Genomic DNA, 143,798 nt, shown 5'->3' with positions numbered 1-143,798 from the left:
TTCAAAATCTTGAGTTCTTTTGCACAGCTTGTAAGCAAATGTTAGTGTGTGGATTAGATTTACATCTTACAAAGAAAGAGAAACGGTGGTGAGGCCAAGAAGAAGGCATAACAAAGGTATATTTTGTAGCAATGGAATCACAACTTCTTGGTTAGAGATGAACTTGACTGATGGGTTTTCCGTGGTAGCCTCCCAGCACTTAATCTTAGCCAAATATTAATGTGCTGAATTTATTACATTTGAGCTCTGAAATTGAAAGTGACCATCTGTGGCACATGTGTGTGGCACTAAGAACAGTAATATATTGTGGACTAGCCCAACATGAAGCAAGGGATATGGCAATTGTGACATGGCAGCAAATTCACTCATACACCAAGACCACTAAATGAATCTGATGGACACTGGTGTCATTCCTCTCCACAGGTATCTGCTTTCTGAAACAATGCACAATAAACAGGAGATATTTATTAATAATTCCTTCAACATATCGCTATAACAGACTGTGCAGTATAAATCTGGAAATGCACTTTACTTCACTGAAACAGAGCAATCAATTGAACAAAACTAAATTCTAGAGGAAAAAGATCACAAATGTCAAATAAAAGACATACAAAAGAAAAAGTTTCCTTTTTTCTGGCGAGCAAGACTACAGTGAAGGTCAGCATTGCAAACCTTGTTCCACTGGGATTTTCAGGCAGATGTTAGGATCAAATTAGGGAGGCATATGTATACACTTTGTGACCAAAGGAAAAACAATTCACGTTTTCACTAGGAAATAGAATCCATAGGAAATTAACTTTTGCTACAAATCCAGAAGAATAGGATTTACATTACAAGGCTGAAGATGTAAAAGTTTAATAAGAAACTCATCTTTTGGTAAATTATATAGAGAGCACCCTTATAGAAGGGAAGGGTGCAATTTGCCAAGAAGTGAGAACTACTGAGCATGGAGAAATTTGTTTGTTTTGAATGAATTTTTATTCACATTTTGTGTCCAGAGAAAAGAAAACAATTAGGTTAAAATTAATTTTGGGAATACCATGCCATCAGTATTGTAGCAAGGACTTGGCTATGGGTTTGGGTTGTGTATACATGACTGAGTTTAATTTAAAGTTTCACATGTGAGATCCATAGCTAGATAAGATATGTTGTGTCAGAATTCTAAAAAATTAGGTGACCTGGTAATTGTTTCATAGCCATAAATTCTAGAATGTCCAAACACTGGTCTGTTGGTCATATGAATCTCCTTGACAGATTCCCAAGGACACTCTATGGAAGGAAAATTAGTGGAGTAGGAATCAAAATATTACCTTATTACTAGCTTCTGAAGAACTTTAATATCCTCAGGTTCAGTGAACTTGGCACTTCTAGAATGTTTTGGAGAAAGGAGAGCGGCTCAGAGATCCAGAGTAAAAGAGAGAATTCAATGTCTGTGTAGCAGAACAAAGCTGAATTTACTCATTATTTGCATTATTCAGTACCCTTTCAATTATAAGTGATAGAAACCCAACTCACACTGAACAGAGAATATGAATAGGTGACTAGAAATATAAATGGCTAGGAGTCAATGGAAGTATTTTATCCTTAGAGAAGAAATTAAAATTAAAACAATGAGCAATGAGATCTTATTGCCTCTAAAATTCGGAAGCTACGTATAACAGAGAACGTTCACTTTTGTGTAGTGTGGTATAAAATCTGCAGATCAATTTGGCCTGACAATGATAAATTTTAGGAATGTATCTTAGCATTTCATTCATTCATTAAACAAATATTTTACCAAGTATCTATTATATGCCCAGCACACTGAAAATATCTACCTCTCACAGTGGTTATGATCAATAAGACAAGATAGACATTACCAAAAATCAGGCATACTAAAAAAGTAAACAGGAGCTCCTGGGGACCTCAGTTGATTAAGTGTCCAACTTCAGCTCAGGTCATGATGTCTTGAATTCGAGCCTTACATTGGGCTCTGTGCTGACAGCTCAGAGCCTGAAGCCTGCTTCAGATTCTGTGTCTCCCTCTGTCTCTGACCCTCCCCTACTTGGTCTCTGTATCTCTTGCTCTTTCGCTCTCAAAAATAAATACACATTAAGAAAAAAAACTTCAAAAAAGTAAACAAGGTAAAATTGCAATTGTGGCAAACACTGAAAAAGATTTATATGGAGTTAGAAGTGCCTAGAAGGGTAAACTGAGCAGTCCCAGAATTCTAACAAAATTTCCTAAGATTCACCTATCTATAAAGCATTGAGTAAGTAAATGCTTACTAGGTAAAGAAAAGAAGCACCTGGAAAATGTAATCATATGTACAAATAACAAAAGAAGGAAAGGGAATGCAGAATATAAAGGCCAGTATATCAGTTAGCATAGGCTCTGCTATGCGACAGTAACAAATAACCCCAAAGCCTCAGTGATTTTAACCAACAAAGAATTATTTCTCACTCAATGTGAATTGATTTTGCTCCAGTCATCTCTGCTCCTTGTTCATCTCACCAGGGAACACAGTCTAATAAAAAAGCCACTATCTGGAATGTTAGTTACCAATCACCATGGGAAGAAGAAAAGGCTAAAAGGTCATAACTAGTCACATGGCCTCAACCAACCACAGAGGGGCCCAGGGAGTGCACTCTTGCCAGGTACAAAGATGCCAGAAAGCTGGAATACTTCAAGAGCACACTAATCACATGCCCAGTGTGGTTGGAGCTGAGAGGGTGAGGAAAATATGAGCCAGAGTAAGAAAACCTATCTTTATCCTATTAGTGGTAGAGAGTCACTGAAGGTTTTACACTCGGAGGAATTTTCCTTAAGAAAAAAATCATGTAGTTACATAAAACTTAATCTACAAGCTTATTTACTACAGTAGTGTTCATTAAAAATTTTTAATGATAGAAAGCCCTAAGTATTCAACAGTAGGTTCTTCTCATCCTTATCATGGAACACCATATAACCAATGGAAATTATGTATTCATAAAAATGTGACATGAAAAATATGTCTGAAGAGTATGCATAAACTATGGTACAACGTGACATCTATATGTTTCTAAGTACTCTATATTTAGAGTATGTGGGTAAAAACTTATATATAAAAAATCAATTCTTACTTCATCTACACTCATGGTTTTTTTTTTTACTTTTATTGTTCTTTTCTTTCTTATTATATGTGATTTATCCATATGCTAATTTTTGCAAAGAAAATACATCCTTTTTCAGAACTTTTTTTTTTTAATTGGCCATGACCTTATTTGCCACTGTTCAAAAATAAAGATCTTCTCTTTTTCCATTGGTGAACATGACTAGACTTTCTGTTCATCTCTTGTAAAGTATGTAAGTTATGTTTTTGTTGTTTCAATTCATCTGAACACTCCCGAAATTGTATTTACATTATCCCATGCTCACATACTGTTTCTAGTTAGAGAAGGTTCAACAGTTGTTCCCATTTTTTCGATTGCCTCTTACCATGAACCACCCCATCATTTGGGTTCTGGGTTCTGGGATGCCCTGGGGCAATGGAATGGCAAACTGTTCCCCTGTCCAAAGTAACCAAATAGCCTTCAGGTAGCAATTCTTGAGTCCAGTCAAGCACCCCCACTTCTTGAGCAATAATGACCTCATGAGAACCTGTTCTGCATCCACCTTTTTGACATTCTTTTGGCTAGGGTGATAGAATGGTCATAACTGCCAGTAATGGATCAAGAATAATACAGCATATGTATCACTGACACCATAATAATAGTACATATATCCCTGAAGAACAGGCTGCCTTATTTTACTTTCTTACTCCATTGCTGGACATTTTACAGGAGAAAGTTCTCCGATTTTTCAAGGAAAAATTTGGCACAAGATCTCAAACCATATTTCATCTCTGCTTCAGCTTCCAAAAAAATAAATAATCTATTTGACCAGACTTTACAGACATTGGCCAAATGTTGGTCTGAATGCTGAGCTTATACCTGGATGGGCTGATACATCTGACACAATTGGGTTACCTCAAACTGGGCCATACATGAAAGACTTGAAAATGTTTAAAATCAGCCTGGGATGGGAACACTCCCCTGGGAAGTGTGTTGGTGAAGGAGTAGATTTGCACTTCTTGCAGGGATTGTTTTGTACCTTTGTTGTAAATGAGTTTGTTTTTATTCTTTAAAGGAAAAAAAGTTAAAGAATAAGGCAAGAGTCTCATTACCATCCTTGGAACCCAGCATTTTATTCATCCAAATTACTAGTTATGAATTCCCATCCATAGGGCCTGTGAGGTCTGCTATTTTGGCTTTCATGACTCTTCACAGCATTTTGGATATCAAGAGGCTTCTGTTTGAGCTGGTATCTTGCGATGAAAAAGAATTTGGTTTTGTTTCTGTTTTTTAATGAGTGGTTCTTTTCACACAGAGGTCTCCTATTTTGGTCTGGTGAATGAAAATTAGATTTGAAATAAAATTAAAGTAAAAAATACAGAGTATTTGTTAGACAGAGTAGCAGAACATTTTTTTAAGTAGGCTTCATGCCCAGCATGGAGCTCAAAACAGGGCTTGAACTCACGACCTTGAGATCAAGACTGAACATTTTTCAAATGACATCTTTTTTGAAAATACTGTCTGAATCCTCTTTGTGCAGTACAAAATAGATCTTTACTTAATTTTATGACAGTAAAGAAACAGCTAAAGCTTTTGCAAATATTTCCAAAAACAAACAAACAGACACTAATCAATGTGAAAAAAAGATAATGAAAGTTTGAGCCAAGGAAATTAAGGTTAGGAAAGGCAAGTTTTCAATTTCTATTTCTATTTTCTTTCATCCTAAGAATAGAAAAAAAATCAGGAGAAACTTCAATAAAATATTATGATTAGCTCTATCAATATTTATAGTTGTTTAGAGGCTATTCCGTGAAAGCATAGATGTTGTTCCTCGAATGAAAAGAAACAAAACTCCAAAAATTATGAGAAGCAAATCCCTTTGCTAAAATCTCAGAAGGGGAGTAGGTGGATCTCAGCAATGTGATGAACATGGGTAGATTTGTCAATGTTTAATAAGGACAACAAGACAAAGTCAGGTTCACGGCAGGGGTCAGATACCATTAGAAAGTAGACAGAATGCTAAAAATCTAGTTGTTGTGGCAGAAATAGAGTAAGGGTATGTTCTGGCTTAGATATCAGGAGAATCCCAAGGCATAGCAAATTTCTGTGGGCAAATGAAAGCAATAGTTAGCCCCTGGTACAGGATCTGAGGAGATATCAAGAAGATAATTGATAGGAACCAGCATACACACACACACACCCACACACACACACACACACACACATGCACAGAGAGAGAGAGAGAGAGAGAGAGAGAGAGAGAGAGAGAGTCTTCAGAGATTATTTGAACTGAGATTCTGTAAGGGCCCCTCCATCCTGATGAAAATAACTCTATCTGCCTGTATGGCACAATACTCTAAGTTTATCTGTCACCAAACACAGTGTTTAAATTCAAATTTTTATTTTCATAGCTGTTTCAACCCAGCAAGACAAGTGTAGAAACCTCAAATTCTGTAAGCTTGTTAATGGCATGCCTGTCTTACCATGATCTCTCTAATGGACTAAGTTAGCCAAACTCTCCTGTTTTATCACATTGTTTTAGATTTTTATTTTCATATTTATATTTATAATATCCAATAAATTATTTGGGTGAATTTATAATTTTAATAGTGTATTTCTCATAATATCTATTCTGTGTGTGTGTATGAAATCAAACTAAAAATTCTTTCTTTGATAATACCAATGAATAATTTCAAAACAGCCCAGCTTTCGACACCAAATTTTTGTAAGAAGATACCAAAATCCCCTATTTCTCTTAAAATCTCACTGTACAGCAATAAGTTTCATAAAATCAAAGGCTTCAAATTGGAGGTTACTTAAGAACTCACCTGTGGTGTTTTTAAATATCCACAAATTTTGTATATTTTTCCATCAAAAATGGGATTTGTATCTCCCTTCCTTGCATCTACATAGGATTCTCACTCCCTTGCAAATACTCTAATGTAGGGGAAAGTAATGTTTCCTGACTTCTACGACAATACAACTTCTACCTTGAATACTACGGCACATGGGATTTATATCACCATGTAAGAGGCCCAACTATTATGATGCAACCATGCTGTGAAGTCTAAAACACATAAAGACATAAAGAAGCTACAAATACACGCTCTAGTAGGCAGCCCCAACTGAGCTCCCAACCAATTACCAGCAAAACCTGTCAGCCAGGTGAATAAGCCACCTTGGACATCCAACTAGTAAAGCCTTCCTAAGGTTGCAATTGGTACATAACTTCATATGGTTGCAATTGGTATTAATGCAACTGTATGAGAAACCCCAAGTGAGAATTGCCCAGCCAAGCAAGCCCTTCTGAGTTCCTGACCCACTAAAGGATGAAGAAAATAAAATTGTTTTTCTGTCTCTGTGTTTTGGGGTAATTTGTTAATATGATGATAGATAATTGGTATGCCACCTGATCCAAAATCTCCACTCTGGGATGAAACTTTGGGCTTAAATGACTCTAGTAAAGGGGACACCCTTCACCTATTAGCCATGTTTAGGATAACTCTAGTCTGTTTCTCATATCAGACCAAAATTGTCATCCCTCTAACTTCAAACTATTATTCTAGATTAACCTTCTAAGTCGGCATAAAACAAATGTTTGTTTCTCCAACAGGGAAGTTTGCCGCGTAGACAAAAACATTCTGCAAATAGCTTCTTGGTCTTTTCTCCTGTGGGAAAACAATGCCCCATTCTTTCAGACTTGCCTCAAAAGATATGATTTTCTGAAATCTGTGTACCTTCCTTTGAACATACTCCAACTGTCTTAAAATATAACGCAAGAAGTTTGACACTTTATTCTATAAGTCATCACACTTGAACAGAATTTGGTGAAATTGTTATTTTTTATTGTTTCTGTTGTGCTAGACCCAATATTTCATGAATGCAACTGATGATCCTGCTAGCCTATTTTTCTAACAGCCACATCACACTCTTGGCTTATTTTATGGTTGTCATCAAATGGAAGTCCCACAACTTTGCCATCTGTACTGTAGCCAAGCCAGCTCACTCTCATGCAGCTGACTTTCTGAACCTAAACAGAACTTGAAATTGGTTTCTGCTTAGTTTCATTTCATTGGTTTTGGACCAGTGTGTCTCTGTCAGTTGACATCACTTTTATGCTTGGGTATATCACTTATAGTTTCAGCTATCCATCCCACCTATGCATCTCCACATCTAAATTCTGTCAGAATTATCTGTATAAAGACAGAGCCAACAGGACTAAGAGTATAGCCTAGTCAGATTCCATTAGAAAACTATTTGCCAATACATAGCAGGCACAAGGCACTAAATATCAATAACTTTGTCATTCAAAGTACTTCTTAATCATGATGTTCTTGCAAAAGGCATTGTCACATGTAGTGATGTAACTGAAATAATTAAAATGTATTTTATCCATGGAATTTTCTGTTTTCTAGAGATCCTAACAAAATGAGAAATTGTGTGAATTTAGCATGATTTATCTTTAGTGAATGTCTCCTAGCTACTAGAGATTATCTATATAGTATTTCCTTTGGGAGATAAACTACAGACATGGTGATGCATTCTAGAATATTGTATTAAGCTAACAACGAAAAGGCAATGATTTCCATAATAACTTTATAAGTTTACTACCATTTTTAAGACCAAGATATAATGTTCCTAGTTCAGACTTCTACCAGCAATTTTGTTCCTATATATTTCTTAAAAAGTAGAGTGTAGCTATCTTACACTAGCAACTAATATTTATTAAATGAATGAACTGATTAATGAATGAATGAAAAATACATGAACTATGACATCCTTTGGTTTCCTTTTCTCCATAGAACATTATGAAGTTATCCCATTCATTTATTGTTCACTTTACATACAGTTCTCTGTCTACCCCTTGCCAATAAATGCTTAAGACCATGTCTGCCTTTCCTCAGTATTGTATCCACAGCGCCTAAAATAGTGCCCCAAGCATAATACACCCACTGCATGAAGGATACTAAGTGAAGAACTAAGAAATAATCAAGTCCTTAGGTCTCAAATTCACTCAGTTACTCACTCAATATTACAATTATAAGTCTATTCCTCTCAGTTAGAAAAACCTTTTCCTTAGTGAAGATTGATAGGAAATAGGACTTGAGTTTTCTGTTACTCGTCAATGTATTTCTGAGAAACACCAAATTTGATCTTACTCCTATGCCAAATGTCCTTTCAAAAGTAGGTGTTTTGATTTCCCCCAGAAGCAGTATTGTAATGCAATCAGTTTGTTTGGGAGGAAACCTCTGAAACACCAGGAGGGAAGTTGGGGAAGTAAGACAGGCAAAGGTAGGATGAAGAATTTAACCCTTCCATCCCCACAACATTGAAAAATGCATCTTTGCATCTTTGCAACTGGAGCAGTCATTCAGATTGACTTCAAGACCATGAAATAACAAATGTTTCAGTGACTTCATGTTTCAAGTGTTTCCCCCACTTTCCCAAACAAAATCATGTACTCTCTTCAGCGCTCTGGAAAAGACTGACTTTCCCCAGACATAGCAGCAGGTTGACAGAGATTTAAATGGAACATCTGTGTGTATCTGACTTTGACATCTATTGTTTTCCTCAATTTGCCTCATGATTTGTAGTGGACATGCTTCTGGAATTCGTGGATTAGAAGTAGAATGCAAATATACACAAACGTATATCAAACATTCTATAAAAATTATAAATAATTTATAATTATAAATAATTATTCATTTCAGTGTTCTGTAAAATAACTATAGGACATCCAACAGCATAAAAATATGATATTTAGGGGTGTTTTATGGTAAAATAAAAAATAATTTCAAAGCAGTATGCATGATATGAACTCATTTTTATAAAGATGTGTGTATATAAATATAGAGTGTATAGGTGGTCAGATTTGGGGTGATTTTTTTCCTTCTTTTAATTATGTGCCTGATTTACATTTCCAAAAACAAAATCATTTTATTTTTGTAATAATAAACAAGCAAAAAAAAAGTGTGGCAATTGGTATAAACAGATACCCAAAATAAGAAAGCAGATAAATTAAAAGATATCATTCATAGGCACCTATATGACAAAAAATATCCTTAGTTGATTAAAGAACATGTCATCTATCACTGATTACTATAATAAGAAGTTACCATTTTTCTATTAAACTATGACTAAATGATCATAAAATGGGACTAGTTCATGTGTATTTTTAAATAAAATTCAGGTTGCACAATTTAGCCTACCCACAATTTTTCACATAAAACATGTTTGGAAATTTTGGATAAGGCAGAGGGCAAAAAAAAAGGTGCTAGGAATTTCTATTTATTTATTTCTGGTCCCCTGATTTTGAGTGTTTTCTCTGATTAAATAAAAAAAAGTACAAGAGACTAGGTAAACATAATAAGTTAGTTTCCTCCTGACCAGTAATTGATATTTATTTTTTAAGTAGGCTTCATGCCCAGCACAGAGTCCAACACAGGGCTTGAACTCATGACCCAGAGATCAAGATCTAAGGTGAGATCAAGAGTCAGACACTTAACCAACTTAGCCCCTCAGGTGCCCCATAGTAATGGATATTTAATAGTCATTATCATCATCATACCCATCATCATCCCATCATCGCAAATGAACAACAACATTCCCAGATAATAGACACTATAAATAGTGTAGTATGGAGCCGTCCAACAACATGGAGGAAACGGAGTAAGATGGCAGCTGGCAGGACCAGTACCTTTATGGAAAACAACTCAGCAGTTTACCATGCAGACAACTGTGTTTGAAAACATCCCAAAATACCTCTCAAATTCCAATATAGCCCCCTTTATCATTAGAGAGCCTGAAATCAATTACATCTTGGATACAACAGGTATCCTTTATGACCTGCTTCTTTGTCAGCACTCACTCCAAGAGACATACATGTATTTAGGGGTTAAAAGGGGGGAAAAAGCATTTTAACTGATATACCATAGGTAAACTGTATCCATCACTGGGTTTTCCACTTATTCTCAATTCACAACTTACAAACCAACACAGAATATTTTTGTCATCTCCATATTCTTCCCAGAAATTATATAAACTATTCTGTCAACATTCTAGCAACAATTCAAAATTAAATACATTAGAAATTCAGCTCAGTTACACCAGCCAAGTTTCAAGTGTTCAATAGGCAACGGTAGCTAGTGGCTACCACACTGTACAATGCAGATATAGAACATTTCCATAACTTCAGAAAGTTATATTCGACAGTGCTAATCTGTATATCAAATACTGTCTAGCAACATGTTAAAACCTAATGAAAAGCTAAGATTTTAATGACATCACTAGTTTGCCGCAAATTTCAGTATCTGACTTTCAAAGTAGTTAGTATAATTTAAGACAGAATGGTATGCAACTTGTTGCTAAAAAATTCAGCTCTGTCACCATGCTCTCAAAGTCTTCTATAAATATGCCCAAACTCTGAGTAACCAGAGTTTGGATGAGCAAACAAATCATTCCAAATATATAACAAATCATTCCAAAAATGTAGTAGCCTAAAAAAGCAGTAATCACTAATTCTCTCTCATGGATTCGGTCGAATAGAATTCTGGGAGCACCTAAACTGGGTCAGAGTCTCCAGTGAAGTTGCTGTCAAATGTCACCTGGGGCTGAAGTTATCTGAAGACTTAGTTGACTTGGATAATCACTCCTAAGGTGACTTGCTCAAATAGCTGGCAAGCTGATTCATCTCCATGAGACTTTGTTAGTGGCTTCACAGCATGGCAGCTGGCTTCTGGTAAAGCTAGAGATCCAAGATACTGAAGCAAAAGTTGTAATACTTTCTATGGCCTAGCCTTGTGTATCACAGATCATTGCTTCAATCATATTCTATTGATTACACAGGTCAGCCCTGAGTGATTCAATGTGGAAAAGGAGTTCATTAGAGCATGACTATTAGGAACCATCTTAGAGGCTGGCTACCATACTCAGCCAGCACCATTTCTTGCTAGATTACAGGGGTTGAGAAGAGCAAGCAGAAAACATTACCAAGAGGAAGTTAATCACACTGTCTCTGGTGCCTGGGAATATTCTGCCTAGTGGTCCCCAAAGGAAGCCTCATGTCTCATTCAGCCTTAGCTTTCCTCAAATGATCAAAAAGTTGGAACACTTCCTGCCTACTAACCTTCCCACATAGAACATATTTACCACATAAAGGGAGGAAACTTTACAGACTTAGACCTTCAGTGGTTCTTAATCTTAGTCACAAAATGGAATGAGTGAGATCTTAAAAAAAAAAGACAAAACAAGGCAATTGATACTTAGGTCCCACCAGAGATTCTAATGTTACTGATCTAGGTGCAGCCAAAGAAGTAGAAATTTTAAAATCTTCCCAGTTGGTTCTAATGTGCAGCAAAAAGTTGAGAACCACAGAGACAACCTCTTCTGAATGTTCTCTCTCATGACTATCTTTCTTCCTTAATTTCTCCATCCCATTCTTACAACCCTTATTTTTATTTATTTTGTTTCAATATTCCTTTTTCTTGTTTGTTTTTGAGTTTAGTTGGCAATGTTACATTACTTTCAGGTGTATACCATATAGAATTTTAACTTCTCTATGCATCATGCTATGCTCACCACATGTATAGCTCTCCAGTAAGGGGTTAAAGTCAAACTATGAAAAGAATTTTGACAACTCAACACCAAAAATCAACCCTTATTTTTAAACTCCAGGTCCTTGTTTCTCAACCCACTCCCTGAGTAAATTCATCATTTTCCACAGAAGTTGGAGAATTTCTTAGTATCTTTCAGGGCCTACTTAACTCCATTAAACCCCAGACGCTGGCCCTTATAGATCCCTAAAGAGTAGAAATTTGCTCTGTTTCCAAGACCAGGGGAGAAAGTAGAATGTGTGAATCTGCTTTATTTTTTTTTAAGTTTATGTATTTATTTTAAGAGAGGGAGAGAGAGAGAGAGAGAGAGAGAGAGGGAGAGAGAGGTGGGGAGGGTCAGAGAGAGAGAATCCCATGCAAGCTCTGCACTGGCAGCTCAGAGCCCAAAGCAGGGCTGGAATTCAGGAACTGTGAGATCATGACCTGAGCCGAAACCAAGAGTCAGGTGCTTAACCAACTGAGCCTCCCAGGTGCCCCGGATCCACTTTAGGTTCGTGACTATGAAGTGCTGCAGTTAACTTCCTCACTAATTACCTAAGATGCAAGCACACCTTGTCAAAGGAAAAAAATTAATATTTTCCAGAAACAACATGGTCAAATCTAACCTGAGAAAACAACTTCCAGTGAACACAACCGTCACTCGGCTCCTTGAGAAAATAAGTAAATAAATAACTTCAGCACAGTGGTGTGGAGTCACATCTAACCCTTCAGGATGTGACTTATGGAACAACAGCCACCCCAATGGTAGAGAAGGACTCCTATTTTCGCTGTCTGGTCTGGTGCTAGCGTTCCACCCTGACGCTTTTAGACCCTCTGTCTCTCCTCCTATAGTAAGGCGAGAGATGTCTCACTTTTGCACATCATCAAACAGACAAACTCCATATGTTTTCCTCTGTAGACATTTACAAGGAGAAAAGCTCTATATATCAGCAATTCTCGAAATTCAGCATGCATATGAATTACTTGGGGATCTTGTTAAAATGCAGCTGTGAATCTACTGTGGAAACTGAGATTCTTCATTTCTAACCAGTTCCTAGAAGATGCAGATGTTGGCCACACTTTGAGTCTCAAGGATCTAGATATTCCAGAAAATTTTTTAAAATGACTAAAAGGAACTTTCATCTCTCCCCTTTGATCTCATGCTTGTCTGCAGGACTGACAGTCTTCTGCCCTTCTTTTTTTTACTGACATAGTCTATAATATTCAGAGAATTCCATTATTCTTATACCTTGAATTTCATCTGCTTTTATTATAGAACATAGACCTCTGAATGTCTTTAAATTACAAGGTTACAAGATTTCCATGAAAGAAAGACTGACAGGAAACAAATTTGTATCATAATAAAATCTATTCTGTTTCTAATGAGCATTACTATAGTCACTGCTGCAATTACCCATACCAACACAAACTCCTTTCTCTTACTCTTTGAGAAGGAAAAAAAAGTCCTACAAAATATAATTAAATCTACTTACCACCCAGACTAAATATTGCGCAAATACATGTTCTCTTAGAATTGTTATAAAACACACAGGACGTAATACTTATAATGCCAATATGATTCATGCCCGGTGGTATTGTGGTTACATGTTAGTCGGGAGTGCACTGAGCTGAGCTTCTTTATCCTCTTAGTCAATCTATTATTCAGGTCTTCAGGACACAAGAAAAAAAACACGCTCATTTGAAACATCTCAACTTTGGGAGGAAAAAACAACCTATATGTAGTCTAATCATCTTTAATCACTTACAGAAATTATCCTCATTGTTCTACTATTTCTTTGAAGCACACATTGACATTATGAACCCTTGGCCATTCCAATGTGTTATCTTCAATGACAAAGCCGATGAAAAGACTTTCACCTTCTATGAAATAATGCCAGTTCAAGACAAAAACTACTAACATACTTTGAAAATTTACTTCCCTGGGTTAATAACAAGACAATGAATAAGATCATGGCTTTCTTTTTCTTTGATAGAGAAAAAATCCACCATAAAAAGAAAGAATAGGGGCACCTGGGTGGCTCACTCGGTTGAGTTTCTGGCTCTTGATTTCAGGTCCAGTCATGATCTCTCACGGTCCACAGGATTGAGCCCCACATAGGGCTCTGTGCTGATAGCATGGAACCTGCTTGAGATTCTCTTTCTCTCCCTCTGCCCCCTCCCTGCTCGTGCTCTCTCTCTCTCAAAAATAAATAAATAAACATTAAAAGAAGAAAGAATAAAATATTGAAAACAATTCAAACTACATAGAATGTGTCCTTATAATCCAGCTACTTCAAGTGAAACTTTAAGAAATTCTACCTTCATCACAAAACTCTTTTAACTTTATGAAAGACACCAACCAAATATCACTCAGTGTGTAACAAACTGTATTCTTCTCGAAACTGTGTTGTTAGTATTATTCCAACTTTTTTCCAATTAATATTTCTTTGATTGACTCACATTTGGGTACAAAAGGAAAATGTACCCCAAAATTTCTATAAAAGTAGGATTGTGCACACTGCATCATTCTGGAAGGGAAAAAAAAAACACTGTTCTTTGCCTCTCCGATATCAACCAGTCTAATCATACAATATTTCCAAACTCCGCCAAGGTCAGAATAAATAAATGTATGAAAAGACATTGCAACTTGGAAGCCCAATATTTGTAATAGCTGACTACTTCATAGGAGTCACCCTTACCACAATCTTTACCTTGGAAATCACATCTGAAGTAGCTGGATCAATCCCTCCAAGCAGCATATGTTGAAATTTTTGTCTAACACCATGGTAACCATAGTAATGTTTATTTCATTACTAACTTTTATAATGAACATAAAGAACGTTGGACATAAATGTTTGGCAGCAATAATGAAATTGCCTAACTCTGGTGGCTTTTGTTCCATTGGCTCCTGGGAGACCATACTGAAATATAAAGATCAAGTAACTATGTTCTCAATTAGACTCCATAATTAAACTATGGTTTAATGGAGTGATTTCCATTTGCCTAGTCTGGAAGATGTGGATTCCTGTCCTGTTTCATCACTGGCCAATTATTTGAATTTGAATAAGACAATCAATCTCTTAGTTATTTTATCTATTAAAATAAGAAAGGGTTTATCTAGATAACTCTGAAGTGATTTTCATAAAAAATATAAATTATTAGTCTAATTCTATTTTCAAGGTGAAAAAGAAAATTTACTTAAATGTTGAAGCTTGTTGGAAAATTTCAGCCATAACTTTGGCTCACTAATTAAGCTCAGGGTTGCCCATCCCCGACAAAGGAATATACAATAGCTTACAAAAGTGCCAAATACTTAGGCAGCAAATATTCACTGAGAGGCTGCGAGAGGACAAGTGCTACATAAAACTGATTAGTTTTAGAGCCTCACTGAGAATCAGCTATGGGGCAAGTGGGTGGTGGTCCTTCCTATAACTGGGAATATAATTAAACAGTGAGGCCCACAGGTAATGATCAAAGCAGAGATATGCCGAGTCCTCTTAAAGAGGCAGAAAAGCCCCCCATCTAAGCCTGGATAGTAACCAGATGCATGGTGCTCACATATTTGAAAAAGAAATGTGTCTGATGGGAACAGCATTTGTCTGCCTTACAAATTCAGAGATACAACCTTGAGAACCCGTCTCTAGGACAATTCACATCTATAAACACTCTTTAAGAGAGGTCCTCAAGAATAGAAGACACAAAACTACTACGCTAAATTGTAATCAGCATTTAGACCTTCCAACTAATTCCACCCACTAAACTACCTCCTGATTCCAATTTGACTTCCCATGTATCTGTCACTGCTAGGCAGGAAAAATTTGGTCCCACTCCAGAATGACGATAATGTTTTTCTAACTGGGATTGATGGCTCTTGATACACTGATAAATCTAATTTTCTGAGCTTTTCAAAATGTTGAAGGGAGCAGGGGGGTGTCTATAATGCATTCCTTAGGCTAAAGACAGACTTTTCCAAGGAGCATCACACATCACAACAGAGCTTTTCTCGCCCCTGAAACGTCAATACTGTATTCTTTCCCTCTGTCCACATCCTTCTTCTCCTTCTTCTTCTCACCCAATAAACATAATGAGCTGAGATAGGTCTGAGTTTTAACAATGGTTGGGATTAGGAAGATTTTAGAAGAGGGAATTTCAAAGATAGGAGTGATTAAATTGGGTTGGGGGATTAAGTAGACCAGTCCAGCCAATTTAAAGAGGAGTAGTGATGCCAGGTGAGATGAAACTAGAAACTTAAGCCAGATCTAGATCAGGAAGATTTCCAAAGAGTATTAAGGCATCTGGTCCTGAATAATTGACTATGAGAGTTTTTAGGGTTTCTTGAAAGGTAGTAACAGATCATTTTGAATATTAGGAAGATTATGCATAGATACACAATCATACATGAAGAAACCACACTGTAGACTATATTTACCACAGAAGTATACAGTTCAATACTTCTGACTTCAAAGAGGCTACATGTTTCTCTTTGGTACCTGGAGGTAAGACACTTAGAAGGAAATGACTAATGTTTACTCACAGAGAGACAACTGAAAGGGGAAAGGGAGGGCTGTGGGCCTTTCTATGAGTAATGGAAGGGGAAAAGAAAAGGAAGAAGGGAGGTCTCTAATTCATCCAGTACCTTCCCTCAGGGGTGGAATTTGCCTTCCAAAATGACCAGCAGGTCAACACTGGCAGCAACTCAGCCATGAGAGCAGTATCCAGGAAGCTAACGGAACTACAGAGAACTTGAAACACATGCTTCTGGGTTTCAGTGTTATTCCCAAGAAATGTCTATAGCCTTCCTCCAACACCCCCTTGCATGAGGAATGGAAACTAGGTGACACATGGCAAGAAGGGATAAATAGACACTCCAGCTGAATTGTAACATCGAGTGAGGACTTTTCTGATATCACAGAACACTAGAGAGGCTTACCAATCATTCCAGATTCCAAGAGTAGCTTTTTCTACAGGAGGGTACAAGAGCCTCAGAACTCCAGCTTGGAGAGAAAGGTGTCTGAGTGTAAGAGAAAGGAAACGTGTGTGTCCATGCACACATGTGTGTGTTTTCAAAGCAGAGCATGAATAGAAAATCACACAGCCTTCTGGTGTTATGGGTTCCCCTGAGTTGAATGTCTCAGTGATGCAGTTTGGCACTGGAGCCTTCATTTGAGCTGTGGTTCCCTCCCTCTCTTTTTGCTTCAGCTCAGTGTTTTACTTGAATCTGAGTCATAAGCTCCTTAAGCTGGCAGGAAGCGGATAGTCGGGCTGGCAGCTCCGTCTCCCCCAAACAGAAGGAGTGTCTTGGCTGACACCTAAGCAACCTTTTCCATCCCCAGACCCAGTAACAGAACCAATGAACATCATCAGAACAGAAGGCTGGGCTATACACACAGAGTGGGAGAATGGAGAAACCCTCCTGGAGAAAGCCATTAGTTCAAGCCATGGTTTAAGAAAGAAGAAGAAGAAGGAGGGGGAGGAGGAGAAGAAGAAGGAGGAGAAGAATGAGAAGGAGGAGGAGGAGGAGGAGAAGAAGAAGGAGAAGGAGGAGGAGGGGGAGGAGGAGGGGGAGGAGGAGGGGGAGGAGGGAAAGAAGAAGAAGAAGAAGAAGAAGAAGAAGAAGAAGAAGAGGAAGAAGAAGAAGACGACTTTATGGAATTACCTCAGCCACACACCAGGGCCTTCCAATATTTTGTGCTTATCTCCCAAAACTGGCCAATAGACACTCTGATCTAGCCCCTGCTCAGATCCCACAGGTTTTCTGTCTCCATCAAGCTTCTGACTGACTCCTTCCCCTAGTAATTTCCATCCTTCCCTGCATTTCTCCTAAAACACAGCTGCTCTAACAATTAAGTTCACACTCTCACGGTTGACCCTTACTTGTGAGTAAAGCAGTAAGTTATCTGAAGGAATTAAGAAAAGGCCGTATTCCTGCCCAACTCCATCAAATTCCCTCTTTCCTGTGTTAGAAGTCCAAATGTAACCAGGGAGGGAAGAAACACTGAGACGACATCAGCCATTGACACCCTGGATCCAATCAGTTGTCAAATTAGCTCCAGCAGGGATCAAGGGCATGAGCAAGGAGGGAACCAGATTCAGGGGAAGCAGAAAATCTGGGAAGAAAAGTTTGGAATAAGAAGGTTGTCCAATGATTACTACAATGTGGGTGACCCTGTACGCTATAGTTCAGGAGAAGGGAGGGTGGGGGCCTGAACACCTGGATGGAGACAGTCTGCCAAAAGAGCTACAGGGTGTTGAAAAGTAATGGCAGAATGTTGGAAACAACCCTTACCTCCTTCATAGTTTTTCCTTCAGTCAACCTGGTTACTTATGCTTAGCACTGGGCCTTGGCAGGTTTTCTGCATGCAGACCCCAACAGAAGAAGTCTGTCTCACGCCAAACAGTTCCAATGTTTCATATGCCCCTCTCCCAACTCCCTCTGTCTCCTTCACAACCTGCCACCATCATTTGTCTTTCTCTGGCTCTCATCCCACCTCATCTTCAGCCTCCTCGAACTCCACTTCTGACATGTGGCAAGACTCCCAGGCCCAGAGCCCCTGGCCTGTTTTCTACCCGATGTTCCTCTGTTTCTTCCTGTCTACACCATTGCCTGATGCCTTCTGATTGCTCAAACCAGAGCTCAGCTGTCCATCAAGTGCTTGACCTCCAGAAGGCAGTCTTTGGCCATCCAATTTAAGGAAAGTAAAAATAAAACAGAACAAAAAAAAATCTCTAAAATATTTGAAATAGGTTCTGTTTGGAAAGTTAAAACTAGTGAATGCTGAGTGTGTAAAATAACATCTCCCACTGTCCTAGAGAGAACTTTGCAAAGCAGCTATATTTCCTATATTAGAAATATATGCAATTTTGTTATGAATTGAGCTCTTTCTTTCCACAGACACTAGCTCTTTGTTTATTTCAGATATGAGCAGGCACACAGCTGCTCCCCAGTTCAATATTTGCAGCATATTAGTTATGAGAGATAACATTGAATTATTAATATAAATAATGTGTTAATACTGCCCCACCTGTATGTGTAAGAGGTCTTAGAAAATAGTCTCCATACCTAGTTGAAAATGACTTTCAGGACCAAGTTTGCATAGAGGAGAAGAAGGCACACTCATAACCACCAAGCTCAAGTAAGTTCATTATTCCCCTTCAGACAAGATGTGTCCGTCAGTCTTTCTCTATGTGCCCATTCTGAACATTTGAATGCCAAGCTTCTTGCACACAGATCCATGGTAGAGTAACTCAACCAAACCAAAATTCTCATGGATCAGTACTTGAGCATTACAGACTTTATCTAACATCTTTCGTGTAGGAATATAAAGCAGTAGAAACAACCAATCGTGGAACAAAGAACTTACTAAGAAAGGCTGGTAGGACATGGAAGACACTGGAGGGAAAATCAATTGACTCAAAGAGTTGAGGAAAGACCAATCTGATGAAATGTACCTACAGAAAAAAGAGATAGATGAGAATCCCCTGAGACTCCAAATTCTTATCATAATTCTCTCATGGCCACCTGAAGCAGGATTAAATGTTTTCTGAAGTCCCATAACATCAGAATTAGAATATAGTCCTAATTAAACAGTGAGATCTAAATGTTTTCTAAAGTCCTATGATATACTGTACCTCCCTGAGTTCAGGTTCAGAAAAGTCAAATGAACACAGTTCATGAAACAATAACTCTCAAAGTGACCTAAATCACTTATTTTTAAGGTAGAATTATGTAATTGGCTTTGGTAAGCCAGTCATGCATTGGTTAGCACCCCTTCTAGCAAGTAAAGAGATGTTCCCCCTAAATTCTTTATTTACATTTTTTAACTCCTTGAAGAGAGGACAGAGAGTCCTTAGTAATAAACTTGAAGAAAAATAAATTTTCTGCTCTCATCCACTGACTTCAGCATGGAAGCCACTCTTAAGGAACTTTCTTCAAAATAGCAAGACCACATTACCCTCTAAACCTCCTGTCATCCAGATGTTTACTCCTACTTCCCATTGTACCCCTTCATCCTGTTATTATGATCATTGATTGCCTTTGTTAATCCTTTCCCTCCTCCTTTCAGCTTTCAGTCCTGCTCATCTACCGGCCCCCGTCACAAATGTCAGAAGGACTGGTCAGACCCTTCTTGGCTGGCAGAACTGAAGGTGCTAAGAGTTCTCTTCAGCCTGCAGGGGCTGACAGAGACAGAATATGCATAGAGGAATGGTTCTTACCATTACGGTCATACGAATTCTCTTCAGTAGAAATGACATGAAGAAATATGTAGTACGCACCAAAAGTTTGCCCAGATAGGAGTGCTAAACTTTGAGGAATTACTGTGAAGAACTACATCGAAGCAGATCATACAGCATTTGATGACAATTAATGTGCTAGAGCTCTATGCACCAAGGTGCATGATTCTCAAGCATATGCTCCTTTCTCCTCCAGAGAAAAGCATATGCCCCACACTTGTTTCTCTCTCAGGTATCACCACCCTGCTTTACCTGAGGACTAATGTCCTAAAAAATTTTTTTCTTTTTTTTTTTTCTTTTGTATATTTGGTCTGATTCCTTTGTTTTGTTTTTGTATATTTGGTCTGATTTTTTGGTTATTTCAGGTAAGCAGGTAAATACATTTCCTCTTAATGCCCTGTTAGCCAGAAGGGGATTTCCCACCAGCTATATAGATTTAACGGAAATTCAGGCTGTACCTGGTGAATTAAATTGCTAAAAATCCACAGCTTCAGACTCATAATGCTCCTTCTTCCCCAAAATCAGACCTCAAGAAAGATCTGATATACATCATTACGCTTTATACTTTTAAAACACCGTATAACCTCTCCCAGGGTATATTAGTTTCCTAAGGCTTCTATAACAAATTACCATAAACGTGGTTCCTTAGAAGAACAGAAATTTATTCTCTCATAGTTCTGAAGGCTAGAAGTTCAAAATCAAGTTGTCAATTTGTAATTACCTTGGGAGTAAAATGGAGTCACATTTTATTCTAACCCACAGTACCTAGCTTTGTACTTAGCTCCTAAAATAAGCTCTATAGTGTTTACATAAAGTTTAATTTAATTGCAATGGTGAAGAGAATTTTCTATGAAGGTAATTTCAGGCACCAGTTTTAAGTGTAGGGTTCCTAAAAATAATGCCAGGTATGCAATTCTAATATGCCTATAAGTGACACCTGGCTCCAGAACAAACAGTATTTTTTCCACCGTAAAGAAGTTACTGGAATGCCAAATGGGAGAGATTTCACTATTTTATATGCCACAGAGAAATACAAAATGGTGTATATAAAACTTTCCACTAATGCTAAGATAGCATCAATTATAAAATTCATCCCTGATTTCATAGATAATTAAAATGTGAAAGATACTTGTCTTAGAATCAAATATATACACTGCGGATGTGTGTTTTGTATGTGGATAAATGTAAACATACTTACATGCAATAATTATTTCATGGGGTTGCTCTCCTGCAAGCTACCATTTAGCCTGTCCAGAAAATTTCCCCAGCTTCCTACACTATGACATTTGCCTCATCTACTAACCCCTCTACCCCCACACATCTAGCTACACTGAAGCTCACTGGCCCAATCCAGCTTTGCCAATCATATTTGAAATTTAAAACAGAAATACCAGAGGCTGGGAAACTTCGTAGCCAAGTCACATCAACAGCAATCGTCTGACTTATGGTGCTGGGATGTCTCCTAACTTTCCCTTAACCTACCATTTCCAAAGACTTAGGGATTTAAGCCTGCTTCAATTCCGCAAAATACCCCAGCAACCTTCCAGTAAATTCTTCTTTGTGGCTTAAGTCAGCTGGAGTTTATTTTTGTGGCCTGAAACCAAAAGAACCTTAACTAATGCAGTGTACTAAGAACAGTTTTGGAAAGATACATGAGAAATTAACACTAATTACCTCTGAGAAATGAATGGGATGTAGGTCCTGAAGGTACAGAGGAGCACTTCCATCATCACATTACAACACACTGTACAATTAAATGTTGTGTTGTCATAAATTGCTTTAGGTGGATTTGGGATGTTCAGTTTTATACCACGAACTTGTATTTCTTGGATATTATACTTTTTACAGTTGGTTTCATTTTTCTTTTTGTTATTGTCACATTTGAAAGAGGTTAATATGATAAAAGCCTTCTAAGTTTTCTCAGCTCACCTTTATCCCTACTCCATCAATAGGTATGAGATGGCCAACCATTGCACTGCAACAGAATCATGAGGTCATTGTTTTAGATCAGCTCTGAATTATTCCCAACTTGTCATAGGGTGAATAATGATTTTATGTTCATGCTGCAGTGTTATTAATTGATCAAACATATTATTCTTAATCTGCTTTAAGTTCTCTTCTTCTACTTAATACCCAGAATTTATTCAATTTGAGATTTTTTCTGCTTAATAATCTCCTACTTTGAAAACTACAGCAAGGGGCACCTGGGTGGCTCAGTTGGTTGGGCGCCTGACTCTTAATTTCAGCTCAGGTCATGATCTCGTGGTCTGTGAGATCGAGCCCTGCATTGGCTCTAGGCTGACAGTCTGGAGACTGCTTGGGATTCTCTCTCCCTCTCTCTCTCTGCCGCTCCCCTCCCCATTCTTTCGCTTTAAGTAAATAAATAAATATTAAAAAAAAAAAAAAAGAGCAGCAAGCTTAGATGGGTTGGTTATTAATAATTTTACACTTTAATGTAAATTGTCTTAATCAGATTAAATTTATCCAAACCCTTGGATAAAATCACTTCCTGAATGAGTTGGGAGTTCTGAGGGCACTGTGATAAATTTAGAGTGTTGGAAGTTACATAAGAATACTCTTCTAGCCCCTTCCTCTATCTTTCCCCACTACTATTACTTATAAAAAAATTAATATTGTCAGAAAAATCTCACCCCCTAGAGAGGAAATTAGCACAAGTCAAGACAAATGGACCAAATTAGCCATCTGCGGAAATAACCCATCCTGGGAGGTGACCTGTAAATGCCTTGTCAATGGAAGCAAAGGATTTCCAGTCCTGAGAGGGATCAGGAAAAACGGAATGGCATGTAATAATTATAAAGCAGAAAACAGCAGTTGTATTTTACCTTGCTTAGGATGATGTCATGGTGCTTCAACAACTGATTTTAAAATAAGAATAGAAGACTAGGAATGTGTCAATGTTTGTCCAGAAATGTCTTGAAAATCAGAGCACCTCCCAGAATCACTCTGACTCTACATGAGGGATCACAGTATGTTAGACACGCAACAGGTGTTTCCTAGAGTGCTAAACTGCAGGGAAACAGGGTCATAAAGAAAGAGGGAGGAAGGAAAATGCAGAAGGAGGGATACATGAGTGAAGGAATGAAGGTGAAGAAAGGGAAAAGATTGGGAGCAATGAAAAGATGCAGAAAAGCAGGGGAAGCCCCCTTCTCTAAAAACAACCAACCAACCTACCAACAAAACAAATATAATGTGGCTGATCAAAATGTTAGAATGTTTGGGGGGAGGGAGTGGAGTCTGGGTCCTTGCCTCTCTCATCTATTGTAACAACATCTTAACTTATTTTTCTGATACTACCTTACACTATTTCAAAGTGTGATCTGAAATACTGAAATTATTAGCTCTTTTCTGCTGAAGAGTCATTAGTCCTTACCTCCTTTAGCGTAATATGATTTATCAGTTCATTCTGCCTTACCCACGTGAGGGGCTTCATCTTCCAGTCCCAACCCCCTCACCCGAGTACCCTGTTCTCTTATCAGAACTTGTAGTTCCCATAAATATGCTTTGCTTTTTTACACTAGCTTTTTTGCACTTGAGAACCTTCCATATGCTGTTCCTTCTAGGTGGGATGGAGAGCCTACCATTCAATCTCCAACCATCACCCCCACCTTTTTACCAGCTGGTGAGCATTGCAACTAGTGAAATTTGCTCAAACAATATATCTTCAGTAAAGCCATGAATGCCTTTCATGCTTTAACACTATAACAAATATTTTCATTTAATATGTGCATAAACTACCAAATAGCATAGGCTGACTGTGTGTTGATAGAATATAGAGAATGTTTTCTATTAAACAACTCAACATAATAGTTGTACGGCAATTTGAAAGTGAAATGAATATATCTGTTAAAATAATACCACTAATATAAACACCAACAGAATAATACAATAGAGCCCTTTAGGGCAGATAGTTGCCTGGTATGAATACACATGTAATATGGACACATATGTACTTACGTGTCTTAAAATGTAACTGATATATTGTAGCCAATATATTTTCCATACAGTAATCCTGACTTTATATGCTTCTGCATCACAAGTATGTATCACACTCTATTAAACATGTGGTCATAAGGGCACAATGTTAACAGTGTTGCTTAACTCTTTTAATCACTATTACTCACTCTTGCCTGTTATTTGCTTTTCCATCATTCTCCCTAACTAAGACATATGTATCATCCCCCCCTCCCAGACATGGTCCCACTCATTCAAGTGGAAATAGGAGCTTTTCCCCATAAAGGCAGCTGAGCAGACCACATTAAGCAAAAGATTCCAAATCTAATGACCCATTAGTCATAGTCAACTGATGATCCACTGAAATGATTGACCAGGTAACTGGGTCAGCTACCTCAAGGGAAGCATTTACTAAGCCAATAAAGCATGTCACTGGGCCACTCAGGGAGCCCTTCCCCCACCTCACCCCCAAACACACCTATCCAGTCAGATATGTGCATTTAGTAGGGCTTCCCACACCATTCCCTGGAACCACGACGGCTCTCACTTTTCCAAATGCAAGTACTCCAGTTTTAGCCTCCATCCCCAAAGACAGCATGTGGCCCAGGAGCCACATCATTGCCTGTGCAGTGTGGGTTTCTCACGGAGATGTGTACACTTTAAAGAACTGGGAGTACCTTCTCTTCCTAAGACTGAAGTTCAGAGTCCCTCTAAGAGAAGGGCAGAGGGGCATTGCAATATCATAGTCTGGCTCTCAAGTTAAAAAAAAAAACAAAAAAACAAAACACGCATCACTTCTTAAGATACATATTATGTATAGTTATAACTTTATTCTATTTTTCTGTCTTAGCTAGCATTTCTTGGGAGTGGAAAAAAATACATCAAAGGCATTCCTACACAAAAGTCCACATTGAAGCATGTTTAAGTGTCAGATTAAAATTAACAAAAGACAGGAAACAGGGAGTTAAGACTTTACTCAATCCTGAACTCACCCTATTGTGCCTAGGTACCAAGAGGTCAGGAAAGAACTCTTAGGTTCAGAATTAGCTGCTTCTGTTTCCTTTCACTGTTGAGATATTAAACTTCAAAAAATATTAAATGGACAAGAAATCCCCAAGTGCCCATAACCCATACAGGGCGGTAATCGATGTATATCTCTACCTTTGAAAGTCAAGTTTCAACTTTTTACTTTTACAAAATTAGAAAAACATCTGTTCCTTTGGTAAATCTCCTTCCCCATATATCTGTTTTCTGATTGTCTTGAGTCCTTTCTCTTTCATTTAGTAAATAAGTAAATAGGAAAAGAAAATATGGCAGGAGTAGGGAAAAGCAGGGATTTCTTACCAGATAATGACCAAGCAACTTAGTTTCAGTTTTCTTACATTCAAGCTTAATTTTCTAATCCAGGTGAACTCCAATACCAGATATGATTCTGACTCCTCTGGGTCATTTTTCATATATGTCCGGGAGTAATAATTTTTAAATGTCTCCAGCTTATCTACAGGTGGGGACGCCCACCTCCTCTGCAAAGGTAGTCTGTCCTTGGGGACTCATACCTTTGCCTAGTGTTTCTTTACCCCATGGTTGAGATAGACAGATATATGCTACTCCAGGATGGATACAACTCAGTTATTTGGAACTGAGAATGCCTTTTTATCTTGTGTAATGATAAACTGTGATTAGCCTTCCTTAATCCATAATATTGAGGAAGAAATTCAGGAAGTTAGCCGGGGTTAATAATACTACAAGCACATGGATATCAACGGGCACACTTGGGAAGAGATACTCAGGGTTCTAACAACCCAGGTCTCTGGAACTCTTCTCCTTGGATGCTCTTCATGCTCTGTGACTTACAACAGATTTTCCAGAAGATTTGTCTCTCCAGGTGTGGGAACCTCCTGCTAATACAAATCTCTCAGGTGAATTTGCAGAGCCTGCCACCCAAGAGGGACCTGGGACCAATCATCCTCTCCCACCACACCTATCAATTTGCCTTCTTTTTCAACCCCAAAAGAAGTGAGCATATCAACACCCTCCCTCTGGCCAAGAATCACAAGGCTCTTCCTTACATCTAATAACAATAGGAGCAATGTGGAGTCAAAGTGGCAAATATCAGGATGATCACAAAGTTTACACAAGAAATAAGTTATGCCCCTTGTCTCCTTCAGAGGGGCAAAAGTTTAAAATTGTTTCCTGCATACTAGGTAACACAGCTCATGCCCCTCTTCCTATGTGAAAACACACACTTCATTTTCACTTAACTCTTACAAAGAGAGAAGCTCAGGCATTGGGGAGAATGTTATGCTTTAGTTCTTCAGAGAAATAGCTCAGTCCTTGCAAACAATGATGAAGGCCAGTAAACAAACAAACAAAAAGTAGAGAGAGTGATCATGTAGTATACCATCCAAGCTGGTTCAGTCTGAAGGGTGGTACAAATGCCAAATTGGACTGAGTGCTAGGACAAGAGGCTTAGAGGGACTATCTCAGGCAGATGTGGATGTGGGGTCTCCCTAAAGGGCAAGTCATGGAAGTGTCTGCAGTCATTTTCAGGCATCTGTACATGGAGAGGCAGTGCAGAAAAAGAGGGTCTTAAGCCAGACAGTGCTTGACTGGCCTGAGTTTTAGAAAGAGCCTTACAGAATTCAGATGCAGAATGGATTTGAGAAGTCTCCAGGAAACAGATCAACATTTAGGTTAGTGCACTAGACGTCGGAGAGGTCACGGAAACTTAAATTGGCTGATACCAATGGGATTAATGTGAGATATTATTGATGTAAGATGAATGGGCTTTTGCAAATTATTAGAGGTAGGGAACCTCACATAAGGTAAATTAGAGGTGATTTTTCTGGATAACTGAGTGATGCCATTAGCAGCATTTGGGGGGGGGGGGGTAGGGAACTAAGACCATGGTGTTAAGTAATGTGCACAAGTTCACCAACTAATAATATGGCCTTCAGGTCTAGAGATGACTGTATTTCAATATGATAAGGGCCATACAGAAGATATGTACAGGAAATTCTGAGATCACAGGACTTGCCTCTATTTTTGCAAGGTGTGGTAGAAATCTGAAGACATACCTTTGAGTCCTGCTCAATCAATCTCTGGCTTTATTACTTTTGGCAAGTACTCTTTGGCAGGACGTTGCTCTTTTATGAATCTGGAGGCACTGGTAGGCTGGCTTTCCTGGGAAGGCCTCCGTTAGGACAACTGTTCTATGCTTCATGTTATCTCCCATCCTCTACCTGGCTAGCCCAGACTTTTGCAGATAAAAGTAGTAGAGTTTTGAGAAAAAGTGGAGCATTACAGGTCTCCACTTCCGTTGGCCAAAACAAGTCACAAGGTTAGCCAGATGCAAGGAGAGGAGAGAATTTGGAGCCATTAGTGCATTAAATCTATCATGTAAATATAGAGTATGAGGGTTTAAGGGCTGGGATTGTAGCCAAATGTTTGCTCTTCTTAATTCACAGAACGGATGAAGGAACACTTTGTTTTTTATTCCACTGTAGATTAAAGGGGAGGCCTTTGGAGAGACAAAGAAAGAAATACTTTACCACTAACAGAACTGCTGCTGGTATAATTAGGTCTTTGAATACGCACTTGCAGGACAAGATTTTCACTGTCTTTGGGGACTTTGGAAGGAAAGAAGGGCGGGGGTGGGGTGGGGTGGAGGGACAATTGACAGAAGATCTTCAGCTCCCAGTTGATATTGAAAGTTGAGTTAACACAGAGCTGTCCTTATCTTTAACCTTATCCTTGGCATCCAATAATGACCACTTATTACCAATGGGCAGGGGGTTTACTTCATTTTAGTGGGGAGCATACGTATTGCCTAGAAGGAAGGTTTCCCATGTGAAACTCTCAGAACCATCTCAAGCTATCCCCACTTAGAAAACATGTGAGATGATGTTTTTTAGAGGAGTATTCTTGACATTGACCAAGAGTAGACTGGATCATAGCATGTTCATGTTTCAAAAAAATCAGTGAGCCTTCTAGCCCTGATATGTGACATTTTAGAGACTAGCTAGATGCTAGCCAAATAGTTTCCTCTTCTTAAGCACACAAACAAACTACATCCCCCTGACACCCTCCATCAGGTCAGGACATGTGATGGGTTCTTGCCAATGAAATATGAACTGAAGATATTTCTTTTGGTTTAATGCAGGGATCAGCAAACTATAGCCCATAGGCCAGATTTGGCTCACCAAGTCTTTGTAAATAAAGGGTTTTGTTTTGTTTTTGTTTTTGTTTTTGTTCTTGTACATAGCCACCTCTATTCATTTACAGGTGGTCTATGGTTGCTTTCACCCTGTAAGAGCAGAATTGAGTAGTTGTAAGAGGCAGTATGTGGTCAGCAGAGCCTAAAATATGTATTATCTATCTCTTTACAGAAAAATGTGCTCCAACACTTGATTTAAGGCATCTTAAATCTGAGCACCTATCTCACTCTCTTTTCTACTTATCTGCTGGCTAGAAGGTGTCAGGGCAATTTTTGAAGTCATGATTTGACTTTGCAGAGGTCCATCATGAAAAAACTTGGGTACACGAATGACTGTCTAAACAACCAGTCTACCCCAACTCTTTTGGACTATGATATGGGTGACTTTATTGTGTTCAGGTACTGCAATCTGGGGGTTTTTCCTACAGCACCAGAATTATTTACCTTAACAAATCTAAAGAGGAAAAACAGAGTACTCTGTACAAATAAGATATTACAAATTTAGGTAATTGCAGTACAAAATAAAAGCATTGGTCCCAAGCATATATCAAAGTTTGGAAAAGATAGAACTCATTATCACTCCCAATATCAAGATGAGATAAATTGTCATAGAACCACCAGAAACCAACTCTAGCACCAACCCTAAGGTCTTCCTTATATAATGTGACTTGAGGAAAGTTGGAGGTTCCGTCCTAAAAGAACATCTCCCTGCTGGCTTCTCATTAATGTCTGTCTGGTTGTCATTTTATTATTAAAAGCTGCCTCTTTTTGTTGAAATACAAACATCCCAGAGAAGTGTATCAAAATCATTAGTTACTCCATATTAAGAAAGACTTTACTGAGGCGCCTGGGTGGTTCAGTCGGTTAAGCATCCGACTTCAGCTCAGGTCATTATCCCGTGGTTTGTGGGTTTGAGCCCTGCCTTGGGCTCTGTGCTGACAGCTCAGAACCTGGAGCCTGCTTTGGATTCTGTGTCTCCCTTGCTCTCTGCGCCTCCCCCACTCACTCTCTGCCTCTCAAAAATAAACGTTAATTTTTTTTTTTAAAAGAAAGACTTTACTACATACCTTTTAAAAAGGATACTAGATAAACAAGAAAGAAATATATTGTTATGATCTCATGGACAATTAAAACTCTAGACACCTAGAAGGGAAGACCTTGAAAAGAAATGTAGGTACCTCTTGGAAAAATGGAAGATTGACTAACTTTTCCCTCTTTAGTGGGTATAAGAAAAACTGTGGACTCTGAGTTCTTCTAAATAGGTTTAGGAACCCCTGAAGTCAGAGGCCAAGACTGTCCTCACTGTCCACAGTGTGCTCTGTCCTTCATATACATTGTCATCCCTCTTTACCAGGAGTCACTTTCTCTGGGAATTCTTCCCTAATCACTCCAGGTCTGTTCTTCTTTTGTCTTCTGCAACCCCTGAAAATAGTAGATGCCTCAGGAAAGCATTAATTATACCACATTACAAGTATAACTTTATATATCTGTTTATCTTACCAGGCATTGGGCTGAGGTCATTCCTTGGTATAATTTCCAGGATACAGAGTATGTTCAATAAATATTTGCTGAATTAATGGCAAACTGTTCTCGAGGCCCGTGGGTCTCCATATCTGTTTACAAGTTAAAATCACTTGGGGAACACATAAAAATATGGATTCTCAGGGGCTCCTGGGTGGGTCAGTCGGTTAAGTGTATGATGTAGGCTCAGGTCATGATCTCATGGTTTGTGAGTTCAAGCCCCGCATCAGGCTCTCTGCTGTCAGCACAGAGCCTGCTGTGGATCCTCTGTCTTCCTCTCTTTCTCTGCCCCTCTACCCCTCTCTCCTTCTCTCAAAAACAAGTAACATTTAAAAAATATATATGGATCTGAATCTCCAGGAGTAGGAACACAAAACTGGATTATTCATAAAATGATTGCAGGGCATTTAATTCCATGCTCCAGTTCTTCAAGCCAGGAAATCTAGCTGTAGTTCTTTTTTGCTGATTCTGCCAAGGCCTCATACCATGGAAGTGTGTTGGGGAATGTCAGTCAATCAGTCAGTCATAGTTATTGAGCGCCTCCTATGCGTCAAGCACTATTCTAGGATTTGGGTATACATAGGGAATAAAATGGACAAGAATCCCTGACCTCGAGTTTATACTCTAGGAGATAGAGGGTGATGGTGAGCAGAATTAATAAGCACAGATTAAGTGGGTATCTGGGTGGCTCAGTCAATTGAGTGTCCAACTTTGGCTCAGGTCATGATACCATGGGTGGTGAGTTTGAGCCCAGCAATGGGCTCTGTGCTGACAGCTCAGAGCCTGGAGCCTGCTTCAGATTCTGTGTCTCCCTCTCTCTCTGTCCTTCCCCAATTCACAATCTTTCTCTCTCAAAAATAAATAAATATTTAAAAAAATTTGTTTTAGTACAGATTAAGTGCTGAAGGGAGAAATTAAACCAGGAAAGGAATAGGAAGTGGTTAGAGAGGAGTATAATTTTAAACGGAACTGCCAGGGAAGGCCACAATAAGAAGGTGACATTGAATGAAGATGTGAAGGAAATGAGAGTGAGGATGGTATCTGGGCAAGGATAAAGAGAAAGTAAAGAGATCCCAAGGCAGGAGCATTTTTGGCAAGTTTGAGAAACAGTAGGAGACTATGAGTGACAGGATTAGTGACACAAAACCAGATCCCCAAATTACGAGGTACTACATCACACAGGGTTTTTGTAAGGTGTTTGCCCTTCTTCAGTGTACAATGGAGAGCCATCGGAAGGTTCTGGGCAAAGGAGTGACAATGGCTATATTGTGCATATATAGTGACAAGTGACTATATTGAGATCAGATTGAAATGGGGACAAAGGTTGAAACAGGGAAATCTGTTAGAAAACTTTGTCCTGATTCAAGCAAGAGGCAATGATGGGTCAGACCAGGGTGTATTGAGGTGGTGAGAAGTGGTCGGAATATGAATATATCGATATAGATGATATAGATAGATAGAGATAGAGATAGAGATAGAGATAGAGGGAGAGAGAGAGAAGCAGAAGGAGAGAGAGAGAAGGGACTTGATCCCACGACCCTAGGATCATGACCTGAGCTGAAATCAAGAGTCTGACGTTCAACTGACTGAGCCACTCAGTGCCCCAAATTCTGAATATATATTTAAGGTAGAGCCAACAGGTTTTTCTTGTAGATCAGGTATAGAGTAAAAAGGAGGGGAGTCAAGGACAACTCCAAAGTTTGGACGCTAAGAACTGGAAGGATGACATTGCCATTTACTGAGATAGAGAAGACAGGAAAGTGAGTGGACTGGATCAGAAGCTCAGTTTTGGATTTGCAAAACTGCAACACCCAAGTGGAGATCTAAGTAAGGTTAGAGGCCATCAGCAACTTCTGCATGCCTTTCTCACTGGCCTCTCTGGTTTGGACCTCCAATGCCCTAATGTGAACCTCCATTTTCTAAGGAAAGGGATAATTACACATGTTTGTAAAGTTGCTTTGTGAAACCATAAAGCACCATAAAGTGGACCTTATTACTGTTTATACACAGAAACCCCAGGACGATGCCATCAAGCCCAAGAAGGGCCTTTTATTTTGCTTTTGGAAAACCAGGCTATAGGAAACATACAAGAGTCCATAGCCCCTTGGGGTGTTGGGGCCAAAAGAGTAAAGGCTGAGTTATTTGGAAGCAAATAGAGTGCCCTTTCTGGAAACCTTCACAGTTTGCTAAACTTTGGGAAAATTAAACACCCACCATTAGATCATAACCTAAGGGGACATGAAGTAACAACTGACCATGCACACCCACCTCTTCTCGTCCAGGAAGTGAAAGCATGATGTACAGCTAAAGGAAATAAGAGTTCAATTGAGAATATCTGAGACCCATGGGTTTCCTTTTTAAAGAAACCATAGTCCATTCTTTCAATCCATCTCCCACTTCCATCCCATCTTGCAACCACCAGGTTGGCCCTCCCTCCCACCCATCGAATCTTGGTAGAAACAGCTGTCACCACAAAAGTCATAGCTGGGCCAGGACAGCCAGCTGGCTCAGTGATTCACAGACAAATTAACCTTGGGATTTTATTTTGAGCAAAGGGTCTTCCTATCCTATGTTCTTAGCAGCCATCCATATTTTTGCTCTTGGATAAACAAATACCATCTCGAATGTCACACAAGCCTGAGCCACACTGTGGGTTTTCAGGGCCACTACCCACCACTGCTTTTTAAAAAATGTCCTTCTTAATCAAAAGTTTTTATCTCTTGACAACTTTTCCAATGAAGCAGTATACCTCATGTAGGTGACCTGATCCAATGCCTGGGGTTTTGCTTCTTTAAGGGGCAGAGGTGTGAACATCATTGTTCCATTAACGATTTAACAATCATTTCTCAAAGTGTAAGCATAAGGCGTGGACTTAACAGATGACATAATAGGATCTTTAAAAATTTTAAGACCCCGGCAAATAGATGTGTTGCAGCACAGCACCATCTACTGTCCACATGGTGAAGGAATGTAGGGGAGAGAGAAGGAGAAAAGAGACAGGGGAGAGGAAGAGGGTGAGAAGGAAGGAGAAGGTTGGAGGGGAAGGGAAAAAAGAAAAGAAAAAGAAATGAAAGGGGGGGGGGAAGATTTAGATTTAGATTTCCACTAATCCAATTCCTCATTCCATTAATAAAGAATCTGAGCTCAGAACGTTTAGTTGAATTCACCAAGGATGCAAAAGACTCCCAAGGCATCTACTTATTTAAAAAAAAAAAAAAAAAAAAAAGTCACTTTCACATTTTCAAGGTTTAAAAAATAATTAGCCTGCTGTGGTATTAGAGAATGAATAGACATATAGATCAAAGGAACATAAAGAAACCAGAAATAGACTCATGCATTCAGTCTATTATTTGCTATAAAGGTGCAAAAGCAATTCAATAGAAAAGTGATAGTCTTTTCAATAAATTGTGCTGGAAAAATTACACAAAATATATGCAAACTCAACACACATTTTGTACCTTGTATAAAATTTAACTAAATAAATGGACCATAATTCTGAAAAAGAACCTTACAACTGTAAAATTTCCAGAAAAGAAACATAGGAGAGAATTTTTGTGACCTTGGATTGGGCAGAGAAATCTTAGATATGAAACCACAAACACAATCACTAAGGGAAAAAATATAAAATGGACACTATCAAAAAATAAAAATGTCTATTCTTTGACAGACACTGTTAAGAGATTGAAAAGACAAATCATAGACTGAGACAAAATATTTGCAAGTCACATGTCTGATAAGAGCCTGTACCTAGAATAAATACAATTTGAACACAGTAATTAGAAAGCAAACAACTGAACTTAAAACTGATCATCATATGGGGCGCCTGGGTGGCGCAGTCGGTTAAGCGTCCGACTTCAGCCAGGTCACGATCTCGCGGTCCGTGAGTTCGAGCCCCACGTCAGGCTCTGGGCTGATGGCTCAGAGCCTGGAGCCTGTTTCCGATTCTGTGTCTCCCTCTCTCTCTGACCCTCCCCCGTTCATGCTCTGTCTCTCTCTGTCCCAAAAATAAATAAACGTTGAAAAAAAAAAATTAAAAAAAAAAAAACTGATCATCACAATACTTGAGAAGACAAAATGCTTAACATCAGTATTCAAAAGAAAAATGAATGGATATTGAGGAGGGCACCTTTTGGGATGAGCACTGGGTGTTGTATGGAAACCATTTTGACAATAAATTTCATATATTGAAAAAAAAAGAAAAATGAAAACCACAGTGAGATACCACTACACACCTATTAAACTGTCTAAAATTTAAAAATAAGTGAAAATACCAAAGGGTGCAAAGTGATAGGAAATCTTTTATATCTCTGGTGAGAATAAAAAAAATTGCACAGCCATTTTGGACAATAGTTTGGCAATTTCTTTATATAACTAAATATGTACTTGCCATATGGAACAGCAATTCTACACCTAGGTATTTATCAAAGTGAAATAAAAATTTATGTTAAAAAAAACTATGTACAAATGTTTATAGTGATTTATTTATAATCAGCAAAACATGGAACATACATAAATATTACTCAGTAGGTAAGTGAGTAAACAAACTATGACAGCACGCTACTCAGCAAGAGAAATCAAGGGAAACCAGAAATGAAATGGAAAGTGCATATAGATCTTATGGACATTAAAAGGGTAATAAAAACATATTATGAACAACTCTATGAACACAAATTTGATAACCTAGATGAAAATGACCAATTTCTTGAAAGACACAATTTTATCAAAACCCACACAAGGAGAAATAGACAATACCAATAGGTTATATCTATTAAAGAAATTAAATCAATAATCAAAATTTTTCTAAAACAGAAAGCATCAGGTCCATAAAGGTTCACTGGTGAATTCTACAATTAAGGATGAAATTACACCAACTCTCTACAATCTCTTTCATAGAAGAAAGGCAGAGGGAATACTTCCTAACTCATTTTATGAGACCCTAATACCAAAACTAGACAAAAACATTACAAGAAAACCACAGACCCATATCTTTCATAAATATAGAAATAAAATTACTTAACAACATATCAAATAAAATACAACAATGTATAAAAAGAATTACACAAGTGGACCAAGACCAAAAATATTTGAAAATATTACCATGATTGTAATCCATCCATCCTATCAACTGATTAGAAAAATAAATGAATAAATAAATAAATAAATAAATAAATAAATAAATGAAATCACACCATCATATCAATAGATACGGGAAAAGAAACTTGACAAAATCCAACATCCTTTCATGATAAAAACTCTCAGGAAACTAGGAATAGAGGAAAACTTCCTCAACGTGATAAAGAATATTCACAAAAACCTACAACTAACATCATACTTAATGTTGAGAAACTAGAAGTTTTCTCACAAAGATAGGAACAAGTCAAGGATGATTCAACATCACTACTTTTCACTACTCACTAATTTTTAACATCATGCTGGAAGTTTTAGCTAATGCAACAAGACGAGAAAAGGAAATATAAGGTATACTGATTGGGAAGGAATAAACAAAACTGTTATTGTTAAAAGATGACATTATTGCATATGTAGAAAATCTAAAAGAATAAAAAATATTTTTCTGGAACTATTTAGCAATTTTATCAAGATTGTAGGATACAAGGTTAATATATAAAAGTCAATTGCTTTCCTATAAACCAGCAATAAAGAAATGAAATTTCAAAGTAAAAATGGAATATCACTCACATTATCACCTTAAAACTGAAGTGCTTTGATATAAATCTACTAAATATATACAAGTCTAGATGAGGAAAATTATAAAATTCTGGTGAACAAAATCAAAGAACTGAATAAATAGGGACATAGTCCATGTCCATGGATAGGAAAACTCAACATTGTCAAGATGTCAGTTCTTTAAAATTCTATCTATAGATTCAATGAAATCTCAATCAAAATACAAGCAAATTAATTTCGTGGATATTGGCAAATTGATTCTAAAGTTTATATGAAGAGGCAAAAGACCCCAAATATCCAACGCGATATTGAGGGAGAAAAGCAAAGTTGGAGGACTAACACTACCAGACATCAGGTCTTACTGTTAAATAACCATAATCAAGATGATGTGGTTTTGGTGAAAGAATGAACAAATCGATCAATGCAACAGAATGGAGAACCTAGAAATAGACTCACATAAATTTAGGCAACTGATCTTTTTAAGTTTATTTATTTTGAGAGAGAGGGAGAGGAAGCATGAGTGGGGGAGGTGGCAGAGCGAGAGGAGAGAGAATCCCAAATAGGTTCCGCATTGTTAGTGTGGAGCCTGATTCAAGGCTTGAAGTCATGAACCTTGAGATCATGATCTGAGCCAAAGTTATATGCTCAACCACTGAGCCACCCAGTTGCCTCTAGGCAACTGATCTTTGACAAATGAGTAAAGGCAATACAGTGGAGCAAAGTAGTCTCTTCAACAAATTGTTCTAGAACATCTGGACTTCCACATTTTAAAAAAGTGAATATAGATACATATCTTACACCATTCACAAAAATTAACTCATAATGAATCACAGACCTAAATATAAAAAGAATTATAAAATTCTTAAAAATATAATAGAGCAGAAAATCTATATGACTTTCGGAATGGTGATGGTTTCTTAGAAAAATACCAAAGACACAATCCATGAAAGAAGTAATTAATAAGCTGAACTTCAGTAAAATTAAAAACATCTGCTCTGCAAAAGACAATATCCACAGAATGAGAAGACAAGTCACAGAATGGGAAAAATATTTTTAGATGATACATCTGATAAAGGACTATTATCCAAAATATTCAAAGAACTCTTAGAGTTCAACAGTAAGAAGATAAACAGAAGAAGAAGAAGAAGAAGAAGAAGAAGAAGAAGAAGAAGAAGAAGAAAGACGAGGAGAAGGAGGAGGAGGAAGAGAAGGAGAAGAAGAAGGGAATAAGGGGAAGAAGGAGACGGAGGAGAAAGAGAAGAAGGGGGAGGAGGAGGAGGAGGAGGAAAGAAGAAGAAGATTAAAAGTGTGCCAAGACCTTAACAGACACCCCACCAAAGAAGACATATATATGACAAAAGGCATATGAAAATATGGTCCAAAAAATAAAAACAAAGAAAAGATTGTCCACACCATATGTTATCAGAGATAACAACAATGAGAGATACTACAACACACCTATTAGAATGCCAAATTTTGGAACACTGACAACACCAAATGCTGGCATGGAAGTGGAGCAAAAGGAACTCTCATTCACTGATGGTAGTGAAGCAAAATGGTACAGCCACTCTAGAGGATAATTTGACAGTGTCTTAAAAAACTAAGCATATTTTCTTATCACATGATACAATCATCATGTTCTTTGGTATTTATCCAAAGGAGTTGAAACTTATGTCCACTAAAAGAAGTGAGTGAAAGAAGATGATCTGAAAAGGCTATATACTGTATGATCTCAACTAAGACATCTTGTAAAAGGACAAACTTTTGGGACAGAAAATGTGTCATTAGTTGCTGGGGTGGGAGGAAAAGGTGACTGCAAGGGGACATATGGAAGATTTGGGGGATGAGTAAACTGTTTTATATCTTAACTGAGGTTGTGATTCTAAGACTGTATGCATGTGCCAAAGCTCTTGGAATGTAGAATTGAAAGAATAGATTTTATGTAAATTATAACTTGATAAAAAATATAAAAAGTAATTAACCTATAGGGACACCTGGGTGGCTATTGGTTAAGCATCAGAATCTTTTTTAAAAAACAATTTTAATGTTTATTTTTATTTTTGAGAGAGAGAGAAAGAGAAAGAGAGTGAGAGAAAGAGAGAGAATCCAAAACAAGCTCCAAGCTCAGGGCTGTCAGCACAGAGCCAATGATTGACCTGAAGCCAGCAGCCGTGAGATTGTGACCTAAGCAGAAGTTGGACACTTAACTGACTGAGCCACCCAGGCGCCCCCAGCATTAGACTCTTGATTTCTGCTTAGGTCATAACCTCACCGCTTGTAGAATCAAGCCCCACATCAGGATCTGTGCTGACAGTGTGGAGCTTGCTTGGGATTTTCTCTTTCCCTCTCTCTCTCTGCCCCTCCACTCCCTCTCAAAATAAATAAATAAACTTTAAAAAAAAGTAGTTAACCTATAATTCAATATAAAACTTATGATGAAAAAGGATTGTATTAAAAGTATTTTCTACCCTCGCACATTATTTGTTTAAGCAAATCAATTTATTTGTAAAAGAAAGCAATTGTTTAAATAAAAACTAATCCTGGCTCCTAAGATATCCTACGTTTAAAAATAATAGTATCTGAATTGGTCGGTTTTTGGTATAATGTGAACAGTTACATCATCCACATTTTAATGATCAAAATTCATTATAGAGAGTGGATTGTATTGTCATTTAATGGAATCCTTGAGTACATTTTGAGCCTGAATATCTATCTGTGTGAAATGCCTTCAGAAATTCTTTCTGGTAGCTTACATTATACAAATAAATGAATACACAGCTCTGAATGCAATACCTTTCTTTTCAAGTTCCAAATTACACTTTTATCTGTCTTCCTGGAGCCATACATTTGTTGCTACTACCCAAGTGACTTCTTAGCTACAAATGGAAGAATTCAAAGCTTACCACCTATGACAGAACAGTTACTGTATTGAATTTATGATGCCAGGAGTAAAGGTCAATGAAAGGGGGAGGGGAAAAGAAAAAATCTGAAAACTCTCACAGCACTGAAGACTATTTTGCCAAAATAACATTCATTTCATCAGTGGTTTGATCACTACTTCTCTTTAGATCCTTTGTCCACTAATATGATTCTTGGGCTAGCTACAATTAATTCATTTAACAACTATTTCTTGCATGTCTGTTACATATGCTATGTTGCTAAAAACAAACTTAAGGAAATAGTTGTGAACAGAAAGACAAAGGAACATTTTAGGGAGGATACAGATAATAAAGTTGGAAATTATGCACAGTAGGATCTGAGTTGTGATTGGTGTCTCCAGGAATACAGAGGAAAGGCAAATTCTTCAAAGGAGGCTCCAAACCAGGGGGCAGGGGTAGGGTTTGTAAGGAAAAAAATTACGAGGGCATGGGCAGTAAGTCATTTGATGCCTACTGACCAGGTTGATGGGGTACATGGGAGTAAAAGAAGAAAATATGAGCAAACCCCAAAAACCTAGAAGTTGTGTAGCTTTATATAGTCATGTAATTAAAGCTTTCCCATGTGGGAAGAAAAATTTTATAAAATATGAAGACTCAGTAAAAAAAAAATATTCAAATCTCTGTTTAACTGATCTGTAGGTATCTAATTGAAGTAATCCATTGACACTAAGTGGGAACAGAGGGAGCAAAAGTAACCTGGGGAAAATTCTATCCCCAAATAATATAATTAATTTGTTTTTAATTGGGGAAAATATTTTGCCATAAGACTGACTTATGCTAGACAACTAACCTCTCATAGAATGTTGTCAGTTGAGTGAAAAGCAAAGTGCGCTGAACAGTCTCCATACCTTTCCTAGCTCTGAGACGGTAGGCACTTGGAGGTACAGTGTGATCAGACTGATTTCTGATCAATGTTATTTTAGAAATTGACACTAATTTTTACTTTTCATGAATTTCCAGCAACAGGTGTGTTTTGCACATTTAATCTTACTATTTCTTGGCATAAAAAGTTAATTGTTCATAGTAAAATCCATTCATTCATTCAACAAATCTTTACCTAGTTCCCATATTGTACCATGACCCAGAATCCTCATTTGGGTTATGCAGTTGGGTAACTGCTCTCACCAGTCATATAAGGTCGGAAGATACACATAAAATTACTTAACCAATGACTTAAATGCTTAGGTAAGCTCTCCCTCAAATCTCAAGACGTATAATGAAATGATGGCTAAAATGTCACAAATCCAGCCTTTTTTTTTTTTTTTATCTGTACCATTTTTAGGATAGGGTTTCAATAAATATTATTCCTTTAACATGCTATAAATTCACTTCTCTATTGCTTCAAAAGCTTAGTCATAGTTCTATGGCTCTCAATTTTAGTGAATTTGTCCATCCTCAGCCATCAGTCTTTGCCCTTTCAAAATATTCACACTAAATCATTCAGAAATAGCACACCCCTATTTTTTTCATGTATAACATTTTGTTGTTGCTATTGTTATGTCCCCTTCTCCTTTAATCAGATCTCATTTCTCCCCTCTTTATGCAAAGACCATTTTGATGTTTAATTGTGGTGCTAAGTTGGCAATAGGCTAAGGTACAATTTTTGAAGAAGTGCCCTGATAGTTTAAACTCATGATCAAACAGTAACCAGTAACCTGGCTGATATTTAGAAAAGGTTTGAGAATTACCAAGAAGCCAAACCCTCAATTGTTTTCTCAAAGAACAAAGCAATGTTGGACGCCCATTTTTTTTGCATGCCCCTATAATATTCTGCCAGATAGTTCTTTTGTTTTTAAGAGACAGAGAAGGAGCTCACATGAGTGGGGAAGAGGGGCAGAGGGAGAGAGAGAGAGAAGATCTTAAGCAGACTCCACACTCAGTGCAGAGCCTGACAAGGGGCTCAATGCGGGGCTCAATCCCATGACCCTGAGATCATGACCTGAGCTGAAATCAAGAGTCGTTCATTCAGTTGACCGAGCCACCCAGCTGCCCCTCTGCCAGATAGTTTTATACCTATTTATCTGGCAACCATTTCTCAGATTCCCTGTGTCTCCTAAACAGTGACACAAAGTAGGTTGTCTGAGACATCCTTTTATGTGGATAATGGATTGCTTCAGGAAGAAGGAAGCACTCCTATAATAAATCCTCTGGGTGGGTCTGCTCCACAAGGGTTTTGAAAAGCTGAGAAAAATAACACAAGAACCAAGTGTGAAACGTGAAGCAGCTGTTACTGCCAACTCACGAAGTCAAAAACACTCACGCCATTTACCAAATATACCTACTCTAGTTAGTAAACTGACCTTCTCACTCACTCTTTTATTTTTATAAACCAGGAGGAACACAAGAAAAAAATACTCTCATTTTTATGCTTACAACCTAAGGAAAGAATGCAAGAAAATGGTACAGTTTGCAGATTTTTCAGTATTTACTTTGGGCAGTTATTGTTAACTCTTAAAGGTTAAATCAGAAGAGATATAGGATTCCATCAATCTTGGGCAGTGCTAGAGAATATTCAACTCCTGTCTTCACCACATATATGTGATATACCTTCACAGTTAGACACCACAGCATCATGGGAAGCAGCATGTTGAAAGGAAGTCACTGCTGGCCGCAGCTGCTTATATACCCTCCCCCTATAATATCTATAAGTATTTTGTTCACGTACACTCTGTGAATTTCTAACCTGTGGGTTGGTACCTAATTCCTTCAAGCGTTAATACTCTCTTCAATGAATCTGCTTGTGAGTCTTCCATAGGGCTGAACCTATATGCCATAGCTCTTATGTCTCACGCAACAAAGAACTTTATGTGGAGGATGAACTGAATACCTTACCTGAAGTTCCTGCCTTCAATCTCCCATCTAAAATAATCACTATCAATACGTAGTTGTTGCTTTGAGAACTGGTTATAGGAAGTGACAGTTGTAGGGGACACAGCTGAGCTCCACCCAGAGGCCCTTGAGTTCCATGTTCCCTGTCTGTATGCCAATCCACAAGCTGCTGTGGGCCTTGCTTCCTGTGGCATGAACTTGTGACTTTCTTCAGAAGGCTGACCTTGGACTTCTAGAGCAACTTCGCTGTTCAGAGAGCCAGAAATGCCTGGGAATTTGTATCCTTCAAGTGGGACCAACCAACCCAGTTTGCTTGAGACCATTTCTCAAGATGTGGAAATTTCATTGCCAAAGGCAAGAAAGTCTCAGGCAAACTGAGATCGTTGGTCACCAAGTCCAGCCTCCATACCACTAGTGGGCAGTCCTTAGCCAATATCTGACTAGTGGAGGAGTTTGAAAGCCCAGGTCCCTTGCCTAACGTTGGTACAAATATTCAGGCATAATTAGGTTCTAGAGTTCCTTGCAGGATCCAGGTATCTTTCCCTTTATGTCTTATTCCCCCTCTCTCACATCCCCATGTCTCCTGGGAGCACTTGCTTTATAAATCACTTACATCTCCTCCTCATCTCAGTGAAACACTTCTGGGTATCCCTTCTGAAGAAACCTGCCTTTCTGTGAGTGTTAGAAAATCACCGGATGTTCTCTGTATTGAGGGTTGCTGGAGGAGAGGTGGGTTGGGGGATGGGTTAAATGGGTGATGGGAATTAAGGAGGGCACTTTTGGGATGAGCACTGGGTGTCATATGTAAGAGATAAATCACTGGGTTCTACTCTTGAAGCCAAGACTAAACTGTACATTAACTAACTTGAATTTAGATGAAGAAGAAGAAGAAGAAGAAGAAGAAGAAGAAGAAGAAGAAGGGAAAAGAAAAGACAAGAAAGTAAAAAAAAGAGAAAAGAAGAAAAGAAAAGAAAAGAAAAAAAGAAAAGAAAAGAAAATCACAGGATTTGTCTGTCATTGAAATCCTCAAGGCAGCCAAATTTCCTTTTAGCCAAATTTCAAGCTTCCTTTCCTGAACAGAAACTGATAATAGAGATATTATATATTATATATATGTATATAGTATATATATATATATAATATATATATTGAGATATATTATATATATTGAACTATATATTTAAAGGCTCCCCATCACTGATTTGCTCTCTCTTTGAACCATCAGAGTTACCATATGATGAGGAGCGATTTGCAACAATTTATGAGAAAAAAAAAAGAATACCTAATAATAAGGTAGCTGTATATCCTGCATGTTTGATTTAAGGAAAAGGGTTTCCCTTTCAGGACCCTATGAATGTACAAGGTTCAAACAAAGTGCGGGGCACTAATGAACAGACTCTGTTTTCCTGTGCAGGGCCCCTGGACAGAATGACTTCATTCAGGGCTACCGCTCGCGCATGGAAAGTGTTGGTAAAAAATCCCACAGAGTTCAGACGACCTTTTCCTAACTTTCGTTTTTTTTTCCCCTGTTTGTCTTTCGGGTCTCAGCCAGGGATAACATAAATATTCATCAGCTGATATTTGCAGTAGCTGTGAAGTTATGAATGAGGCCATGCGGCTTCCCTCCTATCCCATCTACCAAATGGCAGCTTCTCCACTCAGCTCCCAGCCAAACGACACTTTCCAAAATCCCCAAAGTGTACTAGTAGGCTTTTCAAATTCAGTCTTTTTTTTTCTTCTTTAATGCTCAAAGCAGAAATGCTGTCTGCTTAACGTTTACCCTAGGATTATAGAAGAAGAAAAAGAAAAACATTACTTTGCCAAGCTTGAAACTTTCGGGTGCCTTGACATAACAGGCAAACGTGTTAGTAGCTCAATGTACTGGTAGCATATATATCAACAGTTATGATGGTGGCAGGTTTCCTTTTTATATTAAATACCAGACAGATACCTGAGACATGTATTGTGTGAAGAACAGGGAAAATAACCATAGCTTTGATCTCTTTCTGCTGCTTTGTTAGCCAACCTGGGCAGGTGTTGGAGAGAGATGCTGGAAAATACTTGTGAATGAAAATTTTAAATAGGTCCTTGACGTTGAGATATAAAAACGTGAAAATTGTGCCTGTCACAGAGCCTAGAATGGAGCTGGTCTTCCTGTAATCCAGATTTCCCACCAATCAGCACTTCACACTTCAGAATCTGTTGTTGTTGTTGTTTAATCTTCTGGATTCTCTCACTCAAATAAAACCTAAGTTGAAGGTGAGTTGTAAATGGATACAAGGGACTATGGCAGCAAATAGTCCATCGATGAATCATCCCCCAGTGGTTAATAAATATAAATAAAACATGTTTTTATAGACATACATGTCAACATACAATATTCTTTTTTTTTACTTTGCTTATCAGTGTGTTGTATTCAATACCCAACATTTGGTCTGTCCTTGTCTCTATAGAAATGTTACCTACATATATGCGTTAGCTGAGTTATTCTAGAACACGAGGATCATTTTTAATAAGTGTTACTCCAAGTGCCGTACTTGGAAGAATCTTCTTGGGAATGTTCTCTATTTCTGAATTTTAAATAACAATTGCAGACCAAAATCTTCTATAATCATGGTTCTGTATTTTTCCGTATTCAGCCATCTTACCCACACCTGACAGTGGAAATAATTGTCTAAACCACCACACCATAGAGCTGAAGAGCAGGATCTCAGGTGTTCGAATAAGGACCAGATCCCAGTCTGGCGAGAATCTGACTGGAACAGATACTTATGGCTGGATTCCTATTTCTGCCTTCATCCTGGAGTCTAGCCTTGCCAGGGCCAGAACAGGAGCCAGAGGCAAATGCTCAACTGTATTCTCCCTGGCTCCAGCCCTTACCAGAGTAAGACTTGATGAGGAGCTGTTGGAGGGAATCAAAGGCAATGAACTTCTGCAGGAAAAACTAGATGGTAGACAGGAATGATAGATGGTCACACTTGCCCAGAGACATTCGGGAGGCCAGATGAGTTAGAGCAGGCAGGAAAGCCTCTCCCTCTCATCCATTCCCCATATTGAGGATTCTGACCTTGAAGTAGCAGAGAGGAGAATTAGATGTTTATCTTTCTCTATGAAACTCTTTTTTTCAAAGCACATCAAATTACAATGTCAAAAAGGATTCCAACTAGTTACTCATTATTCTTATGTCATCAGGGCAGAATATAACCCGATTCGATAGTGGCCTATAAAATCTTGTGTACAAGTGATTCCGTGTTTTGATTTTGGTCACAAGCAAGCAAAGGTTTTTGTTTATTTATTTTTCTTCATTCTTAAAGGACTGTTTACCTATTAAAAATGACTTCCTTGGGTTCTAGCCTTTCTTTCATCCCTCTGGATTCTCCAGAAACACTGCATTTTTCCCATCAATACCTCATCTGTTCAGGTACACAGCTAGGATTTTCAACAGTACGAGAGAACCTCAGATCAGTTGAGGTATATCATAATATAGTTTATATTGTTCCACCCATGGGCCCATGTAATTTATAATCCAAACTGGGAGGTTCTGGGAGTGAATGGAGTATTTACACTGGGAAAATGAGTATAAAATTGGGACTGTTGTGGACAAACTGAAGCATATGATCACCCTGTGAAGCATAGAGTCTTCTGATTCTCTCTACTTATCTTCAGTCTTCACTTCTGTTCTCTGGATAAGGAGTTGCTTTCCTATTAGGAGATTTAGTGCCACTTTATTTGGCGGCTATACTTACTCATCCTGCATCCCCCTGAAGTTGCTTTGGGAGATGTCATCCTCTTTCTGTCTTCCCCTTGATGATTTTAATGATTTCTAAGGCATATCACATAAACAACTATGTGCTCTTCCTGCATGTAGGGCCAGTACTATCTAAAGAAAAACAGATTAGGGGCACCTGGGTGGCTCAGTTGGTTGAGCATCCGACTCTTGATTTCAGGTCAGATCATGATCTTGCAGTTCATGAGATCAAGTCCTCCATCAGGCTCTATGCTGACAGCGTGGGATTCTCTCTCTCCTTTTCCTACTGCCCCTCCCCGCTCATTCTCTCTCTCTCTCTCTTTCTCTCTCTCTCTCTTTCATCTCTCTCTCAAAATAAATAAATCAACTTAGGGAAAAAAAGAAAAAGAGAAGATCAGATTATTTTCCTTTCTTCTGACAGACTACTTGGTGTATACTAGACAGCCAACTGTTGGTTCTCTGTACTGAAGTATGCTTAGCTCCTGATAGCAGGATCAAGATAATTAACAGCATATAAATGGCCCTTGGACTACTTTCATGGGGTCAGTGTCCACAGATGTTAGAAAAGGACACCTTAATAGAATGACAACTTCAACACATTGGTTTGTGCTCCACGATGCCAGCTGACTTCTATCTCCTCTGTGGTGAATTCCATTTACTATTTGGCGATCTTGAAGAATCACTGTTATCTCTCTTGCTTCATGCACTTCCTTCAGCATTGTGATGTGGAAAATAAAATTGTGCCACTTCAAAGTTTATTAATTTTTTGAAATAACAATTACCTGAAGTCTACAAATATTATTTCAACTGATGAGGAGTATTCTGGCAGAGATTTGCATTAAACAAGTTCTTAAATTTCTTGCCATTACACTTTGATTTATTTTTTTATTAAAACTTTATCAATGGGGTGCCTGGGTGGCTCAGCTGTTTGAGCGTCTGACTTCGGCTCAGGTCACGATCTCGCAGTTTGTGAGTTCCAGCCCCGCATTGGGCTCTGTGCTGACAGCTCACAGCCTGGAGTCTGCTTCAGATTCTGTGTCTCCCTCTCTCTCTCTGCCCCTCTTCCACTCGCTCTCTCTCTCTCAAAAATAAATAAACATTAAAAAAAATTTTTTTAACTTTATCAGTTATCTCTAGCTCTGGGCTACTGTTAGTTGACTGACTTTGGATGAGTTGTAATCCTTCTGGGTCAATTTTCTACACTAAAAATGAAACGGCTGGATTTTTAGCATTCCACAGAATTTTAGTTCTTTATTATATATTTTTCAAAATGTTTATTTATTTATTTATTTATTTATTTAGAGAGCACACTAGAGTGGGAGGGGCAGAGAGAGAGGAAGAGATGGAATCCCGAGCAGACTTCATGCTCTCAGCTTAGAGCCTGACATAGGGATTCATCTCACAAACCATGAGATCATGACCTGAGCCGAGATCAAGAGTTCAACGTTTAATCTGCTGAGCCACCCAAGTGCCCCATTTATTATATTAATTATAGACATACACAAAGTGTTTATGGAAAATACCTGGTTTCACAAAAGTAACTAGACGTCTTTAACATAAGACTTGAGATACATTAATAGGCAGATGTGTCTTATTAAACCACAAGACTCAACTTTAAGTTTATATGATTAATTTATGAACTTCAACAATAAAGCAATCAAGAAGTTAAATTTGCAAGACTGGACACACTAGCTCTGAAATAACATGTTAAATTTCCATCAAACATTCTGTGGTCTTAAACTGACAGTATGGTTCTGGATCATTGACGCATGGTCAAGCAAACAAAGTAACACACTGCTCACAGTGGGATCGAGGCAATCTCTGGCCTGCATCAAATTTCCCAGTTGCCAATTGATTGTGTACCCTTCAGATGTCATAAGATTAAGGTCAAATAACTCATATGTTTCCTGTTTCTATTTTTTAATTGAAATATGACCATAAAACATTGTTAATTTGTAAAGATGTGCACAAATTTAGTGCATGCGCGCATACACACACACACACACACACACAAAGAAAACAAAGTGCCAAGTTGAAATCGAATATCAGATAAAAAAAAACAATCTTTTGAGATAAGTATGTAACAAATATTGCATGGGATAAACTTATACTACGAAAGCATTTGTTTCTAAAAGGAACACTTATTGTTTTGTTCCCAATTAAACTTCCTTACTCTGGAAACAGTAGGAATTCTTTTCTTCCCTCTTCTCTGTATTGTAGCATTTGAGGTTCAGTGTGGCTTTATGTTCCTACTGGACCTTTTCTCTAACCATGTTTGTTTGGTCAAGGAATGCACAAGTGACCCAATTAGCATTCTGCTCTCAGATAATCTTGAATTGGAGCTGGAACAAGAGCATGAATTCTTCTTGGTAGCAGAGCCAAGAGATGTGAATCTAGTGAGCAACAGGTAGCCATATGACCCATCATCTGGAAGTTGCCTATCTGCAGTGAGAAAGCAATAAAGCCAACATTCTGAGAGAACCAAAATTAAAAAAAAAAAAAAGCAAGAGGAGTCCTTGTTGCTTTCAAATTCCTGGACCCAAGTTTTTCAAGGCTGAACTGTACTCATGTTTTTCCTGTGGCTTGGTGTTTAACACTTCCTATGATTTAGTGAGATTTTAAAAACCCCTCCTTTTGCTGGACCTAATTCAAGTTGTGTTTTGTTTTTTCCAATAAAGTGCCATGAGTTATAAAATCTCAATGGGACATTTTTAGGATGATTAAGCAAAAATTCATTTTCTCAGAAGGACTAAATAAATATTAATTACTCAGCCTGTTTTAAGGTCCAACTATTGCATGATTGAGATATGGCACACCTACATCACCTAACTTATTTGGCTATAGAGTCATTATTCAGAGTGGATCATAGGGCTTGCCTACTAAATACATCTAATATTTGGCCACATGATCTGACATATTCCAAGCAACTCTAAAGTTCTATGACTTTGCGACATTTCAACAATTTATCAAACTCAGTTTGGTAGTTATTTATCATCAACTGTGATAAAAAATTTGAAATTATGAAATATATCCTTGAGAAAATTATACTTCTTAATTGTATAATATCTCCTGTTTAATTTCTATTTTGAAAATCAAACACAACTTCACAATAGCTATTCATGATCATAAAATACATGTAAAATCAGTATTCTTAGAATTTTCCATTACATACTTCAATTTTAAACTTCTAAATAAAATTTCACTAAGTATTTGCTATATCTGATGCCAAACACAGAATGTCAGAGTTGGTTCTAAAAAAAAATCTCTATAATATCCCCAACAAATTTTCAATGATTAACTTAACACACATTTATCAAATACAATTCCAGATAGTGTGCTGATAATATTCTACCAAAAACAAGACAGAGAGATTCTCTGCTCTCATGGACATGAAAATCTAGCTTCTAGCACTATTTCCTCATGATTTTTCCTTATTGGTGTTTGTTTTGTACTTAGGACAACGTGGCATAAGTTTACCCATGTATTTACTTAATAGCATGTAAGAATGTAAAGATTATCATGTCAACCCCAAGACTGTGGTACCTTCCATAAGCATGACTTGATGTCCAGACATCTTTACCATATTGTTTGCTTTCCCCTGAATGCACTCAGTGTGGCAAGATCTGGAAGCAATGCTACGTGAGTAGAAAGAACACGTTTGAGAGACACTGTCTATTGTTCTTGACACTGCATTTCTGTCATACTAAAGGGTTAATAAGTATTACAGTTAGTGATAATAGAACTCTGACCTCTCTGAGATGAATATTCAAAGCACCAAAGAGCAGTGCAGAAAGCAATGTGCCATAACAGAAGGAGGTCTCTGTCACAAGCCCAGAGATCTGGATGGCATCCCTTACTCCAGTATTCATCATGGCATGACCTCAATGTTCAGAGAAATATCTGATGGCATCTAGGGTCCTCTAGGAAATTAAAGGTTATGTCCACAAAATTCCACTCTCCTAATGCTTCACACCTTTCACATAAAGCTAGTTAAAAGTTTTTTTTTTTAATAACATATTGTTTTGGTAACTGATATGTTATCATGTGATAGCCAGTAACAAGCATAATTATTCATTTTACTGAACTGCTTCAATAGCAGACAAGGTATGATTATGAGCATTTTCTAACAGGGTCCCATATTTCTCAGTTTCATTCTTAATTCTTAGTTTGGTGGAAGCAAAAATGTAAATGAGTCTATACTAGAAACAATGTTGTCTCTTATACTGGATTGGACCACTGAGAAAACATGATGTATGCTTTATTTCTGAATGAGAGTTAAAAAACTCAGAAGGGTCAGCAGCCCGTAACATAAATTGAAATTGATATGGAGAATTTGATTCTTGCATGATGCGAGTCTTCTCTTGTTGTTGCAGCTCTATCATCTCTCATTCCCCTCTATTGGGCAAGATAAAAAATATCCCAGGACCTTGTGAACCTTCATCATCAGGAAGGTTTGGATAAGCAACAAGAATGTGAACATTTATGAAAATTACTAGAGACTACATCATCTTAATTAATTCATCATATATCATTATTAATTAACTTTAAAAAATATGTGTTGCTACATTTTTACTTACCTGAAGTCTTTGAAGCATTTTGTAAGTAGGGGTGCTAACAGAGAGGATATTTAGAGGCAGAGAGAAGCTCCTTAGAGTAGGCATCTCAAATGTAGAGGCAGTTTGGGCATGAACCTCCCATGCCCTTTTAACCATGCCCTTCCTGTGAAAGAGCCAACAAGGAGTGTCAGGCTTTCCAAAGACCTTTCTTTCTATGTTTATTTACTTACACTTGCATCAATAAAGGATGGACAAGAGGTGGCAAAAGAAGTGAAAGCCAATCAAATCATGCTGGATAAATTGTTAACAGACCTGGAATAAGATTAGCCAAGAAACATTTAGCTAAAATAAGGTTTTGGGGGGGGGGGCGGAATCTGTGGATTTCATTTAGATTGTGTTTACATGACAACAAAGCATCTGGTCAATTTAGTGGAAAGTAGGCAAATTGTTTATGCAGTTGTGCAGACAAAACCACCAGTTGATCCAATGATTGCATTTTCAAAGTTATGGATTCTGGTTTTCATATACACTGCCTTGCCATAATCACAGATATTTAATAATCACATAAATTAAAACTTTTCTTCTCTTTTGCAGATTAACAGTTTACTAATGCCTGAATCTTCTAATATTTTCTTGGTTTAGAAGGTTGTTGCCTTTGTGTGTGTGTGTGTGTGTGTGTGTGTGTGTGTGTGTGTCTGTGTGTGTGTGTACGTGTGTGTGTGTGTGTGTGTGTGGTTGGAGTGCTGAAAATAGTGAATGTTAACCTTACTCAGTTAGACTATTGAAGAATATCTTAAAAGAGTTTCTTCCTGACTGCTTTTTTAGTGCATTTAAAAAATTACTCTTTAGGGCGCCTGGGTGGCTCAGTTGGTTCAGCATCTGACTTCAGCTCAGGTCATGATCTCACAATCCATGGGTTTGAGCCCTGAATCGGGCTCTGTGCCGACAGCTCAGCCTGGAGGCTGCTTCGGATTCTGTGTCTCCCTCTCTCTGTGCCTCCGTTGCTTGTGCTGTCTCTCTCAAAATAAATAAACATTAAAAAAATAATAAATAAAAAATAGAAAAATAAAAAATCACTACTTAGAACAGGAATGTTCACATTATATCACATATTAAATTATTGTTATTTAGAAATTCTCAAAAATTTAAGTCATTGCTTATTAATGCTTAAAATAAGAAGCATTGCTATAATGTTAATTAATATTGAAACCAAAACCATATTCTTGAATATGTTAAACCTATTGTCTACTATTATTCAGAAATTTTCCAAAAATCTGAGAGGTTTGCTCATTAATATTAAAACCAGATAATCTGGTATCAACAACAATAAAGGAAAATCAGAACCAAAGTGTGTTCTTGACTTTGGCAGTGCTACTTGTTCATATGGCAAAGAAATTTGTGCTCCTGGATCAAGAAGATGCCAAATTTGCTTAGAGAAAGACTCCTTATTAATGCCAGTTGGCTATTTAGGATACTGGATTTTGTCTACTCTACAGGACATACTTCACTATGTCTAACAAACTTTGCTCATTCCTTTCAGATTTCCAAGACATCAGTCATTACACTACAAGGCATATATTCTTATTACTGTTATTTGTATAATAGCTTACATATATATATATATATATATATATATATATATATATATATATATAATTCCTTACAGTTTAAAAGGGAGTCACTATTCATTATTACATCTTATTGACTAGTAATATTACTATTCCACCTACAGTATGAAAGTTAACATTCAAGATTATTTTCTCAAGATATGCTCGCTAGTGGCTGGATTGGGCCATAAATTCAAGACTTTAAAGCAAAATTCTTAGGATCTTCCCATAAACCACAACTGAAAGATTAATAAGAAAAACAAAACACAAAGCTGCTTCAGATCAAAAGAGTATTTTCCTTTAAAATAATTTAAAACAATATTACATTTATTATTACAATTGATGCCCCTGCCATATAGGTAAAAGCTACTTTAACAGTTTATTATTTAATTGGGAAAGCTGCATTGAAAAGTCCTTATATCACTTGCCCAGGGTAACAAGGTAGCAAGTTTGGTCCTGAGTCTATTAGATAAAGTTTCTTTGATGCTTCAGGTTGTTCTGAATGTCTAGAGGTATTCAATCCAGTATGGAACCAATAGGCCACATGCGAATACTTAAATTTAAATTAACCAAAATTAAAGAAAGTTGAAGCATTTAATATTGGGTATATTTCAAGTGCCCAATAGCCAGCCGTATGTAGCTAATGGCTATTATATTAGACAACACATATATAAAACTTTTTCATCCTCATTGAACATTCATGGAGTAGCCCTGGACTGGATAATAAGAATCTTTAAATAACTTTGTTTTAATGGAACAAATGTCCAAAAATTTAAAATAACCACTGATATTACTATTGTTATACCATTATTGGTCAAGCTAACATAAAAATAGAGGGCTGTGCTGTAAAAATATGTTAATAGTTGATATTGGTTGAGTTGGCTTTTTCACATTTAAATTAAAAATAAAACAGCATTCTAGGCATAGTTCTATTTTGTTTTGTTTTGTTTTGTTTTGTTTTGTTTTAAAGACAGAGAGAGAGAGAGAGAGAGAATGGGAGAGGAGCAGAGGGAGAGGAAGAGAGAGAATCCTAAGCAGGCTCCACACTAAGTAGTGTGGAGCCTGATGCAAGGCTTGATTCCACAACCCTGGGATCATCACCTGAGCCAAAATGAAGAGTCAGATGCTCAACTGACTGAGGCAATCAGGTGTCCTGGCATAGTTCTCTTTTTAAACTGAGTCATGTGATATGTCACATTACCTCACTTGAAACTATTAAAATTCATAGATAAGGAAATAGTTTTTCAGACACCAGGCTCTGTTCTGTTCTGTTTTGTTTTCTTTTGGGAGGAGGACACAGTAAACAGCAAGGGGAAGAAAGCCAGCCCATGTCCATTTCTCCACATCAGATTCAATGCCAGGTGGCAATCCAAAATGTCTACAAAAAGCAAGTGTGATCCCAAAATATATTCATCTGTCATTCAAATGTAAAAGCATGCAGCAGAGTTTTAAGCACACACAAACTCAAGGAATATAGCTATTTTTGAAAATACAATTTCCAAAAAAAATGCAGGAAACCAAGAACACGTGAATCAAAGTCAAGAACCAGGGAATGTGGAAGCTCTGAATACTGTAGTAAGTATTAAACCCATTTCAATGAAAACTGATACATTAAAAGAAAGTTAAAGGTTGTTTTCCAGGCTCCTGAATACCCTCTCCACAGGCTTCATGCCAAAGGAGTTTCATTCACCCTGCAGCATGAGTCTGGTTGCCATTCATTCAATGCCTTTTCTTCCTGGGCACTACCAGCTGTGAAACTGGTAACCTATTGATAAATATGTTATTTTTTTTTTCCAACTGCACCTGTACTCAATTCAACAATTTTGGAAATTATTGTTACATAGGAAGATGTTTTCTATTTTGATGGTATAAGACTAATAATATATTAAGAAAGTTGAGAGACAAGGGAGAGAAAAAGAGGATAGTAGGTATAAGAGGATAATTTCTTCATTTTTTATAGCAACAAGTTGACTGATACTGTCTACAAATGAAACATGTGTATGCCAGAACAAAAAATTACTCCAACCTGTTAAGTTTTTCATAATTTAAAAAATATGATGAACAGGCACTTTTATGCTGCATTTATTTTTTGAAAGAAGCATTTACCTTAATTTTCAGAATTCCTTTCAATTTCACTTTCTCTTCTACTAAATTCAGGTACAACTAGATTGAATATTTTACTTAAATGTAAAATGTATTGTGTTGTCCTATTCTATAGAAGCCGTTTCTATCTATCCAACTGCTATTGATTATATGGGTACAGCAATATCTGAAATAGTACTCACCTAACATAAGTAACAATTATCTCTACATGGTAAAATATATGATTCTTACTTCTACTCTGTTGAATTGTTTGAAATCCTTAAAGATTTTTCACCAAAAAAATGTTAATTTTCCAAAATAAATAATATAAAAACAAAATACATATCAGAATTTGTTACCTTATGTCTCCTGTTAATAATTATTATTAATAAGACTTTCAATGCCAATTTATAATCCATGATCTGTTCTCACATAGTTCACCATGCTATGTCTTCATTTCACAGCTTTCATTCTGCTAGGTCACTCAGATCTTCAGGATCCTAATCCAGTGCTTTTGGGCAGGTTGGCCCTGACCATTTCGTGAGGTTAGTAATGAGGCTCTAGCATATAACCAGAAGCATATTACCATAAACAACTCGATCAATGAGAAGATCCCACTCTTAGAAACAGACTGAGGGGGCGCCTGGGTGGCGCAGTCGGTTAAGCGTCCGACTTCAGCCAGGTCACGATCTCGCGGTCCGTGAGTTCGAGCCCCGCGTCGGGCTCTGGGCTGATGGCTCAGAGCCTGGAGCCTGTTTCCGATTCTGTGTCTCCCTCTCTCTCTGCCCCTCCCCCGTTCATGCTCTGTCTCTCTCTGTCCCAAAAATAAATAAACGTTGAAAAAAAAAAATTTTAAATAAAAAAAAATAAAAAAAAAGAAACAGACTGAGGAGTTTGACTGTAATGGAAAACAAATCAGCTTTCAAGATGGATGATCTAACCAGAGAATAACAGCTGAGAAACCAAGTCAGAATCTCTTCCCCAGTGATGCTGAATCAAATGAACAAACAAAATCAAATTCACTGTTTGCTTGAATTCAGCCCTTGTTTTGACATTATTCAGGGAAACACAATTCTTGATTTGTAGAAGATCCTGGAAAATCTTCAGCTGAACCTATGCTCATTATCTAAAATGATATTCAGAAAAAAAAAATCAGTGGAGAAACAAAGATAAACTGGATAAAAATAAACATTTCTTGTTCCCCCCAACGAACTATGGGGGAGAAAAGAAGACAGCTATTGCTCAAGTTAGATTTGGATAAAGACAGGAAATTGCATCTTTTAAAATAGATAAGATTTCCCATCACATAAACATATAATAATAGCCTTCCATCATTTGGGTTAACATTTATATTACCTAAAATAAACTCTCATCATGATGTTGTTCTATTATTGGCATGTGACAGAGTGCGTGTTGAAGCAAATGTAAGTTCAGAAAGCATCCTCTATCTTTATGTTACAAGAAACCTTCAGATTTTCCTAAACAGACAAACTTTGTTTTGTTGCTATGCAACTGACATGTAATACAGTCCATCAGACAGTAAATAGATTATGAATTTTACAATGAAAAGTCTTTTCTCCCTGTTCGAGAACAAGCCACAACTTCCTTTCATGCTGTACTAATCCACCACAACCCTCTAAAGCTGTTTCACAAATGCTAATGTTTTGGCAAGATAAATAAATGAATGAATAACACAGCAATGACACAGATGCACTTTGCAAACTGCACGCTAAGAAGCATCAATACCATTCAATTCATTCCTATAGGACCATGAACCTGGGCTCCCCAAGCCTGGTGGAGAGAAGGAAGTTTATTTCACACCCACAATCTTCCAGGGAGCAGAATCTATGTAAGCTTAAACAAAAGAGATTCTGGGAAATTCTGCTGGCAGGCACCCATCAGCGCTACATGTCTCATGCTTGACTCTGTACAGGGGCATAAGAGGCATTTTAGCCATGAGGGAAACATTTGTGAGGACAAGATGTTAAAGGCGTTGAGAACCTATGACTCGTGGGCCAGACATGGGCCACAACCATGTTTAACATGACCTGCTCAATGTTCAAAATGTTAAATATTCACCAACATTTAAAATGTTTATGTAACAACATAGATGTCTAGCTCCTTTCTTGAAAAACCAGAAAATAATACTGTGCTTATATTCAGCTGGAATCGGCTTTCAGCAGAAAAACTGCAAATAACCCAACCAAGTAGCTCTAGGAGAATGGAGAGACAAATTGTGGTAGTTTCTACACTGGATGTACTACAGGGCAATAAATAGAACAGCTGATATACTCAACAACACGAATGGACTTCACATACATGGTGCAAAAGAAACCAAAACAAAAAGCATACACTGTAAGGTTTCACTTATGCAAAGTTTAAGAACAGCCCACACTAATTTGTGGTGTTGGAAGTTAGCATAAGTCTACTTCCAGCAGAGCAGGTACTTTTGGGGATGATGGAAACATTCAGTATCTTGATCTGGGTGGTAGTGGTGGTGGTAAGGGTGTATATGTAAAATACATTCACCTATGCACTTAGGTTTCAACCCTCTACACACCTCACTGGAAGCACTTTCTACCTCAATAAGGAATAAGATTCAACAAAAATAATCGATTGGCTAAGGAGAAGTTGCCCTTTATAGGTGGGGCGTGGTCCACATCCAACAACTGGCTCATTACATGATGTGCCTGGCAAATCTGATTTGATGCTTCCTTCTCGACTAGATGGGCGGTTCTCAAGGTGTGCTGCCCAGAAGAGCCGTATCAGCCTCACCTGGAAGTATGTTAGAAATGCAGATTTCCAGCCCCTCCCCAGACCTGCTGCATCAGAATCTATAGGCATGAGGCCTAGCACTCTGTTTTTTTTTTTTTTTTAACGTTTATTTATTTTTGAGACAGAGAGAGACAGAGCATGAACAGGGGAGGGGCAGAGAGAGAGGGAGACACAGAATCCGAAGCAGGCTCCAGGCTCTGAGCTGTCAGCACGGAGCCTGATGCGGGGCTCGAACTCACGGACCATGAGATCATGACCTGAGCCGAAGTCAGATGCTTAACCGACCAAGCCACCCAGGCGACCCCCTAGCACTCTGTTTTAATCAGTCCTCTGGGTGACTGTGGTACACTCTACAGTTTGAGAAATACTACTCTAGAGCACCATACACATTAAATTAGTGACATTCAAGGAAAGCAGGGTTGGCCTATATTCAACTATCCATTCCCTTTGACCCCTTCCCAACATATTTCAGAAAACTCAGGAACAGAAATGCCATGTGGCTTCTTCAGAGAACTTCTATCAAGTTCATGAAACAAATTCTCAGCAGGAGACATGCAACCAACATGCTCCATTTCTGTCTCAGCCATCAGATAGCTTTAGTGTTAGTATTATTACACCTGGACTGGAGACACTCTCAAAGGAAAGTAAAAATGACTTTGTATCTTCCTGGTAATGGAAATAATATATACCATAAAGGCTTCAGTGATATTATACCTCCGTAGGAAAATTGAAAGTCTACATTCAAGTAGGTAGCCTGGCTGAGGAGGTCATAAAAGTGTCCAGAAATTCAAAAATTAAGACCACGAATCCCCAGTCTCACATAAGTTGCATAAAATTTTCTTAGAATGCCATGTGTGGATCTCCATTTGCTGGGAAAGTTATCAACTTTTTATTTTCACCTCTCAGCCACATACTACGATATAGTCAAAGTAGACATTCTTTGCCGACAGCAGAGGCATTTCAAAATCAGTTGTGGGAATCAGAGGTGCTTATTATATGCCTATTAAGTAACATTAATCATACAGGCATTAAACAGTTACATGATATGACAATGATATTCCTTCTCTGCATTTGGAGAAAATATTGAGGGGTAACTATTCCTTTCTATCAGATTAAATGATTCTTTTTTATCAGACTAAATCAATAATTTTAGAAAGAAAGAGCTATGACATTCCATCATAGTGTTTGGGAATGGCCCAGCATTTAAAGGGAGAAAAGAGGGAGGGAGAGAGAGAGATTCGAGAATAATAAAACAAAGTGATAAAACATAACATAAAAATCGTATTTTTAGTTAGTGATTCTAACCATTGTTTCATTTACTATTTCACAGGGGTTGAACAACCAGGGAGATGGCAAAAAATTAAATTTCGAAGTTATTTTGGCTACCAAGTTTACCACTAATCTGCCAATGCCAGGTTTCAGGAACAAATTTAAAAGTCACATGACCAGGGCTTCTAGAGCGCAAGGCCAGTACAGCTGCACAGTACCTCCACACTCAGAAGGGGGCCTCACACTGGGGTTTAATGCTCTGTGGTTGTTGGATTCAAATTCTTAATGATTTTACCTTTGAGTTTGTGTCTTATAAGTAAAAGTCATTGGGACAAAGAAACGTGTTAAGGGCTTGGAGCCTAGAATCACACAATGTCCCATCTCCTGCCATCTGCCCACCTCCCCTAAATGAGTCCTTGGCAGCTGGCTCACCCACCTGTCAGTGACAGTGCCACTGTCCACCTCTGGCTGGGTCCTGGGAACAGGCATCGGAGAGTCAGAGCATATCACAGAGCAGTGTTCAGGCACCTGTGAGGGTCTACACTTGCTCTGTAAGTAACCTCATACCCAAGGAAACAGGACACTAAATAGCAAATAAAGGATACCACGACAGGTTAAGAGAAAAACTGTGGAAGGAAAGAAAGGACATTTTCCTGCTTTTTGAGCAAGGGCATCACATTTTCATCTGGCATAATCCTCATAAATTATGCAACTGGCCCCGCTTATGACCCTAAGTGGAAAAGAAGCAAAAGAATAAAGAAGAGCTAGAAGGTATAAGAGAATTAGTGGGGGAACAGGGCAGTTACTAGGGTTCAGAGATTAAATGGTTGAGTTTCATCTTGTTATGAATAGACCAGATACACACTTTTCAAAAATGCTTTATTTTTTTCTGATTAAGAAGATATATATATATATATATATATATATATATGTGTGTGTGTGTGTGTGTGTGTGTATGTATACACACACACACACACACATATATATATATATATATATATATATATATATATATATATATGTCATAAAATATTCAGATACCTGCAGGCACTAAAGATGTGAACAGAAATCTACGTTCAAAGAAGTAGCATAAGTCAGGGTGTTAAAAAGTATCCAGAAAGTCACATATTCCCACCAGCTCGACCCAATTCTATCAAGGGCTACCTCCTCCGTGTTGGGAATCTAAATCTCCTGTTTCTCCTGGCATGGTCCAACCTTTTGAACCTGAGCTTACAACTTAAGAACCCGGCTTAAGGATATCTAAACACAATGCAAATTAATAAACAGTGAGATCATTATCTTTTTACCTCAGTGGTAGCTACCTCCAATTTTACCAAAGGATATCTTTTGTTTTTCAGCACTTTAGCCTGCCAGGGGATGACGTTGTCTAAGCACATTTTCAATGTTTTCTTTTTAACAGTTAATATATTTCCAGGATGCAAGTCCATTTCTTTCTAAAAGGTTCCTAGGACACCCATTGAAAAGTCAAAAGCAATGAGCTCAAAGGGATTGCTATTTTGTTGGAGAAGAACGACACCCTTTGTATTGAAGTGGGGATTGCAGACTGTGGTCACCCTCTGCACAGTGTCTCTTTGTCAAGTAATACATGCCGGAAAAAAAAAATAATACAGATGGGAAAATATTGTGCACTGTCAGATCTTGGAAACGGCCAAAGGATTTTTCCTCACCAATGTCTTGTCGATGACTTTCACGTTCTGGCACCCTGAGAAAATAATGCATACATTTAATATGACATGAATGCAATAATAATCAGGCAGGTAATCGTTTTCCCAAGGAATGTAAAACTTGACAAATGTAAGGTTTATGATTCAAGGTAGGCTTGCCAAATCTTATGTGGCACGAGACCATTTTTATTACCTAAACAGTCCTTAACACAAAATGACTGGCACATATTTTTATTAACACAAAGAGTATATTCTTTCTGCCACATTTAATAGAGAGTCAGTGGCTGAAAGCTCTCTTTTAGGATATGTCTGCAGCAAATTAAAATGCAGAGTGAGGATTCACAGAATGGCATGCTGCTCACTGAGGCTGTGTCCACACAGGCTCAGCACAGTAGGAGTAGACCATTGATCTCAGGAATTCTATCCATGAGGACAATCTGGGTGACATGGATCACAGAAAAGGAAACTCTCATTTACCTTTGGAAGTTGATCATTGGACTCAATGTCATTCTTTGCATCTCAAGGTCCATTCTGAGTCAGATTCAAAACAGCCACTAGTAATAAGGTGATTTTTTTTTATTTTTTTTACTTATTTCTTCAGCAAATATTATTTAAGTGCCAGGAGCTGCTCTAAACACTGGGGGTGCTGAATTGAATACAACAAAGATCCCTGCCTCATGCTTCTTGTATTCTACAGAGCTAAAGATAATACATGATGCAAATAATTTAAAAAGTAAATGAAACGATAGATGGTTTCTAGAAGGCGATAGGTGCTGTGGGAGAAGAATGAAATAGTAACAGGGAAAGAAAACTGGAAGCTGAGTAGGTGGGTGGAGGATGGACTGCCATTTTACATAGGGTGGTCAGGATGTTGAGAAAAGGTGATCTAAGTTATGACTTGAAGGACGTGAGGCAGTTAGCCATGTAGACACCCGGGAACAGCATCTGGAAAGATGGAATGGTCACTGCAAAGGCCTTAAGGCTGAAACATGTCTGACATAGGGAACAGCAGGAGGTAAATGTGGCCTGGGCAGAATAAGCAAGGGTGACAGCAGGAGTTGAGGTCAGAGGGGTGACAGAGGTCAAGCTACATAAAGGTCTTATAGACCATTGTAAGGACTTTGGCATTTACACTGAGTAAATAAACCAAGAGCCATTGGAGGGTCCTTATCAGAACAGTGGCATGATCTGAATTAATGTGTAAAGAGATCACTCTGACTGCTGTGATCAGGGTGGGAGGGTGAGGTAGGCAAGGACAGACAGACAGACCGACCTGCAACATCAAGGGGAGAGAGGGACTGATTAGAAAGAAACACAGAGGAACTCTTATAATAGCGAGTGAGGTTAGGTTCTGACAACATTTTGCAGATAGAGGTCCTGTGGATGTGAGGGTGTGAGGGAAATGAGGAGTCAAAAATAACTCAAGGTTTTTGAAACAGTGGTATTAACATAAACTGAGATCGGAGAGTCTGCAGGTGGAGTAGTTTCAATAGGAAAAGTTTGTGGTTTCATTTGGGACGGGTAGAGTTTGAGATGCCACTTAGACATCCCAGTGAAGGTGTTGACTAGCCAGTTAGATTTTTTGTTCACGTGTTATGAGATAAGGAAGAGTATAGTGTAGGCTTCACCCTTCAGGTACTCACATTCGCCAACATATCCCTGGTGAGACTGTCAAAGATAGAGGCTTAGCGACTGTTGCTGGCTGTGTACACTGAGCACTTCCTCTGTTCAGAGGATTCTGCACTAGAGATGTAAACATGGAGCCAACTTCAAATTTAATTACAGCCCAAATGATTCCATCTTCTTCCCCCTCAAGTTTACTTCTGTCCACCAAGGAGCCTGGCCTAAAGCCCATAAGAAGAAAAGAAAGTTGAAAAGGAGAATGGCCAGTCTTACCACTCAGAGCCATGGCCAATCGGAATTCTTCCTTTAGGATCTCAAGGATGTCTTGAACACCTTTCTCTCCCTAAGCAAGTAAAAAGATACAGATCTTTGGGGTAAGTCAGTCTGACTTAATTCATGCATTTATGTCACTGTAGTTCTGTTTTATATATTTATTTCTTCATCCTCCAATTACCTGGGATGCCAAGCCCCAAATGATTGGCCTCCCCACAAACACAGCCTTGGCTCCCAGGGCTAGAGCTTTCAGGACATCGGTGCCTTTCCGAACACCCCCATCCAGGAAGACTTCCACCTTCCCTTCCACAGCCTCCACGATTTCTGGCAAGGCATCAATCTGTAGGGAGAAGTGGTCAATAATGTGACGGTATGCATGTTAAATTGTTACCGAACTCAGTCTCCACAGCCATTGACCATCTGACAGGATTTATCGTTAAAGAAGCTAAGCAGGTTTGGAATCAACACTAAAATTTTTCCCTCCTGAAAGAGTAGGGTGCCAATGTTAGTAAGTAAAAACCAACTAAATTTTCAGTTGAGTGGCTTATTTTTATTTCAAAATTGAACTTTTTTCAATTTTTTTCAAATTTAAAGACCATGATTTAATAAAATATAAGCATAATTTTAATACATGTAATGACCTTTTACAGCTATGCTTTATAAAATGTATAAAAACAAATGAAATATCTTGCTCATGTAAATTATTCTGTATATTATTTACCTGTTGAAAAACAATTGTTAAAATTAATACTTAATTGTCCGTGGAAGCAGTGGTACATAAAAATGCAAGCAGGGCTACTAATGAAAAACCTAGTCTCTGATTTCCTCATCCAATATATTTTGCATCTAGCCATCTATTAGGGAAATCTCCATGAAAATATTTTTCTTGCTTTATTTTTTGTTTGTTTGTTTATTAATTTATTTTATTATTATTTTCTAATGCTTATTTATTTTTGAGAGAGAAAGAGAGATAGAGTGCAAGTGGGGGAGGGGCACAGAGAGAGGGAGACAGAATCCCAAGCAGGCTCCAGGCTCCGAGCTGTCAGCACAGAGCCCAACACGGGGCTCGAACTCATGAACCGTGAGATCATGACCTGAGCCGAAGTCGGACACTTAACCAGCTGAGCCACCCAGTGCCCTTCTTTGCTTTAAAAGGACCAAGACCACATGCACCTTGAAGGTCCTCATCTGGATTGGCAATTGATGATGGACTTATATCCGCACCAAAGAACACAAGAGACTCATAGAGGTTGATCTGGTAGATGGCAATATTGTTCCTGATCCTTCACATCACTCTGAAACCACTCCATTTCCAAGGTAACTTTGCAGTGTTTCCTTCTAAAGGAAACAGAGTGCACTTGCCTGCTCCTTGACATTGGCCTTGGCCTTGCAACTTACTTTGGCCAATAACATGTGAGCAGAGGTGGCAGAGTGCCATTCCTGGACATAGACCTTAAACGACCTCATACATTTCAACTTTCTCTGGCACATGTGCCACTTGCCATGAGAGGAGAACCTCCTGGGCAATGCTTTTCTTTTCCTGGGGCCCCAGAATAGATATTCAGGAATTCAGGAAGCAAAGCTAGCCCAGCTAAGCCCAGCTGGACATGAAATTTGGAGCACAGCCACCTAACCAGTACCAAGTCCAGATCAGCGGCCTGCCCCCGCCCCCTTCCAGTTGACACAAAGTTTCATGGGAATAAATGACTGCAGATTTAAGTCGCTGAGTCTGGAATCTGTTGTCTCATAGTATTATGGGGTAATAGCTAATACAGTTGGCTAATAGCCAATATAGTTAGTAGCTAATAGCTGATACAGTCGTCTATTTTTATGTAAATCTTTGCACTTGAGAATGCAAACAATTCACAAGGTGACCTGTAGGCCAAAATCTGTAGAAATAACCCACATTTATTCCAAAATATTTAAGTATAAAATTAAGCCCAATCCACATCTAAAATGTATGCTGAAGAAGCTACCATGTGTTCGAGCGCAGTTTTCCTAGACATAATTGTACTGAAATCACTCAAAGCCTTTCCCACTTTCCCCCGAAATTTTAGAGGCTAAACTTAAATAGAGTTTTATGTAAAGGGCTGAAGACCAAACCCGGCTACACATTTGGAGGAAGTGAAGGCAACTTTTGGCATGCAGCCCCTAAGTGTTTGGCAGGTAATGTGATTTTCCCCTTTTCCTTTTGGCTTTTCTGCCTTGCCAAACATGCTTTGGATCCATTTACATATGCCCCTTTACCTATACATAGTCCTCCTTTTACAGTCAGGCAAGTTACATCAACATATAAATGCTACAATTTCCAAGAGATGATGCAAGCTATAATTAAGCGTATTTCCCCATTTGAAACCAAAACCAAAGAAAAATATTAGCTAGCTTGGGTTCAATACACATTTTCAAAGTCACGCAAATCAAGTCTGTTTACGTTATTTCCAATGCCCAACCTGGCCTAAAAGGAAACTAATAAGGATACTTAAAATGTGAATTCTGGGCTGTATAACGGAACCCAGATTGGTGTTTTGTGTGTCTGTGGACAAGGATGTTCTATCCACTGCTGAGTTTTTCTGTCTTCCCCCTTTTTTCTTTCAGTGGCTACAGTTCTGCTGGGTATATATTTCAGAGAATAATTCTGATCAGAGGAGATTAAATAAATAAATACAGTAGACAAATCCACTATTTTATGACTGTTATGTTTCCTTTTTTCAGCTTATTACACATCTCAGAGACCATTCATTTTGGCTTTTCTTTCCTTAGTGGTTCTTTAGACAACTAATTGTGGGCTCACCTCTGGTGGGATTAATCTAAGGGAAAATGTGGTAAAATCCCAATATACTTGCTAACTCATCCATCTATTCACTGGCTTACTAAACACTTTATTGAGGACCTGCTTTATTCAAACCAATATGCAGATGGTCTAAGGGAGCCAAAAAGAATCCCACAGGGTTGTGACTCGCAATGAAACTTTTTCCCATTCTTGCCGACGTCACACTTTTCCAGGATGTTCCCTGTCCCACAAAACTTCTACTCACAGGGAGCTCTCACCTTTCTATCTTCCCACAGCATCCATCAATATACTCCTGATGGCTGACGTTTGGGGCATGGAACCCTTTAAAGGTCTCAAACCAAAGCAATTGAACACAGACAAAGCATATAAAATCAGAGCTGATTTAGTTAAAAGCAAAAGAGCCAGAGTTCACATTACTGTCTGGAAATATTCCTCTGACCCTTTACCCCACTCTACTCATCATACATCATACCAGGAAGCCCTGGGTGGGGTTTCTACTAAGCGTGTTTAGGAAATCACTGGTTCCTATAGGCTTAACTATTTACTATCGCAAGAATGCCTGCAATTATTTTCCTCCTTAACTTCATTTCCTTGCAATGTGACATTTCGATGGAATGTAGAGAGAATAGAATAGAGAGAAGCTACAATGTGCCTATTCTAAGCTTCAGTCTGAAGAGGCCTTACATGTCTGTAATTACCCTCTAGGAAACCTGCCATCTTGTGAGAACCAACCTACCTAATGCAAGACAATGCAGAGCTGTCCCTACTGAGGCCACCCCACCCCAGCCTGTCCTAGTCAACCCAGCAGCTGACCACGTGCATATGAGTGAGCCCAGCCGAGACCAGAAAAACCTCCTAGCCAATCTCAGCCCAAATTTCCAACTCACAAAATTGTGACATGAAGGAACATGAAGGAATTTTGGCCAGTAACTTTCCAAGTGGTTTGTTACATGGCAAAGGCTAACTGATACATCAGCATATCTCAAAGGTAGAATTACATGGATCCCTTTTTAAAAAAAAAATATCTTGGATCTCATAGAACATGCTCAAGGACTCAATTTTGGAAACACTTGACTTAACAACCCAAATATTATTTTATGAAAATTTTTTGTAGATGAACATTTTCACAAGAAAAGAGTGTCATATATATATATATATATATATATATATATATATATATATATATATATATGTATGTATGTGGAGCCCAACTCAGGGCTTGATCTCCCAGCTGTGAGATCAAGACCTGAGCTGAAATCAAGTGTTGGACTCTCAACCAACTGAGCCACATAGGCGATCCAAGAATATTTTTAAGCTTAAGGTAGTTTAGGTCCAGTTGGCATCAAAACAAAAATGAAAAATTGAAAAAAATGCTTCTAGAATTCAAAGACTCCAGAGAATCTGTTCTTGGACCCCAGTTTGAGATATTCCAGTACAATGGGTTTTGAAGATTGATTTGATGCTGTCATTTTGATCTCTAATTACTTCAAGAGGAAGAGCAATCTTTTTTTTTTTCTTTCTTTTCTTTTCTTTCTTTCTTTCTCTTTTTTTTTTTTTTTTTTGAGTGAGCTCTACAGCCAATGTATGGCTTGAATTAATGACCGCAAGATCAAGAGTCACATTGTCTATCAACTGAGCCAGCCAGGTGCCCCTCTTCAAGAGTGATGTTGGCCACATTATTACCTTGAGTGTAAGGACATTGGCCTAAACTTAATTTGTAACTATTTGCTCTTCATCTCAAAACCTACACACTGAGGGAAAAACATCTTCAGTGTAAGCTGAATCTAATCTCACATTTCTCTCACCACCATGGGCCTTAAATTTGCTCTAAAGTATGAGGCAAAAGTCAAGCAAGCATCTCCTCTCTTGCACACAGCATGTGAAGGGGAGTGTCATTGTTTTTTTTAAAAGTCTCAGAGACCACAGCTCAAAAAGCCCTTTTAGATAAGTTTCCATATCCCCTCAGCCAGAGGGAAATAAACCACACCATTTAGATATTTTCCCCTTAAAATCTAGTTAGATTTGATTTCAGTAGATTTAGATTTTATTTTTAGAAAACAAACTTAATTTGGCCTGCACACTAAGTCTATGTCTTCATACACAAGAGAGGCATAAATCTGCAAAAGAGCCTTGAGCTGTGACCAGCTTCTCCTCCCTGCCCAGAGGGGGTCTTCATTCTCCACCTCCCTTTCCCTGCAGGCAACATTTAAGAAGACTGGTCTCTATAAGTAAAGCTGAATTAGAAAGGACTGAAAACTTCCAGTTTTGTGATTTGATTCTTGACTCTGTGATCCTACAGTGTGCAAAGATGAGTTCATTCCTACCATTGATGCTTTAGGAAAACTGGAGTCCAAACATGGACGACATCCAGTATTCCCCTGTCATCATTTAGTCTGTCCCAAGACCCACACAACTAGTCTATGGACTTATCTAAATCTACCTGATAGTTCAGTGAAGAGTAATCCATTTACTTAACTAAATTATTTCTCCTGCTGTACTTCCAGTTGTTTGAGTAAATTCACTGGTCATCCTAATTAAAGCCATCCATATGCTAACCATGACTGAGTGATTCTGATAACAGGGGTCTAATGCTTTTGGCTCTCTTGGGGCTAACTGCTCTCCTTCACAGTTTTAACTCAGTCCCACAGCTTTCAAGCCAATTTGGTTTACTTTATTTATTTATTTATTTATTTATTTATTTATTTATTTGAGAAAGAGGGCACAAGTGAGTAATGGGCAGAGAAAGAGGGAGAGAGAATCCCATGAGGGACAGAGAGAGATAGAGGGAGAGAGAGAAGTGGGGCTCACCCAAAGCGGGGCTCGTGTTCACCCAAACAGGGTTCGTGTTCTTCTGAAGTGGGGTTCAAACTCAGGAATCCGTGAGATCATGACCTGAGCCAAAGTCAGATGCTTAACAACTGAACCACCCCAGGCTCCCTGGTTTACTTTATGTCTACATTCTGGATTCTGATTTGCCTGGCACAGTTTGTACAGTGTATTAAAAAAATCATAGATGCATACTGGAATCTCGTGGGTAGCTTTAAAAAATACTGGTGCCTATGCCCCCTGTCCCCAGATATTCTGATAAATTGATGTATTATGCAGCTTGTGCATCAGGAGTCTTTGAAGTTCCCCAGGTGATTTTAATATGCAGCCAGGGTCATGCACAGCTCAAGCAAAGTAGCCCATTTGCAGCTGACCTCCACTCACCTGGGCTGTAGCATTTCTATTCCTTTCCCTACCCACCCAACCTCTCTTTGTAGCTGTTCAACTCCCACAGTCACAGGAAATTTCAGTCTTTCCTTCCTCCTGACCTCTTATACCAATGATCTCAAACTCCACCCAAGTCTTTTATAATTACAATGGATCTGTTAGCTCCTCTTAACTCTCAAGACATAACCATTTCTCTTATACTCTAATTTACATTATATCTCTCAGTGTACCTATGAATACAAGGATAATCCCTGCCCACAAATGACTTATTTTTTAATGATGACTTTTAAAAGTTTACAAATAACTGTACTGGACTAATTAATGATCAAATTTAGGTAGTTCTATGCCACTACACTTAAAATCAAAGATCTCATATATTCACACATATTTTACCTTGAGTATTCACACACACACACAATACACAGGGTAGAGGTAAATACAGAGATACCCCAAACTGTGATAGAAATGAAAACTCCGAAGGGAAATCTCAGCATTTGCTGAAACTCACGGTGGCTGGCACCCCATCAAGTTGTCGAGCCCCGTGATTCGACACCAAGATCCCATCCAAACCATGTTTAACTGCCTCCCTGGCATCATCACCTAGAAAGAGAAAGACAGCCATTGTATATGAAAAGGCAATTTAACAGAAGACATGGGTTTAGAAATTGAAAGGTCCCAGTCAAAGGGAGGCTGACCTCATACCTTGCTCAGAATCTTTAGCATAGGAATACACCAAGGGTTAGGTCTAGAATAGTAATGATAGTTTCCTTGACCAAAGTGTTAGCATTGACAACAGTTTAATGATGGCATAAAATTTTCAGTAGATAGCAAATTGATATGCAGTTAAAATTTATTTAGTCTCACAAGGAAGTACTCCTACTAAGCATTTTTATTATTATTAATGAGATAATACCATTTAGTGTTTAGCAGAATTACCCCTTTGCAATTTGCATAGCATAAAAGAATACATCAGTGGAAAGCACATTAAGTGTAACAGGAAAGGAACAAATCTATTCCAAAAACATTCTTTAATACAAAGTTATGTCTTCAATAATTATCTTAAGTTGTATTGTTCTATAATTAAATGTATTTCACCCATTGAAGTATATGAAAATGTACAAAAATTAAAATTATATGCTATGTCTCTAATCATGCTTCAAAATATATCAACTTCTGAAAATATAGTTTTAAAATAGATTAACATTCTCTCAAATCAATTCCCAGCACACTTTTTACATTTTATATTTCAAACTATTGTTTTCAGCATGCTCACAATAAAAACACATTTGCTAACAGAATCAGGCAAATGACACTGATACTCAAATTTAACACTCAGAAATAGTTGGCCTAAGATTGTAGTGAAAAGCATATTTAGGAAATGTAACCAAATGGATACCAAACATTGTATACATTCATAAATCCAGCAATGGAGATCAAGGGCAGACCTGACCAAGAATAATGAAAAAAGATTCATAAGAGAATCTGTAATTCTGACCTTTTTTAAACTGTATGCTAAACCATCATTTTCGAACCTGTGTTTTATTGAGTGCTAGTTTTTAAGTATATCCATTTAAATAAATGATGCTAGTATTATTTCTCTTCTAAAACTACATGTACATGAAAATGTTAAACTCATGGTTCATGGACTGAATGTTTGAATCCCTCCAAAGTCTGTATGTTGAAACCTTAACCTCCAATGTGATAGTATCCAGAGATGGTGCTTTTGGAAAGTGATTAAAGTTAGATGAGTTCATGAGAGTGGGGCTTTCATGAGGGTATTGGTGCCCTTATAAGAAAAGATCAGAGAACTTACTTGCCCACCCAATCTCCACTCATAACAATGAACACGTCATGTGAGCGCACAGCGCAACTTGACTGTTAACTAGGGGCTACTGGACTGTGAGCTCCTTAAGTGTCAGAGCCGAGAACAGCATCATGTCATATTGTCAATGTTTTCCACCCATAGGTTGTTCCAGCCATTCATTCATTTCTTTAGAAAGGATGGAGCTACCACGTCAAGTGGCCCATTGTTGCACAAGCGATGAGGGAGGACAGGATGGCTGGCTTCTGTAAGAGCTTCACAAGCAGAACTCTCATGAATTCTCATGAATCTCCTGGCTTTCTTCTCCACTTCTCATCTTCCATCTCTGTCACACTTGCAGACTAGACCCTGGGTGCCTCTCAGACAATCATTACAGAATCTCCTGTCTCCTCCAGGGCTTCCTCTGGGCCTATCATGAGGGGGAGTTTTCTTTGCATTTCCTCCTATAAACACGTTCCCTTACATTTTGTGTCTCTCATAAATCTCTTGAAGTTTCTCTGTTGTGTGTGTCCCTTATCTTTCATTCCTCTGCTGTCACAAGACTTATGCAGTTTTGTACGTCTCTACTTTATTTTCAGTGGCTTAATGGGTTTGATGAGAGGGTACATATCTACTCAGTCCATTATTTGGAACCAGAAACCCAATATATTATCATTTAAACTCTGTTTGGGTAAATGGTTCTTTAAAAATATGGCCTTAATACAATGTAAAGTGTATGTGGAATTGGGGAGGTTTGCTTTGGTTATCTAATTGTGTGCATGATACCAAACATCAAAAGTAAAAAAAAAAAAAAATCAAAATACATGTAGTTACAACCTATGTTCTCAGAAACTGAATATTATCAGCAAACCGATCCTATACAATATGAAAAAAAAATGATTAACTTCTTAGGGTTAGTAGTTAGACCACCTGAATTTGAATTTGGATCTGCTACTTGCCTGCTACATAAATGGCAAGCTTCTTAACCTCTCTGTGCATCAGGGTTCCTAAGTCATAAAATAGGGATAGTAATTCACATAAGATTGGCTTGTGAATTAAAGTAGTTGAATGAGTGTTTAGAAAGTGCCTGACACATGTTGAGCACTCAGATAAATATTAACTGTTACTATTAATTTCATCTGATGGTGCAGGAAGTATAAACTCAGATGAGTAAGTGGAGGAAAATTCGTTTGCTGGATGCCTTTGGCAAGTCTGATTGAGTTTTGTTTATAACAATAAATTTTCATCCTGGTCAGGATTATGATTATAAAGAGCCTTTCATTTGAAGTAAGCACCGCTTAAGTAACAGTTTGTTACCTCCTATCATTTCAAGTGGTTTTCCAGGTTCTTCTAGGCAGTGCTGGGAATGTAGGGGGAAATGATAGAATGGTTTACTCAGAAGATAAGATCCTGAGTATCTGGAGAAGCAAAGTAAGAATAATTTATGACCAGATATGAACCCCTTTCGTTAACTGCTTATGAAGCCTTGTCCAAAGTTTCACATTTTATTTTAATCCAGAGAGAAAAACAATGTTGCCTTAATAGGAGGGTGAAAATGTTCTGGCTTTGCAAAAAGTTCATGAATTTTTGGTATTTTCATTAATCCTTAACGTTTACTGCTATGGCATTCCACGTATGTTAATTTGCCAGTTAATACATTAATTGATTGACAAATGCAATAGTCAATGGGGAATAGCACTGTTTGCTATCTTCTTGATATATTATTTTTATATTTAATTAAGTACTCAAGATTTACCCTCAAGCCCATGGAGTTTTTGACTCAGGACTCTGCTATCTCATAGGAATTTAGTAACTAAATCCTAGTTGCATGGCAGCAGTTTTGAGCACAATCTAGAAACTCTGAATAGCTTTGAGAGTGTTGTAAAAAAATGTGTATAAGAAAAGAGCTAGTTACAGTTTTGAGAAACAAAAAAGCCACTATGGAAATATCACAGAAGAGTTTAATTCTGTTTTTTTTAATTTTAAAACTACTCTGAAAAGCATTATGCCTTTTCTCATAAAGCCATTTGTTTATTAGCATGAGTTTTGGTGAAGACCAAATCCTGTCTCAAATACATGTTTAGAGTTTGTGTTGAAGTTTTCCAAGGGCAGAGTTTAACCACAGCAAGAGATTACATCTTGCACTTCAATTTGCGTTCATCAAGATGCAATTCTTAAAATGGTGGTAAGGGGGGGAATTTTCACCGAGATCTTTCCAGCATATGTGAATTCATGCTCCCGCAAACATCATCTATACCTTTTCATCAAAAGAAAATGAAAGAGGATGGGTGATGCTCAGTCTATCCATGTGACTTCTGGAAGAAGATCTGTGAAACAGAATTGGATTTCCCAGAACTGCCCCCTTCACCCACCCCCATCAAGATTGAGCTTTTGCACTACTTGATGCAGTTGTTGTCATGGAGACAATTCTTGTTTGTTAAATAAATGAAACAAATAGTCACAGAGAAACTAGACAATGTAAACTGTACATTTGTAAATAAGCTATTTCCTTTCAAATGCCAAATGCTCCATCTCTCTTTCTCTTCCTTTTTGAGGTCTCTCTAATTATATAGACTCATAGTTTTCACTGAGGATTTTAGCCAATAAACATTTGGGCTATCTACTATGTGTAAAACATTATGAAATATGTGGAAAGAAATGATATGATTCACATGGATGAGAATAAAAGAGAAGTGACGGTGAGGGTGGTGGTCCTAGGTAAGATGACCACAGAAGGAAGTTCTAGAAGCCAGAGTATTTTGCAACATAACACACGATAGTAAAGTCTAATTAAATAGACACACATCATATCCTAGAGGACAGAGTTGGAGAAAATGATATATATTGGGAATCCTAAATTGAAAAGCTTGTTTAAAATGTAAATAACCTCATTCTTATATATGTTCTCTATTAGACAAATATGGGACTATACTAAGACTTCATTCTTCTTTGTGTTTTAAGCCCTTTGCCCTGGGCCACACTTGTGATGAGAATGAATTAAATACTTGGAACTACATTAATTTTCTAATTCAATTCCACCTTCTCAGTTTCCTGAGGTCAGCCACAATCATCTCTTGCCCAGGCAACAAGTTTCTTAAGTGTCCCCCTCACCACAATTTTGCCACCTCCATCCATCAGGTCCATGAAACAATGCTGGATTTTTCTAAGATACTAATCTAATGAGGTGGCTTCCCTGATTGAGAATCTCAGTGGTTCTCAAATATGTTTTATAAATTGTTACTCAGAACTGCTTTATTTTGCTATTATTTCAGTCTGAGTCTTTTGATATTGTGGCAAAACTCAAACATTATCTGTCATTCTAAAATGAAACTCCCTAACCTGCTTTTATAAGTGTCCATGCCCTATTTGAAACCCCACCCTAATACCGCATAGGTTTCTATCTCAGCACTTGTAACATCTTATTGCCCCCAAATTCTTGTTTTTATGTCTGTCTCCTACAAGAATGGGCTCTCCTCTTGGCCAAAGACCTCAAATTACTATCATTTTTAACTTCAGCACACAATAATCATGATGCATATTTAAAAAATGAATGCCTTCGTGAGTAACTGAATAGATGCATGAATGAATGGGGCAGAACCTTTGGGTTAATATTCTATAGTATCTACAGTTGAATGTAGGTATAGGAAGTAGTGCTAACAATCATGGATGACAACACGTATGCCAGTTAAGTAAGTGAAACTGTTGTTTAAAGATGTCTATAACACTAGGAAGTATTCTTTGAAGTGGAATCCACAGAAATTTTGAACTAGTACAATGATCAACAGGAAAGAATGTAACAATATTTTTGAAAAGCACAAATGAAGATAGGTCTGGATTCAAATGTATTTCCACTATTTAAAAGCTTTGCTGGACCCATTCTTTTACTTTTATTAACTTTATTTCTGCACACTTAAGATTAAATAGATAAAGCCAAGGGCAGGTCTACAGCTTTATAAATAGGGGCCATGTGACTCACATATTCAAGTAAATCTGATGAAAATGTTTTGATTAGAAGTTGTTGAAAAAAAAAAAAAAAGAAGTTGTTGTTGTTGACCCTGAGATAAGTTAATAGAATATCTCATCTCAGAGCCACTTACTTAAACATTCACATTTAAATAATAAGGTTTTGGCAGTTTTCTATATAATTAACTAAAAAAAAATGTTTTCAAAGGCAGGAAAACATTTCTGTGGGAGAATACATTTATACTTATACTCCAAATTATCCAAGTCATTGGTACTTCCCTGTGGGATTTGAATACATGTGGATACTGGAGAAGCAGTCAGTTTTCTTAATAATCATGGCTTGATATTTGAGGATTTTAATGTTGTAGTCAACCATTCTTCATGTGGGATTCACCACACTCAAAAATCAGTCCTAGTCATTGGTACTTGCAAGGAACAGAGAAAAATAGAAAAGGCTCTTGAAAGAGGTCTGGCTGTCATAATATCATCCTTGGGTTTCTTCTTGGTCTAGAAGTAGCTTGTTGTAGCTTTTAGCCAAAACAATGAACTCAAGACGTTTTGCCTACACCTTGTCAAGCTCCATGATTTAGTGATGGCTCCAAGATAAGGCAACAGAAACCCAACACTTTAAAAAAGGTAAACTTCTTACTTCATGAGAGACAAGGTCTTCAGTGTATTACCTAAGAATGAGGAAATATTTACTCACAAACATCAATATGGAGAATTGAGAGATGGAATGTCTCCTTAGATATCCACATTAATTTTTCCTGGTTATTTTCTCTCAAAAATATCATGATCATATCTACAAAGAATCATGAGAACAGTATGAGAAAAACACAAACCTCTCAAAATGCCTTTTGCAACAATTGGCAGTGATGTCAGCCCCCTCAGCCATTTAATATCCTCCCAGCTGATGGATGGGTCTATTGCTTTAGATACGTATGTAGCAAGTCCACTGTTGTCTCCAAAATTTTCCTTTGGAGAAAATGCTAAATCATTGGTTTCAAAATTTTTCATTCTGAAATAAAGATACATAAAATGAGAATTTCCCAGAGTTAGAGATAATTTTACAAAGACTCATTCAATGAAAAATGAAATGTCAGCCTTTCAAATCAATTAGATGTTCTTCAACCATCTATAGGTTGCTTGCATGCATATTTCCCATGTTTTGAGGTAAGATTCCAGACTAAGTGTGACAAACATTATAGACTCTTTCTCCTGCCCTCCTATTATGTTGTTGGTGGTGATGGTGGACACAGGGAGTGGTGGGAAGTGTTTCCCAGCATGTGGGTTCTCAGCTCTTGCCTTTTCCTCCTCCATTTAGTTGTTTCCTCTGAGGCTGTCTGCCTACCAACTCAAATTTACCAATCTTTCAGACAATCCTGGCAGGGCATGAGCTTTCCAATTACCAAGATCTTCATTTCTTTGCCTGTGGTACGACCACTAATTTATGTGCCAATTTGATTGGGCTAAAGGATACCTAGATAGCTGGTAAAATGTTATTTCTGGGTGTGTCTGTGTGGATGTTTCTGGGTGAGATTAGCACTTAAATCAGTAGACTGAGCAAAGATGATAACTCTCATCTCATCGATGTGGGTGGGCATCATCCAATCTGTTCAGGTCCTGAATACAACAAAAAAGGGGAAGAAGGACAAATGTGTTCTCTGTGCTTGAGCTGGAACATCCATCATCTCCTACCCTTGGACGTTGAAACATCTGGTTGTCAAGCCTTCAGATTTGGACCAGAACTTACACTATCATCCCCTAATTCTTGGGCCTTTAGATTCACATTGGGACTTACACCATTGGCTCCCCTGGTTCTCAGGTCTTCTGGTTTGGACTGGAAGTATACCAGTCTATGAGCCTCCAGCTCATAGACAGCAGATTGTGGGACTTTTCAGACTCCATAATGATGTGAGTGGATCCCTCATAATGTGTGTGTGTGTGTGTGTGTGTGTGTGTGTGTGTGTGTCCGTCCTACTGATTTTGCTTCTCTGGATAATCTAATACATGTGACTTTCTCCTGCTCCTGAAACCCTAGTAACCACACACACAGGAGATCTGAAGTGTCAGGAATGTTGGCATATAAATACCCCAGTTCCTTCACCCCTAAGCAGGCTAAACCTGAGATAGGTTCTACATATCCCAGAATTTCCAATCAGGATTGAGCTTCAGTTGCCTGCAGTTGGAGTTGTCTTGGTAACAGGCCCTTTGTTCATTGCCTCCTTTCCCTGACACCACTTCCCCACTCAGTATTCACTTCATCTTCCAAAGAAACTATTTGCATTTAAATCACTGGCTCACAGTCTCCTCCTAGGGGAACCCAAATTGACACACAACCTCACTGAGTTGCTGCCTCTCCCTGTGTCTAATTTTATTGAACCAATTTAGACCAGGATTTCTCTGACATACTGGTAAGACTCTGCTACTGGCTCATTCTATACCTGAAGTCTTTTCTCTTGGCTTAATATCCTGATATCCTGACTACAGTTTGGCAGTTCCCTAAACCAGAGACAAAGTTTTTTCTGCCTGTACCTTTGATCACTAACTGGGTAGATGACCATCTGGATATACAATGGCATCACCCCCTGTGACTTAGCTGCCTACAGACCCAAATCCAATTGCAAACTTCATCTCTCCGAAAGGGTATCTTTGAATGATGACAGTGACCTGGATTCACCTTGTTTTTCTGCACATTATAAATTACCTTGCTAGTCAATCTCCAATTTGGATAAAATACAGCTGTATATTATTCTCTGGCTTAGTCATAACACTTTCTTTCTTTCTGCTAGTTCTGCCATTGAACATATAAAGGATTTTGGAGCAATGACTCTAACAATTTCTATATAAACCTAAAAGTACATAGGCACACTATTTTGAATTTTTTCAAAAGAATCATAAGACTTCTTTTAATACAAACTAGGCTTAATTTTTTAGTATACTTTCAGCTAAAATAGCTCCTTGTGTGGCTCAAGTGGCATACATTCTCATAAGGACATGAACATTCATACCCCACCTAACTCTATTCAAGCCATTGGCGACATTTTCTCAATAAGGATTGAACAGCTTGTCCTATAGACCATTGACTCAGTTGACCATTAAGGATCATAGAAAATTTCAACTTCATGAGAGTCTTACTGGTACCCATCTATTTGTTGAGATTTGGTTTGGATTTTAGCTGAAATACCTAGCTAGGCATTTCTTTTTATCAAACCATTTAGGGTTGTACATTTTATCACAGCCTTTGGTATTCTGTGCTCATCTTCATTTGAATTAAGCTAAGCTTTTGGTCTATAAACATACCCTTATTATGAAGACCTATTCCAGAATATTACCTAGAAATGGTATTAAGTGATATTAAATTCTGAACTTTTAAATAATATTGTTAATAAGAAAAAGGTTAGGTCTGTCTGTTCCACAGCAAGACCAGGGGGGAAAAGAAGAAAAACATCTGTATGTATATATACTCTGCATAGCACCCCACCCCCATCCCAAACAAGCTACAGTGTTTCAGCAGAGGCGGGGTGGAAGGGTGAAATGGATAGGAAAAAACAGAAACATGGATAAAATTATATAAATAACTGTTGTTATTCTTGGATGGCGAAATGCAGATCAACACTTGAATGAATGTTGCCTTACAGAAATTTCAGTGCACAATGAAGCCTTGTTGTTACTCTAAAACGTTGTTCAAAGCCAGAAGCCAAGAAAAAGTTTTCAGATATCTTGACAGAGACCCACGATGGAGTGTTTTACCAGTGCTTCTGAAGGAAACCTCCGTGAATACTATTTTTATTTGAATTATGACATATACACAAGAAACACTTAAAGTGGCTGCTGATAACCAAAGTGTTCCATTTCTCAAGGAAGGAGAGGAGCAACGTCAAAGTAATAACACAATTACTTGGGACTTAATTCTCCAAATCCCACCCTGTTTAAATGACCCAAAAGCAAAGGGAAGAACTGGCTTTGTAAGAAACTCATTGTGCCTTGAATGCCTGAGAATATTATTTACTGTAAGTACTGATGGTGTGACATTAAAGACAAAGCTTTGTGTCTCCATGGTGGGAAACAAAATATAAAACAATAACCAGTAGAGCCCATGATATCTACACAATATGAAAGGGAGAGAGATTCATAATACATATAGAAATTTGTGCATAGGCCACTAGCTTTTAATGCTGGTTAGGAAAACATTTATATTGAGAACATAACCCTGCTAATTTCTTCCTCATTGTTCTGGGCAGTTAGAAGAAATGTTCAGGGCATGGATTTTAAGTTTGAGCTCAAATTCTTGTTCAATATCTTAGTAGTCATGTTTCATTGGGTAAATCTCATGTAATCTAGTACATTTTCATTGATGGATTCAACATTACTTACTGAGCACCTGCTATATGTTTTAGATGTTTAGGAGATACCAGTAGGTAAGACAACCAAAAATACCTGGCCACGTAGGGTTGACATTCTAGCAAGGGGAGACAGAAAACAAACAACAAACGTAATCGATAAGTAATTTATGGAGTATGTTAGAACATAAGAGCTATGTAAAATTTAAAAAAAAGGTAAAGCAGAATAAGAGGGATGTGAGCTGGTAGAGGTTTAACTGAAAGTTTAGATATCATAATCAGACTTGGCCTCGCTGAGAAGGTACCTGGTAGAGGAAATCAGCAGAGCATTGTTATTGTATTTGTTTCCTGTTGCCGCTATAGCAAATGACTGCAAACCTTTAAAATGACACAGACGAGGATTTTAAAATAACACAGACTTATTATACTACATTTATGGAGGTCAGAAGTCCAAAATGTATCTCACTGGACTAAACTCAAGGTGTTGATAAGGCTGTTTTCCTTCCAGAGGCCCTAGAGAAAAATCTTTTCCTTTCCTTTTCCAGCTTGTAAACACCTACATGCCCTGACTTCTGATGATACCCTTCCAATTTCTGCTTCTATCATCATATCTCCTCTGACTTTTGACACTCCTGCTTCCCTAAGGACACTTTTAATTACATTAAGCCTACTGGAATAATCTAGGATAATCTTCCCATCTCAAGGTCCTTAACTTAATCACAAGCGCAAAATCCATTTTGCCATGTAACTTAACATATTCACAGGTTCCAGGGATTAGGACATGAATGTCTTTGGGAGGTTATTATTTTGTTTAACACAGTTACATTTTGAATATTTTCCTAACCAAAGAATTTAGAGGCTGTTGGCCCTGTATCAAGTTCTCCTTTGCAAATCTTTCTCTCCCCTTAACCCCACCCAGGATTCCCAAATGTACTGTATCTCCATTCTGATTTCTACTGTTTGTTTTTATTTGGGTTTTCCACTAGAAAGACATGTAGATCCATCCTTGATGTCAAAGTGTAAAAGAAGTGAGGAAGTTAGTTGTGCATGGATTTGAGGAAAGACATATAAGATGGAGAGAGGAGTCATTTCTGAGGCTGTAAGGCACCAACCAGCAAGCCTGGCATGTTGAAAGAACAGTAGGCAAGCCCATACAGCTGGGAAGAGTGAATGGAGGTGAGGGTGCCAGGTGATAAGGGAAAAGAGATAAGGGGGTCCTGCTCCTGGGAAGCCCTGCAGGCCACTTTTATCATGACAGACCTGGGAAGATAGTGGCAATCTGATCTTCTTCCCTGTGATATGTTCTGGCTGGTGTGATTAATAAGTCCTTTTAGGGCTATAGGGCTATAATCAAATCACCAAAAGAATAGGTGTCATGATTTACCTTGATCTTAGTCAATGGCTGGAAATTTCTTTTCTTTTCTTTCAACTGCCTTGGTGCTGCACTAAAGAGCCAAATCTTTACTCAGGGTAAATGAACCATCTCCAGGGGGTAGAGAGAGGAAAAGGCCCCTGCCTCAAAGCCTGAGCAATCAATCTAGTGAACTGGCCCCATTCTTTGTTTCTTCCAAGAGCAGATGAGACTTCCCCTTATTCTCCCTCAGTTTCAGGAAGCTCCATGCCATTCATAATACACACATACATGTGTTTTGCATATAGACCAAGCAGAGACTACCAAACTCCTGAACTCTGGCTGGTCTCAGATGCCAAGAGTTGGGATCCTCCCCCACCCTGTTTACCCTTCCCCCTCTCCTCCCCAGCAGAGGAAGTAGCTAGGGCTGGAAGGAGCCACTGCTTTACAGACTCATTCTTCTCTGGATTTCCTGCCTCCCCCGCCTGCCAAACCTCACTTCTGAAAAGCCCGGCTTCACCTTCTATGAGTCAGGTCAGTTGCGGAAAAAAACCTGATTTCATATCAGGCTGTAACAGATGAGCTTTTTGGTTGTATGTGGCCTCAGGCGGAAGCCTGGGCCTCCCATTAGTGCGCTCTGCCTTCGACTGCTGAATGTGAGCTGCTGAGGAGCGGACCAGAGAGCGCTGGCCTGCCCCGAAGCCCAGGAGAACAAACAAGGCCAGTGTGCACTCCAGGGGTCCAGGGCACCAGGCTGTGGGGTGTTTCCTGTGTTCCCTGTAACCTGGATGTGTTGCTCATTATTTGATCATCTTCAGATGGGAGATGTGACAAGCTGGGGAGTCGTGGCCACTCCTGAGCACATGGACAGCTGAAAAGGGCCTTTGTCTCTTGGTCCTTCTAGTCATCTGGGCAGGAGCCCAGGAGCAAAGGACAAGGGGGAGAAAGCAAATCAACCCTCTTGCTCCTGACAGAATGGCCCTGGCACCGAAGAAGCAAGCGATATCAGCCAGAATTAATTAACAAGTGTATACAGTAGGGTGTATAACACCCTAATGTATTATTTATTATTGTTGTTGTCAGTAGTAGTCGTTGTGAGGGGAGGAGAAAAAGGAATACCAAATTCTCTTTCAAATGGCCAAAGGGAAAATAACGTAGAATGTTTCCTGTCAGAAGCCTGAATAGCGGGAAACTAATTATTTTAGAAAGTCTAATAAATAAGGTAATCAAAATAGAGAAGTAAGGTGAATACAGATTTCATATTAGGGAAATTTGAAGCCATCTACTTCTGATGGATTTGGCAAGAAGTGGGAATATGTCAGGACTTTTGTTTTTGTTTCTGTTCTCTTAGAAAGACAGAGTGTTTGGGTAACCCAGTGTCTGGGATACACGGAACAGGTTTATTGACAGCTCTGTCAAGGTTATTGAAGGTACCACATACACAGACAATATCCTAAATCTGCCTAGAAGTAACACAGAGATAGCACCACACAGTTAATTTACATATCATTCAATGATGGCAAAATTTTATGCATGGTAGTTTATACTCAAATAGATATAGACACAGCAGAGCTACATAATAGTTCTGTGACACTCAGATAAGACTATACATGGACTTACGTGGTGGTTGAGATACATGTTACTCTATACCATATATGGAATTCCTACCTTTTAACAATGTTCTTGTCCTTATATGGAATGCTGATTTGATTTAGAATCTTTTGGATTTGGATCTTTTAGAAGTGTTCACTTCATATACAGACAGAGTAAGCAATGGCCCATTGTAAAATGAGGTCTAGGATCCTGGAAAGGAATCCTTTATCTTTTCACATACTCTGATGGATGGATGCCTTGAAATCCCACCATCAAAATGTCCTCCATTAAAATGAATATTTTGATTCCTTTTCAGATAGCTTTATCCCTAAAAGCTATCAGTCACATATTGATATGAAAAACCTAAGAGCAGATTTTGGCGGGAACTAGGGTAAGGAAAAAAACAAAGGGGAAAAAAGGCCTCCAGGTTAAAGAGATGAGGATTCTTTCTCAATAAACTCCAGGAGTTCCTAGCTTTGACACAATATAAATCTAGTCTTAAAATATTACAGGGAAAAGGACAATTCCTTGCTAACAGACAGGCTAAATGGCCTGATAAAACCATCACAGTTTAATTTTAGATTACTAGATAAATTGGTTTTGCCTAGATGAGTGAGTGAGTGAATGAATGAATGAATCTTGACCCATTGATGAACCACAATGAAAGAGGAACATTGCTGAATAGAGGAGGAGATAGGGAATCAAACATGTGGTTTCTTTTGTCTCCATTCTTTTAGCTATTTAGTCTTAATAGACACGGGAAAATCTTTCTTTTTATCTTAATAGACATGGGAAAAAACCTTTGGAGCTGGTACATGACAAAAATGAAGAGAATTAGAAGATCAGTTCAGGAGCCGAGGTGATCAGAGACCCATGGTTACCTGAGTTGAGGTGGCAGCTTGAACCTATTACGCACATCGTCAAAGCGGTTCCCGAGGTAAGGAGTGTCCACTGTCAGAAATATGGCCTTGTAGCCCCTTTGTTCTGCCCGCTGCACTAGCTGCTTGGTGACCTCACGGTTCTTGTAAATGTACAGTTGCAGCCAGCGGAGTGCCTCGGGACTGGCCTCTGCCACTTCTTCAATTGAGGAAGTGGACCAGGAACTCAGCATCATCCCGGTTCCCAGTGACCTGCAGGCTGAGGAAGAAAGAAGATAAAGGCAAGCCCAGCATTCTTCCTCACTCCAAAGCCTTCAGGCTGTGGCTCAAGGGGGTGGAAACATCTACAAGAGCAATTTGGCAATAAGAAGTCAGTTCTTTAAATAATTAGAAATATGCTTTCCTTTCTACACTCCGAATTGATCTTGAAGAGAAAAATGAGTCAAATAGCCAAAGATGTACTATGGGTAGGGATGAAAAAATTTGGAACAACCTGAATCTCCAACCTTAGGGGATTGGATACACTGCAGTACATATATAAAATGAAAGGTACACACCCATTAAAGGCAATATGTTTGTGGTGTTTAATTTTGTGTGTCAACTTGGCTAAGTGATGGTTTCCAGAATTTGCTCAAATACATCTGGTTGTTGCTGTGAAGGTATGTTTTAAGGAGACTAACGTTCAAATAGGTAGATTTTAAGTAAGGTAGATTACTCTCCATAAGGTGAATAGGGATCATCCAATCAATTGAAGGCTTTCCCTGAGGATTCTGTTAGCAGACTGCCTTCAGACCCAAACTGCAACATGAACTCTTCTCTAGGTCTCCAACCTGACAGCTTACCCTTTAGGTTTTAGACTTGCCAGGGTCCACAAATAAATCCCCCTACCTTTGCCTCTCTTTCTATGTACATATTCTGTTTCTATTACAGTTATAAAAGAATAATATTATTTGTGGATACAGAAAGAATTTCAAGATATATTTTTGAAAAGTCTACAAAATGACACATATAATTCCACATTTGTACCAGTGTGATTATTGGTTTATAAACCTAAACAAACTACTTGTTAATGAGAGGTTGGAGAGTTTAATTATTTTCTTCGTTTTTAACTTTTTAACTTTTATCTTCAAACATTTTGTTAAGGGTGCATTCTCCCGTTTATGTTGTACTTTTTAATATTATAAAATATGTATGCTAGACATCCCAAGTACATAGCAGCTCCCTCACAACCTTTTGAGCAAGATATCAAGAAATGAGCACAGTGAAAGTGAAAAATAAGTAATAAATTAGATAGATTCACCTAACCAATAGTCTTAGAGAACTGGGAAGAACATGGGGGATAAGCTTTTCACTGAAAAAAGGGTAAAAGGCAGTAGAATTGGGGTCATCTTTAGTGGAGGAGAAACTGATACAATGTTTGTATGCCAAATACCAAACATGGCAAGAGACAATATGTCTCTAACCATATGTAAACTAATCATATGACCCTGGGTCATTCAACTTATCTGTGTGCCTGACATATATCAAATGGCAGTAAAAGTAGTTGTCCAAGTGACACTCCTTGGGTGATGTTGAGATCAAGTGATGTGCTGTTTAAGATACAACTTTGAGAAGCTAAAACGCTTCTGTGCATTTTCAAATCTCCCTTCAGTGTTTGTGAAAACATAGTGTGCAAACATTCCCCCAGAATTTCTAGTTCAGTAGGTCTGAGATGGGGCCTGAGAATTTGCCTTTCCAACCAGTTCCCAAAGGTGCTGATGCTGCCAGTCCCCTGTACCACACTTTGAAATTTAAGTGGTAGCATTATCATTGGGTAGTAAAATTCTAAGTCCACACGGTAATAAAATGGATTTTGTTCTGCACAAATGTTACTTTTCCTATGGTAGGTGCTGCGTTCCTGTGGTTCAGGTGAGAGTTCAGATAAAGAAGACCTAAACTGGAGATTATCTTGTCTGTGGGCAGCTAATTTGTTCCCTCCAAGTGTGCCTTGAGAATTGCTCTCAAGAGGCTCATGACTTGCAAAATATTGTCACAACCCACATCTTATTAAGTAATAACACATATGCACATCTAGACCATTGTCTGATTTTCATTAAGATTTATAAATATGGAAAATAGCTCCAGGTCATCTACTGCTGTTTGGAAGGAACACCAGGGAACGCTGACTGGGTCAGAATCCCCTAACCATCAATTTATCACAGAGAAAATATGCCCTGAAGAGGATGTGCTCTAAGATGGCACAGAAATGGAGAGCTGAGTGGGATGAGGACCCAGCATGTCTGACTACTTCTGCAGGGCAATGATCTTTCTAGATAGAATTCTTAGATGCCCAAAAGACTCTCTGGTATCAAGCATAGATAAATGCGTTCTCCCAATTCTTCAGAGCCATCATCCCCAAAGGGAGTAGGTTTGCCATATCCCTGAAGGATGCTACCATGCCAACAGCTCTGGGAAGGCATGGAAATGGAAACCAGGGTGTAGGGCCTGCCACATACTGCAGTACAGAGTGTAGCTACACAAAGGGGTTCAGCTAAGAGGACCATCAAATGATAGGACAACTTTTTGTAGTGTATATAAAGGCATCATGTTGGTGAGCGGCTCCTCTGTCAATAAAGATCAAGAATCCTCAAAAAGATCTTGAATTCATAAGAAATATCTACAGACACTCCACAAAGACCATTAAAATCGTTAAGCTATCAAACTTGCAAGAGGTGTTGACCTTCACAAACCTTTTGTCTAGTCCCCTTGGGTGGGTATGTCCAGAGAAAAGCAAAGCTAGTTCATGCCATCTATTTCCTGAGTCTACTGCTTTGATACTAATGGTTCCTGAAGCTATTGGTGCTCAATGTTTATTTTTCAATGATTAAATCATATGGGGCTGAAATTTTGAGAATCAGGACCTTTAAACTTCTAAGTTACCAATGTTTCCAGCTGTAGGCATTTAATAAATATTTGGTGATTTTACTTCAGGAGAAAATGCTGGATGCAGAGAGAATTTCAGAGCCTGTGCTGACATACTACGAGTTGAGACTATATATTACTCCTAGGAGAGAACAGGAGCAAAACTTAGAAGGCTTCATGCTCCTTGGAACATATATTACTGCCCACTGTGATCCCCATTCACCTGTGATCATATGCTGTGATAAAAAAAAAGACAATTATGGATGAATTACATCTATGGTTTTCAACACAGTTTTATGTTGAATGAGATAGAGCACCCTGGGATTTTGCAAGGACCATTCAGAGAGACAATCACAACTTTGCCTGTTAAAATATTGAAACACTTCCATTCTAACTGGCAAATAACCATGGCTCTGAAGGAAATGACCCTCCTTCTTGAGTCCCTTCAATGTGGCATCATTCTCTTCTCTCCTCAAGGAATCCCTGGACCCCCAACCCTACAACCCAGAAATTCAAATGTTAATGCCTGGCAGGGCTGCTGGGCATCCAGAATGCTGTTAGAGAACTAGAAACCAGCATCTGAGCATCTCTTCTAATTGGTTAAAGTCTTTCGTTGTACTGGTTGCTAAATGTTTCAAATGTCATTTTTGCCTGATAAATAAAGAAAATGCCCTTCTAGCCCACATTGCTCTTTGGGGACAAAAACTACAAGCTTTTTAATTTTATAAATCACTTGGCATAGTCAGACTTTGTTATAAAATTCTAATTAGAGTTATCCTAGTCCAGTGCATAAATGTTTTTGAAGCCCGTTTTCACTCCATATTAATTTTCTGCAATGAAACTCTGACCTGCTCTCAAAAGCAGCAACTGTTAGATTTCATTTTACAAGGGACAGTGGTTCACTTGCATGGAGCTGTGTGTCCAGCTTGCGGTGTAGCAACAGAAGACTCCAGCATATGTTGCATTTTCATAACTCCTAGCAAAATGGAGATCACATCTGAGGTGGTAAAGACAAGGCCTGGCCCTTGCCCAAGATGAAAGTCCGTAATGTTGATCCAAGTCTAAAAATCTTGGCTTTCATTATAGCCAGCATATCCTAGAGATACAATATCCAGGAGGATACACAATCAAGTAAACACTGATCCCATATGACATCCCACGACTCTGTTTCCTTACTTTCACTCACTCCCTCTTTTATCATCCCTAAGATATATTTTCAAGAATAAAAACCTAAACCTTTAATGCTCTAGATGTATTCATATTTTAATTTTTTCTTCTTCTTTATTTAGAGACAGCAGTAATACATTATGCCATTGTTATAAAAAATGCATATGAGGGGTGCCTGGGTGGCTCAGTCTGTTAAGCGGCCAACTTCGGCTCAGGTCATGATCTCGCGGTCTGTGAGTTCGAGCCCCGCGTCGGGCTCTGTGCTGACAGCTCAGAGCCTGGTGCCTGTTTCAGATTCTGTGTCTCCCTCTTTCTGACCCTCCCCCGTTCATGCTCTGTCTCTCTCTGTCTCAAAAATAAATAAACATTAAAAAAATTTTTTAAAAAATGCATGTGAGATACACACACACATATCACTAAAAGAGACATTAGTAAGGTTGTAGACATTAAAGCATCAAAGATAGGGGCACTTGAGTAGCTCAGTCGGTTAAGTGTCCAACTATGGATCAGGTCATGATCCCCCAGTTTGTGGGTTCGAGCCCCATGTCAGGCTCTGTGCTGACAACATGGAACCTGGAGCCCACTTCAAGTTTTGGGTCTCCTCTGTCTCTCTGTTTCTTTGTCTCTTTCTCTCTGTCTCTTCCCCACTCATGCTCTGTCTCTCTCTTTCTCTCTCTCTCTCAAAATAAACATTTAAAAAATTATAAAGCATTGAAGATAAAGCCCTGGAAATGACCTAGGTAATAATATGTATTTCTTGAAAAAACAACAAGCTATAATGGATTGAGAGTCAGAAAGCCTGGGCTACTGTCCCAGGCTGGCCATCCATGAGGCACACTTCATCTGCAAAATATCTGTAACCACAGCTGCTATCTTGTCTGCTTCATAACACTGCTAGACAGTCAACACTGAGGCAAGGTTTGTGAACATTTTCTGTGTAAACTCTGAAGCCATGCAATTTTAAAGGGTTAAGTGAGAGAATGCCTAACACTACATGGGAAAAGAAGTCCTAGGTAGCCTTATAAACTCAGAATTTTGACAAGGACCTGGATTTCTTATCATTACTCATCATCTTCTCTACACCCAGCTTTTCCCAGCATTGGTTTTGATGATCAAGACACCCATTCCTCTTTGCAAAGAGAGTGTCAAATGCTCACTCCCTTAAACAAGAAAGCTCTCAAAGGAGAGAGGAATCTTTTCCAGGCCAAGGAACTCCATGATAGGGCTGATATAAGAAGAGAATATCAAAGCAGATAATTCCTACATTCCCAGGGTGTACATTCCTTTGAAAATCCAGGGACAAGACAACAGAAAATAATACGAGAGATGCAACAAAAACATGACTTTCCCCACTCCCCACCTCTATCCCTTATCTGTCTACAGATTTCTGAGGAGAGTCTGCAGAGTAGATCTGAGGCTGTCAGCATTTCCTTAGTAAGACAACAACAGCAGTACCGGAAGAAATTCTCACTATATTTTTTTTCTTTGCTTTATTGCAATAAAACCATAAGTATAATAATATGAAAATAAATGCATTTAATATCATTGTTTACTATCACCCACAATCCCGTCCCTCCCACACTGGCTATGGGCCAGTGAAAAACATTTGTGCGTTCTGGTTAACAGAATAAAAGTTATCCTAGAACCCACCCACAACAAATTTCTTATTAGAGTCAAATCACATGCCCTAGTCTGGGGAAATGCTACAAGGGTCTTCAATAATCTGGTATAAGATTTGACCTTAGTCAAATGTAGTTCTGCCTCCCCAAACTGCCATTCAGTAGATCTAACTCAATTTCCTACACTATGGAACCTATAATCAACCACTGAGGTTTATTTACATCAACTCATCTTAGATATCAATGTAACCACTTCTGGAGTTGATACAAACCCTAAGCTCCAATGTACAGTGATTTAATTGGGCTAGAACAAGTAAGTAGCTTTGCAAAGTGGCATGAACTGGCAGAATCCCCTGTATGGCTAAGAAATGCAATTGCGCTTGTACATCTTGGCAGTGTTTTGCTTTCCATCAAGCAAGCCTTAATAAAAATGTACATTTCTGTGGACTTAAATTTTAGGGGACACTAAGCCTACCTGTCCAAATTCTTTAATCCAAAACCACTTTGTACACATTCCTCTCCTTGGTTTCAAGTCACCCTGATATCAACAGGCTTTCAGAAGATCTTATAGGGTCTTCAGGTGGGAATGATATTCATGCTACATCCAACACTGTTTCATCTTTGAGGATTTAAACTACATCATTGGCTGGGAGCCACCAAAGACTTTCATTCTAGGTTCTGTCTGGTGCTTCTCAAGCTCAGATATACATAGAAATCATGTGATGATGTTGGTAAAATTCAGATTCTGGTTTAGTAGTTCTGGCGTGGGATGTGAAATCTAACATTTCTAACAAGCTCCTGAGTGATGCTAATGCTTTTGTTTTGTGGACTATACTTTTAGAACAATGAGGTGGATATTTTCTTTCTCAAGGACTCATTCAAGTTAGTTGGATATAACTGATGGCATAAGTAAAGCTAGGACTTACAGCAAACTGACCAGTGGTGGTAGGGTGGGTAGTGTCTGGCTCCCAACTTGCCAGTTGCCAGAAACATCTTGCCAATGAATCTGTCTGTCTTCTGCATTGTTGGCCCTTTGAGGAGGGCACAGGTAAATCTGCCACATTTTCTTATTTCTTATGCATTCATCCCTTACTAGTTGAAGGGACACACACCATATATATATATATATATATATATATATATATATATATATACCATATATATACCATATATATCATATACCATATACACCATATATACCATATATATATATATATATATATATATATATATATATATATACACACACCATATATATATATGGTAATGGTTAAATGTGCCAAGAGACTCATATATATACATAATATATACATATATATACATAATGTGCCAAGAGACTCATATATATACATATATATACACACATATATATGTATATATACATATATACACGTATATATATACATACGTATATGTATATATATCTATATATATATACACATATACCGAGAGAGAGAGAGAGAGAGCACGTGAGGGAGAGCACTCAAGCAGAGGAGAGGTGCAGGGGGAGGGAGGGAGAGAGAGAGAGAATCTTAAGCAGGTTCCATGCTCAGCATGAAGTCCAACTAGGGACTCCATCCCATGACCCTGGGATCATGACCTGAGCCAGAATCAAGAGTGGATACTCAACCAGGTGAGCCACCAGGTGCCCCATCATCAGACGTATCTAAAAACCTTGCTTATCTAGGACTTGCCCAGCTTCCTAGATTTGGGGTTAGAAACAAATATTAACAACAAAATAAAAATAAAATTGCAGAAGATAAGAGAGAGGGAAGTTACTGAAAGATGAGATAGTTCACCAATTATAAAATAGCTTCCAAATGTTTAATGTATTGTCCAACAATCTTACACATATAGATAAGATGCTGAATCACCAAGTAAAACTAAAGCTTATCATGCTAGGCTTGACAGGGAGGGGAATTATAATACATTTGAGGATGATGTTCATCCACAGCTACCACCACCACCACCACAGAGGAAATTGTAAACTATTAGTTACCAATGGCAGTAAACGTCTATTATTTGAAACATTAATTCATGTGGGTCAATCATATTTCCAGATTAGAGCAGAATGGTTAAGCAATGTGCTACTTTGGGTCCAAGTTATTTCTTTGAAAATAGTTCTCTTTTATGGGAAAGGTGAGTTATGTTTCCAAAATTGTGTTTTTAAAGGAAAAAAGGATAACATGATTAAAGTGACTAAAGTTATTTTTAGGTGCATTTGATTAAAAAGCTCCTGCAAAACTTAGTCACCAAGACAGCTGTGCTGAAAATGTTGAGAAAACGCATTCTGTCCTCTGCACAGGAAGTCATTGTGCAATGGGGAAAATATGCAATGACAAAGTACCAAGCAGTTGTGTGGCTCAAAACTCAGGGTCTGACACACTAAGGTGTTTGCATAAATGTGCACCCTAACACCCACTGGGTGTGCCCACCTTTCTTCACACAGGAACTGCCATTTACAGAGTTGTTAAAGATGGAGTAAAAATTATTTATTGTCTGCACGTCTAAAATTACAATTTGAGATTACTTAGAAAAATAATGTTTTGAAACTTCCACTATAATTATGTGTGAAATACTTAGAAGTGGTCAAACAAATCTTAATTTATGATTTAGGGAACTTAAGCAATTTCAACACTGCCAAGAAAGGCCAGAAAACCAGATTTCATCTTTCCAGTGCTTTCAAGATGGTCCATTGTCTAAATCTGGAGCAGTTTAACCTTGAGTGATCACACTGTCACTAACTTTGAGAGCTCTTTTTGTCTGCATCGAAAGATTTTCAAGAAATAACTAGTCCCAATGACATCTGTGCCCTCCCTTTCTTGCTTCCACCGTGTCTCTGGGGTAGAACTCTGCATTAGACTAAAACATTAACTTTACTGTAATGATCCCCAGGTTATTATTCTGTCATTTTATTAAGTTGTCAGGTCCTGGCATATAACTGGCAGATCACATAGAGACCACACCATAGTGAGATGCCTTTTATGATGGTTTCAAGGCAGATCAAGCCTGCACTTGACCTCAATTAACCTCCCTCAGTATAACAACCTCGGTGTTGAAACACACACACGAGCCTCTGACTTCTGGATTATCATGCTTTAATGTCATCAGTCACACTTATAATTTGAGAAGAAGCAATCTCATGCTCTCAAGAAAGCTGCCCGATAGCTTAAATTCTGGTGCGAGATACTAAAAATCATACCACTTGATGTTGGTCTTTAATGTAGTGAGAGGCTAATTTTTTACTAGCTGTTTTTGATTGAAGTTTGTCCTACTGCAAAGTGGTTTCAATCCCGAATCTACCATTTCTTGGAAAATTTTTAGATATAAAATTTTGATATATCTATGCACATACATACATTTTATATATTTTGTATACCTATGTATATATATAAAAAAGGTCCATAATCTTTTAATATGTGTGAATGTATATATATGTATATGTGTGTGTGTGTCTATGCTTATGTGTTGTGTGTGAGTTGTGTGTGCGGAATGAGCATGTCCACTGAATTTTGATTGTGGGAAAAGAATGTCCAAAACATAAAATTGAGCTGAAATAGGTTGAAAATAAAGGTGAAAATTGGTTTATTTTTACTACAATGAAGCAAAGAGGTATTCTCTTCCAAATGTTTAATGATATAATTTGGACAAAGTTTTAGTGAACTGTCCTTTCTTCTTATCCCTCCTTAGTTTTGTTAATGGATTAAGACAAATAACTGGATCAGACTCTAGAGGGCAGATTGCTGTTCAAGCCCCATCTTGATCATGGGCCAGCCCTAGACTTTGGTCAAGGGCGTCCTTCTCCTCCACTGTCAAATGAGGGGAATGATAAATGATAATTACATCACAGGTCTATTGTGAGGATTAATGATGGGGCTGTAAAGTCCAGTATCTGGTGCATAAAAGGCACTCACTCACTTCAGGGGAAAAAAAAAAAAGCTTCATAAAGAAATCTCATGCTTTCCTGTATTTAGGTAAAATTAAGAATAATGGGATATTTTCCTCATAGGTATGCTGAAATGTATATCTGCTCGGTCACCTAGTACAACACATAAATATATAAATCAATACAGCTTTCAAAAATATATCATTTGGGTCTGGAGCAAAGGAAATGACAATTTTTCTTGCTGAATGGTCTTTCACTCAATGTCAAAATCGATCACTTAATCTCGGAAAATCCAGAAAATTCAACAGCTAAAGCTCTCACCTATGCCCTAATTCAGTTCTTTGGGGTCTGTATGGCTCTTTGTGCTACTCTGCCATCTCTTCCACCTGCATCGTAATAGGTGGTCAAGTCATAGCCAAGTCCCAAAACTTCACTTTGGAATGTTCTAGCCTTTTAGGCTCAAAAAGAAAGTGTTTAGATTTAATGGTTTTATGGCCTATCAAATCCTGTGTGGTAGCCTCTAATTGCATCCAGGGGCAGGAATTTCTTTTAAAATCTTTTTTTCTTTTTTCTTTTCTTTCTTTTTTTTTTTTTTTTTGACACTTTACTAAGAATTTGCTAATATGCTGAGCATTCCTAGAACGCCTTAGGTGGGTTTAATTTCTTTCTATTTGAGGTCCTGGCACTCCCTCATGTGGCGCGTGGACATATAACAGTCAGAAGCAAAGGGATGAATTAGTAACTCAATCTCCTCCTTCCTCTTGATTTCTCATGTTTAAATGAAGCAAAGGAGCTAATGTAGTTCCATGGAGGCTGAAATAAAATTTCATTACAGCCACTGTGCATAAAACCAGAGAGATTTCTCGCGGTCCGTGAGTTCAAGCCCTGCGTCAGGCTCTGGGCTCATGGCTCAGAGCCTGGAGCCTGTTTCCGATTCTGTGTCTCCCTCTCTCTCTGCCCCTCCCCCGTTCATGCTCTGTCTCTCTCTGTCCCAAAAATAAATAAACGTTGAAAAAAAAAATTAAAAAAAAAAAAAAACAGAGAGATTTCTATGATAATGTCCTAAAAGCCTCTGTGGCATAGTAAGCATTTTGTTAATTTGCTCTGTGAGAAGTCAGAGATGTTTTACTTCTCTTGCAAGATGGAAATTTCACCTAATGAGACTACCTGTTTTATATTACACTAGCATTTATATTTATCATTGATATTTCCTTCACTACTTTAAGTATTTGTAGAAATGATTCTGTAATCATCCCTGAAGCTCATAAGAGGAATAAAACGTAAATCAAAAATCAATCTAATAGGGTTTCAGATGGATGCGCTGTTTATGAGTAGAGGTGTTTATATGGCTCCTTAAATATTATAACAATTGTCAATTATTAAAATGTTAACTAAATCATCTACTGCAATAAATCCCTTATTCATAACACAATGCATGACAAACTGCTCTCCACTCAGTGTTTCTTGGTTAGTTTCCTTCCATCTTAAAAGGTTTTTAGGAGTTTTAATTTTTGCTTAAAATTCAAGCCCCTTTATTTATGCTCCTGAGTTTTGCTCAAGGCTCATATTTCCTAATAAGTTTCATATTCGGTGGCTTAGTCCATCCTCTCAAAATCAAAGGGATAAAACTATAAAAACATAGAATGCAGTTAATATTTGCATAATTAACATATTTGCAAAGCATAATTGCAGTTAATATTCTGAGACTATAACATAGAGTTTGCCTTAGGCTTCTTGCTGTAGTTAATGATACTTGGAAATATCAGTCACTGATCAGGATCTTATACACAGCATTGAGAAAGTGATTAATATCCCTGAACAAGGTATTTAACCTCTGCAAGCCTCAGTTTCCACAACCACAGGAATTGGAAAAAGATCCTTAGAGTTTTGGGACTCCTGGATGGCTCAGTCAGTTAAGTGTCTGACTCTTAATTTCAGCTCTGGTCATGATCTTGTGGTCGGTGAGTTTGAGTCCCAAATCGGTCTCTGTGCTGATGGTGTGGAGCCTACTTGGGTTCTGCCCTGTCTCTCTGCCCCTCCCCTGCTCCGTGCTCTTTTTCTCGCTCTCAAAATAAATAAATAAACATTAAAAAAAAGAAGATCTTTAGAGTTTTACACTCATGTTTTAAGATGGGTAAGACATAGATAAGTTAATAAATGCAAATTGCCTGGCATACGTGAATTGCCAAATAAATGTTGGCTATCATCATTTTTCACAACAGTTAATTTCTGTGGCATTTATTAAACATCTGTTTGTGTTTTCAGCAAGAGCCGGAAATATATATGTCTACTTGCTTTCCTCTATCCCAAGAATGCAGCTATGAGAAATGAAAAGCAATCACATATAAATGCTCACTCCACCGTCTACACTCTCCAGGGCTGGCACAGGAGGAAGGAGGTAGAGGATGAGGGTGGGATTTCAGAAGGACAGTTCTCTACCTTGAATGGCTTCTCTAGTTCATGAAATCTTAAAGAAGGACAGAACCATTCATTTCTAACCTGAAAAAAAAAAATGGTAAAATCATCTTCCTGTTAGGAATTTTCTGGTTTGGGTTTTTGAGTTTTCTCATTGTAGAGATTTTGTCTGCATTCTTGCATTCACAGCAGAACTCTTTTTTTTAACTGTCTTTTTGAACCCCAACATGCAACACAAGTAGCTCCGTGGTTGGTGACACACCTCACTTCCCAAAGACTCTTGGGAACAATCCCAACCTCTTTGGGACATGATAAGCAAACCGCTGATCTTGCTTAAGCAGCTGACTTTATCAGTGAGGAAACATAATCCTCCTAGAGAGTGAAAATGGCCTGCTACAGAAGTGAAACTAGTTAGTGGTGAATTCCACATAAATCAGATGTCCCAGACTGACAGCCCAGGGGACAGTTGTAGCCCGCGAAAGTATTTGCTTTGGCCCACACATTACTGCCCCAAACAGTGTTTTAGAGAATTTTTGATTTATTTGCCAACATTTAAAAACCAGGAGATTACACATAAAAATCAAGGGTTTTGGCTTCTCTTAAAGTTTTTGGAGATTTGGCAGCCCAACATCCTCAATCCCTTGGGGCAGTAGTTAGCTAGCACTAAAATGTGGCTGCCCCCCTCTATGGAACCTGCAATCTCAGGTTTGCTACAGTCTCCACCATCGAGCCTGCATTGTTGTTTTCCTAACTTCATCCCTCTCTGGGTATTTATGTTACCAATCTGACCCTTAAAGTCATTTTTGAGGTCCCTGCATAAAGCTTAAATTAAAAATATCTTTAGCAAAGTAAAAAGAGCAACTTTCATTCCCACTAAAGTGTAAATGGAGTATACTTTTAAGTTTTTTTTTAATTTTTATTTATTTTGAGAGAGAAAGAGCAAGCTTGGGAGGCACAGAAAGAGAGGGAGACAGAATCCCAACCAGGCTCCACGCTGTCAGCACAGAGTCCGACGTGGGGCTCAAACTCAAAAATCCTGAGATCATGACCTGAGCCCAAATCAGGAGTTGGACACTTAACTGACTGAGCCACCGAGGCACCCCGGGAGTATACTTTTCTGAAAGTAAGTTTTTTAATATGTGGAAGACATTTTTGGGACTCTGAGGAGCAAATAAAAAGTGCACCCCATTTTGGGAAGCTTTTCCTAGCATTATTCTCAGGTAATTTTCAAAGGACCCCTAGAAGTAAGAGCTCTTATTCAACTAAGGTTGTCAGATACAGCAAATAAACATATAGGATGACCCAGTTACAAATGACTTGCTGTTTATCTGAAATTCAAATGCAACTGGTTCCCTGCATTTTATTTGGTAACCTTATATTCACTGCCATTTTGAAAACAAAGAAAGAGTAGCTCCATTGGTCACTCTACAACCACAAAGCTGTATAAGAAAATAGAGCTCCATTCTCAGGCCCAGTTATACTGGGGATGTGCTCCACAGTGGTGAAAAGAAAGCCCAAAAGACCCTTTAAGCAAGGTGCTGTGAAGTCTAGAGAGCCAATTAAGAAGGCAAGATTGTGGTACTGTGGCAGCTTTGAGAACTTTCTGGATGTCCATTCTAATTATTCAAGCCTGATCATTCCCTGGGGATTTGAATGGTCCTCACCTTGATTTGCCTTCCTTCAGGAGCCAACAATGAGGCAAAGATATGAGTGCAAGTCTTTTATTTGGGAATAATCACAAGGTGAGTTGAAGAATAGGAAAGTGAAAGAAGGAAGGGAAGGCAGTCAAGGAAGGGTGTGTTAATGGGAAGGTAACCCCCAACCCACCCATCTATCAGCTCCTGTTGCCAGAGAAAATACAGGCAAAAAGTTGCAAGTTCTTATAGAAATGATAAGTAACAAGGGGATATAACCTGAACACCAACAGCATCTGCTCCAGGTACATATACTTTCTTTCCTTACAAGTAACCTATCCATCTCACAACCCAAACATACCAACCAAGGAGTACTCTTGGTTATGGGGGGATCACCATCGTCTTTCAGGGTTCATTTAAGGATACATTTTTATTTTTAATTTTTTACACTTTTTTAAAGTTTATGTGCATATTTCTGAGAAAGAGAGAGCATAAGCAGGGGAGGGGCAGAGAGAGAGAGAGAGAGGAAGACACAGAATCCGAAACAGGCTCCAGGCTCTGAGCTGTCAGCGCAGAGCCCTACACTGGGCTCAAACTTACCAACCATGAGATCATGACCTGAGCCATAGGTGGACACTTAACAGACTGAGCTAACTAGGCACCCCCAGGGTTAATTTAAATATTAAATAAATCATCAATCCATAGATGGTAATTGGACCATAGAAAAAAACCTTAGGAATGTCAAAATCCTTACAGGAGATTTCTACTACAAATCTAGATCTAAACTGTGATATCACTGCCCTCACAGCAACCTGATCCAGGGTCTTAGATTCTCAAGGGCATTGTGTGTAACATGTCACTGCCAGTTCCTCTGTGTCCTCAGTGTCACGACATCCTCTTCGTTCTTACTGTTTCACCCTGTCCCAATGTTTATCATGTATCTCACTCCCCTGGGCGGGGGGGGGTGGCTGCTTTGCATGTGCATAACGTGATAAATCAGTTATTTTTAGGGAATTGTAACTGACAGATAAATGGGCTTCTTCTCATGACATTTTATGGGATTTTCTGGAAATTAAAAGCAGTACAGGGAGGTAAGGAGCCACGACTCTTCAGCCAGGCTGTCTAAGTCTGAATCCTGTTTCTACCATTTATGAGTTGTGTGATTCTGGGCAAGTTATTCATCTGCTGCATGCCTCAGTTTCCCAGGTGTAAAATGGGCTTAATATAGTACTATTCTTTGGGCTGCTCTGAGGATGGATTCTTTAATATTTGTTCATCTGTTTTGTTTCTAAAATTCCACATATGAGTGAAATCATATATTTATCTTTCTGACTATTGTTTGTAACTGCTTTTTAAAAAACATGCCACAACATTTTTCCACACCACCACACTCTTTCTCTCATATCACTAAAAAAATTGATTCCATTTTTAATGCACCCTGTTTTGTTTTACAACCAATCTCCAAATATGGGGACATTTGGGTTTTTCTTTTTTCTAACTTTTCTCCTATTAAAAATAACAAAGGCAGGAGAATCCATGCAGAGATGTTATTCTTCAAAGTCATAATTATTTCCTTGCAATGCCTAGAAGAAGACTTACAGCATCACATGGAATTCATACTTTAAAATTTTGATAAACAATTGTCAAACAATTTTCTAGAAATATGATTCCACCTTACACTCTTCTTATCAATATTTGAAAACAACCGCATCACACTGTATAACCTGAAAATGGTAATTTGATATTCAGAAAATAAAACATATAGTTATAATTTATACGCATTTGATAATTGGGGAAATTGAATACTTTTCATATGTTTATTGGCCATTTTTATGTGTCCATTTATGAATCTCCTGTTTGTCCTTTTCCACTTATATCTCTTCATCTATTTGGGGTTAGATGTTATTTCATTATTCAAGTATAGGGGCTTTTCACACAGAAAGGTCATTAACGCTTTGCAGCCTCATAATTTCAATTTGTTTTGTTTGCCACTTGTTTTATCAATTTTTGTAGAACTTTGACAGCATAGAAGTTTCTGGGTTTTTGTGTTGATTTGTTGGCTTTTGTTTTAATGGTTGTTGTCTATGGCCTTTGAAAGCCATAAGAAAGGAGGGGCGCCTGGGTGGCGCAGTCGGTTAAGCGTCCGACTTCAGCCAGGTCACGATCTCGCGGTCCGTGAGTTCGAGCCCCGCGTCAGGCTCTGGGCTGATGGCTCAGAGCCTGGAGCCTGTTTCCGATTCTGTGTCTCCCTCTCTCTCTGCCCCTCCCCCGTTCGTGCTCTGTCTCTCTCTGTCCCAAAAATAAATAAACGTTGAAAAAAAAATTAAAAAAAAAAAAAAAGAAAGCCATAAGAAAGGAAAGGCCTTTCTTATTCCAACTGTAAATAGACAGATACTGGTTTTCTTCTCCTCCTCCCTTCTCCTTCTCCCTGCCCATATTTCAGGTTTCTCATGGACAAATGGCTGGGTCCTAAGGTCACTTCTCTGTGTGTGGTCCTAGAATTAAAAAAAAAAAAAAAGTTCTAGACTGTAACCTAAGTCTGTCCAGCAAAATCTCACTCTGTCATGCTGATGTCCCTAGCAGAATTCTATGGTAGACGTTTCAAGAAGGGAAGTAAATCCATAAGATCGGTAATACTTAGAACTGAAATGCTTTAAAATAGTATTTAGTTCCCGCTCCTTGGGCCTGAATTTCCTGCCCTGCTTAGTATCAAAAGAAGTCAGATAGGAGTTTTATAGGAGGTTTTGAAGTTGGGGGGGGTGGGTAGATTTATCACTGTACATACCTTTTCAAATGTTCATGGTTGCTAGGGGACTGAAAGTTAATAAATTAGCCCTAAGAAGGAATTTCTTTACATCATATTTGAATTTCTCATCTCTCTCTCCTAAGGCAGTTAGAAATGCTCTATTGGGAATCTAACCCATTCGTAAAACAGAATCATGGTCCAAAGCCATGGCAGAAAATGCAACCAACCAGGTCACTGCATTTGCTGTTTCCCTGTGAGACTCACATGGTTTGGGGAAGCAGGAAGGGCTTTGAAATAAGGTAGCCATGAGGTTGAATCCCATCTCTGCCACTATGTTGCTGTATGACCATGGGTGAGCCAAGTCAATTTCTCAGACCTCCATTTTCTGAAATATGGGTATTAATACACATAATATAACTAAAAGCTATTGAACCACCACTGTGTGCAAGGCACTATTTTAAGTGCTTTGTTTGTGCAAACTCATTTAATCCTGACAGTAACTTGAGGAGGTGGGTACTATTTTTATCCCTATCTTGCAGCTGATAAAACTGAGGCACAAGTATCTTGCCCAGAGTCATACAGCTAGAAAATAGAGGAGCAGAAGGTGCAAAAACAGGTATATTAATGGCAGAGTCAATGAGCTTAGCTTTTGTGAGTATAAACATATATAGGGAAGTGTTTGCTTGATGCATACACAGAAAAGAGTCACTAAATGTTAGTGCTCTTCTGTCCTTTTGAGTGAGGACTTTCTTCCTACCTCGCACAGTTGCAAGCTCCCCATCCACGTGAGCCATGCACTGCATGGCAGTAGCTCCAACGCATATTGGCATGCTGACCCTCTGTCCCAAAACAGAAGTCGACAGGTCTATTTCAGCAACATTCCGGAGCATCCGCGGATACAGCTTCCATCTAGAATTTTTAAAAAAGAGTTTCAGAATTTTAAAAGCATAACCAAGGCTTTGACATTACATTTTACTTTAAAAAGAGAAAATATTCTTGTATTTTTCCCACCCAGCAAATAACAAAATTGAAGGAAAGGGGCAATTTCAATGCTTGTTAAGATAGCATGTTAGCAATAAGATAATAATGAATTTCACAAGCTATCCTTCTTAGTGAGGTGTAGTTAACGTATGTAGGATTCACCCATGTGAGTGTCCAGTTTGGGGAGCTTTGTCAAATGCATGCAGTTGTATAAGTGCCAAGACAATCAAGAACAGTTCACCATCTTTAAAAATTTCCCCATTTCCCTTAGCAGTGAAACTCTGTCTCCCACCAACCCTCTCACAACCACCGGTATTTTTTCTGTCCATATAGTTTTACTTCGCAAGAACATATAAATGGAATCATAAAGTATGTAGCCTCTTGAGTCTGCCTTCTTTCACTTAGCACAGTGCATTTGAGATTCATCCATGTTGCCATGTGCATCTATAATTTGTTCCTTTTGGTTGATGAACAATATTCTGCTGTACAGAAGCACCACAGTCTGTTTGCCCATTCCCCAGCTAAGAAATATTTGGAACATTTCCAGTTTGAAGCAATTTTAAATAAAGCTGCTGTAAACATTTATGTAAATGTTTTTGTGTGAACATAGCTTTCATTTCACTTCCTCCAGGTCATTTTGAAGATGGTATACAAAAACATGGATTAGATTATAATTTAAGAAGAGGGGTACCTGGGTGGCTCAGTTGGTTGAGGATCTGACTTTTGATTTTGGCTCCGGTCATGATCCCAAGGTTGTGGGATTGAGCCCTGAGTCAGGCTCCTCACTGAGAGTGGAACCTGCTTAGGATTCACACACATACACACACTCTCTCTCTCTCTCTCCCTCTCTCTCTCCCTCCCCTGCTGCCTCTCTCCCCAACTTGTGCACTTGCTCTCTCTCAAAAAAAATTAAAAATTAAAAAAAAAGATATATTATGTACAGTTTGTCCTTTTTGTTTTTTGTTTTCCTTTTCAAATAACAGTAACTTCAGGTAATTACTTTTAAAATTTTAATGTGGTGCAGTGCCTGGGTGCCTCAGTCTGTTAAGCATCTGATGCCGGCTCAGGTCATGATCTCATGGTTGGTGAGTTTGAGACCCAGGTCAGGCTCTGTGCTGACAGCTCAGAGCCTGGAGCCTGCTTTGGATTCTGTGTCTCCTTCTCTGCCCCTCCCCCACTCGCACTGTCTCTCTTTGTCTCTCTCTCTCCAAATTAAGTAAACATTAAAAAAACTTAAAAAAATAAAATTATAATGTGGTTTCTTCAAAATTCTTAAACGGAAGTCAGTATCCACTGAAGTATGGTGATGAGGGAAGATAATTCTTTTTAGTTTAATTGTGCATTTTCTTCTAAAAGGGTATTTGGTAGAAACTGGACTTTTGGCTTGAAGAATTTTTGACTCCTGAACACGATCTTAAATGACTTTTCCTGCAATTCTTTTGTGTTGTAATGAAAACTATCAATAAACCAAGAACCAAAAACTTTACTAGTAAAATTTACAGGAGAACAAGTTCTCTTTCCTCTCAGCGAAATTTATATGTCCTATTTGTTCAGGATTATTTTTCTTATTAGTAACTCATTAGAACTGAAGAAGCCGTCTTTCTAATGAGCACTAAGAAACAAACATGTGTGTAACACATACAAACATACCTAACCAGCCCTCACCTTTTATTACCTAGATTTTACTTTGCTTCCAGAGAGAACAAGATTTTTAGTTAATATACTGAAGTGTGATTTAGAAATGTAGTAACCAAAATAAATTGAACCTCCAAGGTCTTAACTGGAGCCTACTTCCTGTAGTGGAAGAAGAAATTCTGCCTTCATGTTGCTTTGGGTCTGTAATCTAACCCTTCCCCACATAATAAAGTAAAAACATCCAGCCCTTGAAAAGCATAATAAAGAAGTTTTACTGTGTGATTTCTCTGCAATTCCTTTGAACATCATAATTGTCATTATTTTCTGTCACACCACATGCTTTGCTGCTGGAAGTCTTTTCTTTTGGACTGACCCTCACAGCATGCTTCTTTGATCTCCATTTTGAAGGGGGAAAGGCAGAAGCCTTGAAGAGAGTTTTTATTACCAATCATCTCTAAGTGTATTATGAGAATGAGAGAAAACGATTTTAATAGCAGCTGTTGGCCTTGGAAGGCATTAATATTTACTTAGAGCTGAGGAAACAATGAAAGCTTTTATGAAGAGCACACACAGAGCTGCTGGGCATCGTGTGTGTGTGTGTGTGTGTGTGTGTGTGTGTGTGTGTGTGTGAAAGGACATTGTTAAATGTTAATTCCTATGTAGAAGGCAAGGCTCAACCCTTCTATCTCCAGACAGTAGCTTTATTTATGCTTGTCCACATGGTGGCGCAGTCCCTTTAATAACTGTGTTCTTGGCTTTCCCACACACATTATTTTCTGTTCTGACGGTGACATTACGGAGACTCACCAACCAATGCACAAAATGCAAGTTTCAGGCAAAATTATATAAGATCGATGGAGTGGGAAGTGTATGTTCTCTAAAAAGTTTTCCATTTTTTTATATTTTCCAAAGAACTATTACAACTAACCTTGTCAAGTAGTTCCAATAGCTTTCCGAGTCCCACCTGACTCCACCCCGAATAGAAGTGATTTTTTTTTTTTTCACAGTCTTACATCAAATAGTAGCTGAATGTAACCTTGGACTGTGCTCTTATGAGACCTCCACTTTGGAAAAAGGATATGAAGATGGATAAAACAATTGAACCAATCAAATAATAAACCTCTTTCGAAGGATGGAAAATAACATGACTGAGTAAAGGAAGTAGGGGGTAAAGGTGGGGATCTTTTCACAGAACTTTTGACCCACCCTTCACATCCAACAAAAGCCTCACATTTAATTTACAAAAAAATCTGGTGATGTATACACTCCCCAAGATGGGATACTGTATTTGAAGGAAGACACTTATCACCCAGCTGTAAAGCCAAGTGCTGTTACTGAATCCCATCAACTGAACACAGTGAATTAATGTTTCATAAGTCTGTAAGATGATCATACTGCAGTCCAATTTCTTCACATTAATTGTTTAAACTATTTAAAGCAAATAAAATGTATGTAAATACGTATACAAAACACAATTTTTGTAATCTTATTTTTAAAACATTTTTAAGTTTTTTTTTTTTTAGAGAGACAGAGAGAGAAGGAGAGCAGGGGAGGGGCAAAGAGAGAGGATCCCAAGCAGGCTCTTCACAGTCAGCACAGAGCCCAACTTGGGGCTCAAACTCTCGAACATTGAGATCATGACCCAAGCCGAAATTGAGAGTCCGACGCTTATCCGACTGAGCCACCCTGGCGCCCTTGTAATCTTATTTTTTACCCTTCATTCTTAATATCGTGACATCTTTAAAACATTTAATTGGATCACTATCAACCTGTGAGGCACTGCAATAAAGGAATAATGACATCACTTTATCACCTGTTATGTAAAAGAAAATCACCCCATTTTCAGTGTCAATAAGTGACACAACAGAAAAGAAAGGAGCTTCATTTTCTAACTTCATCAGGACTTCTAGACACCCAAATTATAGAATTAAGTTTCCACTAGTGATGATTTCACCAGAAGCCACAAAGTGCAGACCATGGTTGAGAAGGATACACTGAGTTAATGTATAAGAGAAACAACATACTGTGTGTGTGTGTGTGTGTGTGTGTGTGTGTGTGTGTGTGTGTGTGTTTAACTCCAATCAGGTCATGGTGATTCCAATCATGCAAAATGTTGCAAGCTAACACCTACTGTTCTCGAAATGTTTACAATAGGTAACTTTGTTCTTCAGTATGGTTCCATCTATTTGACTTCATGTGTCTTTTTGTATTTTATTTTATTTTATCAGTTTTTAGCCACGATAACATTAGAGTCGCAAGTCTTACCCCAGAAACGTTTACAAGCAACTGCTAGGTCACATAAGTGAGCCATATCCCCAAAACTCAAAAATGTGATTGTCAGAGCTGAGCACAGAGAGATAACAGCTGTCACTGTGAATGACCTTTTGTTGTGCTTGTGGGAGGAAAAGTGTACACATTTCATAAATGTCTTTAAAATGCCCTGACACTGTGTCACAACAGGTTATCTGAGGTTTGGTTGTTTTGCAGTCTTCATTTGAATCAGAATGAGAGAGTTCAGATTGATTTCTTTCATCCCGTCAACCCAAAGCCACCACAACTCTGGCAGAAAATCTATTCTTAGTTCCATGTGATCAGCTCAATGATACAAGGTGAGGAATGAAGGGTCACCCAGAAAGTTACACAAGAAAAGAGGAATTGAGGTGTTAGATAAGCAATGGCCGCTAACGTTTGTTGCAATATAAAAACTCTTCAAGTGGTTGATCATAAAATAGCATCAGCCAACCTCCAGAGAAAGTTGATTAATCCATGTTTTTTCCCTTTCAAGTTGAACAAAAAGGAAAGATCAAGGTGCATGGAAAGGATGGCATTGCAAACTCAAGTGACTGAGTACATGCACAGGGTGGGAATACTTACTGGAGTACCATGAAACCCACACAAGCATGAGGCATGCTTCCAGTCCACAACTTGGAACTCAACAATGCCTTCCATGTCTGACAAAGCTTCCAGAATTTCTAGGGTTGCAGAGGTGCCTGTATGTGCTGCACCCCTTTGCTCTCTCTTTAAGGCCTCTACTAGGCCAGTTGTTCGGGGTACATTTTGCATCAATTCAACCCACCAGCATTATGGAAGTCAAAGGTCAATGTGCATCCATTGGAATGTAAGCACCTGTGAACAGAAGCTTTGTCTGGCTCATTGCTCTATCCTCAGCATGTAGTATAGAACCTAGCCTATAGAGATTCCTAATAAGCATGAGTCCATTAATTAAGTAGCATGAGCGGAAGGGTGTTAAAGGGGGTTTGAGGAAATAGATGGTCACCTGAGCATTATGACATAAGAAATGCAAGGAGACACCAACTCCATACACCTGTCAAGGGCCTGAAATTTCCTTGGTTAAAATAACCTTTTTGGGTTAAAGGGTTGTTTTCAGGAGATTACAAGGAAGTAAGCCATATTACCCGGTGAACGGAGCTGCTATTGGGCCCAGGAAGGGACATCTTCCAGGAACAGAAAAGTTTGGAGAGGCCCAGAATGTTAAATGATTGAAAAAGATCATACAGAATTTTAAGCCCCTCCACTCTTAGCCAAATTTTCCCTTTCTATGGCTCTTCCAGCATTGGTGGAGCTCATGTGGGTTCCAGGGAAGAACTGAGACAAAGTCAAGGCTTAGAGAAGTTTGGGGGAGGCCCCATCCTTCACCCCATTCTCAGACTCCTGAGAGTACATCGGTGCTGTTTGCCAGGGACCACCTTGGTTAGAATCATCTCATTTTTCCTAATTTACACATAGAAAAGTGATTTTTGAGAGATTTTGCTCTAGACAGAAGAAGCCAAGCAGGAAAGCAGATTCTTTCTTCTGGATATTTTCTACCCTTTTTCTTTAATTTATCACCATCAATGAACACCCACAATATTCACTAGCTTTACTAAAGGCTATAATGTAAGATGGATGAGTTTGAGAGAGTATAGTGTATGGAGGGTTCTCCTCCCCTACTCCAGCAAATAAACCATTTTGTAACTGCTGAGAGAAAAACACTCCTTTAAAGTTATTTTGTTTATTGTTTTTATTACAAACAGAAAACATAAACCGTGACACCTACCATCTTGTGCTTTGAAATATGAAAGGCAAGGGAAAACTAATTTGGAAACAGAGGTAGGTGAAGCACTTTGGATGATGGATGAAGCAGCAACATTGAAAGATTAATGTTATATAGACAAATTGAAATCTAAAGTGAAAGTTGAGACAACAATAATCAAAATGAATGATAAGGGAAAGCCAGCAGGATGGGAACATTTGAGGCAACAATCCGATCTGGTTCAACCAGATAAGATGGCTATCTTGAACCTAGTGCTAACCGTTTCCTACACCATGCTCATAGACCCTCACTGTCCAACTCAGAGAAAAAGAAAGTAGAGTCTTTAGAATGCATCACTATTTTTATACATAGTCAAATTAATTATCCACATAATTCCATGTGAGGACAATTAGGGTTGGCTTTTTCAGTCAATGGTTTGAGATTCCCAGGCTTGGGATATTTTTAAACAGTTTGATAGCCCAAAATTTCTCACAGCCCCAAGAATTGTTCCCTCTCTACTAAGCATCTATCTAGATGGATAATTTCACATCAACAACATTAAAACCTGAGGTCTTATTTTGGTAGAATGTCTTCATGTAATTACACAAAACATGATTTAAAAATAAATAAATTTTCTTACCTGGAAAATGCTGCAACATTATCAGCCAATGTTTCCTGATCATTTGCCCCAGACCTGTAATAGTCATATACAGACTTCTGAAGTACTGATTTAGCATGTTGTTCATAATCACTGATACAAACTAACCGGGTAAACATTTTCACAGTTTATTCCAAACCCAAGATTTGGGATTTTTTTTCCTGCATAGCATTCTATATCTTGATAATTTCACTATCTGTTAATTATTAATAGACTTTTTCCAAAGTTCAGATTTATTTCTCTGTTGCTTACATTAAGTGAGCAAATATGTGCTTAGATTTTGCAATTTCATGTAACAGCTGTCTGCCAAAGAGCAGCCACATCTAAGCCATGAGGAGGGCCTGGGGAGGAGCAGAAGGGGATTAGCTGTTATATCAAAACTGAAGGATATAGAGAAGTACTTGCATGACCCCTCTTGGCTCAGTTCTAACTAAGGCTGCTTCTTTCACACAATATGTATGTTTGCACTTTGCTTGGAACCTAGAATGGGCTGCCGGCTCAGTTTTCTTCCACATTTGGACCATGAACATATCATGTGACAAAGAGCTTATAGAATGGAGGATCTGTAAAAATAGGGTCTGTATGTAATACGATTTCAGCTGATTACAAAAATTTGGCTTTAGCAAGGAACAGTAAGCCCACATTTAACAGCTGATTCTTTAATGTTTATTTATTTCTTTTGAGAGAGAAAGGATATGCACGTGTGAGTGGGGGAGGGGCAGAGAGAGAGAGAGAGGGAGAAAGAGAATCCCAAACAGGCTCCACACTGTCAGCACAGAGCCCAACAGGGGACTTCATCCCATGAACGTTGAGATCACCCTTGAGATTACAACCGAGCTAAAATCAAAAGCTGGATGCTCAATAAACTGAGCCACCAGGCACCCCTACAGCTAATTTTAAAGAGTCTTGTCTCACTCTGGGGAATATGTAGAGAGGTGCCATTCCAAAGACCTTGTGGTCTCCATCTAAAATTTCACTCAATCATGGAATACTTGGGGGAAGATTTGAATTAGAAAAAAATGGCTTTGACATCAGTCAGACCTGGGTTTCAGTCCAGGAGTCTCCAATTTAAGCTGCTCACCAGCCATTCAGCAGTTGCATTCCAACTGCCTGTCTCTGCACAAGAATGTTCTCTTCAACTTGGACCCTACTTTTCTATACACTTGTCATACCACAGTGCTATGGAGTCAATGCTCTAAGGGACAGCCCTCCACCAAGTCTTCAATCAAAGACTCAAGGGAGCTGGTACATAAATACCCATAAATACCCCTCCTTGGTGTGTATTCTCTGTTGCAGCCTTCAGTTGCCCACAGTATGAGTTGGTTGCTAAACCACCGTGTGGCCTCACTTTCCTACCCCTTAATTTAATTAAAAGCTTTAAGCTGTCAGGATTGGGCATTGAATTGAACATAAGTTCATTCCCAAAGTACTTTTTGCATCAGTGTGTCAATAGGTAAAATGACATTAAAATTGTTATTGGAACAGGATGCCTGGGTGGCTCAGTTGGTTAAGCATCTGCCTTTGGCCTAGGTCATGATCTTGCTATTCCTAAATTGGAACCTTGCGTTGGACTCTGTGCTGACAGCTCAGAGCCTGGAGCCTGTTTCAGATTCTGTGTTTCCCTCTCTCTCTCTATCCCTCACCTCTTATGCTCTGTCTCTCTCTCTCAAAAATAAACATTAAAAATTTTTTTAATTGCTATTGGAATGTAAACATCTGTTAATATGATAAGAGAGTCCTACAAAACATAACTCAATTTTATAGTTACTGAAGTTACTGAGAAAGTTGACTAAGGAATCTTAATTCTGCTAAGAATTAATTCAAATTTTGCAGATTAAAATACATTTTCATTACAATTTTAATAATTGTTAAAACTGTAAGCACCTTGCTTTTTTTTTTTTTTTTTTTTTTTGCATCTCTCATCCCTGAAATGCAGCCAGATCAACACTAAACCATCTTGCACACCTAGGAAACTGATTTGAGGATTAACACAACAATCTGCACAACCTGAACCATAGAATTTGGCAGGTATGCAGTGGGGAGAGGTGAACTGGGGGAAAGAGAAGCCGCAGAGGGCAGGGAGCTGTTTTTGCTTGCAGAAAGAGAACAGAGACAGGGTGGGGGGGTGGAGGAGAGTATGGGAAAAGCACCCCCCAACCCAAAGCAGATGGAGAGAAAGTGGAAAAGTGGAAACAGCTACAAGGACTGAACAAAAAAAGGGAGAAAAGAGAAAGTAGAGGTTTAAATTCCATTAAGACTCTATAAACAGGGGGAGTGCAAAGTCTGAAAGTCCACAGCTCATACCTGGTGGTGCTCTGGTGGGAAGAGTGAATCCACAGGAGGAGAGAATGAGGTCCAAGTGGCCCTTGGGCCATACAGGGAGAGGCAGTTCCCCTGCTGGGAGGACATTTGGTAGAGGCTGTGTGGCCACCCCACAATCATAGGTTCCAGCACACCCCAGGGAACAACCACATTCGCTGGTGTTGGAACAAGGATGTCAAGGGTGATACCTGGCACCAGATGTGTGCTGTGATTTTCCATAAACACTGAAACACTGCTTGGTAGCTGGGCAATGCCATTTTCATCCCTCCGGAGTATGTGCATTCTTGCCTACAAGTGCCCCCAGCAATCCACCCCAGTAAGCTAAGCAGCACCATCTAGTGGAGAATGGAACCATTGCACTAAACCCCACCCAACTGGGCCTACAATGCTCTTGACAAAGTCTCTCCACCTGCTTAGTTTATGGACTATAAAGTGCTTCATAGCTTGACATCTATGGGAAAACAGATGTAATTTCAATCGTACTTCATTCTGTTCACTGGTCCTTTTATTCAATTTTTTTTTCTTTTTCTTTTTCTTTTTCTTTCTTGAATACAGAAAGCGAAAAATCTATTATCTTCCATTTTTATTAAAAAGATTTTTCCTTAATTTTGTTCTACTACATTTTTTACTTTTTTGTAAATTTTTAAAATTATATTTTACTTTCATCATTTCATTTTATTCTATTTTTTTCAAATTTTCAAACATTTTCCTTTTTTCCCTTTTTTCTTTTATCTTTTATTTACTTTCTTATCTTTCCCTTTTTTCTCTAATCTATCAAGCTTCTTTCAACAACCAGACCGAAACACACCTAGGATCTGGTACCTTTTATTTGATTTCTTTGTGTTGTTTTTAATTTTTTTACCATATTAATTCCTTTTATTCCTCCAAAATGATGAAATGAAAGAATTCACCTCAAAAGAAAGAACAGGAGGAAATGACAGCCAGGGATGTAATCAACACAGATATAAGCAGATGTCTGAACTTGAATTTAGAATCACTATAAAAGAATACTAGCTGGGGGATTGGGAGGAAGATGGCGGCGTAGGAGGACGCTGGGCTCACCGCGCGTCCTGCTGATCACTTAGATTCCACCTACACCTGCCTAAATAACCCAGAAAACCACCAGAGGATTAGCAGAACGGAGTCGCCGGAGCCAAGCGCAGACGAGAGGCCCACGGAAGAGGGTAGGAAGGGCGGCGAGGCGGTGCGCGCTCCACGGACTGGCGGGAGGGAGCCGGGGCGGAGGGGCGACTCGCCGGCCAAGCAGAGCCCCCGAGTCTGGCTTGCAAAAAGCGGAGGGGCCTGACGGACTGTGTCCTGACAGCAAGCGCGACTTAGCGTCTGGGAAGTCATAAGTTAACAGCTCTGCTCAGAAAGCGGGAAGGCTGGAGGACAAAGGGAAGGAGAGCTGCTGAGCCCCCGGACGACAGAGCTCAGTTTGGTGGGGAACAAAGGCGCTCGCCAGCGCCATCTTCCCCGCCCATCCCCCAGCCAAAATCCCAAAGAGAACCAGTTCCTGCCAGGGAACTTGCTCGCTCCGCGCAAACACCCAACTCTGCGCTTCTGCAGAGCCAAACCTCCGGCAGCGGATCTGACTCCCTCTTGCTGCCACAGGGCCCCTCCTGAAGTGGATCACCTAAGGAGAAGCAAGCTAAGCCTGCCCCTCCTGCCCCTGTGCACCTTGCCTACCCACCCCAGCTAAGACGCCAGATCCCCAGCATCACAAGCCTGGCAGTGTGCAAGTAGCCCAGACAGACCACCCCACCCCACAGTGAATCCCGCCCCTAGGAGAGGGGAAGAGAAGGCACGCACCAGTCTGACTGTGGCCCCAGCGGTGGGCTGGGAGCAGACATCAGGTCTGACTGCGGCTCCGCCCACCAACTCCAGTTATACACCACAGCACAGGGGAAGTGCCCTGCAGGTCCTCACCACGCCAGGGACTATCCAAAATGACCAAGCGGAAGAATTCCCCTCAGAAGAATCTCCAGGAAATAACAACAGCTAATGAGCTGATCAAAAAGGATTTAAATAATATAACAGAAAGTGAATTTAGAATAATAGTCATAAAATTAATCGCTGGGCTTGAAAACAGTATAGCGGACAGCAGAGAATCTCTTGCTACAGAGATCAAGGGACTAAGGAACAGTCACGAGGAGCTGAAAAACGCTTTAAACGAAATGCATAACAAAATGGAAACCACCACGGCTCGGATTGAAGAGGCAGAGGAGAGAATAGGTGAACTAGAAGATAAAGTTATGGAAAAAGAGGAAGCTGAGAAAAAGAGGGATAAAAAAATCCAGGAGTATGAGGGGAAAATTAGAGAACTAAGTGATACACTAAAAAGAAATAATATACGCATCATTGGTATCCCAGAGGAGGAAGAGAGAGGGAAAGGTGCTGAAGGGGTACTTGAAGAAATAATAGCTGAGAACTTCCCTGAACTGGGGAAGGAAAAAGGCATTGAAATCCAAGAGGCACAGAGAACTCCCTTCAGACGTAACTTGAATCGATCTTCTGCACGACATATCATAGTGAAACTGGCAAAATACAAGGATAAAGAGAAAATTCTGAAAGCAGCAAGGGGTAAACGTGCCCTCACATATAAAGGGAGACCTATAAGACTCGTGACTGATCTCTCTTTTGAAACTTGGCAGGCCAGAAAGAATTGGCACGAGATTTTCAGTGTGCTAGACAGAAAAAATATGCAGCCGAGAATCCTTTATCCAGCAAGTCTGTCATTTAGAATAGAAGGAGAGATAAAGGTCTTCCCAAACAAACAAAAACTGAAGGAATTTGTCACCACTAAACCAGCCCTACAAGAGATCCTAAGGGGGACCCTGTGAGACAAAGTACCAGAGACATCACTACAAGCATAAAACATACAGATATCACAATGACTCTAAACCCATATCTTTCTATAATAACACTGAATGTAAATGGACTAAATGCGCCAACCAAAAGACATAGGGTATCAGAATGGATAAAAAAACAAGACCCATCTATTTGCTGTCTACAAGAGACTCATTTTAGACCTGAGGACACCTTTAGATTGAGAGTGAGGGGATGGAGAACTATTTATCATGCTACTGGAAGCCAAAAGAAAGCTGGAGTAGCCATCCTTATATCAGACAAACTAGACTTTAAATTAAAGGCTGTAACAAGAGATGAAGAAGGACATTATATAATAGTGACAGGGTCTATCCATCAGGAAGAGCTAACAATTATAAATGTCTATGCGCCGAATACCGGAGCGCCCAAATATATAAAACAATTACTCATAAACACAAGCAACCTTATTGATAAGAATGTGGTAATTGCAGGGGACTTTAACACCCCACTTACAGAAATGGATAGATCATCTAGACACACGATCAATAAAGAAACAAGGGCCCTGAATGAGACATTGGATCAGATGGACCTGACAGATATATTTAGAACTCTGCATCCCAAAGCAACAGAATATACTTTCTTCTCGAGTGCACATGGAACATTCTCCAAGATAGATCATATACTGGGTCACAAAACAGCCCTTCATAAGTTTACAAGAATTGAAATCATACCATGCATACTTTCAGACCACAACGCTATGAAGCTTGAAATCAACCACAGAAAAAAGTCTGGAAAACCTCCAAAAGCATGGAGGTTAAAGAACACCCTACTAATGAATGAGTGGGTCAACCAGGCAATTAGAGAAGAAATTAAAAAATATATGGAAACAAACGAAAATGAAAATACAACAATCCAAACGCTTTGGGACGCAGCGAAGGCAGTCCTGAGAGGAAAATACATTGCAATCCAGGCCTATCTCAAGAAACAAGAAAAATCCCAAATACAAAATCTAACAGCACACCTAAAGGAAATAGAAGCAGAACAGCAAAGGCAGCCTAAACCCAGCAGAAGAAGAGAAATAATAAAGATCAGAGCAGAAATAAACAATATAGAATCTAAAAAAACTGTAGAGCAGATCAATGAAACCAAGAGTTGGTTTTTTGAAAAAATAAACAAAATTGACAAACCTCTAGCCAGGCTTCTCAAAAAGAAAAGGGAGATGACCCAAATAGATAAAATCATGAATGAAAATGGAATTATTACAACCAATCCCTCAGAGATACAAACAATTATCAGGGAATACTATGAAAAATTATATGCCAACAAATTGGACAACCTAGAAGAAATGGACAAATTCCTGAACACCCACACTCTTCCAAAACTCAATCAGGAGGAAATAGAAAGCTTGAACAGACCCATCACCAGCGAAGAAATTGAATCGGTTATCAAAAATCTCCCAACAAATAAGAGTCCAGGACCAGATGGCTTCCCAGGGGAGTTCTACCAGACGTTTAAAGCAGAGATAATACCTATCCTTCTCAAGCTATTCCAAGAAATAGAAAGGGAAGGAAAACTTCCAGACTCATTCTATGAAGCCAGTATTACTTTGATTCCTAAACCAGACAGAGACCCAGTAAAAAAAGAGAACTACCGGCCAATATCCCTGATGAATATGGATGCAAAAATTCTCAATAAGATACTAGCAAATCGAATTCAACGGCATATAAAAAGAATTATTCACCATGATCAAGTGGGATTCATTCCTGGGATGCAGGGCTGGTTCAACATTCGCAAATCAATCAACGTGATACATCACATTAACAAAAAAAAAGAGAAAAACCATATGATCCTGTCAATCGATGCAGAAAAGGCCTTTGACAAAATCCAGCACCCTTTCTTAATAAAAACTCTTGAGAAAGTCGGGATAGAAGGAACATACTTAAAGATCATAAAAGCCATTTATGAAAAGCCCACAGCTAACATCATCCTCAACGGGGAAAAACTGAGAGCTTTTTCCCTGAGATCAGGAACACGACAGGGATGCCCACTCTCACCGCTGTTGTTTAACATAGTGCTGGAAGTTCTAGCATCAGCAATCAGACAACAAAAGGAAATCAAAGGCGTCAAAATTGGCAAAGATGAAATCAAGCTTTCGCTCTTTGCAGATGACATGATATTATACATGGAAAATCCGATAGACTCCACCAAAAGTCTGCTAGAACTGATACATGAATTCAGCAAAGTTGCAGGATACAAAATCAATGTACAGAAATCAGTTGCATTCTTATACACTAACAATGAAGCAACAGAAAGACAAATAAAGAAACTGATCCCATTCACAATTGCACCAAGAAGCATAAAATACCTAGGAATCAATCTAACCAAAGATGTAAAGGATCTGTATGCTGAAAACTATAGAAAGCTTATGAAGGTAATTGAAGAAGATTTAAAGAAATGGAAAGACATTCCCTGCTCATGGATTGGAAGAATAAATATTGTCAAAATGTCAATACTACCCAAAGCTATCTACACATTCAATGCTATCCCAATCAAAATTGCACCAGCATTCTTCTCGAAACTAGAACAAGCAATCCTAAAATTCATATGGAACCACAAAAGGCCCCGAATAGCCAAAGTAATTTTGAAGAAGAAGACCAAAGCAGGAGGCATCACAATCCCAGACTTTAGCCTCTACTACAAAGCTGTCATCATCAAGACAGCATGGTATTGGCACCAAAACAGACACATAGACCAATGGAATAGAATAGAAACCCCGGAACTAGACCCACAAACGTACGGCCAACTCATCTTTGACAAAGCAGGAAAGAACATCCAATGGAAAAAAGACAGTCTCTTCAACAAATGGTGCTGGGAGAACTGGACAGCAACATGCAGAAGGTTGAAACTAGACCACTTTCTCACACCATTCACAAAAATAAACTCAAAATGGATAAAGGACCTGAATGTGAGACAGGAAACCATCAAAACCTTAGAGGAGAAAGCAGGAAAAGACCTCTCTGACCTCAGCCGTAGCAATCTCTTACTAGACACATCCCCAAAGGCAAGGGAATTAAAAGCAAAAGTGAATTACTGGGACCTTATGAAGATCAAAAGCTTCTGCACAGCAAAGGAAACAACCAACAAAACTAAAAGGCAACCAACGGAATGGGAAAAGATATTTGCAAATGACATATCGGACAAAGGGCTAGTATCCAAAATCTATAAAGAGCTCACCAAACTCCACACCCGAAAAGCAAATAACCCAGTGAAGAAATGGGCAGAAAACATGAATAGACACTTCTCTAAAGAAGACATCCGGATGGCCAACAGGCACATGAAAAGATGTGCAGCGTCGCTCCTTATCAGGGAAATACAAATCAAAACCACACTCAGATATCACCTCACGCCAGTCAGAGTGGCCAAAATGAACAAATCAGGAGATTATAGATGCTGGAGAGGATGTGGAGAAACGGGAACCCTCTTGCACTGTTGGTGGGAATGCAAATTGGTGCAGCCGCTCTGGAAAGCAGTGTGGAGGTTCCTCAGAAAATTAAAAATAGACCTACCCTATGACCCAGCAATAGCACTGCTAGGAATTTATCCAAGGGACACAGGAGTACTGATGCATAGGGGCACTTGTACCCCAATGTTCATAGCAGCACTCTCAACAATAGCCAAATTGTGGAAAGAGCCTAAATGTCCATCAACTGATGAATGGATAAAGAAATTGTGGTTTATATACACAATGGAGTACTATGTGGCAATGAGAAAAAATGAAATATGGCCTTTTGTAGCAAAGTGGATGGAACTGGAGAGTGTGATGCTAAGTGAAATAAGCCATACAGAGAAAGACAGATACCATATGGTTTCACTCTTATGTGGATCCTGAAAAACTTAAGAAAAACCCATGGGGGAGGGGAACAAAAAAAAAAAAAAAAAAAGAGGTTAGAGTGGGAGAGAGCCAAAGCATAAGAGACTGTTGAGAACTGAGAACAAACTAAGGGTCGATGGGGGGTGGGAGGGAGGAGAGGGTGGGTGATGGGTACTGAGGAGGGCACCTTTTGGGATGAGCACTGGGTGTTGTATGGAAACCAATTTGACAATAAATTTCATATATAAATAAAAAAAAAAAAAAAAAAAAAAAAAAAAAAAAAGAATACTAGCTGGGATTGAAAATAGATTAAAATCCCTTTCTGCACAGATGAAAGAAGTAAAAGCTAGTCAGGATGAAATAAAAATTGCTATAACTGAGCTGCAATCTCGAATGCATGCCACAGTAGCAAGGATGGATAAGGCACAGCAGCAAATCAGCAATATAGAGGACAAACTTATGGAGAATAATGAAGCAGAAAAGAAGAGGGAGACTAAGGCAAAGAGATGAAATAAAAATTAGAGCACTCAGTGACTCATTAAAAAGGAACAACATCAGAATCATAGGGGTCCCAGATGAAGAGAGAGAAAAAATGGTAGACAATTTATGTGACCAAATCATAGTAGAAAACTTTCCTAATCTGGGGAAACACACAGACATCAAAATCCAGGCAGCACAAATGATTCCCATTAGATTCAACTAAAACTGACCATTAATAAGGCATATCATAGTCAAAGATCACAAAATACTCAGGCAAGGAAAGAATCATGAATGCAGCAAGGGAAAAGAAGTCCTTAACCTACAAGGGAAGATAAATCAGGTATGAAGTAGACTTAGCCACAGAAACTTGGCAGGCCAGAAAGGAATGGCAGGATATATTCAATGTGCTGAATCAGAAAAATATGCTGCCCAGAATTCTTTATCCAGCAAAGCTGTTATTTAAAATGGAAGGAGAGATAAAGTTTCCCAGACAAACAAAAATTAAAGGAGTTTGTGACCACCAAACGAGTCCTGCAAGAAATTTTAAGAGGGACTCTCTGAGGGGAGAAAAGATGAAAAAACAAAAACAAAAGCAAAAACCAAAAAAAAACCCCAAAACCCCCAAAACCCCCAAAATCCAAAAGCATCAAAGACTAGAAAGCACCAAAAAACACTACCAGAAACTCCAATTCTACAGGTGACATAATGGCAATATATTCATAACTTTCAATACCCACTCTAAATATCAACGGGCTGAACACTCCAATAAAAAGACACAGGGTAACAGAATGGATAAGAAAACAAGATGCCTCTATATGCTGTTTACAAGAGACCCATTTTAGATCTGAAGTCACCTTCAGATTGAAAATAATGGCATGGAGAACCATCTATCATGTTAATAGTCACAAAAGAAAGCCAGAGTAGCCATATTTATATCAGACAATCTAGATTTTAAAATAAAGACTGTAACAAGAGATGAAGAAGGGCATTATATCATAATTAAGGGGTCTATCCACCAAGAAGACCTAACAATTGTAAACATTTATGCTCTAAACATGAAAGCACCCAAATATATAAATTAATTAACCACAAACATAAAGAAACTCATTGATAATAATACCATAATAGTAGGGGATTTCAACACCCCACTTACAACAATGGACAGATCATCTAAACAGAAAATCAACAAGGAAACAATGGTGTTGAATGACACACTGGACTGGAGGTACTTAACAGATATATTCATAACATTTCATCCTAAAGCAGCAGAATACACATTCTTCTCCAGTGCACATGGAACATTCTCCAGAATAGATCACATACTGGGACACAAATCAGCCCTCAACAAGTACAAAAAGATCATGATCATACTGTGCATATTTTCAGACCACAACGCTATGAAACTCGAAATCAACCACAAGAAAAAATTTGGAAAGATAACAAATACTTGGAGACTAAAGAACATCCTACTAAAGAATGAATAGGCTAACCAAGAAATTAAAGAGGAAATTAAAAAGTACATGAAAGCCAATGAAAATGATAACACCACAGCCCAAAATATGTGGGATGCAGCAAAGGCGGTCATAAGAGGAAAGTATATAGCAATCCAGGCCTTCCTAAAAAAGGAAGAAAGTTCTCAGATACACAAGCTAACCTTATACCACAAAGAGCAGGAAAAAGAACAGCAAATAAAACCCCAGACAAGCAGAAGATAGGAAATAATAAAGATTAGAGCAGAAATCAATGCTATCGAAACCAAAAAAACAGTAGAACACATCAATGAATCCAGGAGCTGGTCCTTTGAAAGAATTAACAAAATTGATAAACCCCTAGCCAGTTTGATCAAAAAGAAAAAGGTAAGGACCCAAATAAATAAAATCAAGAATGAAAGAGGAGAGATCACAACCAACACAGCAGAAATACAAACAATAATATGAGAATACTATGAGCAATTATATACCAATAAAATGGGCAATCTGGAAGAAATGGACAAATTCCTAGAAACATATAAACTACCAAAACTGAAACAGGAAGAAATAGAAAATTTGAACAGACCCATAACCTGTAAGGAAATAGAATTAATAATCAAAAATCTACCAAAAAACAAGAGTCAAGGGCTGGATGGCTTTCCAGGGGAATTCTACCAAACATTTAAGGAAGAGTTAACACCTGTTTTCTTGAAGTTGTTCCAAAAAATAGAAATGGAAGGAAAACTACCAAACTCTTTCTATGAAGCCAGTATTACCTTGGTTCCAAAACCAGACAAAGACTCCACTAAAAAGGAGAACTATAGACCAATTTCCCTGATGAGCATGGTTGCAAAAATCCTCAACAAGGTACTAACCAAGTGGATCCAACAATACATTAAAAGAATTATTCACCACAACCAAGTGGGATTTATACCTGCAGGGCTGATTCAGTATCTGCAAAACAATTAATGTGATACATTGTCGCGACCGGCGCGACAAACACCGAGGTCAGGGTCCTGAGGGTAGGGGAATGCAAGAAAAAAAGAGAGAAGAGAAAGTTTGGGAACAGGAGGGTCCCCTGGGCTGATGGCCCAAGTGACGGCTTTATTGCTGCTGTACGCAATCTTTTATAACCAGACTCTTATGGGTTAGGTCATTCTAAGAATAAACAGGTTTCACATAATTGCTGCCCACCAAAACATTTAGTTCTGTGTTTCTTGTGCATTTTCTAGACCGGTCACAAGACCTTGTTGATAAGATTGCTAGCAAAACACAATTCCCATGTTTGTTTCTATCTGACTCAGGGTAGAAAAAGGGAGGTAGCATTACTGCCAACACCTGCAGACCACAGGCTTCAGGAATTAACTTTCTCAGCCTTGACAAGGCTTTCGTATGCCCTTGAAAGTGGGGGAATGGGAGGGGGAACCACCGGGTTGGCTTGAGTCAACAGGGAACGTTGCTCGACCCGGTCTCAGCCTGGCGCCGGGGCCCGGCCTCCCACATGAATGGGAGGGGGAAACACCAGGTTGGCTTGAGTCAACGGGGAACATTGCTCGACCCGGTCTCAGCCTGGCACCGGGGCCCGGCCCCCCACAATACATCACATCAATAAAAGAAAGGACAAGAACCACGTGATCCTCTCAAAAGATGCAGAGAAAGCATTTGACAAAATACAGCATCCTTTATTGATAAAAACCCTCAAGAAAGTAGGGATAGAAGGATCATACCTCAAGATCGTAAAAGCCGCATATGAAAGACCCACTGCTAATATCATCCTCAGTGGGAAAAAACTTTCCCCCTAAGGCCAGAAACACAACAGAGATGTCAACTCTCACCACTGTTATTCAACATAGTATCGGAAGTCTTAGCCTCAGCAATCAGACAACACAAAGGAATAAAAGGCATCCAAATCAGCCAGGAGGAAGTCAAATTTTCAGTCTTTGCAGATGACATGATGCTCAGAAAACCCAAAAGATTCCACAAAAAAACTGCTAGAACTAATCCATGAATTTAGCAAAGTTGCAGGATACAAAATCAATGCACAGACATTGGTTGCATTCCTATACAGCAATAATGAAGCAACAGAAAGAAAAATCAGGGAATTGATCCCATTTATAACTGCACCAAAAACCATAAAATACCTAGGAATAAATATAACCAAAGAGGTGAAAAATCTATACAATGAAATCTATAGAAAACTTATGAAAGAAATAGAAGAAGACACAAAAAAATGGAAAAATATTCCATGCTCCTGGATTTGAAGAATAAACATTGCTAAAATGTCAATACTACCCAAAGCAATCTACATATTCAATGCAATCCCTATAAAAATAACACCAGCATTCTTCACAGAGTAGAACAAACAAATCTAAAATGTGTTTGGAACCAGAAAAGACCCTGAATAGCCAAAGCAATCTTGAAAAAGAAAACCAAAGCTGGAGGCATCACACTCCCAGACTTCAAGACATCTCACAAAGCTGTAATCATCAAGACAGTATGGTACTGGCACAAAAACAGACACTCAGATCAATGGAACAGAATAGAGAAATTTGAAATGGACCCACAAATGTACAGCCAACTAATCTTTTACAAAGCAGGAAAGAATATCCAATGGAATAAAGACAGTCTCTTCAGCAAATGGTGCTGGGAAAACTGGACAGAAACATGCAGAAAAATGAATCTGGACCAATTTCTTACACCATACACAAAAATAAACTCAAAATGGATGAAAGACCTAAACGTAAGACAGGAAGCCATCAAAATCCTCGAGGAGAAAGCAGACAAATACCCCTTTGACCTTGGCCGCAGCAACTTCCTACTCAACATGTCTCCAGAGGCAAGGGAAACAAAAGCAAAAATAAACTATTCGGACCTCATCAAAATAAAAAGCGTCTGCACAGCGAAGGAAACAATCAGCAAAACTAAAAGGCAACCGATGGAATGGGAGAAGATATTTGCAAACGACATATCAGATAAAGGGTTAGTATCCAAAATCTATAGAGAACTTATCAAACTCAACAACCAAAAAACAAATAATCTAGTGAAGAAATGGGCAAAAGACATGAATAGACACTCCTCCAAAGAAGACATCCCGATGGACAACCAACACATGAAAAAATGCTCAACATCACTCATCATTAGGGAAATAAAAATCAAAACAACAATGAGATACCACCTCACAGCTTCCAGGATGGCTAAAATGAACAACTCAGGCAACAACAGATGTTGGTGAGGATGTGGAGAAAGAGGATCTCTTTTGCACTGCTTGTGGGAATGCAAATTGGTGCAGCCTTCTGGAATAGTGTATGGAGGTTCCTCAAAAAATTAAAAATAGAGGGGGCGCCTGGGTGGCGCAGTCGGTTAAGCGTCCGACTTCAGCCAGGTCACGATCTCGCAGTCGGTGAGTTCGAGCCCCGCGTCAGGCTCTGGGCTGATGGCTCAGAGCCTGGAGCCTGTTTCCGATTCTGTGTCTCCCTCTCTCTCTGCCCCTCCCCCGTTCATGCTCTGTCTCTCTCTGTCCCAAAAATAAATAAACATTGAAAAAAAAATTAAAAAAAAAAATTAAAAATAGAACTACCCTATGACCCAACAATTACACCACCAGGTATTTATCAAAGGGATACAAGTGTGCTGTTTTGAAAGGGCACATGCACCCCGATGTTTATAGCAGCACTATCAACAATAACCAAAGGATGGAAAGAGCCCAAATGTCCATTGATGGATGAATGGATAAAAATGTTGTATATATATATATATATATATATATATATATATATATATATATACACAATGGAGTATACTCAACAATCAAAAAGATTGCATCTTGCCATTTACAACTATGCGGATTGAACTAGAGGGTACTATGCTAAGCGAAATTAGTCAGAGAAAGACAAATATCATATGACTTCACTCACATGAGGAATTTAAGATACAAAACAGATGAACATAAGGGAAAGGAAGCAAAAATAATATAAAAACAGGGAGGGGAACAAAACATAAAACACTCTTCAACATAGAGAACACCTTATGAAGATAAAAAGCTTCTGCACAGCAAAGGAAACAACCAACAAAACTAAAAGGCAACCAACGGAATGGGAAAAGATATTTGCAAATGACATATCGGACAAAGGGCTAGTATCCAGAATCTATAAAGAGCTCACCAAACTCCACACCCGAAAAACAAATAATCCAGTGAAGAAATGGGCAGAAAACATGAATAGACACTTCTCTAAAGAAGACATCCAGATGGCCAACAGGCACATGAAAAGATGCTCAATGTCGCTTTTCATCAGGGAAATACAAATCAAAACCACACTCAGATATCACCTCACGCCAATCAGAGTGGCCAAAATGAACAAATCAGGAGACTATAGATGCTGGTGTGGATGTGGAGAAATGGGAACCCTCTTGCACTGTTGGTGGGAATGCAAACTGTTGCAGCTGCTCTGGAAAACAGTGTGGAGGCTCCTCAAAAAATTAAAAATAGATCTACCCTATGACCCAGCAATAGCACTGCTAGGAATTTACCCAAGGGATACAGGAGTACTGATGCATAGGGGCACTTGTACCCCAATGTTTATAGCAGCACTCTCAACAATAGCCAAATTATGGAAAGAGCCTAAATGTCCATCAACTGACGAATGGATAAAGAAATTGTGGTTTATGCACACAATGGAGTACTACGTGGCAATGAGAAAGAATGAAATATGGCCTTTTGTAGCAACGTGGATGGAACTGGAGAGTGTGATGCTAAGTGAAATAAGCCATACAGAGAAAGACAGATACCATATGGTTTCACTCTTATGTGGATCCTGAAAAACTTAACAGAAACCCACGGGGGAGGGGAAGGAAAAAAAAAGGAGGTTAGAGTGGGATAGAGCCAAAGCATAAGAGACTCTTAAAAACTGAGAACAAACTGAGGGTTGATGGGGGGTGGGAGGGAGGGGAGGGTGGTGATGGGTATTGAGGAGGGCACCTTTTGGGATGAGCACTGGGTGTTGTATGGAAACCAATTTGACAATAAACTTCATATATTGAAAAAAAACATAGAGAACAAACAGAGGGTTGCTGGAGGGGTTGTGGGAGGGAGGACGGTCTAAATGGGTAAGGGGTATTAAGGAATATACTCCTGAAATCATTGTTGCACCATATGGTAACTTGGATGTAAATTAAACAATAAATAAATTAAAGAGTAAAACTGTAAGCACCTTGCAACTAATGTAATTTTGGCGCATAGGCAACTTAATATTCTAGAGTGAACCTTAAGCAGGCCAAGTTCTGGTGAAACTAAGGAAGAGAAGGCCCGGTCCTTCTCAAAGTGTAGCCCTGAACCAGCAGGACCAACAGTGTTAGCCTCCCCCTGGGAACTTGTTAGAAATGCAAATTCTCAGGGTGCCTGCATGGCTCAGTCAGCTCAGTCAGCTTCCGACTCTCGGTTTTGGCTCAGGTCATGATCTCATGGTTGGTGGGATGGAGTGCCACATTTGGCTCTGTGCTGACAGTATGGAGCCTGCTTGGCATTCTCTCTCTCCCTCTCTCTCTCTGCCCCTCCCCTGCTTGCACTCTCTCTCTCCCTGTCTCTCAATAAATAAATACACAAACATAAAAAAAGAAATGCAAATTCTCAGGCCCCATTCCAGTCCTGCTGAATCAGAAATTCTATAGCTATTGTTCCTTAACAAGCCTTCCAAGTGATTCTTAGGAATAATATTGTTTGATAACCACCACTTTGGCAAGATGGAGAGTAAAGGAAGATTTTTTTTTTAGGGTTGAAAAAAAATCTACTCTCATCCTGCACAATGGCAGGCCAACAGCTCATTTTGGAGAACCATCTTCATGAATAAATTAAAATATAGTCCTCATGTTGCTTAATTAATCTCTTGGGGGAAAGAAGCAGTTGGAGCTTAGAAAGCTTTTCTTAATTTGTGATAATTGCATTGTTTAAATACCTCACATTCTTTTGGAGACACGCACTCCTCTCTAGGCCTCTGTGAAGTGAGATGCTGAGAGTGGAAGGTGACCAAACAAGTTCAAGCCTTGTTCAAGCTTCTACAGGCTGCACTTGCCCACATGACACCTCCCTCTTCAGCCCCCAGTCTGGGATCAGAACTGTAAATTGCAGCTTGATGGCACCTGCTGGATTTGAGCACTCTCCTTCACAGTGGCCAAAGAATAGAGATTTTTTTTCTTATACTATACTAGACTCAATGAAATCTTAATTCACTTCCAGCCCTTCCTAATGCCCCAATAAAATGTTCAGCAGAGTAATGCCTCGCCATCTCCACAACACTTAGATACTTTCCAACCCATGGGGAACTGTTCTGTCTTCATCTCAAGGACAGTTCGAGCCTGAACTGGTAGAGAACTCCATATCCTTACCTTGGTCTTCACTCTCATTTGCCTTAAGGTGTCATTTACACTATTGCTTGGAAAATATCTTATTTCCTGTTTTTATCCCTTTTAGAGGCTTTTCATCTTCAATGAGGTGTAGGGTTGGTGGAATCTCAGTCTCTCCCCTTTCTGTAGGCACTAGGAGGGGCTGTGTTTACAGTGTCCTAGGCACCAATGCCAGCAAGACGCCAACCTATCAGGGCAGCTGGAGAGAGTACTTCTCACAAGGGTAAAAACTATTTCATGGTGGTGGTACTTTGCATTCTCTTGCTTACTAATGAGTTTGATAATATTTTATGAGCTCATTTATTGACCTTTTATTTTCCCACTTTATGAAATGCTTGCTTGTGTCTTTGGCAATTTCTTATATTAGATTTGTTATTGTGACCGAGTGACAGAATTTCTTTATAAAATTTGGAGACAGATCCTTTGTAAGTATACATATAGAGGTACATTTTTACTAAGCTCTTGACTTTTTTCACACAGGAAAAATGCTAATGTCAGCCTCAAAGCTGTGTGATAGCATGTGGTTAGATATTCTCCATTCCTTTTCTTTTTCTTCTTTACTTTCTCTCCACACCCTTCCTCTCTTCTCTTTCTCTGCGTCACCTTTTACTTAGTTTCCTTTGTCATTGTCTCCATTCTCCTCCTCCTCCCCTCCCCCCTTCCTCTCCTTCCCATTCTCCCTCTCCTCTTTCTCTTCCTCCTCTTCTTCCTCCTTCTCCTCCTTCTCTTATTATCCGTCTTTATTTTTCCCACCTTGTTCTAATTACAGCCAAGTCCTAGACAGGCAAGTTGCCTTGAGCTAGGTGGATTTTTTTTTCTGGTTCACCCACTAAATGTGTTGCCCTTTGAGGTCCTGGCTTTAAGCTGGGATGAAAGGGTATGCAATCATTACAAACTTCTGGAAAGTTTCCCTCTTTCATGCTGTGCAGTAGGGCTGACTTTGTAAGCAGTCACCTACGGGTGTTCTGAAAATGGAGATGAGGGGTGTGAAGAGTTTACTTGCATTTCTCCACTACCCCATCCACATTTAAAGCTGTATGGTTTGTCCTCTGTTTCCCAATGTCCATGAGGCCCTTAAAATAGAGATCCAATACTGGGATCAACACATACCCTTGGGGGACAAGTCTCTATGCTTTCTTCTCTGGGCTCTTGCTCTCACCCAATTTTTAGTCAGTTTATTCCTTACTTTTTTATGAACATTTTAATGCATTTAGAAATATGTGTTATATTTAAAATGGCTATAAATTATCTTCAGCAGGATAATTGTATTGACATGTTTTAGATCACTCAGTACGAATGTGGGTGACAACTCACTTGACTACTAACTGATAGTCATGAATTATTAATTTCAGTTTTGTTTTTCCTAATTTCCCAGGTCTAGGATGTGTAAACAGATCATTTTCCTCTGGGTCTCTCCTTGCAGGAAGGGATGTCGCCCATGCTCATGCCCATCACCACTATCTTCACTGAGGGGGTGGCCTGTTTAGTTCCTTTCTTCATACAGGAATCTCCATGGTTTTGTCTCCTCACCCCACACACGCAGACTCTCAGTGGACAGGGTTTCACAGATGTCCTTTGGACAACCCTCAGGTTCAGTGTCATTTACCAGTCTGTTGGGCTTTTGCTTAGCTTTAAGTTTTTTATTTGTGTTTTTTTTTATATGTTTATTCATTTACTTATTTGGCGTCTTGAGAATATACGTTACCTTTTTGCCATTTCAGCAACACATTGTAAAATATGCTTTCAATATTTTTTTCACATTTGTAGGTGTTTTGTGAAAGACTTTTTTTAGTAAACCTAATGCACAGTATTTTCAAAAAGCTGGAGTCTGTGTTTTTTTTCTTTAATTATGAATCTTTTATTGCACAAAAATTTAAATTTTATAATGTAATCAAATTTTTCATTAGTTGTGGGCTCTTTTGTCTTATTTAGAAAGTTCTCTAAGGTTCATAAAAGCATTTTCCTGTATTTTCTTCCATCTGGAACTGATCTTTGTGCACTGAAGCTGTCATTACTACTCTTTGGCAAATAGGTCTCTTTGTCTCCTAAGCCCATCTTGGGATTGCATGTCCTGAATTGCTTGTGGTACAGTTGGGCCATAAGATCTGTTCTGGCCAGGGAATCACAGGTGGAAGTATAGTTTGTCAACTGAGAATTTAATTGCCAACTGAGACCATCTGGGGCTACCTTTTCCTCTGCCACAATAACTACTAATATTCCAAGTAGTGGCTGTTTCATCAGACTGAGTTTCCAAATGTGAGTATCATAGAACATAACCTCTAGCCAGACCAAAATGGCTATGTAGTGCGAGCAAGAATGAACTTCTGTTGTTTTAAGACCCTGAAATTTTGAATTTTTATTGTTGCAGTAGAATCCAACACACTCTGACAAACTTAAAACATAGTATTAGAAAAGGAGTAACAAAAAAAGGAAAAATGTTAAGTATTTGGTTAGGGGATATGTGATAGGATAACTGTTGAGGGGAAAAAAAAAGGTAAAAATGCATGTCATGCAGTGGCAAAACCATTATTATTCATGTCATTTGCAATAACTTGGAGATAGACTATGTACTTAATGAACATGTACCATTAAGGGAAGGAATTGGGAAGCAAAATATGCGTCATGAGTTGGCTGCTATTGACTTCATTGGGTGAACTATTACAAGAAAAATAAATCAGCTCACAAAGTCTTGGCCGGGTTCTCCAATGGAGAAACACAAAAGATTCTTCAAAGAAAGAGCTCAGAGATGTTGGGATTTGAAAAGCTTGAAGAGGCTAGTGGTTCCCAAACCCTGTCAACAAAATATAAAATTTAAAAGATAAAGGCCATTTCAAATTTGGTTTTGTGCAAGGATCAAATCTAGGACACAGTTCTCACACTCCTTGTTAACACAACTGAGTAAGTGAAGCCATTTCAAAGCAAGACCCAAATAAGAATATCATGCTCAATAAATCCTTTTAAAGGAACAAGACAGCTTGGGGAAAAGAATAAAAACATGTGGCTAATATACCCAAGATATACTGTTCCAAATAGCCAATGCTGCATGACAAACTATTCCAAATTATGACATAAAGCAAGATCCATTTTGTTATGCTCATGTATTCTGAGTGTAAGGAATTTGGACAAAGCAAGGATGGCTTTACTCTGTTCTGTGATGTGGGGCCTCAGATGGTATGACATGAATGGATAGAGGCTAGAATCATCAAAAGGCTAATCACGCACATATCTAGCACCGTGGCTGGGATGTTTCAAAGGCTAGGATCAGCTGAGACTGTCATCTAGAACATCTACTACATTAAGCTTCTTCAGGTTGCTAGAACTTCCTCAACATGATGATAGCCTAGGGTGCTTGAACTTCTTACATGACAATGGCTTAGCACTCCAAGAGTGAATGTTCTAGCAAACAATGCATAAGCTACATGGCTTTTTATCAGCTGGCATCAGAAGTCGTCTTTTGGTCAAAGCAGTCTCAAGTCCACCCAGATCAAAGTGAAGGAGACAGAAACCCCAACTCTTAATGAATTGTGTGTCTAAGAACTGGTAGTCACATTTTAAAACCAACATATTCCCAGTGAGGTCAAAAGAGAGACAGAACAGCACAGGTGAAGAAAGTAAAGAAATACTTCCCCTTAACTATTTAGGAATCCATTCTTGAAAATCAGAAATTCTACATGAAAATAAAAATTGGAAACCTACTTCATTATATAAATGGGGAAAATTATAATACATTAAATGCCAACATTCAATCTTCAACCAATGTCCTAAAAACAGAGACAAAATAAAGTAGAACATCTATGTGAAAGTCTAAACTACATGTCAGGATATAAAATGCTTACTTAAAACATCATTTCCTGATGGTGGTGCCTGGGTGGCTCAGTCGGTTAAGTGTCCCACTCTTGCTTTTGGCTCAGGTCATGATCTCCCTGTTCGTTGGTTCGAGCCCCCCCATGTAGGGGTCCACACTGACAGCATACAGCCTGCTTGGGATTGTCTTTCTCTCCCTCTTTCTCTGCTCCTTCTCCACTTGTGTTTGCGCGCGCCCACTCTCTCTCTGTCTCAAAACAAAACAAAAGACACATCATTTTCTAATGATCAATTTAAAACGTGGTTAACATATAATTACTTTGTAGTCACTAACAAGGTCACATCCCTGAAGACCCTCAGCACACTTTTCAAAACATCTGCATGTGTTTCTGCCCTTTTACAAATTGTAATCAGAACGTAATGCAAGACTTTTACTCACATAATTTTGTTTAAAATGTTCAGTTGCATTTGGGGGACATAAATATACATTTTGGCTTCTAAAATTGTCCAAACAATTGAAATTGTATGTGTGTTTTAATTGTGAATCTTCAGAACCAAATTGTGTTTTATTAAGAAGCAAGAGAGGACTTCAGAATTGCCATAGACAAATGCCCACTGAAGTCTCCCATTCTTTCGCCTTTATTGTGGTTATTCTATTCCTGTTTTATAGCTGTGCACCATATAGGACAGTGCTTAGCAACCTTTTATCAGGATCACCTGGGGATTAAGCATAAGCAACTAGGCTCACCTCTAGCATTTCTGATTTAGCAGGTCTGGGGTAGGGTCTGAGAATTTACATTTCAAATATTTGATCATGCTGGTCCACAATTGAAGAATTCTTCTATAGAAGTTAGGAAACATTTTTTTTTAGGTCATAAGTCTCCAGATAAAGAGAAGCCACATTCCAACCCAATGCAGATTCCTACACCTCAACTCTGATGTCAGAACTCCCACCTATCACAGGCTGGAGAGCCTGGACTCTGAGCTGAATGCCATTATTAAGTGATATTTTCTGTTCCTTTTTAATGGGGAGGAAATGAGTTCATTTTACTTGAAGAAGGCACAGTGGGCCAAATATCTGATTTAACAAATATATCCAGTTCCTGCCTTCAAGGCACATGGTGATAGTGCATGTTTTGATTCCATTGTGGATGAGGCCCTGCTAGTTCTGGGCCATGCCATTGGTTCCAGTCAATGAATTGTTCATGGAAGTGATGATTTTCAATCTGGGTTTGGAACACTGAATCACCATTAATCCCTTCTTACCTCTTCCTCATCACAGCAGCCAGCTATGTGCTAACGGTGGTTGCCTGGGCAACCTGGCTCATGGACTGAAGGTAGTGAAGAGTCCCAGGCCGCACATACTGGGAACATAATGTGGTCACAAATTATACCTTTGTTGTTTTTGGTCACTTACTGCATCCCAATCTCACTGATATATACATACATATATATATATGAATTTATTTTTCAAATAACTACCCAATAGTCTCACTGTCACTTACTAAATATCTCATCTTTCCCCACTCACTTAATAATATTCTATAAGGCAGAATATGTCGTACTATGTATATAACCACTAGAATCTAGAACTTGTTCTTTTGATTAACCAAAAACTAACTTTATGCCACAATTTTTCCTATGTAGCTATAAAGATATTCCCAAGGTTAATGATGAAACAAGATAGATAGTATGTGTTAGAAATTATGTTTTCGGTAAGCAGTGTGGAGAAAAGGTAAGCCGGCAATCTCCAGAGAGCACTGTTCTTAAAATGTTCTTAAAACACAGCTGCAGGGGCGCCTGAGTGGCGCAGTCGGTTAAGCGTCCGACTTCAGCCAGGTCACGATCTCGCGGTCCGTGAGTTTGAGCCCCGCGTCAGGCTCTGGGCTGATGGCTCGGAGCCTGGAGCCTGTTTCCGATTCTGTGTCTCCCTCTCTCTCTGCCCCTCCCCCGTTCATGCTCTGTCTCTCTCTGTCCCAAAAATAAATAAAAACGTTGAAAAAAAAAAAAAAAAAAAACACAGCTGCATGTGTGGCCAGTGAGGGAGAGCCAACTGGCTAATAATGAGATGTCATGGTCTCTGATTTTATTTTATTTTTTTAAATTTTTAATGTTTATTTTTACTTTTTGAAAGACAGAGAGAGAGAGAGAGAGAGAGAGAGAGAGAGAAAGCACACAAGTGGGGGAGGGACACAGAGAGAGGGAGAGACAGAATCCCAAGCAGGTTCCCCACCATCAGCACAGAGCTGTATGTGGAGCTTTATCTCACAAACTGTAGGATCATGACCTGAGCTGAGATCAAGAGTTGGCGGCTTAACCAACTGCGCCACCCAGGTGCTTCTCACACTCTTTGATTTTAGAGATTAAGAATCAGAACTGAAATGCCCTTCATCAGTGCAGTTTTGCTTAAGCTGTAGTCTCATTCTAAGAGGAAAAGCCCTGGATATTGAAAACAAGATGTAATTTCTTCAAGGAGATCATTGGAAACTAGCCAGGAAAGAAAACTCTACCTAAAAGCTGATGTTGAGAGGCAATTGCTGCACTTGGACATGCATCCTGGCATAATCTCATGTGTAGGCACCTTAAAGGGGGAGACAGAGATGCATGCCATCTTGCTGCACATATTCAACTCTATGACTCCTAGGATGTTACAGATGAATATTAATTAAGCACGCTTCTTATAAATCATTCCCAATCACCAAAGGCCGAGTCGCATATTCATGTACATGTCAAATGAAAAACTCCTGTTAGTATATTTGAAAACTGGAAAATTGTTGGGGCCAAAATCTCTTGGAAATTGCTAAAATAAGAGAATATTTTTATGAGAAATGTGTGTGGGAACCATGCAAATTTATTAAAAGCAAATGGACTTGGAGGAAGGAGCAGACCGAATGAATTTTCATCCTTCCTCCTTGGTTTTGTTGATAGTGGTAAGGTTAATAGATGTTTTAAAAAAATAATGATGGTCCATTTTTTAAAAAGAGTTATAAAATGCTTTTTTATGTTTTGGTACTTCGACTCAATATGATATTCAACTCACTACTGTCACAATATCCCTTGTGGCAAGGTAGTCGCCCATCCACAAAGGATAACATAGAAAGAAAGAACGTTTAACTAACTTATTATTACCAGTGAGGGAATAGCTTGGCAGGAATGGCGTTTCTTTTACCTGCTTTGGGGCCAGTGGAAATGAACAGTTCAGTGTGAGGTTTCAGGCCAACATAGGTTAAGTTATGTGAGAATTAATTCTCTGCTTTTCAAACTCTAATGGAAGTCCTGCATTTACCTGTTTTTATAAGCTACAATAGTATAGTATCTTTGCTTTTCACTGTAAATATATTTGCTTAACATAATATTATATTGGCTACCTGATACGTTTTATATATATCATGTGCTATACTAGCATGCCTAATATTATATTATTTTAATATATTATGATAAACTTTATCAAAAGTTTTACAAGTCTTAGGCTAGGCAAAATTGGAAAGCATTATTACTTAAGAAAGGCAATTTCTTTGTGGCGGTCACTTCTCTAGAAATACTGGGTCCAAGTGTGAAGGAGGATGGACAAAATAAATGAGACCTCCTTTTCTCAGTCGTGCAAAACCAGAGGTACTACACAATTATTGTGTAGAGTGGTTCAGCAACATCCTCCACTGTGTAATTCCAGTATTAGTATATCATCAAGAAGTATTTTTAAAAAAAATTTTTAACGTTTTTATTTATTTTTGAGACAGAGAGAGACAGAGCATGAATGGGGGAGGGGCAGAGAGAGAAGGAGACACAGAATCGGAAGCAGGCTCCAGGCTCTGAGCCATCAGCCCAGAGCCCGACACGGGGCTCGAACTCACGGACCGTGAGATCGTGACCCGAGCCGAAGTCGGATGCTTAACCGACTGAGTCACCCAGGCGCCCCAAAAAGTATTTTTTAAATAAATGTTAAATATAGGTGCCACAGGGAACTTTCAAGTGTTTGTGTCTTTCTTATCAAGATTTACATGGTCATGTCCTAGGAAAAAGAAACAATGGTTAAATTTCATATCAATACACTATGCTGCCCAACTGGTATGTGCTTTATGTGTTAAAAGAAAAACCTACTGACTTTCACCTTCCCCATGGCCCTCCCTTTTAAATACTCCTCTATGGAGGATAACTCAGCTGCTGGGTCCACTATTTGCCGTTCCCACCTTTTCTCCTCTTTCTGCTTAGAATGCTCCAACAGTCATCTTGAGACAATGAGGTGACCCAAGGATGAAGACCAGAGCTAAACGTAGCAGGATGGAAAGACACCAGGAGCCTGGGTCCTGAGGCCCACACAGCCACCATACCAACTCCAAACCACCTGCCTCCCGATTTCCTTCACACAAGAGAACATAACTCTTTATCTTAGTTAAGTTCTTTATACACAGAGTATCTTTTGTTAGAATCAAAACACAGCTCTTTACTGACCGGACCTCAGTTCATCAGAATGCCCAGGAAAGGATGCAATAAGGTACAAATAAGATGTATAACTTTTATATATGCAAATATATACACACATATACTATATATATATATATATATATATACACATGCAAGATTAGCTATAATTTATAGTTAACTGAGAATTAAAAGTAACTTTAAAAAATTTAAAAAAATTTTTTTTTATTTTTGAAGGAGAGAGAGAGACAGAGCATGAGCGGGGGAGGAGCAGAGAGAGAGACACACACACAGAATTTGAAGCAGGCTCCAGGCTCTGAGCTGTCAGCACAGAGCCCAACGCAGGGCTCGAACTCATGAACAACGAGATCATGACCTGAGCCAAAGTCGGATGCTCAACCAACTGAGCCACCTAGGCGCCCCTAAAAGTAACTTAATACATAATCTACAGAATTCGAGATATTAGAAGTCATTGCAATTAGTTCTACTGAGAGCAATCCCAGAAACACTCAATAAAATGTTGTTTGTTGTTATTTTCTTTTCTACAAATTTGTTAGGAGGGGCAAAATTATGTGTGCGTGTGTGTGTGTGTGTGTGTTGTGATTTTGACCCTCAACATTAATAGAAAAATCTGGGTTAGAGGATTCTGTTTTAGACCTTATCAACTGAAATTTTCCAATATAATCAAATACTATCAATGAGGGAATTCAGAAACTATGAGAACATCATAGTGCCCAACTGTAGCTTCTGATGCCACAAGAGTAGAATTATTGATTCCTCTCTAGTGCCCTTTTAAACTACTTTTTAAAAGCTTTGTGCCACAAATCTGGAGGGCCTCTTCTTAGGATGGAAACAGATAAAATATCTAAACAACCAGCAAGCCAGGGCACTCAGCTTTTGGAAATCCCAACAGAAGAAATGTTTTGTTCTGTACAGGAAGATAGATAAAAGACATATATTCTAACCCTGAACCCCAGCACCCCCATTAACCCTGATAACTGAGGCAGGGTAGTTCTAATGGTATTGTGTCCTGAGTAATGGCTCTTGTTTTTTAATGAACCCTTCTAGCAGTTCTCAAGCTCAGAGATTCTTTCAATCTGTTGAAGGAGACCTTTACTATCTCAGCTCTCTCCTCAACAATAAATAACAGATGCTCCCAGGGTTCTCTGGGTTATTGGAAACTTACCTCATGCCAACAGCCTCATAATCAGGAAAACAAAGGCCACTTTCAACTTCTTTGCAGCACCTGAGTGAAATCTACCAGTCAGCTCATCATAGTAAGTAAAAGCAATTTCTCAGGTGTCCAAGGTGTTCAGTCCCTTGAGCAAAAAGACAAATCACAGGGTTTTTTTTTTTTTTTTTTTTTGTTTTTTTTTTTTGTGGCTGACTTTCTTCCTGAGCTAGAATGAGATAATATTATAATGAAACCTTAGAGCTCTTTTTCCTGAGCCATGCTTTACTGACAGAAGGACTATCTCTTGAAAGTTAAATATATATGTAGTTAAGAATCCTATTTTTACTCTTTATTTGAGAGAAACATCACAAAAAAAGGTAAGAATTGTTGGGGCACCTGGGTGGCTCAGTTGGTTAAATGTATGACTCTTGATTTGGCTCAAGTTGTGACCCCAGGGTTTGACATCAAGCCCTGCATTCGGGCTCCACACTGACTATGGAGCCTGCTTGGGATTCTCTGACTCCCTCTCTCTCTGCCTCTCCTTCTCCTCAAAAAACATTTTAAAAACTTTAAAAATAAAAGAGGTAGGAATTGTTGAAAAGAATATGGTGAATTTACAGCAGAACGACAATTGGAAAAATCCATCTCATATTTTCTCTATGAAGTGGCTTTCAAAGTTGTCCCCAATGAGCACTTATGTCACTTCTGAAGACAATGATGATAAATTAGCCTGTGGTATTTTCTCACAAGTCCTCAGCAGACCTGTGTCTACCTTTTTCTCCTCTTACTATCCATACCCATCCCTACAGTTCAGTGAGACAACAGTGGGAACCAGGCCAGCTCCATAATTCTCAGCTCTTTATCTTAATGGGATTTCCGAGAAGTCATGTGGATATGGATCATACACATTATTCTGCCTTTTCAGCTCTCAGTAGCAGGAAAGTGTCTGTTAATGAGATTTCAGTATTGACAGACAATCAACATTTTCCAGAAAGGAGATGGCATCATGTTCAATGTGCAGGAAACAATTTCTCAAGTTCAAAAAGCGCAGGAAATATAAAACAGCAGATTTAAAATTACGGTTATATCGGCAGGTTATTTATTTTTGGCGAATGTTTCTCAATAGAAATGAAATGTATTTTTTATTATTTTTTCCAATCTGGAGTCACTCCCTACCGCTCCAAAAATCAATATCTGATAATGTTAAATAATTCCTGCCCATAGATTATACCTAAGTTTTCAAAATGTTTGGATACATATAAAATGGGCAGTACCTGGAATTCAAGTTCAACTAATGAGACACAATCTATCTTGTGTGTGTCTTTTCCCATTTTCTGTGATTGACACACAGAAAGGCAGCAGCTTCTAAAGTCATTTCCCAAAGTGGGTTCTGTTTATCCCTAATAGATAATCCCTGACAGAAATACACATAGGAACAAACATGTGTTTCAGTGAAAATTATAAGTGTTTAGATGACAACCTTCCAGGTTATCTGATTTTAGTCCCTCATTGTCTTTGAGCTATTGTATGACTCTGTAAGTCATAGACATCTGATGGAAATGCAATATCACTCTCGTCTAGAAACAAACAGATTTAGTCCCATGCTGTAGACGACCAACAGACTTCCCTTCCTGTCATAGAAACATCAGTATTGCTTCCATTTGCACATTTGTCTTACTGCTCCTGATCTAGAAATGTGTCAACCTTTTCTGTCTGGTTCTTTCACTGATTATGAGTTAAATAAAATCTTTAACATATACTCCTTTTTATATCTCTATGTCAGTCATTTTACCCCCGGGTGAAATTGTCTTTTAACATGTGTATATATTTTTTAGGAAAGATACCACAGGTTTGGGAAAGGCTGGTAATGAGGACAGGGCACTGAGCTGAGACTCTGAGACCTGAGTCCCTACCCAGACTGCCATTAACAATGGGATGGCCACCTTTTAACTTTCTCTTGTGGAAAATTTCAAACAGATTTGAGAGCAAAGAGAACAGTATAATGACATTTTCTCCACTTAACCACTACCCAACTTTCACAGTTGCCAATTCATGGCCAATCTTATCTCTTCCATTCTCTCCCCACAGCTTGCCGTGGGATTATTTTGAAGCAAATTCTAGACATCATACCATTTCGTCTATCTCTAAAAGATAAAGTTTCTTTTTAAAAAGTCATAGCCACAATACCATTATCTTACATAAAAATCTAACAAAAATTCCTCTAAGTCATCACATATGCAGTTATATTCAGTTCAAATTGCAACTTTTCTGTCTCAAAAATAAATAAACGTTAAAAAAAGGGGGGGGGGCACCTGGGTGGCTCGGTCAGTTAAGCGTCCAAATTCAGCTCAGGTCATGATCTCACAGTTCGTGAGTTGGAGCCCCGCGTTGGGCTCTGGGCTGACAGCTTGGAGCCTGTTTCGGATTCTGTGTCTCCCTCTCTCTCTGCCCCTCCCCTGTTCATGCTCTGTCCCTCTCTGTCTCAAAAATAAATAAACGTTAAAAAAATTTTTTAAAAAAATTGCAACTTTTTGGCAATTCATCTTTTGCCCCTGAACAAAATTTCTTTGGCAAAGAGAGACCGAATATTTAACACGTGTTTAACTCCACTATACTGTTTGAAGGTGCATTTTCAGGGGTACAGGTTTCCTCCACTATCCAAAAGTAGAGTGTTCCTATGAACACTTTGAAAGCCAAAATGGCATAAAGCAAAGAAGCAATTACATTTTACATGCAAGAATTTTTTACTGTTTTCAGAACCAAAAAATAGCTTCTCTTGAGCTTTTCTGAGACCTTAGGACATACTTGGCTGAGGGATGCACAAAATCAATCAAACACAGATGCTCACAGACACGGTTCAAAGCTATAAAGGCTTGATGCTGAGATGCTGAGTGTAGGTCCATGGAAGGAGTTTGGTGGGGCCACTCAGTGCTTGGAGAGTGCTCTGCCTCCGTTAAGGGCTTGCTGCAAAACAAACATTAGAAGCTATTTGCTCTTTTCACATTTTCACATTTTTTTTTTTTTTTTGGTAAAACCAACAATCCTCTTCGAATTTCTTTTGGTTAGAGAAAACAGGTATTAATGTAGGTCTTTTGTAAAAGCCAAGTGGCTTAAAGCAGACTTCCAAAAAGGTGGACTTCTAGAAGGGAGCAAGGTGGGGGATGTCTGTATGTTGATGAAATATCGCTCTTCAGAAATATTGAGCTTGGTCTGAAATTTTAGAAATCAGACCCTTGGTCAAATGCACCACTATGAATTACTACTTCAAGAAAATGAGTAGTAAGTAATTTTGAATGAGCATCTCCCATTAAGGTGTTTGTCTGTATACATTTTTGGGTATCAGTTTTCCTAAAATGAGCCACTCCTTCACTATTGATCTACTTCAAAAAGTCTTATAAAATGACAATACAGTTGACCATTGAGCAACAACGGCATTAGGGGAGCTGAACCCTCTGCACAGTTGAAAATCTGAGGATAACATTTGACTCCCTAAAAACTTGACAACTAATATCCTACTGTTGACCAGAAGCCTTACTGATAATGCAAACAGTTGATCAACACATTAAAGCATAAGCAATTACTAAAATAAGGTCTCTGAATTTTTCTACAAGTTCATGAATATAAGAGGCATTCACTTCATATCTTTAGATTTGCCACTAACATATAAGCCAGTAGGAAGCACTCTGGGATTAAGAGATGGGATTGTCTTCACTGTTAATGATTGGGAGGAGTCTTAGTTAGCTTGGGGTGTTATAAAAAAATATCACAGATCGGTGGCTTAAACAGCAGAAATTTATTTTCTCATAATTGTGGAAGCTAGGGATTTCAAGATCAAGGTGCTAGCTGCTTTGGTTCCAGGGAGAGCTTTCCTGGCCTGCAAAGCCGACTCTTTACTGTGTCCTCACATGGCGGAGAGAGGAAAGCGGGAGCACTCTGGTATATTTTCCTCTTCTTCTAAGGACACTGGCTCTATCATATTAGGACCCAGCCCTTATGAATTAACCTAACCTTATAACTTCCTTACAAGACCTATCTCCAAATACATTCACACTAGGGGCTAGGGCTTCAGCATATGAGTTTGGGGCGGGGGACACTAACATTCAGTCCATAATTGTAGCTTAATCCAATAATTCCATCTTTCATGAATCATTCACTCAGGTGCTCAGGCCAAAAACCTAGGAAACATTATTAATTCTTCTCTTTCCCTTTCACCTTCCACATCCAATCTAGTGGCAAAGTCCTAGTGGCTTCTTATTAAATTATATCCCAATTCCCATCACTAATCAATACTTGTGTTTCAATCACTATGGTCTAGGCTACCATTTTCTCTCACTGGAGCTGATGACCTGAAGATGAACTTGAAAACAAGTCAAATCATGTCACTCCTCTGCTTTCAACCTTCCAATGACTTTTCATCACACTTGGAATAAGATCCATACTTGTTGCCAAGGGGCCTTCAACATGTTACAGGATTTGCCGCCTCCCGCCACACACACACTGAATGCTTCATCAACAACCATTCACCCTCTGTTTACTTTTACTTGAAGTTATACTTATTCTAGTTCCAGAGCCTTTGTGATTGCTCTTATTTTCCAAGAAACAGTTATCTTCTAGATTTTTCTAGAGTTGGCTCCTTCTCCTTATTCAAGAAATTATTTAAATGTTGCCTTTTCAGAATGGACTTCCTTGAACACTATTTAAAATTGCATCCTCCTTCCTTAACCCCACCCCTTATCCTGCTTTATTTTCTTCACAGCACTTAGGAGAATCTGAAATTTAAGTCATTTCCCATTTGTCTATTTATTAGTATTGGTGTCCCCACTAGAATGTAAACTCCTTGAAGTCATATGCTCATCTCTCTATTCCACAGTTGCATCTCCAGTGTCCTGAATGGAGTGTGCCATATAGGATGCTATGGTAGGCTGAATGACTCCTCTCATCCCCTGCAAGATGTTGACATCCTTGTCCCTGGAACCTGTGAATATGTTACCATGGCAAAGGGATTTTACAGATGTGTTTAAATTAAGGACATTAAAATTGGAAGGTTATTCTAGACAATCTGTGTGGGCCTATACACATCATGAGTTTTTACAAGAGAGAGTTCATAAGGCCAATAGAGAAGAAGGTGGTGATGTGATGACAAAAGCAGAGATTGGAATGATGTGGCCAGGAAACAAAGAATGCCGGTGGCTTCTGGAAGCTGGAAGAGTGAGGGAAATGGCTTCTTTCCAGGAGCCTCCAGAAAGAATCATCCCCACTGACACCTTGATTTTAGCCCCTTGAGACCCATTTTGAACTTCTGACTTCCAGAACTGTAAGACAATAAACTTATGTTAAGCCACTAAATTTTTAGTAATTTGTTACATACAGCAGCAGTACAAAACTGATATAGATATATTTAATAGAGACTTGCTTAATGAAGCAATTCTATAGAACACATGGGAGGTACAACCATTTAATTAAAACCTCTCGAGTTACACTCAGAATTCTCACAAAACGTATTTCAAAGACAGTATCTGCTGTACGAGGTATTAAACTTCCAGGAAAACTGTGAAATAATAACTTCCAATTAGGCTTTATAACAGAAAATCTCAAAGTACTAACTTTTAATGTCTTCAAATCTAAAGGTAAATTATAAGAATGATTTTGAGGATTTTGAAATTATCACACACATAGGAAAAGTATCTCAAAATCTTCTAGTTAAGTGTGTATTGGGGAATACTGAGTTGGTTCAGGAATCAGATTTGAGAAGGGTTCATTAGTATTTCATGGCTGTTACTGTAAATGGAAACATATCGAGTCGCTCAGTCTAATTGTTTTCTTTTTTTTCATATGAGGCTGTGATGTGTGGTTTAGAAGTTTTTATGAGAAATCCCCATCTTTCTGTGCTCGCCGAGTTAGGTCAATAATAGAAGTCTGTTGAATTTTACCTAAACTAGAGAACTTTTTGCAAACTTTTACAATAAATTCTAATTTCCTGTTGGCATTATTTTTCTGAAAGAAAACTAATTAATGATGCTTCCTTTGATGGAGAGCCTGTTTCCCTGAGTTGACAGTGGTGTCATGCTGTGAAGAATGTAGCCCTCTGGAGAGGTTTTTACATATAAAATTAAATTGCATACAGAAAAACAAACACACAAACATTAGCAGTTTCACATTCTTTGCTGGGAGCTTAAGACAGAAACAGGGAGAGAAGCAGAGAGGTAGAGGCAAAATTCTTCCTGTGCTGGAGGAGCAAATGTGAGAGTTTTCTTTTTCTACACCCCAATTTACCCTGAGCAAATGAAAAGAACTGAACTGAATTAATTCTGCTAACTTGGGAACTCGTTAGAACATCTTTCACTCAAATGTGAAAATTGCTATAAGTAAATGTTGCAGAAGAAAGAAAGAACAATTGTTTTATTTCTAGTTTTAGAAAAAGACTCAAAGTGTCAAACCCAGAGAGCAAAAAGGGGGAGCAGGGTGGGGGGAGGTGGTGGGTAAGAATATGGTCCATAGAGGCAACAAATTATATTAGCTATAATTTATTATTTCATTGTAATGTGATAGAGACAACATATTAATTTATGAGTATTTGATAACCACCACCACCCAGTGAGGAACAGCTTAGCCATATCCTATTTCTTCCTTTGCCTTCCTCCTTCCCCCTAAACCTTATTATACAAATTCAAAGCACCCAGGTGAAGAGAGGGGCCAAAGGAAAATAGAAGATAAAAAGATTTGGAGCAGAAAAAAATGAGATTTGTGAAAATAAGAAAAAAAAAAAAGGAGACATGGAAGGAAAAGGGAAACGGGGGGAAAAATGAGAGCTTATATAAAAAGAGTCCAGGGAAAAGTTTGTAGGGCAGAGAATGAAGAATGAGCAGAGGGGTGGGAATTAAAGGATAGTCAAAACAAAGAGATGGGGTGGGCTTTTTAAAAATGCTATAATGAATAATGAACTGGACTCTCCTTAGTATTTTTCCAGAGATAGGATTATTCATGTTTCCCGCTTCTGGGCTGAGTTGTGTTGGCTAGAAAACTGAACCATTTAGAGTCACTAAATGTAGACAGGTTACATTTTGGGAGTGAATTTCCAAGTCTTTGGATTTTGTGATCCAAGTGCACCTTGATTTAAATGATCACCGGAGTCAATGGTGCATTTTGGTATGAAGGCCAGACTCTTGGAACAATGAAATAAAGAAGTGGGAACTGGAGAGTGGCTTTCGAAATAACTCCAGAGAGCCAGAGCAATGTGGTTCATGCTTTGCCGAAATGAGAACTCCAATTGGGAGGGGAAGAAGGAAAAATAGCTCCAACTTGGAAATCAGATTTATGAAGCACATATAATGAATTAAATCGACATTGTCTTTAAAAAAGAAAACTTCCCTTGTGAAATTATGAACTGGACATTAGCTTTAAGACAACTTCAATGGCTATCTAACTTCTTAAGAAATTATATTCCTTTGTCAACAGAGAAAGAAGGCCTATTTCAATCCTGCTTGGAGCAGTCGAAAGCTGCCCTGCTCCACTGGTGGTGAATAGATTCATTCCAGAAGGATCTGGCTACTGCTGTGGAAGTTAACTTCAAGCAGGGTTTGGAACCATTGGAACAGAACAATAGCTCCCAGAAACTGGAGACATTTATGTGAAATACCATGCTAAGAAAGGGCCAAATAAAAAGCTATGAGTTGTGATTTGATCATCCACCAAAATGATACAAAGATGCACAGACACACACAAAAAAGAGATGCTAGCATCTAACATCCTACACCAGGGGTGATTTATGAAGTCAAAGCTAAAACAACTGCCATTAATGTTATGAATGGTTTTGAGAGGATGTGCCCATAAGAAGTAAGAATTCCTTCTTACTGGCTGGAAGAATTCCTAAAGCAGACTGTCTGCCAGGAGGGATGGAATGAAGCTTGGCAAATCTACTGGTTGGAGCAACTAGGTGAGCGAGCCATGGTTTGCTGGGTTTTAATCCCAAAGAGAGAGCCTCACGAATTCTCACTACTGGTGAAGCAGACCTCAGTTTGAGGAGAATAAAGAATGAATTTTAATGACCTTCAGGATCATCTAATGGGGCTGGCACCAGAGGCATTGAGCAGATTTAGGAAACTAGAAGTTATAGCAAGGATACTCCATCCTATTGAATTTTTCCCAGGTGATCATAAATAGGATCCAAAGCCCAATCAGGGACCATGAGAGACAGAACTTCTTGCAGATTGGGCACCAAATTCCTCCAGTGCAGGTAGGTATCCTATGACGAAAGGAGATTTGAAAGAACTCAGCATGGGTAAGTCCATGTAAGTAGGGATCACTCTCAGCCTTTTGGCCTGGCCAAACTTAGAGTACTGGGCATAGTCAATATTTGCTTCTGTTGTGGAGAAGAGGAACTTCTCGTGGCAGCCTCTATCTCAAGGTGTCTATTAGATGAATAATCTTTCATTATAAGAGGAATGGGAACTGGAGGAGAGGAGGGGAGATTCTCGGGGGCAGAGGGGAGGGATTAAATACTAAATCTGACATGTTGGCCATTAGAGAGTTTTCCCATTCTCTGCCTCCAACGTTTGGGAAAGGACAATGATTAATTTTGGGAGAGGCAGCTGAAGCTGACAGTTCCTCCTGTCACAGATATCTGACAGGGATTTTGATCTGCCCAGAATAAACTAGAGAAGTTAGGGGCAATAGATGGAAAGTTTAATACGCACATAGGCTTGGGCATTCATGGCCTCCCTCCCACCTCTTCTCCCAATCAAGGAGATTTCTGGCAATGTCATTTTGGTATTTTCCACTTTCCTAGAGCTCTGTGGTCTAATTGTGCAGTGAAAGAAACTTGTAAGCCAAGATGGGTTATCTGTATTAGAAAGGATTGGTGGAAGAAAGGTCTTTCTCCAGAAAGGGTAAAAATGGAGAGGTAGTAGGCAAGAGGAAAATGGAAGGGGGAAAGACAGCAATTAATACCATATTTTGGGGATGCCATAGAGAAATTTTCAGGGATATATAAAATATAAAAGGAGGGAGTAATGCTGGCTTGGGGAAGGGATTGCCTTGGGGACAAAAAGAGGCAGATAATGAAAATAATATAAAGAAATCAATGTTTATTTTGGATTGCTAGATTATGGGGGGGGGGGGGTTTGCACACAATGACCCACAAAGACAAGGCTAGATAAGCCTCAGGATTTATTTAGACCCTCGTATCCTACATTGTAGCAAAGTAAAAGAGGCAAGAGAACCCACCAGTTAACTTAAGAAGAACTCAATCATTACCAAATTCATTCTTCCTAGAATTTGCACTTGCTTTCAGGGTCACCTCATGCTGTTTTCCATTGCTGGGCAGATTGTAGCTGAGCTGTGGGGCCTAATTCTGGTTCATCCTTATTCCTAGTGTGAGTTCTTTAAGAGACCCAACCCAAACAAGGAGCTTCATAGGCCCTCCCATCCTCAGCCAATCCCTGTTCCCTCAACCAGACAAAGTTGTCAAAAGTAACACTCAGCCCCATGGCACACTCTCTATCCCTGCTCCTAGAAACACCAAATGCCCCCAGGAAAGCAGCTCAGAACACACTAGCATGGCATTCCTGACCTTTCCATCTCCCCTAGATCCTGGCTTGGTAATCCTTCACTGTCTTGTAAACTCTGATGCCTTCAAGCACTGTGTGTGTGTGTGTGTCTAAAATTTATATTAATATTTTAACATACACATATAAATGTATATTTTAGAGTATGTTTTCTAGTTGCCTTAATTAGGAGGGTTGGTTAAAATTGTCTAGAACTTCATTAATAGATGTGGAAATCCCTTACTACCCCACTGTAAAGATGAGGCACAGAGAAGTTAGGTAACTTGCTCAGGTTCATACCACAGGCAAATGGTGGACCTGGGATTCAAACCAGGAAGACCTGCACCAGCATCTATTTTCTCAAGCATCTGTTCCCTGCAAGGGTGATGCACACTGCTTTCTGGTGATATAAGAACAAATCTTGGAAAATCCTGAGGAATATATTTCTAACATTCATTCCAGTATTTCTACCAAAGCTTATTATAAAGTAGTTCTGGGAATGCCTCATAATCAGAAGATTCAAAGGGCCATCCAAAAACTGGAAACACTCTGCATGGGCAAACACCACATAGAATGAGATACTATACACTAGTGAAAAGGATTGAAATACTGATGATATATGCAGCACAAACCTAAAATATGGTGTTCTGAAGAAAAAAAGGACATTATTCTTTTGTGTTTTATGTTCCTTCTATGTTTTTAATCATTTTTAAAAGTTTAAAGTTTTTATCTGATATTATTTCAAGGACTAGGACAAATCTAATTCTGCTGATTAACGGTTTCCTTGTGCACTTTGTAATTTTGGATTGCGAGTTTATCTTAAGTGGGGCTTTATCTATGGAAATCTTAATGCCAGGTTGAGGGTGTTTTCAAGAGCACTTAGTTTTGTGGTTCCTTCTGCTAGTATGTCCCCTCTCCCCATTAGCCTTTTTATTATAATTTCTTGGTTTGGGGGCGCCTGGGTGGCTCAGTTGGTTGGGTGTTTGACTTCGGCTCAGGTCATGATCTCGCAGTCCGTGAGTTTGAGCCCCGCATCGGGCTCTCTGCTGACAGCTCAGAGCCTGGAGCCTGTTTCAGATTCTGCGTCTCCCTCTCTCTCTGACCCTCCCCATTCATGCTCTCTGTCTCAAAAAATAAAATAAAAACGTAAAAAAAATAATTTCTTGGTTTGGCACCTGTTGAGACAATGAAACTAGTGTAAATTCAAACTTCTATATGTAAAGGTTAGGCCCATGGCTATGCACGCTTTCTCTGGGAAGCTAGTTTTGAACACACAGACCAGGATGAGACAGGAAGCTTTATGGTAGTTTCCATGTGCAAGTGAGCAGATTTTTTTGTTTCACTGAGGATGCAGCTAGGAAGTTTCTGCAATTTCAGTTCCAACTTCTGACCTTGCTATAGTCAAGACCTTTTATCTATACCTATGTGGCCAGTAAAATACGTGCTCTGTGGTTACCTAGGGCACAGATCTCTACCTCCACCACCACCACCATCACCACCACCATCACCACAACCACCACCCACTGAGGCAGCCCCAGAACCACATCACGTTTATTTACCTCATGGTTTTCGGTCCCTGTGAATTCTTTCTTTTGCAGTTAGCCCTGCCTTTAAAAAGAGGAGTTATATTTTGCCAACACTTTGAGTTTTTAAAGTGGGAGGATTTTCAAATTTCTGTTCCACAACATTGCTTGTCAAAAAAGTCTTGGAAATGCTAGATTAAACTCCTTGGGGAGTCACATCATTAGCCTGTTAAAGGCCAACAATTTAACCCTTTTCGGAACAATGTACACTAAGATCTCTCTTGATGGGTTTGCCCCTAAATCACCATTCTGTTTGCATATTATAAATGAAGCCATTCTCCCTGCTCTAGAGTACTGATGGGCCTGTTTCTCAAGGTCATTACTTTAACCTGTCACTAGGATTGTATTGTACTCATGGAACAGGGGGCCTATCTTTCTGCTACAGCATGAGAGCAGAACTGTCATTTTAAAACAAATACAAATACTATTCATAAGTGTTAAAAAGAAGAAAAAAGAAATCATCCTATTCTATGCAATTTAATGGGACAACTTTCTCTGTTAGGAGGTAATTCTTACCTTTTTTAGTATCAATAGAGTAAAGGCTCTGAAGGAGGGCCGGGTGACTTGATGCCATACTATGGAGTAGTCAAGGATATGAAAAGTCTTAGAATACTCTATACAAAATTGCTGTTAGTAAAATAATTAAAAGCTAATGGCCAACTCATAACCTGCTGGCTTCTAATACTATTAGATTGAGACTCATGCTTAAAATTTATTGCACAGAGAGCTAGAATTTGAAGACAATCCCATGGAGTGGCAGCTGTGTAATTTTGTGAATCCTGCAGGTTGTCCCTTTGGGATACAAATGTGCTTTTGGTCTATCCTATGTGCTCTACCAAAGTAACTAATTATAATAAGTAATTTTAGAAATTATATGCCCCACCAGTAACAACAGAACACAAAGAATTCTGATAGTATCAATCTTTCTATAGTGTCATTTTTAGGTTAACACGTTTAACCAGATGTCTATCAACTAGAATTCCATTTAGGGAGATTTATGGAGTTTATAAATTACTGATTAGATATCAAAGATATCAAAGTTGAAGAAACAGCTCATGAAAAGATGAATAACAAGCTGTTTCTCTATCACTCCCTTATACAAAGGGAAAAGGAGGCCCAGAATCTACCCCAATGGCTCAGCCAAGAACCTCTCATTGAGATAAATGCTAGTCCTATTTTGCCACATGTGCAGTGTAAAGATTATGTGTGTATGTTGGAGGGGTCCCAAATCTATCTCTGCATCAGCAACCCTGATCATGCCCTCCTGGTCACATGTACCACCTAAACTCTCACCTAGATTGGGTTCCTTTTTCACAAACTCACATTGTAATTCTTTTCCTGCTTACTAATATCCATCTTCCCAAATAAAATATAAACTCTCTAAGAACACACCATTCACAGTTTGAAAAGTCTGGAATCTTGAAGATCAAATATAACAAAGCCCAGAAGGAAGACAAGCATTCTTCCCTCTCCTGCCACCAGTGCGTTCATGTGACTAACATTTCACATGGGCTTGCTCTTTGTGAGACGCTCAGGTGGCAAAGGTAGGAAAATGACATCACTGTGGCAGAGAGGCCAGCTCTCTAATCTCCATTTTTTATTAAGCACGTGGCAAAGCGACACATCC

General features: G+C 38.8%; 1 protein-coding gene and 1 long non-coding RNA gene across 2 annotated transcripts; both read right to left on the bottom strand.

Annotated features, from left to right (window-relative positions):
• Window positions 1-45,542: 45,542 nt before the first annotated feature.
• On the bottom strand, window positions 45,543-53,680 carry LOC147582644 (uncharacterized). Its single transcript, XR_015249377.1, has 3 exons — window positions 50,215-53,680; window positions 49,382-49,523; window positions 45,543-47,246 (listed from the first exon to the last, which is right to left on the bottom strand). It is a non-coding gene; the product is annotated as an uncharacterized LOC147582644 (long non-coding RNA).
• Window positions 53,681-58,586: 4,906 nt separating this feature from the next.
• On the bottom strand, window positions 58,587-104,445 carry HAO1 (hydroxyacid oxidase 1). The gene is made up of 8 exons (XM_025932406.2): window positions 104,265-104,445; window positions 97,733-97,884; window positions 80,611-80,866; window positions 73,285-73,460; window positions 67,187-67,278; window positions 60,856-61,014; window positions 60,675-60,744; window positions 58,587-58,816 (listed from the first exon to the last, which is right to left on the bottom strand). The coding sequence occupies exons 1-8, from the start codon at window positions 104,399-104,401 to the stop codon at window positions 58,746-58,748; spliced, it is 1,113 nt and encodes a 370-aa protein (XP_025788191.2). The 5' UTR covers window positions 104,402-104,445; the 3' UTR covers window positions 58,587-58,745.
• Window positions 104,446-143,798: the final 39,353 nt, after the last annotated feature.

The sequence above is a fragment of the Puma concolor genome, chromosome A3 (assembly GCF_028749965.1).
Source record: "Puma concolor isolate L17-30 chromosome A3, mPumCon1.1.hap2, whole genome shotgun sequence".
Classification (NCBI taxonomy): Eukaryota; Metazoa; Chordata; class Mammalia; order Carnivora; family Felidae; genus Puma; species Puma concolor.
The sequence above is the reverse complement of the archived record's forward strand: the minus strand, read 5'-3'. Positions and strand labels throughout refer to the sequence as shown.

Excerpts from the sequence above, each read along its gene's own strand:
- HAO1 (XM_025932406.2), bottom strand. The coding sequence starts at position 104,401 with ATGTTTACCCGGTTAGTTTGTATCAGTGATTATGAACAACATGCTAAA. Across the intron at positions 80,867-97,732 it reads GGAGCTTGCAACTGTGCGAG|CCTGCAGGTCACTGGGAACC; the intron begins GTAGGAAGAAAG and ends TTTCTTCCTCAG. Across the intron at positions 58,817-60,674 it reads ATTGGCCATGGCTCTGAGTG|GGTGCCAGAACGTGAAAGTC; the intron begins GTAAGACTGGCC and ends TTATTTTCTCAG.